Source organism: Lynx rufus, unplaced genomic scaffold (genome assembly GCF_022079265.1).
Source record: "Lynx rufus isolate CCGP_SWC_20201006 ecotype Redwood Valley unplaced genomic scaffold, mLynRuf1.p SCAF_14, whole genome shotgun sequence".
NCBI classification, from domain to species: Eukaryota; Metazoa; Chordata; class Mammalia; order Carnivora; family Felidae; genus Lynx; species Lynx rufus.
In genome coordinates, this window is record NW_025814828.1 from 46378426 (window position 1) to 46522604 (window position 144179).

The window sequence follows — 144179 nt, forward strand, 5'->3', positions numbered from 1 at the left end:
GAGAGGAAGTATGGAAGATGGCAGCGTAGGAGGACACTGGGCTCACCTCGTCCTGCTGACTGCTGAGATTCCACCCACATCGACCTAAATAACCCAGGAAACCACCGGCAGACTAGCAGAATGTACTCTCTGGAGCCAAGCATAAACAAGAGGCCCACGGAAGAGGGTAGGAAGGGTAGAGAGGCAGTGCGTGCTACACGGACTGGCAGAAGGGAGCCAGGGCGGTGGAGGGGCAGTGTGCCGGGCAAGGCAGAGCCCCCGGAGTCTGGCTTCCAAAAGCAGAGGGGCCGGACTGTGTGAGTTCTGACAGCCAGCAGGACTTAACATCTGGAATGTTAAAAGTCGACAACTCTGCTCTCAGAGAGCAGTGAGGGTGAGAGGATGCTGGGAGGGAGAGTTGTTGAGCCCAGGAAGACAGAGTTCAGCTGCCAAAATTCCAAAGGGAACTAGTTCCTGTCACTGAACTTGCTTGCACCATGCACACGCCCAATGCTGTGCTTCTGTAGATCCACCCCTCCAACAGCCCTGCCTACTCCTGGTGCTGCAGGGCCCCTCCGCAGGGGACCACCAATGGCAAAGCTAGCTAAGCCTACCCCTCCGGCCCCTGTGCACCTTGCAGATCATCCCCGGCTAATACGCCCTTGGGCAGATCTCCTCGAAGCAGCACCACAAGCCTGGCAGTGTGCAAGCAGCCCAGACAGGAGCCACACCACTCCACAGTGAGTCCTGACCCTGGGAGAGGGGAAGATAAGGTACACACCAGTCTGACTGTGGACCCCGCAGTGGGCTGGGGACAGACATCGGGTCTGGCTGAAGCCCCGCCCACCAACAGAAGTTTCTCCGGACAGCACAAGGGAAGTGCCCTGCAGTTGGGAGCTACCACAGGGACTAGCCAAAATGACAAAACGGAAGAATTCTCCTCAAAAGACACTCCGGGAAGTAGCGACAGCTAACGAATTGATCAAAACCAATTTAGGCAATATAATGGAACAAGAATTTAGAACAATAGCCATAAAATTAATCGCTGGGCTAGAAAAAAGCATAGAGGACAGCAGAGAATCTACTACAAAGATCAAGGGACTAAGAAACAGTCTTGAGAAACTAAAAAATTCTATAAATGAGGTGCAAAATAAAATGGAGGCGGCCATAGCACGGATTGAAGAGGCAGATGAGAGAATAGGTGAATTAGAGGATAAAATTATGGAAAAAGAGGAACCTGAGAAAAAGAGAGATAAAAAAAATCCAGGAGTATGAGGGGAGAATTAGAGCACTAAGTGATGCAATCAAACGGAACAATATCCATATCATAGGAATTCCAGAAGAAGAAGAAGAGAGAGAAAGGGGCTGAAGGTGTACTTGAACAAATCATAGCTGAGAACTTCCCTGATCTGGGGAAGGAAACAGGCATTGAAATCCAAGAGGCACACAGAACTCCCTTCAGACGTAACTTGAAACGATCTTCTGCACGACATATCATAGTGAAACTGGCAAAATACAAGGACAAAGAGAATTCTGAAAGCAGCTAGGGAATAAACAGGCCCTAACTTACAAAGGTAGACACATAAGGGTAGTAGCAGACCTATCTACTGAAACTTGGCAGGCCAGAGAGGAATGGCAGGAAATCCTCAATGTGATGAACAGATAAAATATGCAGCCAAGAATCCTTTATCCAGCAAGTCTGTCATTCAGAATAGAAGGAGAGATAAAGGTCATCCCAAACAAACAGAAACTGAAGGAATTCATCACCACTAAACCAGCCCTACAAGAGATCCTAAGGGGGATTCTGTGAGTGAAATGTTGCAAGGACCACAAAGTACCAGAGACATCACTACAAGCATGAAACCTACAGACATCACAAGGACTCTAAACCCATATCTTTCAAAAATAACAATGAGTGTAAATGGACTACATGCTCCAACCAAGAGACATAGGGTATCAGAATGGATAAAAACCAAGACCCATCTATTTGCTGTCTACGAGAGACTCATTTTAGACCTCAGGACACCTTCAGATTGAAAGTGAGGGTGTGGAGAACTATCTATCATGCTACTGGAAGTCAAAAGAAAGCTGGAGTAGCCATACTTATATCAGACAAACTAGACTTTAAATTAAAGGCTGTAACAAGAGATGAAGAAGGGCATTATATAATAATTACAGGCACTATCCATCAGGAAGAGCTAACAATTATAAGTGTCTATGTGCCAAATACGGGAGCCCTCAAATATATAAAACAATCACAAACATAAGCAACCTTATTGATAAGAATGTGGTAACTGCAGGGGACTTTAATATCCCACTTACAACAATGGATAGATCATCTAGACACATGGTCAATAAAGAAAGAAAGGCCCTGAATGATACATTGGATCAGATGGACTTGACAGATATATTTAGAATTCTGCATCTCAAAGCAACAGAATATACTTTCTTCTCGAGTGCACGTGGAACATTCTCCAAGATAGATCACATATTGGGTCACAAAACAGCCCTTCATAAGTATAAAAGAATTGAGATCATACCACGCACACTTTCAGACCACAATGCTATGAAGCTTGAAATCAACCACAGGAAAAAGTCTGGAAAACCTCCAAAAGCATGGAGGTTAAAGAACACCCTACTAAAGAATGAATGGTTCAACCAGGCAATTAGAGAAGAAATTAAGAAATATATAGAAACAAATGAAAATGAAAAGACAACAATCCAAACGCTTTGGGATGCAGCAAAGGCAGACCTGAGAGGAAAATACATTGCTATCCAGGCCTATCTCAAGAAACAAGAAAAATCCCAAATACAAAATCTAACAGCACACCTAGAGGAAATAGAAGTGGAACAGCAAGGACACCCCAAACCCAGCAGAAGAAGAGAAATAATAAAGATCAGAGCAGAAATAGACAATATAGAATCTAAAAAAAATGTAGAGCAGATCAATGAAAGCAAGAGTTGGTTTTTTGAAAAAATAAACCAAATGGATAAACCTCTAGCCAGGCTACTCAAAAAGAAAAGGGAGATAACCGAAATAGATAAAATCATGAATGAAAATGGAATTATTACAACCAATCCCTCAGAAATACAAGCAATTATCAGGGAATACTATAAAAAATTATATACCAACAAACTGGACAACCTGGAGGAAATGGACAAATTCCTCAGCACCCACACACTTCCAAAACTCAAACAGGAAGAAATAGAAAACTTGAACAGACCCATAACCAGCGAAGAAATTGAATCAGTCATCAAAAATCTCCCAACAAATGAGTCCAGGACCAGATGGCTTCCCAGGGGAATTCTACCAGACATTTAAAGCGAGATAATACCTATCCGTCCCAAGCTGTTCCAAAAAATAGAAAGGGAAGGAAAACTTCCAGACTCATTCTGTGAAGCCAGCATTACTTTGATCCCCAAACCATACAGAAAACCAGCAAAAACAGAGAACTACAGGCCAATATCCCTGATGAATATGGATGCAAAAATTCTCAACCACATACTAGCAAATCGAATTCAGCAGCATATAAAAAGAATTGTTCATCATGACCAAGTGGGATTCATTCCTGGGCTGCAGGCCTGGTTCAACATTCAGAAATCAATCAATGTGATACATCACATTAATAGAAGAAAATAAAAGAACCATATGATCCTGTCAATCGATGCAGAAAAAGCATTTGACAAGATTCAGCATCTTTTCTTAATAAAAACCCTTGAGAAAGTCGGGATAGAAGGAACATACTTAAACATCATCAAAGCCATTTATGAAAAGTCCACAGCTAATATCATCCTCAATGGGGAAAAACTGAGAGCTTTCCCCCTGAGATCAGGAACACGACAGGGGTGTCCACTCTCACTGCTGTTGTTTAACATAGTGTTGGAAGTTCTAGCATCAGCAACCAGACAACAAAAGGAAATCAAAGGCATCAAAATTGGCAGAGATGAAAACAATCTTTCACTTTTTGCAGATGACATGATATTATACATGGAAAACCCGATAGACTCCACAAAAAGTCCGCTAGAACTGATATATGAATTCAGCAACATCGCAGGATACAAAATCAATGTACAGAGATCAGTTGCATTCTTATACACTAATAATGAAGCAGCAGAAAGACAAATAAAGAAACTGATCCCATTCACAATTGCACCAAGAAGCATAAAATACCTAGGAACAAACCTAACCAAAGGTATAAAAGATCTGTATGCTGAAAACTATAGAAAGCTTATGAAGGAAATTGAAGAATACACAAAGAAATGGAAAAACATTCCGTGCTCATGGATTGGAAGAATCAATATTGTTAAAATGTCAATACTACCCAAAGCTATCTACACATTCAATGCAATCCCAAGCAAAATTGCACCAGCATTCTTCTCGAAGCTAGAACAAGCAGTCCTAAAATTTATATGGAACCACAAAAGACCCCGAATAGCCAAAGTAATATTGAAGAAGACCAAAGCGGGAGGCATCACAATCCCAGACTTTAGCCTCTACTACAAAGCTGTAATCATCAAGACAGCATGGTATTGGCACGAAAACAGACACATAGACCAAGGGAATAGAATAGAGATTCCAGAATTGGACCCACAAATGTATGGGCAACTAATCTTTGACAAAGCAGGAAAGAATATCCAATGGAAAAAGACAGTCTCTTTAACACATGGTGCTGGGTGAACTCGACAGAAATACGCAGAAGAATGAAACTAGACCATTTTCTGACACCATTCCCAAAAATAAACTCAAAATGGATAAAGGACCTGAATGTGAGAGAGGAAACCATCAAAACCCTAGAGGAGAAAGCAGGAAGAAACCTCTCTGACCTCAGCAGCAGCAGCAGCAGCAACTTCTTGCTTGATACATCTCCAAAGGCAAGGGAATTAAGAGCAAAAATGAACTACTGCAAACTTATGAAGATAAAAAGGTTCTGCACTACAATAGAAACAATCAAGAAAACTAAAAGCAACTGACAGAATGGGAAAAGATATTTGCAAATGACATATCGGACAAAGGGCTGGTATCCAAAACCTGTAAATAGCTCACCAAACTGCACACCCGAAAAACAAATAATCCAGTGAAGAAATGGGCAGAAAACATGAATAGACACTTCTCTAAAGAAGACATCCAGATGGCCAACAGGCACATGAAAAGATGTTCAACGTCACTCCTCATCAGGGAACTATAAATCAAAACCACACTCAAATACCACCTCATGCCAGTCAGAGTGGCTAAAATGAACAAATCAGGAGGCTCTAGATGCTGGCCAGGATGTGGAGAAATGGGAACCCTCTTGCACTGTTGGTGGGAATGCAAACTGGTGCAGCCGCTCTGGAAAACAGTGTGGAGGTTCCTCAAAAATTAAAAACAGGCCTACCCTACGACCCAGCAATTGCACTGCTAGGAATTTGGCCAAGGGATACAGGAATGCTGATGCATAGGGGCTCTTGTACCCCAATGCTTAGAGCAGCACTTTCAACAATAGCCAAATTATGGAAAGAGCCTAAATGTCCATCAACTGATGAATGGATAAAGAAATTGTGGTTTATATACACAATGAAATACTACGTGGCAATGAGAAAGAATGAAATATGGCCCTTTGTGGTAACGTGGATGGAACTGGAGAGTGTTATGCTAGGTGAAATCAGTCATACAGAGAAAGACAGACACCATATGTTTTCACACTTATGTGGATCCTGAGAAACTTAACAGAAGACCATGGGCGAGGGGAAGGAAAAAAAGGTTAGAGAGGGAGGGAGCCAAAGCATAAGAGACTCTTAAGAACTGAGAACAAACTGAGGGTTAATGGGGGGGTGGTAGGGAGGGGGTGGGTGGGTGATGGGTATTGAAGAGGGCACCGGTTGGGATGAACACTGGGTATTTTATGGAAACCTATTTGACAATAAATTTCATGTGAAAAAAATAAATGATGAAAAAAAATAATGCCTGTTTTGCTTTTTAGTAAGATCTTATTACAAATTTTATTACTATTGTTTAATCCCTACTGCTATAATCTTTTGTATTGTACTTATATGGTACATAATTCATTTGAAAGCATTTCGCATACATTAAAAATTTTATTTCAGGTTCACAGTAACTGTGTGAAGAAAGGAGGGAGGGATCTTTATTTCATATTATTAGCCTCTCTACGTGTCAGGAAAATGGGGCTTAAATATGTCACAATAGAGCAAGGCAGTATTGTGATCTAAGATGTTTAATTCCAATATGTTCCAGTTAGCTTTTCACTGAGAACAAACTACTTCATAATAGTGATTTGACTCATGTGTGGAAAGATCGAAACAACTGAATTTTACATATGAGAAGGAAAAAACTCAAAGCTCGAGCTTTCATGACTGTAAATTTGCCTTGTTATGTATTATAGAAAGCAGTTTATTTCACTGTTCAAACAAGGAGATTAAATTCAGTTTCAGAAATTACCAAATATGTACTAATTATTATGTATGAAATTACAAATTTATAATAAATATGTACAAATATGTACTATTTACTAAATCCGTTTTTTAGCTTTACTTAGTATAATTATACCTATCAGGTGATGTTTTCACGTATTAATCCATATCAGAAAATGTGAGATATAGCAAGGAATGGATACCATGATAAAGTGGAAGGAGAACTGTGATGGGGATCAGGAGCCTACAATTCCAATTTTGACTCTGTTACTGGCTCATAGTGTTCTTTAGTTAGGTTACTTACCATTTCGGGAGTTTGCTTGTTTGTATTAAAAAATGGCTGTGGTGATAGATTGATTGGCTGGATTAGTTTATTTCAAAGATCTTTTAAAAAATATTTTCAAGGGCAGAGTAGTAGGACCTAGGCTTGTTTTGTCCAATGAAAACACCTGGATAACTATCAAATCATCCATAACCCAGAAATGAACCCGAAGACTGACAGAAAATACTCTACAGTTAAAGGGAGGGAAAAGCCACAGCAAAGAATGTAGGATGTGTGGAGACATGGTTTAGGGGAGATATGGATCACTAGTACTACATCGGGGAGGAACTGGTTGCAAAGGGTGACAGAGAAGCACACAAAGAGACACACAAAGAGAATGTTTCCCCAAAGCTGTTGGCGTGGAAAATGAGAGAGTTTGAATTTCTTGCAAGTAAGTGAGTTCCTTCAACCAGTGGTGCTTAAAGCCTGTAATTTTTGTTTTTTTAAAATTTTTAATATTTATTTTTGAGATACAGAGCATGCAAACAGGGGAGGGGCAGAGAGAGAGGGAGGGAGACACAAAATTTGAAGCAGGCTCCAGACTCTGAGCTGTCAGCACAGAGTCCAACATGGGGCTCAAACCCATGAACTGTGAGATCATGACCTTGAGCCAAAGTTGGACGCTCACCCAACTGAGCCACCCAGGTGCCCCTTAAAGCCTAGAGTTTTTAGGGTCAGTGGGCTTGGGTGGGATAGAGCCCTGGGGGCACTGTCCTGGTCCTGGAGAGATGGCAGGCAAACAACCCAGGGGCATACAGCAAGGAAACAGGGATATGAAGAATGCCTGGGGCACATGGAAGGGAGATTATTCACTCTTCTTGGAGTGCTTCCTTGAGAGGCAGTCATTTATGGAGATGCCTCTGTGAACAAAGCAGCTGGATGGCACCAAGTTTCCCTCCCTGTCACTAAGCATAAACACAGAGCCACCTGCAGGAAGCAGCCCAGCATCTACACTGGTTGCCTAACTTGCTTACACCAAGCTCCATGCCCCTGTGCTCTGGCAGTTCTGCCCTTTTCAGCCAAGTTTATTTCAGTCCCAGTGTGATGGGCCCTTCCCCTAGAAGACCAGCAGAAACCCTTGCCCACACCACATCATCCAATCAGTGAGTTCTGCAACACACTCAGTTTTAGTAGAAGTAGTATCAGGTCTCATTTTTCAAGCAGACCAGAGCACATCTAGTTAACTCTCACCATATTCAGGCTAGAGCCAAAAACTGCCCAGACCAGGCAAGGGAGGACTGTGCAGATGACTTGTCTGAGGGATAAAGCAGCCAAAACACAAAAGCAGAGCACACACCAGAGACTCTCCCTGACTTTCCAGATCTTGGACACCACATGAGCTCTTCTTCATAAAACCTTATATCCAGGAGCAGGAACATAACTGGCTTTTATAACACAGAGAAGGCAGAGACTTAGACAAAATTCCAAGATAGAGGAGTTTATCCCAAATGAAAGAAAAAGATAAGGCCATGGGAGAGATTAAGTGAAGTAGATAAAAGTAATGTGCCTGATGGAGAATTTAATGCAATAATCATAAGGGTACTCACTGGGCTTGAGAAAACACTCAAAAACATCAGAGAGACCCTTACCACAGTGATAAGAGTTTAAAAAGAATCAGAAATGTAAAATCCAATAAATGAGATTGGAAATAGGTTAAAAGCAATGAACAGCAGGCTGCAAGAAGCACAGGAATGAATTAATGACATAGAAGAAAAAGTAATGGAAAATAATGAAACTGAACAAAAGAGAGAAAGAATTATGGAACATGAGAATAGACTTAGGGAAATCACTTATTCCATCAAATGTAGTAACATTCATATTATAGGAGTCCCAGAAGAAGAAGAGAGAAAAAGGGGCAGAAAATTTATGTGAGGAAATAATAGAGTATTTATGTGAGGAAATAATAGATTACTTCCCTAATCTGGGGAAGGAAACAGATCGAGGAGGCACAGGGAACTGCCATCAAAATGGAAAAAAAAAGCAAGTCAACAACAAGAGATATTGTAATTTGCAAAATATAGTGATAAAAAAATCGTAAAAGCAACAAGACAAAAGAAATGCTTAATGTACTATGGAAGATCCATAAGGCTAGCTGGAGATTTCTCAACAGAAACTTGACAAGCAAGAATGGAGTGGTATGGTATATTCAAAGTACTGAATGGGAAAAATCTTCAGGCAGGAATACTCCATCAAGAAAACCTATCATACAGAATAGAAGGAGAGAGAAAGAGTTTCCTAGCAAAACTAAAAGGGTTTGTGACCACTACACAAGTTCTGCAAGAAATATTGAAGGGGACTCTTTGGGGGGAAAGGAAAGACTAAAAGTAACAAAGACAGTAAAGGATCAGAGAAAATCTCTAGAAACAATGACAAAAAAAGTAATAAAATGGCAATAAATACATATCTATCGATAATTAATTTGAATGTGAATGAATTAAATACTCCAATCAAAAGACATGTGAGAATGGATAAAAAAAACAAGATCCATCTATATGCTGCCTACAAGAGACTCACTTTAGACCTAAACTCACATGTAGATTGAAAGTGAGGGGATGGAGAAACATTTATCATGCAAATGGATGTCAAAGGAAAGCCAGAGTTGCAATAATTATATTGCACAAATTAGACATTAAAACGAAGACTGTAACAAGAGATAAAGAAGGACACTATATCATAATAAAGAAGACAATCCAACAAGAAGATCTAACAATTGTAAATATTTATGTCCTTAACTTTGAAAAACCCAAATATATACAACAATAACAAACATGAAGGAACTCATTGATAATAATACAACAATAGTAGGGGGCTTAAACACTTACATCAATGGACAGATCATCTATGCAGAAAATCAACAAGGAAACAATGGCTTTGAATGACACACTGGACCAGATGTTCTTAACAGATATATTAAGAACATTCCATCCTAAAGCAGCAAAATACACATTCTTTTCAAGTTCCCATGGGACATTAGTCAGAATAAATCAGATACCAGGTCACAAATAAGGCTTTAACAGATACAAAAAGATTGATCTCATACTATGTGTATTTTCTTTTTTTTTTTTTATATATGAAATTTATTGACAAATTGGTTTCCATACAACACCCAGTGCTCATCCCAAAAGGTGCCCTCCTCAATACCCATCACCCACCCTCCCCTCCCTCCCACCCCCCATCAACCCTCAGTTTGTTCTCAGTCCTCAACAGTCTCTTATGCTTTGGCTCTCTCCCACTCTAACGTCCTTTTTTTTTTTTTTTTCCTTCCCCTCCCCCATGGGTTCCTGTTAAGTTTCTCAGGATCCACATAAGAGTGAAACCATATGGTATCTGTCTTTCTCTGTATGGCTTATTTCACTTAGCATCACACTCTCCAGTTCCATCCACGTTGCTACAAAAGGCCATATTTCATTCTTTCTCATTGCCACGTAGTATTCCATTGTGTATATAAACCACAATTTCTTTATCCATTCATCAGTTGATGGACATTTAGGCTCTTTCCATAATTTGGCTATTGTTGAGAGTGCTGCTATGAACATTGGGGTACAAGTGCCCCTATGCATTAGTACTCCTGTATCCCTTGGGTAAATTCCTAGCAGTGCTATTGCTGGGTCATAGGGTAGGTCTATTTTTAATTTTCTGAGGAACCTCCACACTGCTTTCCAGAGCGGCTGCACCAATTTGCATTCCCACCAACAGTGCAAGAGGGTTCCCGTTTCTCCACATCCTCTCTAGCATCTATAGTCTCCTGATTTGTTCATTTTGGCCACTCTGACTGGCGTGAGGTGATACCTGAGTGTGGTTTTGATTTGTATTTCCCTGATAAGGAGCGACGCTGAACATCTTTTCATGTGCCTGTTGGCCATCTGGATGTCTTCTTTAGAGAAGTGTCTATGCATGTTTTCTGCCCATTTCTTCACTGGGTTATTTGTTTTTCGGGTGTGGAGTTTGGTGAGCTCTTTATAGATTTTAGATACTAGCCCTTTGTCCGATATGTCATTTGCAAATATCTTTTCCCATTCCGTTGGTTGCCTTTTAGTTTTGTTGATTGTTTCCTTTGCAGTGCAGAAGCTTTTATCTTCATGAAGTCCCAATAGTTCATTTTTGCTTTTAATTCTCTTGCCCTTGGGGATGTGTCAAGTAAGAAATTGCTGTGGCTTAGGTCAGAGAAGTTTTTCCTGCTTTCTCCTCTAGGGTTTTGATGGTTCCTGTCTCACATTCAGGTCCTTTATCCATTTTGAGTTTGTTTTTGTGAATGGTGTAAGAAAGTGGTCTAGTTTCATCCTTCTGCATGTTGCTGTCCAGTTCTCCCAGCACCATTTGTTAAAAAGACTGTCTTTTTTCCATTGGATATTCTTTCCTTGCTTTGTCAAAGATTAGTTGGCCATACTTTTGTGGGTCTAGTTCTGGGGTTTCTATTCTATTCCATTGGTCTATGTGTCTGTTTTTGTGCCACTTACGTTTCTACTCCTCTTTCATGATCTCCTGGGTGGTAGCTTCCAAATGACCCAAGGAATAGTAAGATCAAACCAGGTAGTATGCTTAGGGCCTCCCTGTAAGCTCTTTTTGTCACTGACGTATGTTTATATGTGACTTTAGACTATGTTTTTTGGTGGAGACATTTGAAAGTACACTACCCACGGATAACTTATTTGCCAGGAAAATGACAAGAAGATCATAGAGATTTAGCACTAAAAGAATGTAGTCTAGTTCTGGGTAACAAGGAAACCAGAGAAAATTTGGAAGAGTGGAATGAGGAGATGGATACTGAAATCACCCTCTGTGCGGCTTAGTGGCCAGGTTGGGCATGAATAACTCAATAGCCAAGAAATTTTAGAAGCTTGAAGCATAGTCCTAGTAAATAGTGATTGCATACAAGTAGACAGATGCACATACTTTCATTTAATAGGACTTGTGTTAAGATCGTGGAAATATGAGTCTTATTCAACACAATTTTATAAAGTGACATCAATAGGAATTGCATTATAAAGAGGGATTATTTCTAAAGAAATGATCTAATTCTAAAGGAGTCCCAAATCACCTATCAAGCACAAAGAGAAGACCAAGTAAAAATAATTCTTGGTACTAAACAAAATGCATCAAAAAGCAAATCAGTCATTTTTTATTTTGGCAAAAATCATGTAACATAAAATTAATTTTTATTTATCTTTAAAAATGATGTTAAAATGCACGTAACATGAACTTAACCATTTTAACCACTTATTTTTTTATTTGACTATAGTTCACACACAGTGTTACATTAGTTTCAGTACAACATAGTGATTCACCTTCTCTATACGTTATGCTATGCTCACAACAAGTGTAACTACCATCTGTCACCTAGAGGTTATTATACTAAGTGAAATAAGTCAGACTGAGAAAGACAAAGAGCATCTTAACTACTTTTAGGAGTCAGTTCAGCAGTGTTAAGTACATTCACACTGGATGGAAACAATCTCCAGAACTCTTTTTATCTTGCAAAATTGAAATTATATACCAATAAAACAATTCCTCATTCATCTTTCCCTCCAGTCCCCAAATTCTATATCTATATTTTGACTACTATCATTGCCTCATATAAGTAAATCACACAGTATTTGTATTTTTTTTGTTTTTTTTTAAGTTAAAAAAATGTTTATTTAAATTCAAGTTAGTTAACTTATAGTGTAGTATTGGTTTCAGGAGTAGAACTCAGTGATTCATCACTTACAAATAACACACAGTGCTTATCCCAAAAAGTGCCCCCCTTTATGCCCATTTTCATGTGGAATGGGTTAACCCAAATTAAATTGGTTAACCATTACCCACCCACCTCCCCTCCAGCAACCCTGTTTGTTCTCTATATTTTAGAGTGTCTTATGGTTTGCCTTATTCTCTGTTTTTATCTTATATTTCCTTCACTTCCCCTATATTCATCTGTTTTGTTTCTTAAATACCACATATGAGTGAAATCATATATTTGTCTTTCTCTGACTAATTTCTCTTAGCATAATACACTCTAGTTCTAGCTATGTTGTTGCAAATGGCAAGATTTCATTCTTTTTGAAGGCTGAGTAATATTCCGTTGTATATGTATACCACAACTTCTTTATCCATCCATCAGTCTGTGGACATTTGGGCTCTCTCCACAGTTTGGCTATTGTTGCTAGGGCTGCTATAAACATGGGAGTGCACGTGCCCCTTCAAATCAGTATTTTTATATCATTTGGATAAATACCTAGTAGTACAATTGCTGGGTGTAGGGTAGTTGTATTTTTTACTTTTTAAGTAAACCTCCATACTGTTTTCCAAGTGTCTGCACCAGTTTGCATTCCCACCAACAGTGCAAGATTTTCCCCCTTTCTCCACATCCTCGCCAACATCTTTTGTTGCTCGAGTTGTTAATTTTAGTCATTCTGACAGGTGTGAGGTGGTATCTCACTGTGGTTTTGATTTATATTTCCCTGATGATGAGTGATGTTGGTCATTTTCTCATGTTGGTTGGCTATCTGGATGTCTTCTTTGGAGAAGTGTCTACTCATGCCTTCTGCTTATTTCTTCACTGGATTATTGACTTTTTGGATGCTGAGTTTGATAAATTCTTTATAGATTTTGGATACTATCCCTTTATCTGATATGTCACTTGAAAATATCTTCTCCCATTACATTGGTTGTCTTTTAGTTTTGTTGTTTGTTTCCTTCGCTGTGCAAAAGGTTTTTACCTTGATGAGGTCCCAATAGCTTATATTTTTGCTTTTACTTATATCCCTTGCTTCCAGAGACATGTCTAGTAAGAAGTTGCTGTGGTCAAAGTCAAAGAGGTTGCTGCCTGTTTTCTCCTGTAGGATTTTGATGGCTTCCTGTATCATATTTAGGTTTTTCATCCATTCTAATTTTATTTTTGTGTATGGTGAAAGAAAGAGATCCTGTTTCATTCTTCTGCATGCCCCTGTCCAGTTTTCCCAGCACCACTTGCTGAAAAGACATTTTTCCATTGGATACTCTTCCCTGATTTTCCATTGGATACTCTTCCCTGGGATTAGTTGGCCCTACATTTGTGGGTCCATTTCTGGGTGCTCCATTCAGTTTCATTGATCTATGTATCTGTTTTTGTGCCAGTACCGTGTTGTGTTGATGATTACAGCTTTGTAATACAACTTAAAGTCTGGAATTGTGATGCCTCCAGCTTTGGTTTTCCTTTTCAACATTACTTTGGCTATTCAGGGTCTTTTCTGGTTCCATACAATTAGGATTATTTGTTCTAGCTCTGTGAAGAATGCTGGTGTTATTTTGATAGGGATTGCATTGAATGTGTAGATTGCTTTGGATAGTATAGACATTTTACCTATATGTATTCTTCCAACCCATGAGCATGGAATGTTTAACCACTTACTTGTGTCTTCTTCAATTTATTTCATAAGCTTTCCATAATTTTCAGGGTACAGACTTCTATCCTTTTGGTTAGGTTTATTCCTAGGTATCTTATGGTATTTGGTGCAATTGCAAATGGGCTCAATTCCTTGATTTCTCTATCTGCTGTTTCATTATTGGTGTATAGAAATGCAACTGATTTCTGTACATTGATTTTATATCCTGCAGCTTCGCTGCATTCACGTATCAGTTCTAGCAGGGGTTTTTTTTTTTTTTTGGTGGAGTCGTTTGGGTTTTCCATGTAGATTACTATGTCATCTGTGAAAAGTGAAAGTTTGACTTCTTCTTTGACAACGTTTTTGACTTTCATTTCTTTTTTTGCTTGGTTACTGAGGCTAGGACTTCCAACACTATGTTGAACAACAGTGGTGACTGTGGACATCTCTTTCATGTTCCTGACCTTATAGGGAAAGCTCTCAGTTTTTCCCCATTGAGGATAATATTAGGTATGGGCCTTTCATATATGGCCTTTATGATGTTGAGGCATATTCCTTCTATCCCTACTTTCTTGTGGGTTTTTATCAAGAAAGAATGTGGTGTTTTGTCAAATGCTTTTTCTGCATCAATTGAGAGGATGGTATGGATTTATCCTTTGTTTTTTTTTTATTAATGTGGAATATCACGTTGATTAATTTGTGGATATTGAACCAGCCCTGCAGCCCAGGAATAAATCTCACTTGATCATGGTGAATAATTGTTTTAATAAATTGATTGATGCATTAGATTTGCTAGTATCTTGCTGAGATTTTTTTGCATCCGTGTTCATTGGGTATATTAGCCTGTATTTCTCCTTTTTAGAGGGGTCTTTGTCTGGTTGTGGAATCAAGGTAATACTGGTTAAATAGAATGAGTTTGGAAGCTTTCCTTTTATTTCTACTTTTTTGGAACAGTTTGAGAAGAATAGGTATTAACTCTTTTTTAAATGGCTGGTGAATTCCTGTGTGATACCATCTGGCTCAGGACTCTTGTTTGCTGGGAGATTTTTGATAACTGATACAATTTATTTCCTGGTTCTGGGTTTGTTCAAAAGTTCTATTTATTCCTATTTCAGTTTTGGTAGTTTGTGAGTTTCTAGGAATTTGTCCATTTTTCCAGATTGCCCAGTTTGTTGGCATATATTTTTTCATAGTATTCTCATAATTGTTTATATTTCTGTGGTGGTGTTGTAATCTCTCCTCTTTCATTCATGATTTTATTTACTTGGGTCCTCTCTCTTTTATTTTTTGATAAGTCTGGTTAGGGGTTTATCAATTTTGTTTATTCTTAAAAAAACAAGTATTTAGTTTCATTGATCTTTCTACTTTTTTTGTTGTTTCTATATCATTTATGCTCTAATCTTTATTATTTCCCTTCTTCTGCTGGCTTTAGGCTTTATTTGCTACTTCTTTTCTAGCTCCTTTAGGTATAAGTTTAGGTTATGTATTTGGGACCTTTTTGCTTCTTGAGATGGCCCTAAGTTGCCATGTACTTTCCTTTTAGTACTGCCTTTGCTGCATCCCAAAGGCTTTGGACTGTTGTGTTTTCATTTTCATTTGCTTCCATGTATTTTTTTAATTTCTTCTTTAATTTCCTGGTAACCTATTCTTTCTTTGGTGAGATGTTCTATTTTTTTCTCTTTTTTCTTTTTTAAAATTTACATCCAAATTAGCTAGTATATAGTGCAGCAATGATTTCAGGAGTAGATTCCTTAGTGCCCCTTACCCATTTAGCCCATCCCCCCTCCCACAACCCCTCCAGTAACCCTCAGTTTGTTCTCCATATTTATGAGCCTCTTCTGTTTTGTCCCCCTCCCTGTTTTTATATTATTTTTGTTTCCCTTACCTTATGTTCTTTAACTTCCATGCATTTTAGGGCTTTCCATTTTTTCCCCTGTGGTTGATTTCAAGTTTCATAGTGTTGTGATCTGAAAATATGTGAGGTATGATCTCATTCTTTTCGTACCTATTGAGGGCTAATTTGTGACCTTGTAAGTGATCTATTCTGGTGAATGTTGCATGTGTACTCGAGAAGAATGTGTATTCTGCTACTTTAGGATGATAAGTTTTGAATATATTTGTGAAGTCCATTTGGTCCAGTGTATCACTCAAAGCCATTATTTCCTTGTTGATTTCCTGCTTAGATGATCCTTCCATTGGTGTAAGTGGGGTATTAAAGTCTCTTACTATTCTTATTAAGATATTAATAATATCTTCATATTATTATCAATGAGTTTCTTTATGTTCGTGATTAATTGATTCATATATTTGGGTGTTTCAAGTTGGGGGCATAAATATTTAAATTGTTAGATCTTCTTGATGGACAGATTCCTTAATTATGACATAATGCCCTTCTTCATCTCTTGTTACAGTCTTTGTTTAAAATCTATTTTTTTCTGATATAAGTATGGATACTCTGGCTTTCATTTCATGTCCATTAGCATGATAGATGGTTCTCCATCCCCTAAATTTCAATCTGCAAGTCTCAGTCCTCAGGTCTAAAATGAGTCTCTTGTTGGCAGCATATAGATGGATCTTGTTGTTTTATCCATTCTGATACCCTATGTCATTTAGTTGGAGCATTTAGTCCATTTACATTCAGAGTGATTATTGAAAGATATGAATTTATTGCCATTGTGTTACCTGTAGAGTTGGTGTTTTGGTGTTGTTCTCTGGTCCATTCTAGTCTTTGTTGCTTTGGCCTTCTTTTTTCTTATCCACTCAGAAAGTCTTCCTTAAATTTTTTCAGGGCTGGTTTAGTGGTCACAAACTCCTTTGGTGTTTGTTTGTCTGGGAAACTCTATCTCTTTTTCAATCTGAATGACACTCTTGCTGGATAAAGAATTCTTGGCTGCATATTTTTTCGCATTCAGCACATTGAATATTTCTTGCCACTCCTTTCCAGCCTGCCAAGTTTCAGTGTACATGTCTGCTACTAAACTTATGTGTCTACCTTTGTATATTAAGGGCCTTTTGTCCCTAGACGCTTTCAGAATTCTCTCTTTATCTTTGTATTTTATAAGTTTCACTATGATATGTCATGGGGTTGACCTGTTTTTGTTGAGTTTTGAGGGGATTTCTCTGTGCCTCTTGGATTTGAATGCCTGTTCCATTCCCAGATTAGGGGAGTTGTCATCTATAATTTGTACAAAGAAACCTTCTTCGCCCTTTTTCTGCTCTTATTCTTCTGGGATAACTATGATAGGGATAGTGTTTTGTTTCATGGAATCAGTTCTCTAATATCCCCTCATGATCTAATAATTTTATTTCCCTCTTTTTTTAGCTTCACTATTTTCTATAATTTTATCTTCTATTTGCCTATTTTCTCCTCTGCTTTCTCAATCTTTACTGTCACTGTATCCAGTTTGTTTTGTGTCTTACATATAGAATTTTTTAAATTTCATTCTGATGAGTTCTTAGGTCTTTGATGCCTGCAGCAAGGGTTTCTCTGGTGTCTTCCTTGCTTTTTTAGAGCCAAGCTGGTAATCTGATGAATGTAGTTCTAATTTCTTGTTCAGATATAATGTTTATATTATATGAAAAAAGGGGAGAGGAAACTTGATCCCCCCAAAAAAGAGAAAAGAAAAGAGAAGAAAAAAACTCCAGAGAATCAAAAAACTGTAAGGCTGATTCCAAAGAAAACGAATGTAAAAAAGGGAAAAAAATAAAACAGAAAAAAAGAAAAAGAAAAGAACAAAAAAGTCTGATCTAAAGAAAAGAGAAAAGGAAGTGAAAAAAACAAGTAAGAAACTATTAGCCTGAGTTCAAGAGAAAAAAAGAAGGAAGAAGAAATGAAGAAAGAACTGTAGGTGTCATTGTTGAGCAATTGATTTTTAGTTCACTTGGTGCATGGGAGGTACTGGCTGTGCTGGTCTTCTGAGGAGAAGCCAGATGCATTGGCTCAGAGTCCATCTTGCCCCACTAAATAAGCAGTTGCCAGACACAGTGGGTGGTGGGTTTTGGTGTAAGTGGATCCCACCTCCACTGATGGTTGTTGTGATGCTCTCTGAAGTCCTACCATGTTGGGAGGAAAATTGCACAACCCCAATTTTTTCTTCCTGGGCCAGGGATCTTACCTCCATACTGTTCAGGCAGCCCTTACAGAATAGTGAGGGCAGTCAGCTCACCCTGTGTCACAACTCCCCTGCATTTTTTTCTTTGGCCTGTTGCTAGGATTCAAAACCCAAAGTATTAAAGGACCCTGCACTGTGCAGATCTGCTTCCCTCCTCTGGAGTAGAGCGTCTCCACTCTATGGATGAAGGGTCTTTGGCTGGCACATGCAGGGTCTTTTCTTCTTGGGGTGACAATAAACCCCCTCCAAAAAGTACTCCAAATGGGGAATGTTCTCTCCTAGTATGACCCAACGATCTCTTCACCACCCTATGCACTCTGGGGCCAGCTCCCTCCTCCCCAGGACCACATGACACTGCTCCACTCTGGATAAAGTCACCCACTTCCAAATCCTCAGAGTTTGAGCTCCAAACTCTGGAAAAAAAAAATAAAACTAAGATACTCAGTTCTTCTCACTCCCCAGTCCAGGCTCCAGAGGGGTTTTTGTCTTATGCTAACTTTATGCCATACTTTCTCAACCCCTCTCTCTTTCTCTCTCTTGTGTCTCTCCACGGAAATTTTCTCTTCCTTCTGCAACACCGCCATTTTTCTCTTTTCCAATTCACTTCCACACACTTCGCACCTGCTAAGCTGTCTCCCTGCAACTGTGGAGATCTTTATGCCACTCCACAGATCACTTTCCTGGGTGTTCTAAGTGATCTGACTTCAATACAGCTGTGTTTGAGGGATGAGGAAAACCCAGGGTACCCCTAATTCTCAGCCATCTTAACTCCTCATATTTGTTCTTTAGTAGCTGGTTTATTTCACTTAGCATAATATTTTGAAGTTTCATCCATGTTGTAGCATGTGTCAGAATTTCTTTCCTTTTTAAGGGTTTATAATATTTCATTGTATGTGCACACCAATTTTGTTTACCCATTCATCCATTGATGAATCTACTTGGGTAGATTACAACTTTCAGCTATTGTGAATAATGCTGCTATGACATAAATGTGCAAATATCCCTTCCAGATCTTGCTTTCTGTCCTTTTGGGTATATAGCCAGAAGTGGGATTGCTGGATGAAGGTAATTTTGTTTTTAATTTTTGTAGGAAATACCATATTGTTTTCCATAGTGGTTGCATAATTTTTCATTCCTACACATAATGCAAAAAAGATCCAATTTCTCCACATTCTCATCAAAACTTATATTCTCTCTCTCTTTTTTTTGATAGTAGCCACCTTAATGGGTATGAGGTGGTATCTCATTCTGATTTTGATTTGCATTTTCCTAATGATTAGTGATTTTTCAACATCTTTTCATGTACATAGTAATTTGTATATCTTCTTTGGAGAAATATCTGTTAAAGTCCCTTGTCCATTTTTAAAATCAAGTTTTTGTTGTTGTTGTTGTTGTGTTGTAGGGGTTCTCAAGTTTTTATTTAAATTCAGTTAGTTAACATAAGGTACAATATCATTTTTCAAGTATACAATGTAGTGATTTTTTGTGCTTTTTAAAATATTTTAAATGTTTATTTATTTTTGAGAGAGAGAGAGAGAGAGACAGAGCATGAGTGGGGGAGGAGGAGAGAGAGAGGGAGACACAGAATCCAAAACAGGCTCCAGGCTCTGAACTGTCAGCACAGAGGCTGATGTGGGGCTCAACCTCATGAACAGTGAGATCATGACCTGAGCCGAAGTTGGACACTTAACTGACTGAGCCACCCAGGTGCCCCGATTTTTTTGTGCTTTTTAAAGAAAATTTATTTAGTTATTTATTTTTAAGTTTTATTTGAATTCCAGTCAATATACAGTGTTATATTACTTTCAGGTGTACAATATAGTGAATCAACAGAATCAACATTTCTATAGAATTTCTGGTGCTCATCACAAGTGCACCATATCATCTATTTAACCTATCCCCACAACCACCTGCCTTCATGTAACCATCAGTTTGTTCTCGATAGTAAGAGTGTCTTTTGTGGTTTGCCTCTCTTTTTGTAGTCTTTGCTCATTTTTTTCCTTAAATTACAGATATGAGTAAAATCATGTGGTATTTATTTTTCTCTGACCTATTTCGCTTAGCGTAATACTCTCTAGCTCCATCAAATTGTGGCAAACATCAAGATTACATTGGTTTTTATGGGTGGATAATATTCCATTGTATGTATGCACCACATCTTCTTTATCCATTCATCAGTAGATGGACACTTGGGCTCTTTCCATAATTCAGCTATTGTAGATTATGCTGCTATAAACATTAGGGTGCATGCATCCCTCGTTATTAGTATTTTTGTATACTTTGGGTAAATACCTAGGAGTGCAATTACTGGATTGTAGGGTATTTCTGTTTTTAACTTTTTGAGGAATCTCCATACTGTTTTCTGTTATGCAGAAAACTGGTGACTGCACCAGTTTGCATTCCCACTAACAACAGAGCATGAGGGTTCACCTTTCTTCACATCCTCGCCAACACTTGTTTCTTGTGTTGTTGATTTAGCCATTCTGACAGGTGTGATATGATATCTCATTGTAATTTTGATTTGCATTTCTCTGATGATGAGTGATAATTGAGCATCATTTCATGGATCTGTTGGCCATCTGGATGTCTTCTTTGGAAAAATGTCTATTCATGTCTTTTGCCCATGTTTAATTAGATTAGTCATTTTTTGGGGCTCCTGGGTGGCTCAGTCAGTTAAGCGTTCAACTTCAGTTCAGGTCATGATCTCATGGTTCATGAGTTCAAGCCCCACATTGGGATCTGTGCTGACAGCTCAGAGCCTGGACACTGCTTTGGATTCTGTGTCTCCCTCTGTCTCTCTGTCCCTCCCCTGCTCGCTCTCTCTCTCTCTCAAAAATAAATAAACATTAAAAATTAAAAAAAAAGATTATTCATTTTTCGGGTATTGAGTTTGATAAGTTCTTTATATATTTTGGATACTAACCTTTTCTCAGATATGTCACCTACAAAACTCTTCTCCCATTCTCTAGGTTGCCTTTTAGTTTTCTTGATTGTTTCCTTCACTGTGCAGAAGTTTTTTTTTATTATGATGTAGTCTCAACAGTTTATTTTTTCTTTTGTTTTCCTTGACTCAGGAGACATATCTAGAAAGACATTGCTATGGCTGATGTCAAAGAACTGCCTGTGTTTTTTTCTAGGATTTTTCTAGGATTTAGGTATTTTATCCATTTTGAATTTATTTTTGTGTATGGTGTAAAAAAGTGGTCGAGTTTTGTTGTTTTGCATGTTACTGTCCAGTTTTCCCAATACCGTTTGTTGATGAGATACCTTTTTTAGGTATTTTATCCATTTTGAATTTACTTTTGTGTTTGGTATAAAAAGTGGTAGAGTTTTGTTCTTTTGCATGTTGGTATCCAGTTTTCCCAATACCATTTGTTGATGAGATGTCTTTTTTTTCCATTGGAAATTCTTTCCTGCTTTCTCGCAGATTAGTTGACCACACAGTTGTGGGTCCATTTCTGGGTTTTCTATTCTGTTCCATTGATCTATGTGTCTGTTTTTGTGCCAGTACCATACTGTTTTGATCAGTATAGCTTTGTAATATAATTTGAAGTCCAGAATTGTAATGCCTCCAGCTTTGCTTTTCCTTTTCAACATGACTTTGGTTACACACTGTCTTTTGTGGTTGCATACAAATTTAGGATTGTTTGCTCTAGCTCTGTGAAAAATGTTATTGTTATTTTGACAAGGATTGCAATAAATGTGTAGATGGCTTTGGTTAGTATAGATATTTTAACAATATTTGTTCTTCCAAGCATTAGCGTAGACTTTCTTTCCATTTCTTTGTGCCATCCTCAATTTCCTTTATCAGTGTTTACAATTTTCAGAGTACAGGTCTTTCATGTCTTTGGTTTGGTTTATTCCTGGTATGTTATTATTTTTGGTGCAATTTTAAATAAGATTGTTTTCTTAATTTCCCTTTTTGCTGCTTAATCACTGATGTATAGAAATTGAACAGATTTCTGCACACTTATTTTGTATCCTCTGACTTTACTGAATTCCTGTATCAGTTCTAGCACTTTTTGGTGGAGTCTTTCTAGTTTTTATCTATACTATCATGTAATCTGCAAATATCAAAAATTTACTTCATCTTTGCTGATTTTGATTCCTTTTATTTATTTTTGTTGTATGATTGCTGAAGCTAGGACTTCCAGCGGTATGTTAAATAACAGTAGTGACAGTGGACATCCCTGTCCTGTTACTGACCATAGAGGAAATGACCTCATTTTTTTTCCTATTTAGGCTGATATTAGCTGTGGGTTTTTCATATATGGCTATTGTTGTGTTGAGGTATGTTCCGTCTAAACCTGCTTTGTTGAGGGTTTTTATCATGAATAAATGTGCTTTGTAAGATGCTTTTTCTGCATCTATTGAGAAGATCATATGGTTCTTATCCTTTCTTATATTAATGTTACATATTATGTTGATTGTTTTGTGAATACTTTTTCTATTTTTCAAGTTTTTATTTAAATTCCAGTTATTTAACATACATTGTAGCATTAGTTTCAGGCATAGAATTTAGTGATTCATCACCTAAATACAACACCTAGTGTTTACCTCAACAAGTGCCCTCCTTAGTACCCATCATTCATTTAACACATTCCCCCACCAACCTCCCCTCCAGAAGCCCTCAGTTTGTTCTCTATAGTTAAGAGACTGTTTTCTGGTTTGCCTCTCTTTATCCACCCCCCAACCATGTTTATCTGTTTTGCTTCTTCAAATCTACATATGAGTGAAATCATGTGGTATTTGCGCTCCTCTGACTGACTTATTTTGCTTAGCATGATACTCTCTACCTCCATCCATGTCGTTGCAAATGACAAGATTTTATTCCTTTTTTGGCTGAGTAGTATCCATTGTATACATATATCATTCATCAGCTAATTGGGGTCTTTCCATTCATCAGACACTTGGGCTCTTTCCATAATTGGCTATTGTTGATAATACTATATAAACATCAGTGTGCATGTATCACTTTGAGTTTGAATTTTTGTTTACTTTGGGTAAATACCTAGTAGTGCAGTTACGGGATCATAGGGTAGTTCTATTTTTAAAAATTTGAATCACCTCCATTCTCCAGAGTTGGCTGCACCATTTTGCATTCCCACTTACAGTAGAAGAGGGCTCCCCTTTCTCTGCATCCTTGCAAACATCTGTTGTTTCCTGTGAACTTTAGCCATGCTGAGAGGTGTGAGGTAATATCTCATTGTAGTTTTGATTTATATTTATCTGATGATGAGTAATGTTGAGCATCTTTCCATGTGTATGTTGGCCATCTGGTTGTCTTCTTTGTAAAATTGTCTACCCATGTCTTCTGTCCATTTTTTAACTGTATTATTTGTTTTTTTTGGATGTTGAGTTTGATAAATTCTTTATAGATTTTGGATACTAACCCTTTATTAGATATGTTCTTTGCAAATCTTCTCCTATTCCATAGATTGCCTTTTAGTTTTGTTGATTGTTGTCTTTGTTGTGCGGAAGCTTTTTTATCTTGGTGAAGTCCAACTAGTTCATTTTTGTTTTTGTTTCCCTTGCCTCCAAAGAGGCAAGTATCTAGTAAGAAGTTGCTATGGTCAAGGTCAAAGAGGTTACTGCCTGTGTTCTTCTGTAGGGTTTTGATGGTTTCTTGTCTGAAATTTAGGTCTTTCATCCAGTTTGAATTTATGTTTGTGAATGGTGTAAGAAAATGGTCCAATTTCATTCTTTTGCATGTTGCTGTCCAGGTTTCCCTACACCCTCTTGTTGAAGAGGCTACCTTTTTTCCCATTGGATATTCTTTGCAGCTTTGTCAAAGATTAGTTTACTATATAGTTGTTGGTCCATTTCTGGGTTTTCTATTCTGTTCCATTGACCTATGTGTCTTTTTGTGCCAGTAACATACTGTTTGTTCACTATATCTTTGTAAGGTAACTTGAAGTTCAGAATCATGATGCCTCCAGCCTTTTTTTTTTTCTTTTTCAAGATCGCTTTGGCTATTCAGGGTCTTTGGTGCTTCCATACAAATTTTAAGATGGTTTGTTCTACCTCTGTGAAAAATGTTGGTTGTATTTTGAAAGGGATTGCATTAAGTATGTAGATTGCTTTGGGCAGTACTACATTTTAACAACATTTGTTTTTCCAATCCATGAACTTGGAATGTTTTTCCATTTCTTTGTGTCATCTTCAATTTTTTCAATAAGTGTTTTATAGTTTTCAGAACATAGGTCATTTATCTCTTTGGTTAGGTTTATTCATAGTTATCTTATGGGTTTTGGTGCAATTATAAATGAGATCAATTTTTTGATTTCTCTTTCTGAAGCTTCATTATTTATGTACAGAAATGCAACAGGTTAGATATTTGTATGTTGAGTTTGTATCCTGCAACTTTACTAAATTTCCATATCAGTTCTACCAATTTTTTGGTAGATTATTTTGGGTTTTCTTATAGAATATTGTGCCATCTGTAAATAGTGGAAGTTTGAATTCTTCCTTGTCAATTTGGATGCCTTTATTTATTTTTGTTATTGGACTGCTGAAGCTAGGACTTCCAGTACTATTTTAAGAAATAACCCAGTGAAGAAATGGGCAGAAAACATGAATAGACACTTCTCTAAAGAAGACATCCAGATGGCCAACAGGCACATGAAAAGATGTTCAGCGTCGCTCCTTATCAGGGAAATACAAATCAAAACCACACTCAGGTATCACCTCACGCCAGTCAGAGTGGCCAAAATGAACAAATCAGGAGACTATAGATGCTGGAGAAGATGTGGAGAAACGGGAACCCTCTTGCACTGTTGGTGGGAATGAAAATTGGTGCAGCCACTCTGGAAAGCAGTGTGGAGGTTCCTCAGAAAATTAAAAATAGACCTACCCTATGACCCAGCAGTAGCACTGCTAGGAATTTATCCAAGGGATACAGGAGTACTGATGCATAGGGGCACTTGTACCCCAATGTTCATAGCAGCACTCTCAACAATAGCCAAATTATGGAAAGAGCCTAAATGTCCATCAACTGATGAATGGATAAAGAAATTGTGGTATATATACACAATGGAGTACTATGTGGCAATGAGAAAAAATGAAATATGGCCTTTTGTAGCAACGTGGATGGAACTGGAGAGTGTAATGCTAAGTGAAATAAGCCATACAGAGAAAGACAGATACCACATGGTTTCACTCTTATGTGGATCCTGAGAAACTTAACAGGAACCCATGGGGGAGGGGAAGGAAAAAAAAAAAAGAGGTTAGAGTGGGAGAGAGCCAAAGCATAAGAGACTGTTAAAAACTGAGAACAAACTGAGGGTTGATGGGGGGTGGGAGGGAGGGGAGGGTGGGTGATGGGTATTGAGGAGGGCACCTTTTGGGATGAGCACTGGGTGTTGTATGGAAACCAATTTGTCAATAAATTTCATATATATAAAAAAAAAAAAAGAAATAGTGGTGAGGGGCGCCTGGGTGGCGCAGTCGGTTAAGCCTCCGACTTCAGTCAGGTCACGATCTCGAGTTCCGTGAGTTCGAGCCCCGCGTCAGGCTCTGGGCTGATGGCTCGGAGCCTGGAGCCTGTTTCCGATTCTGTGTCTCCCTCTCTCTCTGCCCCTCCCCCGTTCATGCTCCGTCTCTCTCTGTCCCAAAAATAAATAAAAAATGTTGAAAAAAATTAAAAAAAAAAAAAGAAATAGTGGTGAGAGTGGACATCTCTGTCTTGTTTCTTTCTGTAGAGGAAAAGCTCTCAGTTTATGCCCATTCAGGATGATATTAATTGTGGATTTTTTTTTTGTATATGACCTTTATTATATTGAGGTATGTTCTCACCCTCCCTACTTTATTGAGAGATTTTATGATAGGATGCTGTAGTTTGTCAAATGCTTTTCTGCATCTACTGAGATGATCATGTGGTTCTTATTCTTTAATTTGTTAACGTGGTGTATCACGTTCAGTGATTTGAAGATATTGAGCCATCCCTGTAGCCCAAGAATAAATCCCACTTGATTGTGATGAATAATTATTGTTACGTATTGTTGGATTCCATTTGATAGTATTTTGTTGAGAATTTTTACATCCATGTTCATCAGGGTTATTGGCCTGTAATTCTCTTTTTTAGTGGAGTCTTTGTTGTTTTGGAATCAAGGTAATGCTGGCCTTTTATAATGAGTTTGCTATGAACATTGGTTCCTTCCATTTCCATTTTTTGAAATAGTTTGAAAAAAAGTACAGTAAAACATTGGACTGGGAGGAACTTGGTCTGTGAGTATTCTTCAAGGTGAGCAAGCATTTCTAATAAATTTTAATTTGATAAATGAGTGATGTCTTACAATACAAGTAGTACATGACACCGAACATCACATGATCACAACTGAGCTAATTGTTATTGAAATTCTCTTTGATATACAAGTGCTTTGGATTACAAACATGTTCCCAGAATGAATTATGCTTTCAAACCAAGGTTTTACTGTATTAACTCCTCTTTAAATGTTTGGTAGAATTCACCTGTTAAGTCATTAGGTCCTGGGATTTTGTTTGTTGGGAGATTTTGATTACTGATTGAATTTCTTTGCTGGTTATCAACCTTTTTAAGTTTTCCACTTATTCCTGTTTCAATTTTGGTAATTTGTATGTTTCTAGGAACTTATCCATTTCTTCTAGGTTGTCCAAATTATTGCCATAATGTTTTTCATAATATTCTCTTAATATTGTTTGTAATTCTGTGGTGTTGGTTATTTCTCCTATCTCATTTCTGATTTTATTTATTTGTGTCCTTACTGTTTTCTTTTTGATAACTCTTAGAGATTTATCAGTTTTATTAATTTTTCCAAAGAACCAGCTCTTGGTTTCATTGATCTCTTCTATTGCCTTTTAAAATTTTTCTATAATTTATTTATGCTCTAATTTTTATTACTTTCTTCCTTCTGTTAGCTCTAGTTTTTGTTTGTGTAAAGTTGTTTATTTGAGATTTTTTTGTGTCTTGAGGCAGACCTCTATTGCTATATACATCCATGTGATGAGTACTTTTGGTTCATCCCCCAAAATTTTGACCATTATGTTTTTATTTTCATTCATTTCCATGTACTTTTAAATTTCTTCTTTGATTTCCTGGTTGACCCATTCATTGTTTAGTAGAAGGTCATTTAGCCTTCATGTGTTTGTGGTTTTGCCAGATTTTTTCTTGTGGTTGACTTCTACTTTTGTAGCTTTGTGTTCAGAAAAGGTGCATAGTATTTCAATATTTTTGCATTTGGTGAGGCCTGATTTGTGACCTAATATGTGATCTAATCTGGAGAATGTTCTATGTGCACTTGCAAAGATGTATATTCTGCTGTTTTAGGATCAAATGTTCTGAATATATCTGTTAAATAGATCTGGTTAAATGAAGATAAAAAGCTTCTGCAATTCAAAGGAAATAATCAACAAAACTAAAAGGCAATCGACAGAGTGGGAAAAAATATTTGCAAAGACATGTTGGACAAAGGGCTAGTATCCAAAATCTATAAAGAGCTCACCAAACTCCACACCCAAAAAACAAATAATCCAGTGAAGAAACGGGCAGAAGACATGAATAGACACTTCTCTAAAGAAGACATCCAGATGGCCAATAGGCACATGAAAAAATGCTCAACGTTCACTCCTCATCAGGGAAATATAAATCAAAACCACACTCAGATATCACCTAATGCCAGGCAGAGTGGCTAAAATGAACAAATCAGGAGACTATAGATGCTGGCGAGGATGTGGAGAAATGAGAACCCTCTTGCACTGTTGGTGGGAATGCAAACTGGTGCAGCTGCTCTGGAAAACAGTGTGGAGGTTCCTCAAAAAATTAAAAATAGATCTATCCTATGACCCAGCAATAGCACTGCTAGGAATTTACCCAAGGGATACAGGAGTGCTGATGCATAGGGGCACTTGTATCCCAATGTTTATAGCAGCACTTTCAACAAGAACCAAATTATGGAAAGAGCCTAAATGTCTATCAACTGATGAATGGGTAAAGAAATTGTGGTTTATATACACAATGGAATACTACTTGGCAATGAGAAAGAATGAAATCTGGCCTTTTTAGCAACATGGATGGAACTGGTGAGTGTTCTGCTAAGTGAAATAAGTCATACAGAGAAATACAGATACCATATGTTTTCACTCTTATGTGGATCCTGAGAAACTTAACAGAAGACCATGGGAGAGGGGAAGGAAAAAAAAAGAGGTTAGAGAGGGAGGGAGCCAAAACATAAGAGACTCTTAACTTGGATTTAAATAAAATAAAAAGAAGTAACCATGAACAATTATATAAAAGAATATGGGTTCCAATAAAACTTTACATAAACAAGCTGGGTCTGATTTGGCTTGTGGGCCATTGTTTGCCAACATTTGGTGAGCAAGGGACTATGGAACTTTTAAAGGAGAAAAAGTTCAAGTAGTCAATAATTGTGTTATTTCAAAAGAAGTAAAAATTCCTTTACATATTATGAGGAAAAGAAGCCTTGTCTAAACTTCCCTTAAAATATTTTGAAGAAATTTTATCCAAAGGATCAATTTTAACCTGTAAATCTCCATTAATTATCATTTCCTTCTAATTAAGCATGATTTTCTTCAATCATTTAAGATATTGTATTAGAGTTCTCCAGAGTAATAGGAGAGGAAATGAGAGAGAGAGAGAGAGAGAGAGAGAGAGAGAGAGAGAGAGGAATTCGCTTACTTGATTTGAGATAGAGGAGATTGGCAAATCGAAAACCTGTAGAGCAGACCTCAGGAAGGGTTTCTATTTTGCAATTTTGAGGAGAATTCCTTCTTCCTCAGGAAACCTCAACCTTTGCCTCTCTGGGACATGCTCCAAGAAGAGCGAATAATCTCCATCCTGTGTGTCCCCAGCATTCTTCAAATCGCTGTTTACATGCTTTCTCCCGTGTTGTTTGCCTGCCTATTCTCCAGGAGTAGGGCAGTGCCCTCAGGGCTCCGTCCCAGCCAAGCTTGCTGATCTTTAAAACTCCCATCTTTAAGCCTCACTGGTTGCAAAAGCACAGGAAAATCAGCCTCTCTCATTTTCACAGCCAATGGCTTTGGGATTCTTATGTGTCCCCTATGTGCTCCACTCTTACCTTTCTCTGTTTACCACTCTGCAGCACCTGTGATCCATTTTGCCCTCAAACCACATTATCACACTTCCTACCTTCTTTGAGGTGGCTTCTTTACCTTTGGTTTTGAAGTTTGTTCTGTTGATCTTCAGGTTGATTTCTGTGGTTTTTAGAATGTTTTCATAGTTATCTAGCTCTTTTCTAGGGATGAGAGGAGCCTAGAGTTCTCCTACTCTACCACCATTTTCTGGAAACACTACCCTATGTATTTAAATTGGGGCGTTTAGTACATTTACATTCAAAGTAATTATTGATGGATATGTATTTATTGACATTCTGTTACTTGTTTTATGTTTGTTCTTGTAGTTTTTCTTTGTTCCATCGTTTCCTTGCTGTCTTCTCTCATGATTAATTGGCTTTCTTTAGTGATATACTTTGACCTTTTCCTCATTTTTTTCCAGATATATTACTGGATTTTGATATTTGGTTAACATTAGGTCTGTATGTAACATCTTATGAATGTAGCAGTGAATGTTACGCTGATAGTTGCTTAAGTTTGAACACATTCTTTACTCATCTCTCCCCTACATTTTCCGTATACAGTGTTATTCTTTGCATCCTTTTATTTTGTGAATCCCCTGACATTGTTATAGGTATACTTATTTTTACTGATTTTGTGTTTCCTATTGTTCTTACTGATACTTATGGTCTTTCCTTTCAACTCAGAGTTCTCTTTAACATTTTTGGTATGGTTGGTTTTGTGGCCATTAATTCCTTCAACTTTTGTTTATCTGGGAAACTTTTTATCTCTCCTTCTACTCTGAATGATTACTTTGATGGATAGAATATTATTGGCTGTAGATTTTTTCTTTTGTCTCTTTGAATATGTTATTCATCCCTTCTGGAATGCAAGGTTTCTGCTGTGAAATGCTGATGGCTTTATGGGGTTTTCCTTGTGTGTAACTGTTTTCTTTCCTTCCTTTTAAAATTGTCATTTTAATTACTACGTGTCTTGGACCTATTTAGGTTGGTATTGTTGGACTTTTTGTTTTTCTGCCTCCTGGATATGAATTTCTGTTTCCTTCCCTAGATTCATGACATTTTCAGACATATTTCTTTAAATATATGTTCTCCTTTTGGAGATCCCTATAGTGCAAATGTTATTACTCTTGGTGGAGTCACTGAGTTCCCTAAGTATGTTCTCATTTTGCATCATGCTTCTTTTTTCTCTCTCACCTGCTCAGCCTGATTACTTCCCATTATTCTGCCCTCCTGATCCATTATTCTGTTTCTTCTTGTGTGCTATTTTATTTATTGTCTTCTTCATCTCTGATTGGTTATTTTTATCTTTGTTAAGGATCTCAATGATGTTCTCCATTCTTTCTTCTGTCTAGTGGGTATCTTTATGATCAACACATTAAATTCTCTAACTAGGGGCACCTGGGTGTCTCAGTCAGTTAAGCAACCAACTCTTGATTTTGGCTCAGGCCATGGTCTCACGGTTTTTGGGTTTGAGCCCTGTATCGCGCTCTGCACTGACATGTGGAACCTTCTTGGGATTCTCTCTCTTCCTCTCTCTCTGCCCCCCCCCCCGCTTGCTCTCTCTTTCTCTCTCTCTGTCTCTCTCATCAAACTTCAGGGTGCTTTCCCTGTGCTGTCCTCTAAGAAGCTTCCATTTGTCGGAGGGGCCTTCAGTCAGACCAGCTGTCTGCCCCCCCAACCCACTGCTGGGCCACTCTCTGACTGCTATGTGTGGTTATCTTTCCATGTCCCAAAAGCAGGAGTCAGTTTGCAGTGGTGCTGTCTCCTGTTAGGGCTGCTTGCACACTGCCAGGCTTGTGGCCCCAGTTTGTGTTGTAGACTCTAAGTCTAAATTTCATTCTTACCTAGCAAGAAAGCAGATGCAGGATTAAAATGTGAGAGATGGCTAACGTCTGGGAAAAGACAAAAACCCTGAATAAGGGTCCTTGCTCTGTATTTATTAAGATCAGAAGGCTTACAAATGTGATGGGCATGAACAAAGAGACAATGAACCTGTGAACATTAACTCATGGACATGAGGGAAAGGAGGTTTTGAAGATATATGGTATTTGGTGTTTGGGCCAATATAAAACAAAATCCTGGCACTGGGCAGATGGGCAGATGGGCAGATGGTTGTTAATGGCAGACAGGAGGCACCATGTCTGTTTATCTTAGCTAGCCTAGGGGATAAGACAGATAGAGCATGTAACCTCAGTGTTAACAAGGCACCTTTCTTTTGTTAATCAGCTCTGCTCTGGGCAGCATCACCCACAGTGCAGTGGTCTATTTACCTATTTACCTGTTTACCTGTTTACCTAGCCCTATTTACCTGTTTACCTAATTTGGTCCTTCTTTCCTATGAAAGTAGCTTTCTGCTATAGTACTAAATTGGGGGGCACTTTTGCCCTGAAATCCTAATATTCCTTACCTCATATTCTTTATATTGGGGGCCTTTTCCCCCCCTTATTCTGGGGGCCTTAGCCCCCCATCTCTATCCTCATTCACCTAATCTTGTTTACCCAAACTTGGGTGTGAGCATCCTATGGCTTTGTAATTCTTTATGCCTTATTAACCCATTGGTGCAGCCCAGGGAATTTCTAAGCTTATTCCCCGCAAGTTTGAATGGGCCAAGAGCATATTGGAGGGGGCAGATCCACAACATGTATGGAGGCAACAGCATGGCAACAGTGTTAGCAACGGTGTGAAAACACACCCCAGGTCCTTTGCAAGAAGGGCTTTGTAGCACCAGGACTGAAGTGGGCCTGTCTGGAAGGGGAAGATCTTCCAAATCACAGCACAGTGTGCATGATATGGTGTAAGCAAGTTAGGTAGTATATTTCCATGTTGCACTGGTTCCCGCAGGTGGCCATGTGTTTATGCTGGGGAGGGAAATGGCCCCTACCAGCTCCTTTGTTCTTGGAGGAGCCCTTCCCCACGATTCTCTTCCCCTTAAGGACATGCTCTGAATTTAGTAAATAAGTTTCTCTCCCCTATGCCCCAGGAGTTTTTCAAACTGCTGTTTCTATGTTGTATCTGTGGAGGCTGTTTGTTGTGTTGTCTCTTTAAGGGTAGGGACTCAGCTTCTGTTCCACCCTCCTGGCTCTCTCAGAGCTGAGCCCACTGACTTTTAAAATTCCAGGCTTTACATCTTGCTGGTTATAAGAACTCACAAATTTAGCCTCTCTTGTTTTCACAGCCAAATGTCATAGGAATTCATCTGCCCTATGCAAGCTTCCTTGTGTGATAGTCTGCTTCTCTTCCTTCTCCACATCCGTAGGTCCTTTCCTTCTGGGGAGAGTCCTGTGGTCTCTTTAGCTCTCCAATACTTCTCTGCCCTTCTTATACTCTTTGATGTTGCCTCTTTTCATGTTCAGTTGTGGAGTTTGTTATGCCAGTCTTCAGCACATTTTCTGGGTTATTTACACTGGTGTCAGTTTTATCTAGTTGTATCCATGGAAGGAGGTGAGACTAGGGTCCTTCTACTATTCCATCTTTCCATACTGGATATTTTTACAATTTATAAAAATATTCTACATATAAGTGAGGTTATATGGTATTTGTCTTTCTCTCTGACTTAATTCACATAGCATAGGGCCCTTAAAGTCCATTCATGTTGCTGCAAATTCTTAGATTTTCTTCTTTTTTTAATGGCTGAATAATATTTCATTATATATGTCACATTTTTTTAATCTACTTATGGATGGAGATTTGGGCTGCTTGCATATCTTGGTTATTATAAATAATGCTGCAATGAATATGGAGTGCATATGTTTTTCAGTTAGCATTTTTATTTTCATCACATAAATATCCCGAATTTGAATTTTTGGTTCTCATGTAGTTATATTATCAATTATTTGAGGAAACTCCATACTGTCTTTCATAGGGGCTGCACCAATTTACATTTTTACCAACAGTATACAAGGGCTCCCTTTTTTCCACATCCTCACCAACACTTGTTATTTCTTGTCATTTTGATAAAAATCTTTCCAGCTTATGTACATTGATATCTCATTGTGGTTTTATTTGCATTTCTCTGATGATTAGTGATATTGTACACATTTTCATGTACCTGTTGGTCATCTGTACGTCTTTTTTGGAAAATATCTATTCAAATTCTCTGCTCATTTTTTAGTTACATTTTTTATGTTGGGTTGAATAATTTCTTTTTATAAATTATATATTATCGCCTAATCAAATATGATTTCCATATATTTTCTCTTAATTCAGTGAGTTGCTTTTACAATTTGTTGAATGTTTTCATTGCTGCACAGCTTTCTAGTTTGATGAGGTTTCACTTGTTTAGTTTTGCTTTTGGTATCTTTGATTTTGGTGTCAAATCTAAAAAAGTCATCAAGATTGATATCAATGAGCTTACCATGTATGTTTTCTTCTAAGAGATTTATGGTTTCAAGCTTTACATTCAAATTTTTAAATCTATTTTGAGTTAATTGCTTTGTATGCTGTAAGATACTGGTTCACTTTTATTCCGTCACATGTGCCTCTCCATTCTTTGAATACTATCTGTTAAAGAGTCTTTTCATTCCCCATTATATATTATGGGTTCTTTTGCCATAAGGTAATTGACCATATGCATGTGGGTTTATTTCTGAGCCATCTATTCTGTTCTATTGATTTATTTGTCTGTTTTTGTGCCAATACCATACTGTTTTAATTACTATAGCTTAGTAATACAGTTTTATTTATTTATTTATTTATTTATTTATTTATTTATTTATATGAAATTTATTGTCAAATTGGTTTCCATACAACACCCAGTGTTCACCCCAACAGGTGCCCTCCTCAATGCCCATCACCCACTTTAACCTCCCTCCCGTCCCCGTCAACCCTCAGTTTATTCTCAGTTTTTAAGAGTCTCTTATGTTTTGGCTCCCTCCCTATCTAACCTTTTCCCTTTCCTTCCCCTCCCCTATGGTCTTCTGTTAAGTTTCTCAGGATCCACATAAGAGTGAAAACATATGGTATCTGTATTTCTCTGTATGACTTATTTCACTTAGCAGAACACTCACCAGTTCCATCCATGTTGCTAAAAAGGCCAGATTTCATTCTTTCTCATTGCCAAGTAGTATTCCATTGTGTATATAAACCACAATTTCTTTACCCATTCATCAGTTGATAGACATTTAGGCTCTTTCCATAATTTGGTTCTTGTTGAAAGTGCTGCTATAAACATTGGGATACAAGTGCCCCTATGCATCAGCACTCCTGCATCCCTTGGGTAAATTCCTAGCAGTGCTATTGCTGGGTCATAGGATAGATCTATTTTTAATTTTTTGAGGAACCTCCACACTGTTTTCCAGAGCAGCTGCACCAGTTTGCATTCCCACCAACAGTGCAAGAGGGTTCTCGTTTCTCCACATCCTCGCCAGCACCTATAATCTCCTGATTTGTTCATTTTAGCCACTCTGACTGGTGTGAGGTGATATATCAGTGTGGTTTTGATTTATATTTCCCTGATGAGGAGTGATGTTGAGCAACTTCTCATGTGTCTATTGGCCATCTGAATGTTTTCTTTAGAGAAGTGTCTATTCATGTCTTCTGCCCGTTTCTTCACTGGATTATTTGTTTTTTGAGTGTGGAGTTTGGTGAGTTCTTTATAGATTTTGGATACTAGCCCTTTGCCCGATATGTCATTTGCAAATATCTTTTCCCATTCCGTTATCTGTCTTTTAGTTTTGTTGATTATTTCCTTTGCATTGCAGAAGCTTTTATCTTGATGAGGTCCCAGTAGTTCATTTTTGCTTTTATTCCCTTGCCTTTGGGGATGTGTCAAGTAAGAAATTGCTGCTACTGAGGCCAGAGATGTTTTTTCCTGCTTTCTCCTCTAGGGTTTGGATGGTTTCCTGTCCTGTCTCACATTCAGGTCTTTCATCCATTTTCAGTTTATTTTTGTGAATGTTGTAAGGAAGTGGTCTAGTTTCATTCTTCTGCATGTTGCTGTCCAGTTATCCCAGCATCATTTGTTAAAGAGATTGTCTTTTTTCCATTGGATATTCTTTCCTGCTTTGTCAAGGGTTAGTTGGCCATAGTTTTGTGGGTCCAATTCTGGAGTCTCTATTCTATTCCCTTGGTCTATGTGTCTGTTTTTGTGCCAATACCATGCTGTCTTGATGATTACAGATTTGTAGTAGAGGCTAAAGTCTGGGATTTTGATGCCTCCTGCTTTGGTCTTCTTCAATATTACTCTGGCTCTTCAGGGTCTTTTGTGGTTCCATAAATATTTTAGGATTGCTTGTTCTAGCTTTGAGAAGAATTCTGGTGCAATTTTGATTGGGATTGCATTGAATGTGTAGATAGCTTTGAGTAGTATTGACATGTTAACAATATTGATTCTTCCAATCCATGAGCATGGAATATTTTTCCATTTCTCTGTATCTTCTTCAATTTCCTTCATAAGCTTTCTATAGTTTTTCAGCATACATATATTTTATATCTTTGGTTAGGTTTATTCCTAGGTATTTTATGATTCTTTATGCAATTGTGAATGGGATTAGTTTTTTTATTTGTCTTTCTGTTGCTTCATTATTAGTGTATAAGAATGCAACTGATTTCTGTACATTAATTTTGTATCCTTCGACTTTCCTGAATTCATGTATCAGTTCTAGCAGACTTTTGGTGGAATCTATCAGGTTTTCCATGCATAATATCATGTCATATGCAAAAAGTGAAAGCTTGACTTCATATTTGCCAATTTTGATGCCTTTGATTTCCTTTTGTTGTCTGATTGCTGATGCTAGAACTTCCAACACTATGTTGAACAACAGCGGTGAGAGTGGACATCCCTGTCGTGCTCCTGATCTCAGGGGGAAAGCTCTCAGTTTTTCCCCATTGAGGATGATATTAGCTGTGGGCTTTTCAGAAATGGCTTTGATGATAGTTAAGTATTTTCTTCTATCCTGACTTTCTCGAAGGTTTTTATTAAGAAAGGATGCTGAATTTTGTCAAATGCTTTTTCTGCATCTATTGACAGGATCATATGGTTCTTTTCTTTTCATTTATTAATGTGATGTATGACATTGATTGATTTGCGAATGTTGAACTAGCCCTGCATCCCAGGAATGAATCCCACTTGATCATGGTGAATAACACTTTTTATATGCTGTTGAATTTGATTTGCTAGTATCTTGGTGAGAATATTTGCATCCATATTCATCAGGGATATTGGCCTGTAGTTCTCTTTTTTTGCTGGGTCTCTGTCTGGTTTGGGAATCAAAGTAATACTGGCCTCATAGAATGAGTCTGAAAGTTTTCCTTCCCTTTGTATTTTTGGAACAGCTTGGGAAGGATAGGTATTATCTCTGCTCTAAATGTCTGGTAGAATTCCCCTGGGAAGCCATCTGGTCCTGGACTCTTATTTGTTGGGAGACTTTTGATAAGTGATTCGATTTCTTTGGTGGTTATGGGACTGTTCAAATTTTCTATTTCTTCCTGTTTAAGTTTTGGGAGTGTGTGGGTGTTAAGGAATTTGTGCATTTCTTCCAGGTTGTCCAGTTTGTTGGCATAAAATTTTTTCTAGTATTCCCTGATAATTGCTTGTATTTCTGAGGGATTGGTTGTAATAATTCCATTTTAATTCATGATTTTTTCTATTTGGGTCATCTCTTTTTCTTTTTGACAAGCCTGGCTAGAGGTTTATCAATTTTGTTTGTTTTTTCAAAAAACCAACCCTTGGTTTCATTGATCTGTGCTACAGGTTTTTTAGATTCTATATTGTTTATTTCTGCTCTGATCTTTATTATTTCTTTTCTGCTGCTGGATTTGGGGTGTCTTTGCTGTTCTGCTTCTATTTGATTTAGGCATGCTGTTAGATTTTGTATTTGGGATTTTTCTTGTTTCTTGAGATAGGCCTGGATTGCAATATATTTTCTTCTTTAGACTGCCTTTACTGCATCCCAATGGGTTTGGATTGTTTTATTTTCATTTTCATTTGTTTCCATATATATATATTTTTTTAATTTTTTTAATGTTTTTATTTTATTTTTGAGACAGAGAGAGACAGAGCATGAGTGGGGAGGGGCAGAGAGAGACACACACACAGAATCCGAAGCAGGCTCCAGGCTCTGAGCCATCAGCACAGAGCCCAATGTGGGGCTCAAAGTCACAGACTGTGAGATCATGACCTGAACTGAAGTCAGATGCTTAACCGACTGAGCTACCCAGGTGCCCCATCCATATATATTTTAATTTCTTCTCTAATTGCCTGGTTGACCCATTCATTCTTTAGTAGGGTGTTCTTTAACCTCCATGCTTTTGTAGGTTTTCCAGACTTTTTCCTGTGGTTGATTTCAAGTTTCATAACATTGTGGTCTGAAAGTGTGCATGGTATGATCTCAATTCTTTTATACTTATGAAGGGCTGTTTTTTGACCCAGTATATGATCTATTTTGGAGAATGTTCCATGTGCACTCGAGAAGAAAGTATAATCTGTTTCTCTGGGATGCAGAGTTCTAAATATATCTGTCAAGTCCATGTGATCCAATGTATCATTCAGGGCCCTTGTTTCTTTATTGATCCCGTGTCTAGATGATCTATCCATTGTTGTCAGTGGAGTATTAAAGTCCACTGCAATGACCACATTCTTATCAATAAGGTTGCTTATGTTTGTGATTAATTGTGTTATATATTGGGGACTTCCATATTCGGTGCATAGACAATTATAATTGTTAGTTCTTCCTGATGGCTAGACCCTATAATTACTATATAATGCCCTTCTTCATCTCTTGTTACAGCCTTTAATTTAAAGTCTAGTTTGTCTGATATCAGTATGGTACTCCAGCTTTCTTTTGACCTCCCATAGCATGATACATAGTTCTCCATCCCCTCACTTTCAATCTGAAGATATCCTTAGGTCTAAAATGAGTCTCTTGTAGGCAACAAATTGATGGGTCTTGTTTTTTTTTTATCCATTTTGATACCCTATGTCTTTTGGTTGGGGCATTTAGTCCTTTTACATTCAGTGTTATTTTTGAAAGATATGGGCTTAGAGTCATCGTGATGTCTGTAGTGATGTCTCTGGTACTTTGTGGTTCTTGCAACATTTCAATCACAGAGTCCCCCTTAGGATCTCTTGTAGGGCTGGCTTAGTGGTGATGAATTCCTTCAGTTTTTGTTTGTTTGGGAAAACCTTTATCTCTCCTTCTATTCTGAATGATAGACTTGCTGGATAAAGGATTCTTGGATGTGTATTTTTCCTGTTCATCACATTTAAGATTTCCTGCCATTCCTTTCTGGCCTGCCATATTTCAGTAGATAGGTCTGCCACTACTCTTATGGGTCTACCTTTGTACTTTAGAGCCTGTTCATCCCTAGCTCCTTTCAGAATTTTATCTTTATCCTTGTATTTTGCCAGTTTCACTATGATATGTCATGCAGAAGATTGATACAAGTTACATCTGAAGCGAGTTCTCTGTGCCTTTTGGATTGCAATGCCTGTTTCCTTCCCCAGGTCAGGAAAGTTCCCAGCTATGATTTGTTCAAGTCCACCTTCAGCCCCTTTCTCTCTCTCTTCTTCTGGAATTCCTATGATATGGATATTGTTGTTTGACTGAATCACTTAGTGCTCTAATTCTCCCCTCATAATCCTGGATTTTTTTATCTCTCTTTTTCTCAGCTTCCTCCTTTTCCATAATTTTATCCTCTAATTCACCTCTTCTCTCCTCTGCCTCTTCAATCCGTGCTATGGCCACCTCCATTTTAATCTGCACCTCACTTATAGCATTTTTTAGTTCCTCATTACTATTTTTTAGTCCCTTGATCTCTGTATCAATTGATTCTCTGCTGTCCTCTATGCTTTTTTTTCTAGCCCAGCAATTAATTTATGGCTATTCTTCTAAATTCTTGTTCTGTTGTATTGCTTAAATCGGTTTTGATCAATTCGTTAGCTGTCAGTACTTCCTGGAGTTTCTTTTGAGGAGAATTCTTCCATTTCGTCACTTTGGGTAGTCCCTGCAGTAGCTCCAAACTGCAAGGCACTTCCCCTGTGCTGTCCAGAGAAACATGTGTTGGTGGGCACGGCCACAGTCAGACCCAATGTCTGCCCCAGCTCACTGCTGGGGCCACAGTCAGACTGGTGTGTACCTTATCTTCTCCTCTCCCAGGATCAGGACTCACTGTGGAGTGGGGTGGCCCCTGTCTGGGCTGCTTGCCCACTGCCAGGCTTGTGGTGCTGCTTTGATGGGATCTGTCAAGGGTGTATTAGCCAGGGTGGATCTGCAAGGTGCACAGGGGTGGGAGGGGTAGGCTCACCTAGCTTTACCATTGGTGGTCCCCTGAGGGAGGGGCCCTACAGCACTGGGAGGAAGTCAGGCTCATAGGAGGGATAGATCCACAGAAGCACAGTGTTTGGCATTTGTGCAGTGCAAGCAAGTTTGGTGACGGGAACTGTTTCCCTTTGGAATTTCAGCTGTGGGATGGGAGAAGGAAATGGCGCTTTCCAGAGCCTTTGTTTCCCCACCGAGCTCTGTGCTCTGGGGCTCAATAACTCTCCCTCCTGGTGTCCTCTTGCCCTCCCCGCTAACTGAGGGTGGAGTTGACTTTAGCATTCCAGATGTTAATCCCACTGGAGGTCAGAAGTCACACAGTCCAGCCCCTCCATTTTTCCAAGCCAGACTTCAGGGGCTCTGCCTTGCTGGGCAGGCTGCCCCTCCACCACCCCGGCTCCCTCACACCAGTCCATGTAGCATGCACTGCCTCTCTGCCCTTCCTACCCTCTTCCATGGGTCTCTTGTCTACGCTTGGCTCTGGAAAGTCTGTTCTGGTAGTCTTCCAGCAGTTTTCTGGGTATTTTGGCAGATGTGGTTGGAATCTAAGTGATCAGCAGGACGAGGTGAGCCCAGCATCCTCCTAAGCCATAATCTTCCCTTATTTCCCACAATTTACACATTTTTATCTCGTATAACCTTTATGAAACTTTTGTAGGTATAGTTATTTTAAATACTTTTGTATTTTAGCCTTCATTGTAGCTTTATAAGTTGTTAATATACCACATTTACAATACTGTAGTATTGTGAATTTTATTATATATTTTCATTTAGCAGTGAGATTTATGCTTTCACATATTTTCATGTTACTAATAAGCAACCTTTCATTCAATTTTAAAAAATTCCTCTTAACATTTTCTGTAAAGCAGGTCTAGTGGTGATGAACTACTTTGGCTTTTGCTCATCTGAAAAACTACACCTCTTCTTCAATTATGAATGACAACTTTGCAAGGTAGAATATTCTTGTTGGAAATTTTCTTTCAACATTTTGAATATATTATGCCTCTCCCTTCCAGCCTGCAAATTTTCTGATGAGAAATCTACTAATATTATTATGGAGGTTTTCTTGAATGATAGAAGTATTTTTTAAATGTCTTCCTGCCTTAAATATTTTTTCTTTTTATATTATTTAATTAAATTTTGTTAGTTCTTTCAAGAAACCACCTCTGGTTTCATTGATTTGTTCTACCTTTTTTTTTTTAAATATCGATAGCATTGATTTCTGCTCTAATCTTTATTATTTCCTGTTTTTTCCTGGTTTGGGGCTTTATTTGCTGTTCTTTTTCCAGCTCTTTAAGGTGTAAGATTAAGTTGTGTATCTGAGACCTTTCTTCCTTCTTTAGGAAGGCCTGGATTGCTATATACTTCCCTCTTATGACCACTTTTGCTGTGTCCCAGAGGTTTTGGGCTGTGGTGTTATCATATTCATTGTCTTCCATGTACTTTTTAATTTCCTTTTTAACGTCTTTGTTAGCCCTATCATTCTTTAGTAGCATGTTCTTTAGTCTCCAAGTGTTTGTTATCTTTCCAAATTTTTTCTTGTGGGTGATTTTGTGTTTCATTGTGTTGTAGTCTGAAAATATTCATGGTATGATCTCGATCTTTTTGTACTTGTTGATGGCCAATTTGTTTCCCAGTATGTGATCTATTCTGGAAAATATTCCATGTGTACCAGAGAAGAATATGTACTCCACCTTTTTAGGATGAAATGATCTGAATATATCTGTTAAGTCCATCTGGTCCAGTGTGTCATTCAAGGTCATTGTTTTCTTGTTTTTCTGTTTAGATGATCTGTCCATTGTTGTAAGTGGGGTGTTGAAGTCCCCTACTATTATGGTATTATTATAAATGAGTTTCTTTATTAAATTTTTTTAAATATTTATTCTTGAGAGAGAGAGAGAGAGGGACAGAGTGGGAGAGGGGCAGAGAGAGAGGGAGACACAGAATCTGAAGTAAGCTCCAGGCTCTGCACTATCAGCACAGAGCATGATGTGGGGCTTGAACTGACGAACCACAAGATCATGACCTGAGATGATGTCGGATGCTTAACTGATTAAGCCACCCAGGTGTCCCTCAATGAGTTTATGTTTGTGATTAATTGATTTATATATTTGGGTTCCACCACATTTAGAGCATAAATGCTTACAATTGTTAGATCTTCTTGGTGGATAGACTCCTTAATTATGATATAATGCCCTTTTTCATAGTTTGTTACACTCTACTTTAAAATCTAGATTTTCTGATAGAAGCATGGCTACTCTGGCTTTCTTTTGTCAACATTGGCATGGTAGATGGTTCTCCATCCCCTTAATTTCAATCTGAAGGTCTCTTTAGGTCTAAAATGGGTCTCTTGTAAGGAGCATATAGATGGATCTGGTTTTTTATACGTTCTGTTACCCTATATCTGTTGATTGAAACATTTAGTCCATTGAAATTTACAGTGAGTACTGAAAGATATGAATTTATTGCCATTTTGTTGCCTGTAGTGTTGGAGTTTCTGGTGGTGTTCTCTCGCTCTTTCTAGTCTTTGTTGCCTTTGGTCTTTTTTTCCCCATTTTTCTCCCCTCAGAGGGTCCCCCCTAAAATTTCTTGCAGGGCTGGTTTAGTGGTCACAAACTCCTTTAATTTTTGTTTGTCTGGGACACTTTTTATCTCTACTTCTATTTTCAATGATAGGCTTGCTGGATAAAGAATTCTTGGCTGCAATTTTTCTGATTCAGCACATTGAATATATCCTGCCACTCCTTTCTGGCTTGCCAGGTTTCTGTGGATAAGTCTGCTGTGAACCTGAACTGTCTATCCTTGTAGGTTAAGGACTTTTTTCCCCTTGCTGCTTTCATGATTCTTTCCTTGCTCGAGTATTTTGTGAACTTGATTATGATATGCCTTGTTGATGGTCGGTTTTTGTTGAATCTAATGGGAGTCCTCTGTGCTTCCTGGATTTTGATGTCTGTGCCTTTCCCTAGGTTAGGAAATTTTTCTGCTAGGATTTGCTTGCCTAACCCTTCTACCACTTTTTCTCTCTCTTCATCTTCTGGGACTCCTATGATTCTGATGTTATTCCTTTTTAATGAGTCACTGATTTCTCTACTTCTTAGATCATCCTCTTCTGCCTTAGTCTCCCTCTTGTTTTTCCTGCTTCATTATTCTCCATAAGTTTGTCGTCTATATCACTGATTCGCTGCTCTGCTTCATCCATCCTTGCTGCCATGGCATCTATATGAGATTGCAGCTCAGCTATATAGCATTTTTTATTTCATCCTTAATAGCTTTTACTTCTTTTATTTCCACAGAAAGGGATTCTAATATATTTTTGACTCCAGCTAATATTCTTATTATCGTGATTTTAAATTCTGGTTCAGACATCTTTCTTGTATCTGTGTTGATTAAGTTTCTGGCTGTAATTTCTTCCTGTTCTTTCCTTTAGGGTTAATTCCTTAATTTTGTTATTTTGAAGGAAGAAAGGGGAATTTATTAAGTAAAAATAATAAAAATTAAAAGATTAAAAACAACACTAAAAAAATAAGCAAAGAATGCTAGTTCCTAGGTGTGTTTTGATCTGGTTGTTGAAAGAAGCTTGATAGATTAGAAAAAAAAGGAAAGATAAGAAAAGAAAAAAAGGGGGGGAAGGGAAAACGTTTGAAAATGTGAAAAAATGAATATAATAAAATAAAATAAGAAGAAATGATGAAATTAAAACAATTTCATACATTTACAAAAAAGTAGAAAATATTCAAGAAAAATATTTTTGATAAAAATGGAAAATAGTTGCATTACTGGGGTGGATTGTTGTGGCGCATTTAAGCATTTATATGCATGCACTGGAGGGGTGAAAATGGCGTCACCCAGTTACCCTGTCTCTAGTATCAGAACTCTGTGTTCTCCCCTACTGGCTATCAAGCACCCCTCCTTTGTCTCTCGCTTCCATCCACCGCCCACTTCTACACTGTCCGTGACAAAGCCATCAGGCTGCCAGGCAGCACCTCCCTGCTGAGTTTTATCTCAGATGGGTCTGTTTCCCAACCCCTCATTTCTGAGGGACTGCAGCTCTGACCTGTTCTGACACTCTATTCTCACTGAGCAATGACTGGGTGCTGGCTAGGGGTGGAAACTTTAAAAGAGAACAGAGTGCTGTGGGAATATTTCACACTAGCTCATTTTCCTTTCCACTACTCAGAATTAAGAATTAATTTTTCTCTGACGTTTAATGTGATAATGTTGTGGGGCTCCTGGAGTTCATCCTCACAAAAGTGGCATTCCCAGCAGAACTAAGACCCCGGTTTTTTCAGCTCTCAAACTAGTTCTTACCAAGCCTCCAGCAATGTTTGAAATATAGTTTAAGTGTTCCTACCAGTACTGCTTCAGTGTCATGTTTTTGCTCCTGATAATATGTGATTCTCTGTATTCACTTTTCTCTCCAATTTTTGGGATTATAGCTTGCTCTGTGATCTCAGATTTCTGATGGGTCTAAGCAGTGTTGTTGATTTTTAGTTTGTTTGGCTTTCTTTCTTGTTGTGGTTTTGGGAATGTCAACTTTTGAATTATTTACATATTAGATCAGAAATAATAAGTTAAGTGTTTTTCTGTATATTATTCTTTATATCAGCAAATGTTCTCTAATTTACTGGACTAATTCTTTTATTTGCTATCTCAAGAGGTAGTGTGTCATCTAAGGAGGGATTTATTTTTTTTTTATTTTTTTTTTCAACGTTTTTATTTATTTTTGGGACAGAGACAGGCAGAGCATGAACGGGGGAGGGGCAGAGAGAGAGGGAGACACAGAATCGGAAACAGGCTCCAGGCTCTGAGCTATCAGCCCAGAGCCCGACGCGGGGCTCGAACTCACGGACCGCGAGATCGTGACCTGGCTGAAGTCGGAGGCTTAACCGACTGCGCCACCCAGGCGCCCCTAAGGAGGGATTTAAATAACTACTTGGCATTATGCTCTAGAGACGGAACTCAGATAACATACAGGAACGTGGGCTGTGTGACCTCTAAAATTTTTCTAATTCCTAGACTAAAATTTTTAATTAGAAAATATTTAAAAAGTTGCTTGCAGACACTGTCATGGTGATTGTAATAGGTTTCTATTTTTAAAGTATCATTTGTGATATTTATAAATAGCTTGATAAGCAAGAACTTTTGGTTACATTTTTTTCTCTATTCCAGAGTTGGGGCTTTCAAAGCTTTAGTTCTAGAAACCTCCATTCTTAGTCAACTTCTTTTGCTCAGGGTTGAGTTGGGACTGAGAGAGGAAGCTATAAAGACAAGGCTCTAAGGAAACTGGCTCATGTTGCCCAAACTTACCAAAAGAGACTTTCTGCCATAAAGTTAATTGAATAATTTACAGTCAAAATAGAATAGACAAACAGATGGATATCCCTATTGGCCAGTCAATATGGTTTTTTTGTTGTTGTTGTTGCAAGGAAGCTAGGAAAAAAATGAATATCCAAAGTTTGATTAAGAATACAGTTGATCAGGGAGGAGACAGCACAAACTAATCAAAATCTACTATTATCCATATGGGTGCTTCCTTGAGTATGCCTGAGTATATACTGTCCCAATATTGCCTCAATTTGTTCTTTTCTAGCATTTCAAGGTGTTTCCCGAGGTTTTCTGACATTATGAACATCCACATTAAGAGTCCTAGTTATTCCAGATATGAGAAAAGTGCAATTTTTGTTAATACACTAGCTTCTAATTCTCTTGAATTAAGGATTTTTTTTTTCTTCCAACACTCAGGCAAAATTATATTATAGCTTGTTGATGGAATCCTTCAAACATAGAAGAAGAAAGGGTAATAGTCAACGTTTGAGCTCTGCTGAATATTAAGTTTGGCATGACGGGAAAAGGCACACAGTCAGAAATCAAGCCCAACAGTGCTATAGGATCTACTTTGGAATGCTCTTATATTTTAATATATTAGATTTAATAATTGGTTGAAATAATCAATATACATGAATAATTATAAAGGTGATACTTTAGCAATAAAAATTAGGGATAAGTTTTTTTTTGTAAGGTTTTTTTTTTTCTAGAAAGTGGGAGTTGGTTTTTCCATGTTAATGCACCTATTTTCTAAGGCCTTATTATATTAAGTTTCACTTGGGTTGGGGAGGACCCATTACTTAGGGATATTGAATTTCTCCTATGTGCCCACTGATCCAACTGTACTCCTCTTCTTGAGCATTCCAAGACCTCAGTAATTGGTGAGTCTGAATATTTTTCAAAATGACAAACATGAAATTCCATACTTTTTTCCCTAGTAGCTGCATCAGTGTGCATTCCCACCAATAGTGGAAGGTGATAACTCATTGTAGTTTTGATTTGTATTTCCCTGATGATGAATGATGTTGAGCATCTTTTCATGTGTCTGTTGGCCATCTGGATGTCTTCTTTGGAAAAATGTCTATTCATGTCTCCTGCCCATTTTTTAATAGGATTATTTGGTTTTTGGCTATGCAGTTTTACAAATTCTTTATATATATAATATATGTTTACATTGTATAATATATGTTATTATACATATAATATATTATAAATATAATATGTTTATATAATGTATATATGTATTGATACTAACCTTTTATCATATATGTCATTTGCAAATATCTTCTCCCATTCCATTGGTTGCCTTTTAATTCTTTTGATTGTTTCCTTTGCTGTGCAGCTTTTTATTTGGTGAAGTCCCAATAGTTTATTTTGCTTTTGTTTCCCTTGCCTCAGGAAACATATCTAGACCTATCTAGTAAGTTGCTATGGCTGATAACAAAGAGGTTGCTGCCTGTGTTCCTCTCTAAGATTTTGATTGTTTCCTGTCTCACATTTAGGCCTTTCATCCATTTTGAATTTATGTTTGTGTTTGATGTAAGAAAGTGGTCCAGTTTCATTCTTTTGCATGTTCCTGTTCCTATGAAACATGTCTTCCCAACACCGTTTGTTAAAGAAACATTGTTTTTCCCGTTTGATATTCTTTCCTGCTTTATCAAAGATTAGCTGAACATATAATTGTGGGTTTATTTCTGGATTTTCTATTCTGTTACATTGATCTATGTGTGTATTTTTATGTCAATACTATATTATTTTGATTACCATAGGTTGTAAGATAACTTGAAGTCCAAAATTATAATGCCTCCAGCTTTTTTTTCTTTTTTTTCAAGATTTCTTTGGAAATTTGGGGTCTTTTGCAGTTGCATACAAATTTTAGATTGTTTGGTCTAGTTCCATGAAAAATCCAGTTGATACTTTGATAGGAATTGCATTAAATGTGCAGATTGCTTTCAGTAGTAGAGACATTTTGACAATTTTTGTTCTTCTAATCCATGAGTGTGGAATGTTTTTCCATTTCTTTGTGTCATTTTTCTTTCATCAGTGTTTTATAATTTTCAAAATACAGGTCTTTTATTTCTTTGATTAAGTTTATTTTATGTATTTTATTATTTTTTTCTCTTGTTAAAGGCACTGTTTTCTTAACATAATACCTTCCAGTTCCATCCACATTGCTACAAATGGCCAGATTTCATTCCTTCTCATTGCCAAGTAGTATTCCATTATATATATAAACCACAACTTCTTTATCCATTCATCAGTTGATGGACATTTAGTCTCCTTCCATAATTTGGCTATTGTTGAAAGTGCTGCTATAAACATTGGGATTTATATCCTTTGCATCAGCACTCCTGTATCCCTTGGGTAAATTCCTAGCAGTACTATTGCTGGGTCATAGGGTAGTTCTATTTTTAATTTTTTGAGGAACTTCCACACAGTTTTCCAGAATGGCTGCACCGGTTTGCATTTCCACCAACAGGGGTTGTTGAGCAAGAGGGTAGCCATTTCTCCACATCCTTGCCAGCATCTATAGTCACCTTATGTGTTCATTTTAGCCACTCTGACTGACATGAGGTTGTATCTCAGTGTGGCTTTGATTTGTATTTCCCTGATGATGAGTGACATTGAGCATCATTTCATGTGTCTGTTGTCCATCTGGATATCTTCTTTGAAAAGTGTCTATTAATGTTTATGCCCATTTCTTCACTGGATTATGTGTTTTTCAGGTGTGGAATTTGGTGAGTTCTTTATAGATTTTGGATACTAGCCCTTTATCTGATATGTCATTTCCAAATATCTTTTCCCACTCCATTGGTTGTATTTTAGTTTTGTTGATTGCTTCCTTTGCAGTGCAGAAACTTTTTATGTTGGTGAGGTCCAAATAGTTTATTTTTGCTCTTAATTCCCTTGCCTTGAGAGATGTGTTGAGTAATAAGTAGCTGTGGCTGAGGTCAAAGAGGTTGTTGCCTGCCTTCTCCTCTAGGGTTTTGATGGTTTCCTGTCTCACATTCAGATCTTTCATCCATTTCGAGTTTATCTTTGTGTATAGTGTAAGAAAGTGGTCTAGTTTCATTCTTCTGCATGTTGCTGTCCAGTGTTCCCAGCAACATTTGTTAAAGAGACTGTCTTTTTTCCATTGGATACTCTTTCCTTGCTTTGTCGAATATTAGTTGGCCATACTTTTGTTGGTCCAATTCTGGAGTCTCTATTCTATTCCATTGGTCTATGTGTCTGTTTTTGTGCCAATTCCATGCTTCCTTGATGATTACAGCTTTGTAGTAGAGGCTAAAGTCTGGGATTGTGATGCCTCCCACTTTGGTTTTCTTCTTCAATATTACTTTGGCTATTCGGAGTCTTTTGTAGTTCCATACAAATTTTAGGGTTGTTTGTTGTAGCTTTGAGAAGAATGCTGGTGCAATTTTGAATGGGATTGCATTGAATGTGTAGATTGCTTTGGGTAGTGTTGACATTATAACAATATTTATTCTTCCAATCCATGAGCATGGAATGGTTTTCCATTTCTTTGTATCTTCTTCAATTTCCTTCATAAGCTTTCTGTAGTTTTCAGCATACAGATCTTTTACATCTTTGGTTAGATTTATTCCTAGGTATTTTATGGTTCTTGGTGCAATTGTGAATGGCATCAGTTTCTTTTTTTTTTTTTAATTTTTTTTTCCAACGTTTATTTATTTTTGGGACAGAGAGACACAGAGCATGAACGGGGGAGGGGCAGAGAGAGAGGGAGACACAGAATCGGAAACAGGCTCCAGGCTCCGAGCCATCAGCCCAGAGCCTGACGCGGGGCTCGAACTCACGGACCACGAGATCGTGACCTGGCTGAAGTCGGACGCTTAACCGACTGCGCCACCCAGGCGCCCCAACATCAGTTTCTTTATTTGTCTTTCTGTTGCTTCATTATTGGTGTATAAAAATGCAACTGATTTCTGTACGTGGATTTTGCACCCTGTGACTTTCCTGAATTCATGTATCAGTTCTAGCAGACTTTTGGTGGAGTCTGTCGGGTTTTCCACGTAGAGTTTCATGTTGTCTGTGAAAAATGAAAGTTTGACTTCATCTTTGTCAATTTTGTTGACTTTGACTTCATTTTGTTGTCTGATTGCTGACGCTAGGACTTCAAACACTATGTTAAACAACAGTAGTGAGAATGGACATCCCTGTCATGTTCTTGATCTCAGGGGGAAAGCTCTGAGTTTTTCCCCATTGAGGATGATATTAGCTGTGGGCTCTTCATAAATGGCTTTTATAATGTTCAAGTATATTTTTTATATCCAGACTCTCTTGAGGGATTTTATTAAGAAATGATGTTGAATTTTGTCAAATGCTTTTTCTTCATGTATTGACAGAATCATATGGTTCTTATCCTTTTTTTTATTAATGTAATGTATTACATTGATTGATTTGTAAATATTGAACCAGCCTTGTAGCCCTGGAATGAATCCTATTTGATCATGGTGAATAATTCTTTTTATATGATATTGAATTTGATTTGCTAGTATCTTCTTGAGAATTATTGCATCTATGTTCATCAGGGATATTGGCCTGTAGTTCTTCTTTTTTGTTGGGTCTCTGTCTGGTTTGGGAATCAAATAATGCTGGCCTCATTGAATGAGTCTGGAAGTTTTCCTTCCATTTCTATTTTTTGGAATAGCTTGAGAAAGATAGGTTAACTCTGCTTTAAGTGTCTGTTAGAATTCCCCAAGGAAGCCATCTGTTCTTGGACTCTTATTTGTTGGGAGATTTTTGATGACTGATTCAATTTCTTCACTAGTTATGGATGTATTCAAATTTTCTATTTTTCCCATTTGAGTTATGGAAGTTTGTGGGTGTTTAGGAATTTGTCCATTTCTTCCAGGTTGTCCAGTTTGTTGGCATATAGTTTTTCATAGTATTCCCTGATAATTGCTTGTATTTCTGAGGTATTGGTTGTAAAAGTCCATTTTCATTTTTGATTTTGTCTATTTGGGTCCTCTCTATTTTCTTTTTTAGAAACCTGGCTGCAGGTTTATCAATTTTGTTTATTCTTTCAAAAAAGCAATTTTTAGTTTTATTGATATGTTCTACTGTGTTTTTTTATTCTAATTGTTTATTTCTGCCCTGATCTTTATTATTTATCTTCTTCTGCCGGGTTTGGGGTTTCTTTGATGTTCTGCTTCTATTTACTTTAGGTGTGCTGTTAGATTTTATATTTGGGATTCTTCTTGTTTCTTGGGATAGGCCTGGATTGTAACGTATTTTCCTCTTAGGACTACCTTTGCTATATCCCAAAGGGTTAGGATTGTTGTTGTTTTTGCTTTCACTTGTTTCCATATATTTTTAAATTTCTTCTTTAATTGCCTGGTTGGCCTATTCATGCTTTAGTAGTATGTTCTTTAACCTCCATGCATTTGGAGGTTTTCCAAACTTTTTCCTGTGGGTGATTGCAAGTTTCATACCATTGTGATCTGAAAGTGTGCATGGTATGATGTCAATTTTTTTATATTTATTGAGGGCTGTTTTGTGACCCAATATGTGATCTATCTTGGAGAATGTTCCATGTGCACTTGAGAAGACAGTATATTCTGCTGCTTTAGGATGAAAAGTTCTAAACCTATTTGTCAAGTCCAACTGGTCCAGTGTATCATTAAGGGCCATTGTTTATTTATTGGTTTTCTGTCTAGATGATCTTTCCATTGTTGTAAGTGGAGTATTAATGTCCGTTGCAATTACCACATTCTTACTAATAGGATTGCTTATGTTTGTGATTAGTTGTTTTATATATTTGTTTCCTCCCAAATTCAGTGCATAGACATTTATAACTGTTAGCTCTTCCTGATGGATAAACCCTACCATCCTTTCACTTTCAATCTGCATGTATCTTTAGGTCTGATATTTTTCTCTTGTAGGCTGCATATGGATTGGTCTTTTTTTTTTAATCAATTCCGTCACCCTACATGGTAGACATTATTGTTTAATCTTTAATTTAAATGTTGTCTGTGTCTGGAAGAGACCATTAATCTTTCAAGTTAGGATGGGAAAATTACCCACCACACCAAAATAAAAGTATTGTGAGTATTCAGGACATATTAAAATGGTTATTTTTGTCTACCAATAGTGTAATGATGCAGGCAATTGTAAATGTTTATTTCTATGTTTTGGATAGATAATAATATACCTTTCTTTGCCCAAAAGACAATTTTCCATTGGAAAATTTAGTTGTGTTAAATTTCAAAGATAGTGCTAGTGATGTGTAAAACATTTCTTAGATCAAGTGACTAGCTTTATAAGAGAAACAGTAAATGCCAGGTGCTTGGAGATCCAAATTTAAATGTCAATTGAATAAGTGTTTTATGTAAATATGTTTGATAAAATGTAATTGTGCTTTTGTAATTTAGGCTAGAAGTATGTACTTGTAATTTTGTAGAGTTATCATGGAAAGGATTTCTATGGTTCAGAGAAAAGAGAAGAAATAAACAGATGAATGAAGAGTTAGAATTTGTCTTCTGTGGTAGCAGAGCTCTAGGATGGACCAAAGAAAATGTTTTGTGTTTGACCTTCCAGAAACATTTTGCTATTTTTTTAAACTTAAAAAATAAAAATTTTTGAGTTTCATTTTTTATTCATGCATAATTAACACACTGTGTTAAATTAGTATTGGTGTACTATGTAATGATTCAACAATTCTATATGTTACTTAGTGCTCATCACCATAAGTGTACTCTAGGTCCCATCCTATTTCATTCATCTTTCCACCCAACTCCTTTATATATTTAAGAGTATTTTTTGTCACTTTTGTTTGTTAATTTGTTTTATTTCTTTAATTCCACAAATGAGTGGCATCATATGGTATTTGTCTTTCTATGACTGGCTTATTTCACTTAATATTATAACCTCTAGATCCATCCATGTTGCTGCAAATGGCAAGATTTTATCATTTATGGTTGATTAATATTCCATTGTATAAAATATGAGACCTGAAACCATAACAATCCTAGAAGATAGTACAGGGAGTGATTTATCTGACATTGGCTGTACCAGCAAGTTTTAGATATGTCTTTTGAGGCAAGAGAAACAAAAACAAAAAAAAAACTATTGGGGATACATCAAAATAAAAGTAAACAATCAACAAAACTAAAAAACAACCTACTGAATGGGAGAAATTATTTTCAAATACTAGGTATTTACCCAAACAATACAAAGCATTAATTCAAACATATATATATATATATATTCCCCTATATTTGCTACAGCATTAGTTACAATAGCCAAATTATGCAAGCAGCCCATGTCCATCTATATATGAGTGGATAAAGAAGATATTTTGTGTATTTACAATGCAATATCAGTCATCTACAAAAAAGAATGAAATCTTTCCACTTGCAACAACATGGATGGAGCTAGAGAGTATAATGCTAAGTGAAATCAGTCCGTCAGAAAGACAAATACCATATGATTGCACCCATATATGGAATTTAAGAAACAAAACAAATGAACAAGGGAGGAAAGGATAAATCAAAAAAACAGACTCTTAACTATAGAGAACAAACAGATGATTACCAGGGAGGAGTTGGGTGGGAGGGATGGGTGAAATAGGTGAGGGGGCTTTAGAGTACACTTATCTTGATGAGCACTGAGTAATGTATACAGTTGTTGAATCACCATATTGCACACCTGAAACTAATATACACTGTATGTTTACTATACTGGAATTAAAATGAATGAGTTAATTAATTAATTAATTAAAAAATATTCCATTATTTGAAGGAAAACTTCCAAACTCTTTCTATGAAGCCAGCATTACCTTGATTCCAAAACCAGACAGAGATGCCACTAAAAAGGAGAACTATAGACCAATTTTCCTGATAAACATGGACGCAAAAATCCTCAACAAGATATTAGCCAACTGGATCCCACAATGCATTAAAAAAATTATTCACCATGACCCAGTGGGATTTATACCTGGGATGCAGGGCTGGTTCAATATCTGCAAAACAATTAACGTGATTCATCACATCAATAAAAGAAAGGACAAGAACCATATCATCCTTTCAATAGATGCGGAGAAAGCATTTGACAAAATACAGCATCCTTTCTTGATAAAAACCTTCAAGAATGTAGGGATAGAAGGAACATACCTCAAGATCATAAAGGCCATATATCAACAACCCAACGGTAATATCATCCTCAATGGGGAAAAACTGAGAGTTTTCCCCCTAAGGTCAGGAACAAGACAGGGATGTCCACTCTTGCCACTGTTATTCAACATAGTGTTGGAAGTCTTAGCCTCTGCAATCAGACAACACAAAGAAATAAAAGGCATCCAAATCGGCCAAAAGGAGGTCAAACTTTCACTGTTTGCAGATAACATGATACTCTATGTGGAAAATCCTAACGATTCCACCAAAAAAGTGCTAGAATTGGTTCATGAATTCAGCAAAGTTTCAGGATATAAAGTCAACGCACAGAAATTGGTTGCATTCCTATACACCAACAATGAAGCAACAGAAAGAGAAATCAAGGAATCGATCCCACATACAGTTGCACAAAACCCATAAAATACCTAGGAATAAATCTAACCAAAGAGGTGAAAAATCTATACACTGAAAACTATAGAAAGCTGATGAAAGAAATTGAAGAAGACACAAAGAAATGGAAAAAGATTCCATGCCCCTGGATAGGAAGAACAAATATTGTTAAAATGTTGATACTACACAAAGCAATCTACATATTCAATGAAATCCCTATCAAAGTAACACCAGCATTCTTCACAGAGATAGAAGAAATAATAAAATTTGTATGGAACCAGAAAAGACCCTGAATAGCCAAAGAATCTTGAGAAAGAAAACCAAAGCAGGAGGCATCACAAACCCGGACTTCAAGCTGTACTACAAAGCTGTAATCATCAAGACAGTATGGTACTGGCACAAGAACAGACACTCAGACCAATGAAACAGAATAGAGAACCCATAAATGGACCCACAAATGTATGGCCAATTAATCTTTGACAAAGCAGGAAAGAATAGCCAATGGAATAAAGAGTCTCTTCAGTAAGTGGTGCTGGGAAAAGTGGACAGCGACATGCAGAAGAATGAACCTGGACGACTTTCTTACACCATACACAAAAATAAACTCAAAATGAATGAAAGACCTCCATGTAAGACAGGAAGCCATCAAAATCCTCGAGGAGAAAGTAGGCAAAAACCTCTTTGATTTTGCCTGCAGCAATTTCTTACTCAACACGTCTCCAGAGGCAAGGGAAACAAAAGCAAAAATGAACTACTGGGACCTCATCAAAATAAAAACCTTCTGCAAAGCAAAGGAAACAATCAGAAAAATTAAAAGGCAACTGACAGAATGGGAAAAGATATTTGCAAATGACATATCAGATAAAGGGTTAGTATCCAAAATCTATAAAGAACTTTTCAAACTCAACACCTAAAAAACAATCCAGTGAAGAAATGGGCAAAAGACATGAATAGACACTTCTCCAAAGAAGACATCCAGATGGCCAATGGACACATGAACAAATGCTCAACTTCACTCATCATCAGGGAAATACAAATCAAAACCACAATGAGATACCACCTTACAACTGTCAGAATGGCTAACATTAACAACTCAAGCAAAAACAGATGTTGGTGAGGATGTGGAGAAAGAGGGTCTCTTTTGCATTGTTGGCGGGAATGCAAGCTGGTGCAGCCACTCTGGAAAACAGTATGGAGGTTCCTCAAAAAACTAAAAATAGAACTACCCTACGACCCAGCAATTGCACTACTAGGCATTTATCCACGGGATACAGGTGTGCTGTTTTGAAGGGACACATGCACTCCAATGTTTATAGAAGCACTATCAAGAATAGCCAAAATATGGAAAGAGCCCAAATGTCCATCAATGAATGAATGAAGAAGTGGTATATATATATATATATACACATACAATGGAGTATTACTCAGCAATCAAAAAGAATGAAATCTTGCCAATTGCCACTACTTGGATGGAACTGGAGGGTATTTTGCTAAGTGAAATTAGTCAGAGAAAGATTAAAATCATATGAATTCACTCACATGAGGACTTTAAGAGGCAAAACAGATGAACATAAGGGAAGGGAAACAAAAATAAAAACATGGAAGGGGACAAAACAGAAGAGACTCAAATATGGAGAACAAACTGAGGGTTACTGGAGGGGTTGTGGGGGGGATGGGCTAAATGGGTAAGGGACACTAAGGAATCTACTCCTGAAATCATTGTTGCACTATATGCTAATTTGGATGTAAATTAAAAAAAAATAAAAAATAAAATTAAAAAAAATTAAACACAAAAAATTCCATTGTGTGTGTGTACACACACATTTGTGTATATACATGTGTATATATACATACATATATATATATATATATATACACACATATACATTCCTTTTTAAAATGTTTATTTATTTTGAGAGAGAGAAAGAGAATGAGCAAGTGGAGGAGGAGCAGAGAGAAGAGGGAGAGGGAGGGAAAGAATCCCAAGCAGGCTCTGCTTGGCTCCGCACTTTCAACTCAGAGCCTGTTGCAGGGCTTGATCTCATGACCATGAGATCATGACCTGAGCTGAAATCAAGAGTGGGATGCTTAATCCTCTGAGCCATCCAGATGTCCCTATATTTTTTAATTATTTTTTTAATGTTTATTTATTTTTGAGACAGAGACAGACAGAGCATGAACAGGGGAGGGTCAGAGAGAGAAGGAGGCACAGAATCTGAAACAGGCTCCAGGCTCTGAGTGTCAGCACAGAGCCCGACGCGGGGCTCGAACTCACGGAGTGTGAGATCATGACCTGAGCCGAAGTTGGCCGCTTAACCGACTGAGCCACCCAGTCGCCCCCAGGTGCCCCTATTTACACATTCTTTATCCATTCATTTACATATGGACACTTGGATTTCTTCTGTATCTTGATAACAGTAAATAATTTTGCAATAAATGTGCTGCATACAACTTTTTGAATAAGTGTTTTTGTTTTCTTTGGGTAAATTCCCAGTAGAATTACTGGAATATATGATAATTCTATTTTTAATTTTTTAAGTAACCTCCATACTATTTTCCATGGTGACTGCACTAGTTTGCATTTCCACCAACATTGCAGGGTTCCTTTCTCTCCACATTCTAGCCAACACTTGTTATTTATTTTGGTTTTGATTTTATCCATTCTGAGTGGTATTGGTTGATATCTTATTGTGGTTTTGATTTACATTTTCCTGATGGTTAGTGATGTTGAGAATCTTTTCATTTGTCTGTTGGCCACTTGTAAGTCCTCTTTAGAAAAATGTCTTTCTCAGTTCTTCTGCCCATTTTTAAATTGTATTATTTGCTTTTATTTTGTGTTGAGTCCTATAAGTTCTTTCTATATTTTGGATTGTAATCTGTTATTGGGTACATCATTTGCATATATCATTTTCTATTCAGCAGATCGCCTATTTGTTTTATTGATGGTTTCATTCACTAAGGAAAAGATTTTTATTTTGATGTAGTCTCAATAGTTTATTTTTTACTTTGTTTCCATTGCCAGAGGAGACTTATATAGAAAAGTGTTTCTATGGCTGTTGCCAAAGTGATTATTGACTTTGTTTTCCTTTATTCATTCAGTGGCATTATGAGTTTTGATTGGAACATTTAGGCCATTGAAATTCAAAGTAATTATTCATAGGTATGTACTTATTATCATTTTTAAACTTGTTTTATGATTGTTTTTTAGTTTTTGTCTGTTCCTCTTTTTTTTTGCTCTCTTCCCTTGTGGTTGATGGTTTATTTACTGATATGCTTTATTTGCCTTCTCTTATTTTTTGCATATCTATTACATGTTTTTGATTTGTGGTATCATTATATGTATATGTAACATCCCATACATATATCAGTCTATTGGTTTGATGGTCAGTTAAGTTTGAACTCATTGTAAAAAGACTATTTTTTACTGCCCCCACCATGTTTTATGTATATGATGTCCTACTTTACATCCTTTTATTTTGTGAATACCTTGAGAAATTTTTATAGATATAATTTACTTTACTGCTTTTATGCTTTAGCCTCCACTCTGATTTTATAATTGATTAATCTACTATTTTTCTTTCTTTGGAAAATGAATCTTTTTATTTTACCCTGGTTCATATATTTTTTCCTTAACAGAACTACACATTTCTGTCTGTTTCAACTCTAGAAGTGCAAAAAAAATCATTTTGAAATAGTTTATTTTACATTTAAGGATGTAGATAGAGATGTGGTAAACACAAAAATCAAATTAGTGAGAGGAAGCACCATTTTAACACGGACCACCCATTGATACCAAAACCGTGGGTGGGAAAGTTCAGCCTTCTGGGGAAAGGAAAACATGGACCTAGGAGAATATTCCTCAGTTCCTGAAAACTTGGGCACTTAGAAGTATATTTAGAAGTTACACTAAGTAGTATTCAGGGCCAACAGCATCCCACATCCACACAATGAACTTTTCTTCTTTTCTTTTCTTTTCTTTTCTTTTCTTTTCTTCTCTTCTCTTCTCTTTTCTTTTCTTTTCTTTTCTTTTTTTCCTAATTCAACTTTTATTCACAAAACCAGGAAGTAGGCCCACAGGCTGTGGTTTACAGACGCTTATTATAAGCTATGGAGAATGTCACATAATTTGTTATTAAGCAATAGTTAAATATTTGGAAGGCTGTATACCAGATTGTTTAATGTTGATTATATTTTAGGAATGGGAAAATGGTGTGATTTTACCTGCACTTGATATCTTCAAATAAGCAATAATTGCCCTTACAATCAGCAGAAGCAATGAAGATACTTCCATTTTGAAGAAAAAAAATTCAGACTTTGCACTCATTCTGCGTAGTTCAGCCCAAATAAATAATGTTTAACTATATTCTTACTATGGTGTTAGAGCAATTGTGGGTATTTTATTCATTGGCGATAGCCACCAGAAGTATAAAATTAAACTAATTAAATTTACACAAGAACAGAGTATAATTATGCTCAATCATGAACAAGTTTTCCGTCTTGAAGAGTGTTTGGATATCAAATGAAATTCTGGCTTTAGTTATAGTTTTAATCTCTATTGTAGAAAAAGATAAACCTTGATGCAAATTCCTTAGGGAATGCAAATTTTAAAATATAACAAAACCTGAGGAGTATACCTGGTCTGGTATTTCTCTGCAACCTGAATTTTGCATTATCAGAGCATTGGCCATCTTTTGCCTATTGCACTAGATTAGAAGGTGCCCGTACTTTCTTTTATCAAATGACATTAATAAACACAACTGAAAGAGAAAGCAGGCTGTCTACTCATCTGTTCTGCACGGTTATCTCCTTTGCTTGATGGCAATGTTGAGGATGGGATTTGAGCACTGGATCAGTGCTTGGATAGGACTCACTCTGTAGGTCTCTTGTGATCTTGAGGTTCTCTGATTTCATTATTCAACAAGTAATGAAACCGACTAAGTACTTTGTAAGGTTCAAGTCCTTGACTGTTATAAAGATGAAATGAATGGACACAATTTACATTTGAGATACATCATCCAAGTGCAGCTGATAGAACAGGAAGATTAACATGTAGTCTAGGTTAGAGCTTATTTTTATGAAAATGGAACCAAAACTCAACTTGTAGGCATTGAATGGCCTACCCTATGCTTGACTCTGGATTTCCAAGGCAAACAGTACCCCCATATTGAAATGTTCTTTCCTTCCTTCCTTCCTTCCTTCCTTCCTTCTTTCCTTCTTTCCTTCCTTCCTTCCTTCTTTCCTTCCTTTCTTCCTCCTCACTCCCTTCCTTCCTTCCAGGCAAACACTACCTCCATATTGAAATGTTCCTTCCTTCCTTCTTTTTTCTTTCTTTTTCTATTTTTTAAATTTTTTCAAAATTTACATCCAAGTTAGTTAGCATATAGTGCAATAATAATTTTAGGAGTAGAATCCAGTGATTCACCTCTCTATGTATAACACCAAGTGCTCATCCCAACAAGTGTCCTCCTTAATGCCCCTTACCCATTTAGCCCATCCCTCCACCCACAATCTCTCCAGCAACCCCCAGTTTGTTCTCTATATTGAGGAGTCTTTTATATTTTGTCCCCCTCCCTAATCTTATATTATTTTTGCTTCCCTTCCCTTCTCTTCATCTGTTTTGTGCTTAAATTCCACATATGAGTGAAGCCATATGATATTTGTCTTTGTCTGACTGACTAATTTCCATTATCATAATACACTCTAGTTCCATCCATGTTGGTGCAAATGGCAAGATTTCATTCTTTTTGACTGCCAAGTAGTATTATGTTGTATATATAAACCACATCTTTATCCATTCATCCATCGATGGACATTTGGGCTCTTTCCATTCTTTGACTATTGTCAATAGCACTGCTATAAACATTGGGGTGCATGTGCCTCTTTGAAACAGCACACTTGTATCCTTTGAATAAATATCTAGTAGTGCAATTGCTGGTCGTAGGGAAGTTCTATTTTTAATTTTTTGAGGAACCTCCATACTGTTTTCCAGAGTGGCTGCATGAGTTTCCATTCCCAGCAGCAATGGAAAAGGGTTCCTCTTTCTCCGCATCCTCACCAGCATCTGTCATTGCCTGAGCTATTAATTTTAGCCATTCTGATTAGTATAAGGTGGTATCTCATCATGGTTTTGATTTGTATTTCTCTGATGAGGAGTGATATTGAGTACTTTTTCATGTGTCTGTTAGCCATCTGGGTGTCTTCTTTAGAAAAGTGTCTATTCATGTCCTTTGCCCATTTCTTCACTGGATTATTTGTTTTTAGGTGTTGAGTTTGATAAATTCTTTATAGATTTTAGATACTAGCCCTTTATCTTATATGTCATTTGTAAATATATTTTCCCATTCCATTTGTTGCCTTTTAGTTTTGCTGATTGCTTCCTTTGCTGTGCAGAAGGTTTTTATCTTGATGAGGTCCCAATAGTTTATTTGTGCTTTTGTTTCCCTTACCTCTGGAAATGTGTTGAGTAAGAAGTTGCTGTGGGTGAGGTCACAGAGCTTTTGCCTGCTTTCTCCTCAAGGATTTTGATGACTTCCTGTATTATATTTATATCTTTCATCCATTTTGAGTTCACTTTTTGTGTATGGTGTAAGAAAGTGGTCCAGGTTCATTCTTCTGCATGTCACTGTCCAGTTTTCCCAACACCATTTACTGAAGAGACTGTCTTTAGTCCATTGGGTATTCTTTCCTGTTTTGTCAAAGATTAGTTAGCCATACATGTGTGGGTCCATTTCTAGGTTCATCTAAGTGTCTGTTTTTGTGCCAGTACCATACTGTCTTGATGATTACAGCTTTGTATTACATCTTGAAGTCCAGGATTGTGATGCCTCCAGCTTTGGTTTTCTTTTTCAGGATTGTTTTGGCTATTTGGGGTCTTTTCTGGTTCCGTACAAATTTTAGGATAGTTTGTTCTAGCTCTGTGAAGAATGCTGGTGTTATTTTTGATGGGGAATGCACTGAACATGTAGATTTCTTTTGGTAGTATCAACATTTTAACAATATTTGTTCTTCCTATCTATGAGCATGGAATCTTTTTCCATTTTTTTGTGTCTTCTTCAATTTCTTTCATCAGCTTTCTATAGTTTTCGGTGTATAGGTTTTTTCACCTCTTTGGTTAGATTTATTCCTAGGTATTTTATAATTTTCGGTGCAATTGTAAATGGGATCGATTCCTTGATTTCTCTTCTGCTGCTTCATTATTGGTGTATAGGATTTCAACCAATTTCTGTGCATTGATTTTATATCATGAAATTTGCTGAATTCATGGATCAGTTCTAGCAGTTTTTGGTGGAATCTTTTGGGTTTTCTGTACAGAGTATCATGTCATCTGAAAAGTGTGAAAGCTTGACTTCTTCCTTGCCAATTTGGAGGGCTTTTATTTCTGTGTGTTGCCTGAGTGCTAAGGCTAGGACTTCCAATACTATGTTGAATAACAGTGGTGATAGTGGACATCCCTGTCATGTTCCAGACATCCCTGTCAAGGTTTCAGTTTTTTCCCATTGAGGATGATATTAACATTGGGTCTTTCATATATGGCTTTTATGATCGATTAATCTACTATTTTTATTATGCTTGTATTTACCTGTGAAATTTTTTCCTTTCCCAATTTTCTTCCTCCTGATTATGGCCTTTCTATTACACTCAAAGAATTCTCTTTAAATTTTTTTTGTAAGGCTGGTTTAGTGGTAATAAATTCCTTTAACTTTTGTTTGTCTGGGAAACTCTTTATCTCTCCTTTGCTGTATTCTTGGCTGCATGCTTTTTTTCTTTTTAGTGCTTTGAATATGTAATGCTAGTCACTTCTGTCCTGCAATTTTTTTTTTTTGCTAAAGAGTATAAGCTGATAGCTCAGTAGAGTTTCCTTTTTATGTATGTAACTGTTTTCTCTTGCTGCTTTTAAAGTTCTCTCTTGGAGCACCTGGGTGGCTCAGTTGGTTAAGCGTCCAACTTCGGCTCAGGACATGGTCTCATGGTTTGTGGGTTTGAGCCCTGTGTGGGGCTCTATGCTGACAGTTTAGAGCCTGGAGCCTGCTTCAGATTCAGTGTCTCTTTCTGCCCCTCCCTGACTTGCACTCTCTCTCTCTCTTTCTCTCTCAAAAATAAATGGATATTTAAAAAGTTAAAAAAATAAACTATCTTTATCACTACCTTTTGCCATTTTGATTACTGTATGTCTTCGTGTGGATCTCCTTCAGTTGATTTTGTTGGCGGTCTCTCTGTGCCTCCTGGATCTGGATATTTGTTTTCTTTCCCAGATTAAGGAATTTTTCAACTATTGTTTCTTCAAGTAAATTATCTGCCCCTTTTTCTTTCTCTTCCCCTTTTGGTATCTCTATAATGCAAATGTTTTTCTTAATGTTCATTTATTTATTTTCAGAGAAAGAGAGAGCATGTGAGTGGGGTCAGAGACAGAGAGAGAGAGGAGAGAGAATCTCAAGCAGGCCCCATTCTGTCAGTGCAGAGCCTGACATGGGGCATGATCTCATGTGAGATCATGACCTGAGCCAAAATCAATAGTTGTCCACTTAACTGACTAAGCCACCCAGGTGACCCATCTAAAATGCACATGTTATTACACTTGATGTCACCAAGTTCCTTTAACACATTTTCATTTATTATTTTTTTGTTCAGTTTGATTGCTTTCTATTGCTGTCATCCTTCTTGCTGATCTATTCTTGTTCATTTTCTAGTCTATTATTTATTCCCTTTAGTATATTGTTAATTTATGTTATTCTTCATCTCTGATTGTTTATTTTGTTACATTTTCAATCTTTTTTGAATGTCTCACTGAGATCCTCCACTCCTTTCTCAAGTCCAGTGAGTATCTTTATCACCATTACTTTGAATTCTCTATCAGGTATATAGCTTATCTCTGATTCATTTTGCTTTTTGACTGTGTTTTTTTTTCCTTTTCTTTCATTTAGGACATATTCTTCTATCTAACTCTCTGTTTGTTTCTATGTATTTGGAAAGTCAGCCATGTCTCCTGATCTTGAAAATACTGGTCTTAGGAAGAGGTCTTGCAGTGCCTTGCAGTGCCATGTACCCTTGTGCACCAGAACCAGGTGCTTCAGTGGTGTCTCTTATGTGTGTTGCATGTACCCTACTGTTTTGTTGAGTTGTGTTTGTCTTCAGTTCAGTCAGCTGCAAAACCTCTTTGTTTTGCAAGAATGGTTCGATCCTTGTGCTTTTAATGGGTCAGGCTGGGACACTTTTGGGTTGTAGTTGGGTCAGACCAAAAGTATGCCCTCAGCCCATTTGCTGAGGTTTCGGTCACATTGAACTGCAGGGTGCTATTGCTGTGTTGTCCCTGAGAGGCTTCTTTTGGTGGGCAGGTCTTGCCGTCAGACCACATGTCTGCCTACAGTACATCTGTGGAGTTTTCAGTGACTTTAAACTACAGGGCTTTATTTTTATGCTTCTTTTTGTGAGGTTTTTGTTGGTGGGCAGGGCCTGAAGTCAGTTCAGTGATCTGCTTCTAGGCCACTAATGGGGATAAAGTTGAACTCATGTGGGTGTTTATCTTCCCGTTTTTTTTCAGGGCAAGCATCACTTTGGAGGGGTACTAGTCACTGTTGGGGTATATAGAATGAGAGCTGGTCAGAGCCACTTTGGAGGAACTCCTAAAAGTGGGTTGGGTTTGGTGGGGCAAGTCTGTGGGAGACCATGGGTATGGTGAGCTCAGTGTTAGCAAGCTATGTGGCAAGTGTTCATGCTGGTTCATGCAGGTATCTGGGTATCTAGGTTGGAGGGTGGGTTGCAGAAATGGTGCCTACCCACTCTTTTGTTCTTGGATAAATCTAAAGATTCTTGTCCCTCAAGTGCAAGTTCTCAGATTAGTAAATAAATCTCCATTCCATATAACCAGGTATTTTTCAGTTAGCTGCTTCTATGGTGTATCTTGCCAGAATTGTTTATTATGCTGTTTTTTTAAGGGTGGGGATTCATTTTCCTATCATCCTCCAGCTTTCCCAGAGCTAAGCCTGCTGATTTTTAAAATACCTAAAGTTAAGCCTCACTGATTGTAATAACTCATGAAGTTAAGCTCCACTGGTTTACAAAACCAAGTTTTATGTGGACTTGTCTTCCCATTGCAGGTCCTCATGTCTGGGGTGCCTGTTTTGAGGTCTGTTCCTCTTCTTTCTTTGTGTTTGTGGTATCCCTCTCATTTGTGGTTAGTCTCACCAGAAGTTTGGTTTCAAACTGGGTGTCTGACTTTCCTGCCATTTTTGATGTTGCCTGCTCTCTACAATTAACTGTGGACAGTTTATTCTTCCAGTCTTTGGGTAATTTTCTGGGTTAGTTGCACTGAGGTGGCTGTTATTTAGGTGTCTCCATGGGATGGGGTAAGCTTAGGATCCTCCTACTCTGCAATTTTCCCAAAATTTCCTCCATGTTGCTGTTTTAGTATTGGACCGAGGCAATCTAACCCAGGATGTACACATGAAGATGAATAGAATAAGTGAGCTTCTTTTCCTACCTCCAGTACAGTACTTACTAAAAAGGGCCAACAAATTTACATTGCTCTAAAATATAATCTCATCTTTCAAGTTCCTAAAAAATTTTCACTGTTGGAGTTACTAAAGGATTAGTAAAAGTTAGATATTGAGGTATATATTTAATTATCTCAAAAGGCCATTTAAAAGTCAATTAAAAACGAAAAATCTTTAGAGTGAAAGCCAGGTGATTTTGAGAACCCCAAATCCCAAAGTTTAGAGTCTGAGATGAGTATACAAAGCCATTTATGTTTATTCTGGAGAACAAAATACAAAACATTGCTTTAACATTTGAAATAGTTTTTTGAGATACAGACCTATATTAGCTGAACAAAATTAAAAAAAGTCAAGTGTATAATGAAAATGAACTTGAATAGCTGATGGGATTTCAAAGAACTGTTATAGACCAAATGTATGTGAAGACTGTGTCATGGTAATGCCACAGGGTATTATATAGTCATTAGAAATTATAAACATTAGAGTCCTTCTAATGTCAATATTCTAGGATAGCATACAATATTCTTAAGATTTTTTTCCAAATAAAATCATAGGCTTTAGTTCATGGTTCATGTGTTCATGTAAACAAATTAAGACTGTAGGTTATTTAAATGTATTTTGTCAAATAAACAAATAAATCATTGAAAAAACCCTTGCTTCTACTCTTTATTTTGAAGATAGAACATGGTCTAGCAGGGTAGCATAGAAAATTAAGGAATTGAGCTCTGGAGTCAGACTACCTAGATTTGAATCTTAGTTCTGATCCTTACTAGCTGCCTGACAATGGACATTTACTTAATTTATTTGTGCCTTGGCTCCTAAGTCAGCAAAACAGGGATAAGAATGTTATATATATCACAGGGCAATTGTAAGAATTAAATGAGTTGATATAGATAAAGCACTTAAAATAGAATAAAAGCTCAATAATTATTAGGTACCATGGTTAAAAGGCATATTTTTCAACCTCAAGGAATTTATAATCCCATAAAATGATGATTCCACTTTGGGAGAAAATACATACACATATTAAAAAAAGGCAAATAGACTGGACTCTTGGAAGATGGCGGCGTAGGAGGACGCTGGGCTCACCGCGCGTCCTGCTGATCACTTAGATTCCACCTACACCTGCCTAAATAACCCAGAAAACCGCCAGAGGATTAGCAGAACAGAGTCACCGGACCCAAGTGCAGACGAGAGGCCCACGGAAGAGGGTAGGAAGGGCGGCGAGGCGGTGCGCGCTCCATGGACTGGTGGGAGGGAGCCGGGGCGGAGGGGCGGCTCACCGGCCAAGCAGAGCCCCCGAGTCCGGCTTGCAAAAGCGGAGGGGCCTGATGGCCTGACGGACTGTGTTCCGACAGCAAGCGCGACTTAGCGAATGGGAGGTCATAAGTTAACAGCTCTGCTCGGAAAGCGGGAAGGCTGGAGGACAAAGGGAGGGTGAGCTGCGGAGCCCCCAGACGACAGAGCTCAGTTTGGCGGGGAACAAAGGCGCTCGCCAGCGCCATCTCCCCCACCCATTCCCCAGCCAAAATCCCAAAGGGAACCGGTTCCTGCCAGGGAACTTGCTCGCTCCGCGCGAACACCCAACTCTGTGCTTCTGCGGAGCCAAACCTCCGGCAGGGCAGCGATCTGACTCCCTCCGGCTGCCACAGGGCCCCTCCTGAAGTGGATCACCTAAGGAGAAGCGAGCTAAGCCTGCCCCCCCTGCCGCCGTGCACCTTGCCTTCCCACCCCAGCTAATACGCCAGATCCCCAGCATCACAAGCGTGGCAGTGTGCAAGTAGCCCAGATGGGCCACGCAACCCCACAGTGAATCCCGCCCCTAGGAGAGGGGAAGAGAAGGCACACACCAGTCTGACTGTGGCCCCAGCGGTGGGCTGGGGGCAGACATCAGGTCGGACTGCGGCCCCGCCCACCAACTCCAGTTATACACCACAGCACAGGGGAAGTGCCCTGCAGGCCCTCACCACACCAGGGACTATCCAAAATGACCAAGCGGAAGAATTCCCCTCAGAAGAATCTCCAGGAAATAACAACAGCTAATGAGTTGATCAAAAAGGATTTAAATAATATAACAGAAAGTGAATTTAGAATAATAGTCATAAAATTAATCGCTGGGCTGGAAAACAGCATACAGGACAGCAGAAAATCTCTTGCTACAGACATCAGGGGACTAAGGAACAGTCACGAGGAGCTGAAAAACGCTTTAAAGGAAATGGAAAACAAAATGCAAACCACCACGGCTCGGATGGAAGAGGCAGAGGAGAGAATAGGTGAACTAGAAGATAAAGTTACGGAAAAAGAGGAAGCTGAGAAAAAGAGAGATAAAAAAATCCAGGAGTATGAGGGGAAAATTAGAGAACTAAGTGATACACTAAAAAGAAATAATATACGCATAATTGGTATCCCAGAGGAGGAAGAGAGAGGGAAAGGTGCTGAAGGGGTACTTGAAGAAATAATAGCTGAGAACTTCCCTGAACTGGGGAAGGAAAAAGGCATTGAAATCCAAGAGGCACAGAGAACTCCCTTCAGACGTAACTTGAATCGATCTTCTGCACGACATATCATAGTGAAACTGGCAAAATACAAGGATAAAGAGAAAATTCTGAAAGCAGCAAGGGGTAAACGTGCCCTCACATATAAAGGGAGACCTATAAGACTCGTGACTGATCTCTCTTTTGAAACTTGGCAGGCCAGAAAGAATTGGCACGAGATTTTCAGGGTGCTAGACAGCAAAAATATGCAGCCAAGAATCCTTTATCCAGCAAGTCTGTCATTTAGAATAGAAGGAGAGATAAAGGTCTTCCCAAAGAAACAAAAACTGAAGGAATTTGTCACCACTAAACCAGCCCTACAAGAGATCCTAAGGGGGACCCTGTGAGACAAAGTACCAGAGACATCACTACAAGCATAAAACATACAGACATCACAATGACTCTAAACCCGTATCTTTCTATAATAACACTGAATGTAAATGGATTAAATGCGCCAACCAAAAGACATAGGGTATCAGAATGGATAAAAAAACAAGACCCATCTATTTGCTGTCTACAAGAGACTCATTTTAGACCTGAGGACACCTTCAGATTGAAACTGAGGGGATGGAGAACTATTTATCATGCTACTGGAAGCCAGAAGAAAGCTGGAGTAGCCATACTTATATCAGACAAACTAGACTTTAAATTAAAGGCTGTAACAAGAGATGAAGAAGGACATTATATAATAGTTACAGGGTCTATCCATCAGGAAGAGCTAACAATTATAAATGTCTATGCGCCGAATACCGGAGCCCCCAAATATATAAAACAATTACTCATAAACAGAAGCAACCTTATTGATAAGAATGTGGTAATTGCTGGGGACTTTAACACCCCACTTACAGAAATGGATAGATCATCTAGACACACGGTCAATAAAGAAACAAGGGCCCTGAATGAGACACTGGATCAGATGGACTTGACAGATATATTTAGAACTCTGCATCCCAAAGCAACAGAATATACTTTCTTCTCGAGTGCACATGGAACATTCTCCAAGATAGATCATATACTGGGTCACAAAACAGCCCTTCATAAGTTTACAAGAATTGAAATTATACCATGCATACTTTCAGACCACAATGCGATGAAGCTTGAAATCAACCACAGGAAAAAGTCTGGAAAACCTCCAAAAGCATGGAGGTTAAAGAACACCCTACTAACGAATGAGTGGGTCAACCAGGCAATTAGAGAAGAACTCAAAAAATATATGGAAACAAACGAAAATGAAAATACAACAATCCAAACGCTTTGGGACGCAGCGAAGGCAGTCCTGAGAGGAAAATACATTGCAATCCAGGCCTATCTCAAGAAACAAGAAAAATCCCAAATACAAAATCTAACAGCACACCTAAAGGAAATAGAAGCAGAACAGCAAAGGCAGCCTAAACCCAGCAGAAGAAGAGAAATAATAAAGATCAGAGCAGAAATAAACAATATAGAATCTAAAAAAACTGTAGAGCAGATCAAGGAAACCAAGAGTTGGTTTTTTGAAAAAATAAACAAAATTGACAAACCTCTAGCCAGGCTTCTCAAAAAGAAAAGGGAGATGACCCAAATAGATAAAATCATGAATGAAAATGGAATTATGACAACCAATCCCTCAGAGATACAAACAATTATCAGGGAATACTATGAAAAATTATATGCCAACAAATTGGACAACCTGGAAGAAATGGACAAATTCCTGAACACCCACACTCTTCCAAAACTCAATCAGGAGGAAATAGAAAGCTTGAACAGACCCAAAACCAGCGAAGAAATTGAATCGGTTATCAAAAGTCTCCCAACAAATAAGAGTCCAGGACCAGATGGCTTCCCAGGGGAGTTCTACCAGACGTTTAAAGCAGAGATAATACCTATCCTTCTCAAGCTATTCCAAGAAATAGAAAGGGAAGGAAAACTTCCAGACTCATTCTATGAAGCCAATATTACTTTGATTCCTAAACCAGACAGAGACCCAGTAAAAAAAGAGAACTACAGGCCAATATCCCTGATGAATATGGATGCCAAAATTCTCAATAAGATACTAGCAAATCGAATTCAACAGCATATAAAAAGAATTATTCACCATGATCAAGTGGGATTCATTCCTGGGATGCAGGGCTGGTTCAACATTCGCAAATCAATCAACGTGATACATCACATTAACAAAAAAAAAGAGAAGAACCATATGATCCTGTCAATCGATGCAGAAAAGGCATTTGACAAAATCCAGCACCCTTTCTTAATAAAAACCCTTGAGAAAGTCGGGATAGAAGGAACATACTTAAAGATCATAAAAGCCATTTATGAAAAGCCCACAGCTAACATCATCCTCAACGGGGAAAAACTGAAAGCTTTTTCCCTGAGATCAGGAACACAACAGGGATGCCCACTCTCACCGCTGTTGTTTCACATAGTGTTGGAAATGCTAGCATCTGCAATCAGACAACAAAAGGAAATCAAAGGCATCAAAATTGGCAAAGATGAAGTCAAGCTCTCGCTTTTTGCAGATGACATGATATTATACATGGAAAATCCGATAGACTCCACCAAAAGTCTGCTAGAACTGATACATGAATTCAGCAAAGTTGCAGGATACAAAATCAATGTACAGAAATCAGTTGCATTCTTATACACTAACAATGAAGCAACAGAAAGACAAATAAAGAAACTGATCCCATTCACAATTGCACCAAGAAGCATAAAATACCTAGGAATAAATCTAACCAAAGATGTAAAGGATCTGTATGCTGAAAACTATAGAAAGCGTATGAAGGTAATTGAAGAAGATATAAAGAAATGGAAAGACATTCCGTGCTCATGGATTGGAAGAATAAATATTGTCAAAATGTCAATACTACCCAAAGCTATCTACACATTCAATGCAATCCCAATCAAAATTGCACCAGCATTCTTCTCGAAACTAGAACAAGCAATCCTAAAATTCATATGGAACCACAAAAGGCCCCGAATAGCCAAAGGAATTTTGAAGAAGAAGACCAAAGCAGGAGGCATCACAATCCCAGACTTCAGCCTCTACTGCAAAGCTGTCATCATCAAGACAGCATGGTATTGGCACAAAAACAGACACACAGACCAATGGAATAGAATAGAAACCCCAGAACTAGACCCACAAACATATGGCCAACTCATCTTTGACAAAGCAGGAAAGAACATCCAATGGAAAAAAGACAGCCTCTTTAACAAATGGTGCTGGGAGAACTGGACAGCAACATGCAGAAGGTTGAAACTAGACCACTTTCTCACACCATTTACAAAAATAAACTCAAAATGGATAAAGGACCTAAATGTGAGACAGCAAACCATCAGAACCTTAGAGGAGAAAGCAGGAAAAGACCTCTCTGACCTCAGCCGTAGCAATCTCTTCCTTGACACATCCCCAAAGGCAAGGGAATTAAAAGCAAAAGTGAATTACTGGGACCTTATGAAGATAAAAAGCTTCTGCACAGCAAAGGAAACAACCAACAAAAGTAAAAGGCAACCAACAGAATGGGAAAAGATATTTGCAAATGACATATTGGACAAAGGTCTAGTATCTAAAATCTATAAAGAGCTCACCAAACTCCACACCCGAAAAACAAATAACCCAGTGAAGAAATGGGCAGAAAACATGAATAGACACTTCACTAAAGAAGACATCCAGATGGCCAACAGGCACATGAAAAGATGTTCAGCGTCGCTCCTTATCAGGGAAATACAAATCAAAACCACACTCAGGTATCACCTCACGCCAGTCAGAGTGGCCAAAATGAACAAATCAGGAGACTATAGATGCTGGCGAGGATGTGGAGAAACGGGAACCCTCTTGCACTGTTGGTGAGAATGCAAATTGGTGCATCCGCTCTGGAAAGCAGTGTGGAGTTTCCTCAGAAAATTAAAAATAGACCTACCCTATGACCCAGCAGTAGCACTGCTAGGAATTTACCCAAGGGATACAGGAGTGCTGATGCATAGGGGCACTTGTACCCCAATGTTTATAGCAGCACTCTCAACAATAGCCAAATTATGGAAAGAGCCTAAATGTCCATCAACTGATGAATGGATAAAGAAATTGTGGTTTATATACACAATGGAATACTACGTGGCAATGAGAAAAAATGAAATATGGCCTTTTGTAGCAACGTGGATGGAACTGGAGAGTGTGATGCTAAGTGAAATAAGCCATACAGAGAAAGACAGATACCATATGGTTTCACTCTTATGTGGATCCTGAGAAACTTAACAGGAACCCATGGGGGAGGGGAAGGTAAAAAAAAAAAAAAAGGACGTTAGAGTGGGAGAGAGCCAAAGCATAAGAGACTGTTAAAAACTGAGAACAAACTGAGGGTTGATGGGGGGTGGGAGGGAGGGGAGGGTGGGTGATGGGTATTGAGGAGGGCACCTTTTGGGATGAGCACTGGGTGTTGTATGGAAACCAATTTGTCAATAAACTTCATAAAAAAAAGGCAAATAAGTACTAAACAGTTTCATATAAGATACAAAAATAAATGACATTAAAGAATAACAAATCATGGTTAGATTGTAGGTGATTGAATTATGGTATGTTTCTATGTGGGAGAAAGTGGACTGCTAGTGGAAGTGAAAACATAGGAAAACACCTAGAGGTGGGAATAAGTAAGATACAAGTTTCTTTTATGTGCATTAGAATTTCATTATGCCTATATTTTGTTCTAATTCTTTCAAAATTTAGAATCCATGTAATAAATATGAATCATTATTTTTAACAAAACCATCTATATACTTTAAAATTATTTAAAAGTAAAGCTTTAACATCTGTATGTTAACATTTGTATGTATGTTATGATCACATTTGAGTTTCAAAAATGCCCTGTAATAAGGCAGGGTATTATTATTCTTATTTTATAAATGAGGAAGCTGAAGATCAGAACTCATGTCACTTGCTTAAAGTTACACCACTTGTAAGTAATAGAGACAAGATTAGCAACCAGGTGTTCTAGCTTCCAATTTAGTGCTCTTCTACCACACTATACTTACTGAATAACAGAAAGCTTAGTACATGATAAATGAGGACTGATTTTTTTGATAAATAGTATGTTTGATCTTTGTCTCAACCAAGGAAAAATGGTATAGGATAAAAGTGTAGATACTGCTAAATCTCAGGTATGTTAAAAATAAAAATAAGTAGGCACCAGTTATTACTATGCCTTAGAAGTCCTCTTTATTTCTGTTTTGAGTGTTTTCCTAAAGGGCTGCAACATTAGAAGTGAAATAGAAATAACATACACATGGAAGATTCAGATAGAACTTCTCCTTTCATAACTTTCTTTTTTTCTTCACCGTTATCATTTATTTCCTCTGAGGTAATGTGCCTTTTGAAACACAGAATAAAGGAACAGACCACACTTCAGCAAAACCTTGCCATTAATATTATATTTCAGCTATAATCAAGTTGTGTCTTAAGAACAAAGATTCCACTGTAATATAAAACCCACTGTAAATATATCCTTGATACTCCTGTCAATATGCCAATAAAGAAGTAAAAAGTATAAAACAATAATAAAACATAACTTCTCATAAATGTATATCATAGAGCAAAATCTCTGACATAGTTGTATAAATATAAGTACTTCTTAAAACAATTTGTAATATCAACATTCAAATTTTTATTCAGAAACCTATTGGAGCTAGTTTTGATACCAGTAATAAGCATGTAGAAGAAAAGTAGAATCCCTTCTCTCTTCTTTAGATAAATTTTAAATTACTTTTGTTCATATATGGAGGTGCCAGTTGTCTAGTTTCTTAAGGAAGGATTGTATGTCATATAGGGAGAGAATTACCTATAATAATGTCAATAAGCCACAAAAACTCCACTATTCTCTTTTGAGAGCCTGGGGTTAGGAGCAGAAGAAAACTGGACACAAACTGTTTTTTGACCAGGTTTATATTCTTCAGTTTCCAGATTGCACATTGCATGGGACCTTTAGGAGTATTTGGTTGGATATTACTGTTCTATCACTTGCATATTCTATTTTGGAAAAAAAATTGCCCTACTTTGCCTAGTCAGTCAATATTACAAAGAAAGAGGGTGATGGGACATTTTATGTAGGTCCTTGGTTATTCCAGTTCTCATCTGATGACATGCCTGCAAAGGGATATGTTAGGATGATTGGGGACTAATTGCTAATTTTGTATCTTAAAAAGCTATTTCTTATCCTTTGTAAAGTTTTTATTTGAGGAGAAAAACTTTGATCTCAGATCCATTTTTTTTAACAATGCCAAGACAAAAATATTCTTCACCTTTTGGTGAATGATCAAACAAACCACTTATAATTTATTTCATGGTTGTGGACCGAATTTTTAACACTTAAAATATCTTTACGACCCCTAACAGTGTGGATTCATAAATGAGATATATTTATAGGCACACATTCATTTAAGTATTTGTAAATTATTAATGGAAATTCTTATTTTTATTACAAATAGTTTGAGATAATACTTGTTTGGGAAACTCTTTTCATTGATTTGCATTAGAAATAGGTTTAAATTATTCTTCACATATTTCTTCTTCTTTCTCTGGCAAAGAGGCCTTTTTCTTGGGTACATAAGTCACACTGGACAAAGAATGCTTTCTAATTGTAGACAGCCTTCTCCTAAAGTTCCCCCCTGAAAAGAAATATAGGAGAGGGTCAAAGCAACAATTTGATGCAGCCAGAGACAAGGTTATGACCACTGACTTTTGCATTCTAAGAACAGAATCACAGGGTTTAGTTTCATTGTGTAAAAAATGAAGGTGGATGGTGCGTTGAATATGATATGGCATGAAGCTGATCAAAAAGGCAGCTGTCACAACTATGATCATTCCTATAGCTTTTTTACGGCTTGACATTTTTTTGTTCATTGAATTTTTCAGTAAGGTTAAAATGATCATTGTGTAACAGACAATTATAATAACAAAAGGAATAATAAATCCGACAAACAATGACACATAATGCAAGACCAAAACATGATTTTTAGCCTGATTGTCCTGTGGAGGCTCAAAGCACTTGGTATTGTTTTTCTCATCTTTGTAAGATGTGGACATTAAAAATGGAGAACTGGTCAAAATTACAAAAATCCAAATGCCAACACACACAAATTTGGCTTTCTTATGTTTAACCAAATTAATGTTCTGGACTGGGAAAACAATTGCAATGCACCGGAAAAAACTCATGGCTGTCATAAAGAAGATACTACAATAGAGGTTGACATACAAGGCATAGGTGCTGAGGCGGCACAAAAAGTCACCAAAGAGCCAAATGCCTTTGTGAACATAATAGACCACACGGAGAGGCAGTGTACACACGCACAGTAGATCTGCTACTGCTAAATTAATCATGTATACTTGGAAAGCTGACTTCTCATGATATGTTTTTATGAGGACATAGAGCACAAAGCTATTGCCAAAGAATCCCACAACGGAGATCATAGAGTACAGGGTAGAATACACTTGATTGCGGAAGTCATCAATGGTATCATTGCACGTGTTATTACTGGCAGAAGAAACTGTCAGATTTCCAACTCCATCCATATTTCTCTAGGAATGTCTGCTTGGTGCCTAAAATACATACACACACACACACATATATATATATATATATATATTTTTTTTTTCTTGCCATTTTTTACCAGATAATAAATTACAGGAAGTACTAAGATTTCACTTTGTAGTGTCATTATATATACTTTTTGACCATGGTAGGAAGCACAAGTGGTGGGGAAATGAAGAGATATTCAGCTGCATCTTGCCTCCAAGAGAAGGGTTCGGGTCCTACAGGCTCAAAGGAAACTCTTTTTCCCCTCTTTTTTCCATCCAAGTTTGCCTAATGGACTTACTCTTAATCTTCAAGACCTAGCTAAAACATCTCTGCTTTTCTTTAAGTCATATTACTCTAGTACTATTCTGTAAATCTTCCTTTTAATTGAGTTTGTTTCTCTATTAGATAAAATCTTTAAAGATAGTAGTTTCATAAATATAAATTTCATCTATCTTCTATCTACCTATAGTTATATATCTATCATCATCTACCTATTGGAAGAGCATTGAATTCACTTGGAGAATATGATCTAGGTGAAAATGCTTGTTTTCTTCAAGAAAGATGCTTAGGTAACATCTACTGGTTGATGCTCATCCAGTTGCTTTAATTAGAGAAAAAAGTTCCAGAGGTAAAAACACATTTCTAAAATCTGCACCATAAGTTAAGGCTCTGAGGAAAGATGTAGCATAACTAGTTGAAATATACTTTCTGGGTAAGGGTATTGTTGTAACTGTTTATCCTTGTTCTCTTCCTAGACTCACTCTCAAAGTCATACTATTCAACAATACATGATCATTTCTCTTTATACCAAGGGGTTGTTACTTGGTCTAATTTAGTTAAGTTATATCAAGACAGTCAATTAAGGCAGTAAACAAGCTCTGATCAGATAGAGCTAGGGATGAGACAATGTAGAAGTAATGATTTCTAGTGTTCCTCCAGATTCTTTTATTCTTTAAGAAAGTGGGAGCACCTCATCAATGTATAATATGGTGGATAATTTTTTACTGAAGTCTTATTTCTTGGACTTTTACACAGTTTCTGCTCCCTAGTAAGAAAGAGTTGGTTGGGGGTTGTAAGGTGGAAAGACTGACTGAATATAAAGAAGTCCCAACAGTAGAGGGGACTGATCTTGTCTCTGAATTATAAATACAGAAACAGACAGCTATGGTAGTGGTTGTAGGTGGGATATAACTTCCCGGGTTTACTACTGCTAACAACTTGGCCAGTTCCATTTTTTCTTTGATTAAAAAATTTCATTATTTTTCACCAAGAACTGTTAGTATATGACAAAAACAATGAGGGTGGATATCTAAGATCAAAGAGAAAAACGAGGTGACTATTCCCAACTTCTGGTTTATTTCTCAGGTTTTTTTCCAGCTACCCACCTCTTTCACCATTGGCTCCCTGAACTCAGGTGCAATTATGGGAAAAAGGGAAACCACCTAAGCTTAATCTAGTCTTTTTTTGTTAGCCCTATTACTAGGTTTTCCACAAACTGGGCAGTGTTATGCTGAGGCACTAGATGGTGCTGTTGAGATTTTTGATATAACTTTTGTTTTAAGAACTACACTTGAAAGATATTAGATAATTACCATCTGTCTTTCCTACCACCATCTTTACTCACTACATCATTATTTACAGAATAATTTCCCTATATTGGAGCTTTCAACTATGTCATGCTCTGTTCTAAAACCTTCAATGGTCACTGAGTGCCTTCAGAATAAAATCCAAACTTCTTGGCCTGATATTTAAGGATCTCTACACTCTAGTTGCAACTGAATTTTCTTAGCTTCTCTTTCACTTTTATCTTTTACACACTTTATATTTCTTTTAAAAAATGTTTATTTATTTATTTTGAGATAGAGCATGAGCAGGGGAGGGCAGAGAGAGGGAGAGAAAGAATCTCAAGCAGGCTCTGTGATGTTAGCCTAGAGCCTTATGCGGGGCTTGATCTCACAGAGAGATCATGGCCTGAGCCAATATCAAGAGTTGGATACTTAACGGACTGAGACACCCAGGCACCCCTACACACACTGTACTTCAATGAAACAACTATTTTATTATGCTAGGGACATGTGTTACATATTTTCCCATCTGCTATCTTTTTTCATGGTATTTCTTTTTCTCTAAATGCTTTTTGTTTCATCTATGTATATGCAAAAACTACCCCCCCTTTAGCTCAAATTACACCCTCCTTGACTAAGAATTTCCTTATCCTCCTTCCACAGTAATTTCTATCATATTCTCTTCTGGGAACTTTAAATTTATCTTTCAGATCAGCAATTTGTACATATGTGTTGTCTTCCCTTACAGACTATCTTGTTGATATATAAGAAAGCATGTCACACAGGGCTAATACATATATACCTTGACCATAAGTGCTCAATAAATTTTGGTTGAATGAATGAATACATGAATGGTGAACAAGTTTGTTATCTTAAAGTTTTTTTTAAGTTTATTTACTTATTTTAAGAGAGAGAATGAGCAGGGGATGGGCAGAGAGAGAGGGAATCCCAAGTAGGCTCTACACTGTCAGAGTGGAGCTTGATGCAGGGCTCAAAATCCATGAACCTTGAGATCATGACCTAAGTCAAAACCGAGAGTTGGACACTTAACTGACTGAGCCACCCAGGTGCCCCTTAAAGTATTATTTATAATTTAAAACCACTTAGAGTTATCTTTGCATTGCAATATCATTTAAAATTATTCCACCCTCAGAGCCTAAAGCAAAGTTGCTTCCTAAAGTATTAAGGAAAGCACTAAATAATAAAGCTAACTGTAAGATTAAAAAACATTCATATCTTGACACAGAATGCCCATTTATTTTTCTGTTAAATATTAGAAATTTGAAATTCCCAGATCTTTGAATAAAAGATGCCAAATAAAACTGATAAATAAATTAATGAAAAACAGATGGTCATTTGTTCCATTAATAAACTTTCCAGCCCTTACAGACCAACTTAAGTTTTCCTAGTAATGTTTGTATTTAGTTTCAATTGTTTATTTATAATTAAGTCACATCCATGACTTATATTAGATTATAAAAAGAAAATTATAAAACTTTCAAACAAGTAATGAATCCTGGAGGAGTAGAGATCACTTAGTCTAGGGCACTCATTTCACAAATGATTTGCTTATCTTAAACAGCATTTAATTCATTTTTATAGAACTTACTATGTATGATACCCCAATAATGAGATCTATGCTGTAAGGATACATAGATACCTAAGATCCCATCCATGCCTTCAAGCAGCTCATAGTCTGTTCATGGAGAGGAGTGATGACTGAGAAGTATGGAGAGGTTACAACACAGTATGATAAGAACTATCTTAGAACAAAGCAAATGGGCTATTAATTGGTTAATATAAACAAGCAATAAACATACATAAAATTAATTTTTGGTGCAGATGACAAAAAAGGTTACTTTGTTAAGATAATTTGCAAGTTGAAGAAACAAGATTGATTTAGAAAATGGCGCCATACCTCTTTCTGACACTGCAGTGCCTTTCACAAATGTTCCTAGTTAGTGGTCAGTGCTTCTTATAATGTAATTTCAGATGAAGCCTAAGCTGAAATCATAAGATTGAAAAAAAAGTTAATGACATTAGAAGTATTCTGGAAGGGTCATGGGAGCTTAGTGGCCTTAAGTACAGATACAGAGTGTGTCATGGGACATCACTGCTTTAGGACAGATTTAGGGCTAGTTATTGGATTCCATGCTTCCTTCTTTTCCTTCCATTCATTTTTACATCCCCAGGGGAGAAACTTGGAATACAGGCCAGGGCTGATCACAGATATTTTTTTCTGTGTGCAGGAAGCTTCCATATCTAAAGATGAACACAGTATCATAAAAATACTCCTCTCTCTATGAAACCATGATATTTTCCCTATTTTCTTTTCTAAACCATTTGGTATTAAGTTCAAAGGGGAAATAATTTGGAAGTTCATATCTGAAGATATAGTTTGCTAGAAAGAAGACTTAGAACATTAAAAATTTCAAATATATCTGTCTGGAATGGTTTAGGGACAATTTTCCTTTAAGGAATAATAGATTAGAGGACCTTGGACTCTTCTCCCTAAAAATCTCATAATAGTAGTTATTGTTTATATCACTAATTTGGCATATATTATATACCTGCAGAAACCAACTGTTTTGTAGTTTGTACAGTTAACTTTTCATGAGTATATGCTTCTTCTCTTCAATTAAACCATATCAGAAAATCTAACAAAGTATACCAAATCTCCAAGAAATGAACAAAGAAGGGTTTTCATGAAACATTAGCAACCTGGACACTTCCCCCCTAAATTTGTATTCCCCTATGGCAATTTCATCCCTGTCTGCAAGGACTACGGAGACTTGCCACTTTTTTATTTATCTATGGTCTAAGTACCAACAAAATAAACACCTTCCTCCAGTTTATTCCTAGCAAGTATAAACACACTGGGCCTTTGTAAAGAACTCTGCTGAAAAAAAGGAAATCACAAGGAAAATAAAGGAAATTCAGAAATATAAAATATAGATATATTTAAAAGTAGGAATCTAAACCTATAGCTATAATATTGTGTTTTGAATCCACCCTGTGTTCAGATAATCATTTTTAAGATGTTCTCCAACTTCTTTTCCCTTTCTGAATTTCCCACCTTCTCCAGGTAAGGAGTTGACATAGGTAATGTACTACTAGAAGTCTGGATGAAGTATGGACTGAAGGTGGGGAATTAGTCAAATTAGTCAAACTGTGTTGGCTTTTATTCAGCAAACTTTTTTTTTGCTTAGCTTGTCCTAGGTCTCTGTAATCAATAAAGGTATACTGACAGAATATCGAATGAAAAAAGTCTTCTCTGAACCTTAAATTATATAATTCCATTCATTTATAGAGAAAATTAACTTTGGCTCTGTCACAATTTTGTATTTAGACAAAACATATTTTTTCCTAGTGTGGAAAGAGAAAGAAAGTTTATGAATTTCCAAGACCTATCTGTGAGAAATATAATATTACCAGGCTAATGTACTAGTTATCCATTTCCATGGTAGCTGTGCAATTATAACTTAATTCACACTACATGTACAAATAAGTAAATGTCACATTGTCTGGGCAACAGTGTAGTGTTTCCTCAAGTTTGGGATTCTGAGGTGTCTTCTATTTCCTAAGAAATTCTGAGCTTTGCACATAGTGGGCATTCAATACTTTGACTCCTTACCTTTCTTTCTTTTTTTTTCAGTTTCCTAGAGGATTCTTGTCTCTGACAGCAGCTTCTGCCAAAATTAGATTCTACCATTCTTATCTGGGTGATTGGGTGGGTAGACGTCAGACAAAAAAGTAAGAGTATGAGTATGTGATTTTTTAATTTTAATTATTTAATTCAGGAGTTGCTCAGATCTTTTATTTGGGTCATTTGAAGTCCATGAACATGTGTGTGTGTGTGTGTGTGTGTGTGTGTGTGTGTGTAAATTTCTTTCCTTCAGCCCTTAACTTCCATTGAACCTGTAACATGGTCAAGCTCCAGTGAATGAGGGAAATAAGAGATACAGAGATAATCTGAGAATACAAGGTCCCAATTCATGTACCATAGTCTTTATTGTTGCTGCATTAGAACTACCTACAAACAAGAATGACTTATACACTTTGTGTTCTCTAAGTGTGGTCTGGGTAAAGCTGATGGTCTACAAGTGTCCCTAGGCTTGTGTCTTCTATCAAATGAAGATAGTAATAGTGATTCTTTTTTATTTCTAATAAAAAAAGTCATTCCTGTTCTTCTCAATCTAATTTAGTATCTTTCTCCATTAAAGTTCTGCAGTATTTTGTTTTTACTGTTCTTGATCATTTTCATTTCTTGTTTTGTGTCATAGTCATCTCCTGGTTTTTCAATTTAAACTTCTTCATAATTCCCACCCCAGTTCCACTAGAATTAAATAACAAAAAACAAGTCTTAATCTTTTTGTATTTCATGCTATGTACAGTTCAATGTGTTTTAAAAATTGGGTGATTTGAATTAATTTTTATATACTTTCATTAATGTCTTATGAAAATAAGAGAGAATCTTTGCATGGAGAAAGACAATGAACATGGTACAAAGTTTGTAGAACTGATAGGCATAAGACCTGGACCATCCTCAGACTATGGTGGGTGATTAATTGTGTGATCTTGCATAAATCACTTCCACTCTGTGATCTTTTCACTTATTTGCAATTAAATAGGTTTATATTATATGATCTCTGAATTTCCTTTCAGTTTCCCATTGTATAAAACTATGAAGACCAGGGTACTTTTTTTTCCTTGGTTTACTTTAATCCTAGGGAAAAAAGAGCAAGTAGGATGAGAAATCTATGGCTTTACTGAAGAGAAATATGGACAAAAGTTGTTTGAAAGCTTGATTTAAGACTATTAAGATATTCCCTGAGTTTTAGGTTAACATCTGAAAATACTCAATTCTTCTTTGAATGTATTAGCTGCTCTCAGGATATTAACTTGGTCAGAACCTCTAAAGGCAACACAAGCATTTTTAGTGGTTTCTAAACTAGTGCTAATCTTATGATGTAAAGCTGTCCCACTTTCTTTTGTTTCTTTAATTTTTAATTTTTTTAAATTTACATCCCAATTAGTTAGCATATAGTGCAACAATGATGAAAGGAGTAGATTCCTTAGTGCCCCTTACCCATTTAGCCTATCCCCCCCCCCACAACCCCTCCAGGAACCCTCTGTTTGTTCTCCATATTCACGACTCTATTCTGTTTTGTCCTTCGCCCTCTTTTTATATTATTTTTGCTTCCCTTCCCTTATGTTCATATGTTTTGTCTCTTAAAGTACTCATATGAGTGAAGTCATATGATTTTTGTCTTTCTTTGACTGACTAATTTCACTTAGCATAATACCCTCCAGTTCCATCCACGTAGTTGCAAATGGCAAGATTTCATTCTTTTGATTTCCAAGTAATACTCCATTGTATATATATACCACATCTTCTTTATCCATTCATCCATTGAAGGACATTGGGCTCTTTCCATACTTTGGCTATTCTTGATAGTGCTGCTATAAACATGGTGGTGCATGTGTCCCTTTGAAACAGCACACCTGTGTTCCGTGGATAAATGCCTAGTAGTGCAATTGCTGGGTTCTAGGGTAGTTCTATTTTTAGTTTTTTGAGGAACCTCCATACTGTTTTCCAGAGTGGCTGCACCAGCTTGCATTCCCACCAACAATGCAAAAGAGACCCTCTTTCTCCACATCCTTGCCAACATCTGTTGTTTCCTGAGTTGTTAATGTTAGCCATTCTGACAGGTGTAAGGTGGTATCTCATTGTGGTTTTGATTTGTATTTCCCCGATGATGAGTGATGTTGAACATTTATTCATGTGTCGGTTGTCCATCTGGATGTCTTCTTTGGAGAAGTGTCTATTCATGTCTTTTGCCCATTTCTTCACTGGATTATTTGTTTTTTGGGTGTTGAGTTTGATAAGTTCTTTATAGAATTTGGATACTAACCCTTTATCTCATATGTCATTTGCAAATATCTTCTCCCATTCTGTCGGTTGCCTTTTAGTTTTGCTGATTGTTTCCTTGGCTGTGCAGAAGCTTTTTATTTTGATGAGGTCCCAGTAGTTCATTTTCACTTTTGTTTCCCTTGCCTCCAGAGACGTGTTGAGAAAGAAGTTGCTGCGGCCAAAATCAAAGAGGTATTTGCCTGCTCTCTTCTCAAGGATTTTGATAGCTTCCTGTATTACATTGAGGTCTTTCATCCATTTTGAGTTTATTTTTGTGTATGGTGTAAGAAAGTGATCCAGGTTCATTCTTCTGCATGTCGCTGTCCAATTTTCCCAGCACCACTTGCTGAAGAGACTGTCTTTATTCCATTGGCTATTCTTTCCTGCTTTGTCAAAGATTAGTTGGCCATACATTTGTGGGTCCATTTCTGGGTTCTCTATTCCTTTCCATTGGTCTGAGAGTCTGTTCTTGTGCCAGTACCATACTGTCTTGATGATTACAGCTTTGTAGTATAACTTGAAGTCTGGGATTGTGATGCCTCCTGCTTTGGTTTTCTTCTTCTATATTGCTTTGGCTATTCGGGGTCTTTTCTGGTTCCATATAATTTTAGGATTATTTGTTCTAGTTCTGTGAAGAATGTTGCTGTTACTTTGATAGAGATTGCATTCAATATGACGATTGCTTTGGGTAGTATCGACATTTTAACAATATGTGTTCTTCCTATCCAGGAGCATGGAATCTTTTTCCATTTCTTTGTGTCTTCTTCAATTTCTTTCATAAGCTTTGTATAGTTTTCAGTGTATAGATTTTTCACCTCTTTGGTTAGATTTATTCCTAGGTATTTTATGGTTTTTTGTGCAACTGTAAATGGGATCTATTCCTTGATTTCTCTTTCTGTCGCTTCATTGTTGGTGTATAGGAATGCAACCTATTTCTGTGCATTGATTTTATATCCTGCAACTTTGCTGAATTCATGGATCAGTTCTAGCAGATTTTTGGTGGAATCTTTCGGGTTTTCCATATACAGTATCATGTCATCTGCAAAGAGTGAAAGTTTGACCTCCTCCTGGCTGATTTGGATGCCTTTTATTTCTTTGTGTTGTCTGATTGCAGAGGCTAGGACTTCCAATAGTATGTTGAATAACAGTGGCAAGAGTGGGCATCCCTGTCTTGTTCCTGACCTTAGGGGGAAAGCTCTCAGTTTTTCCCCATTGAGGATGATATTACCGTTGGGTTGTTCATATATGGTCTTTATGATCTTGAGGTATGCTCCTTCTATCCCTACTTTCTTGAGGGTTTTTATCAAGAAAGGATGCTGTATTTTGTCAAATGCTTTCTCTGCATCTATTGAGAGGATCATGTATTTCTTGTCCTTTCTTTTACTGATGTGATGAATCTCGTTAATTGCTTTGCGGATATTGAACCAGCCTTGCATCCCAGGTATAAATCCCACTTGGTCGTGGTGAATATTTTTTTTTAATTTTTTGTTGGGTCCGGTTGGCTAATATCTTGTTGAGGATTTTTGCATCCATGTTCATCAGGGAAATCTCTCTATACTTCTCCTTTTTAGTGGGGTCTTTGTGTAGTTTTGGAATCAAGGTAATGCTTGCTTCATGGAAAGAGTTTGGAAGTTTTCCTTCCATTTCTATTTTTTGGAACAGCTTCAAGAGAATAGGTGTTAACTCTTTCTTAAATGTTGGCTAGAATTCCCCTGGAAAGCCACCTGGCCCTGGACTCTTGTTTTTTGGCAGATTTCTGATTACTATTTCGATTTCCTTATTGGTTATGGGTCTGTACAAGTTTTCTATTTCCTCCTGTTTCAGTTTTGGTAGTGTATATGTTTCTAGGAATTCTTCCATTTCTTCCAGATTACCCATTTTATTGGCATATAATTACTTATAATATTCTCTTATTATTGTTTTTATTTCTGTTGTGTTGGTTGTGATATCTCCTTTTTCATTCTTGATTTTATTTATTTGTGCCCTTTCCTTTCTCTTTTTGGTCAAACTGGCTAGTGGTTTATCAATTTTGTTAATTCTTTCAAAAAACCAGCTTCTGGTTTCATTGATCTGTTCTACTGCTTTTTTGGTTTCGATAGCATTAATTTCTGCTCTAATCTTTATTATTTCCTGTCTTCTGCTGGTTCTGGGTTTTATTTGCTGTTCTTTTTCCAGCTCCTTAAGGTGTAAGGTTAGGTTGTGTATCTGAGATCTTTCTTCTTTCTTTAGGAAGGCCTGGATTGCTATATACTTTCCTCTTATGACCACCTTTGCTGTACCTGAGAGATTTTGGCTTCTGGTGTTATCATTTTCATTGACTTCCATATACTTTTTAATTTCCTCTTTAACTGCTTAGTTAGCCTATTCATTCTTTAGTAGGATGTTCTTACATTTCCAAGTATTTGTTACCTTTCCAAATTTTTTCTTGTGGTTGATTTCGAGTTTCATAGCATTGTGGTATGAAAAGACACACGGTATGATCTCAATCTTTTTGTACTTACTTAGGGATGATTTGTGTCCCAGTATATGGTCTATTCTGGAGAACGTTCCATGTGCACTGGAGAAGAATGTATATACAGCTTCTTTAGGATGAAATGTTTTGAATATATCTGTTAAGTCCATCTGGTCCAGTGTGTCATTCAAAGCCATTTTTTCCTTGTTGATTTTTTGACTGGATGATCTGTCCATTGCTGTGAATGGGGAGATGAAGTCTCCTACTATTATGGTATTACTATCGGTGAGTTTCTTGATGTTTGTGATTAATTGATTTATATATTTGGGTGGTACCACATTTGGTGCATAAATGTTTACAATTGTTAGGTCTTCTTGGTGGATAGACCCTTTGATTATGATATAATGCTCTTCTGCATCCCTTGATACAGTCTTTATTTTAAAGTCTAGATTATCTGATATAAGTATGGCTACTCCAGGTTTCTTGTTGACCATTAGGATGATAGATGGTTCTCTATCCCCTTATTTTCAATCTGAAGGTGTCTTTAGGTCTAAAGTGGGTCTCTTGTAAACAGCATATAGATGGATCTTTTTTTCTTATCCATTCTGTTACCCTATTTTTTTTGATTGGAGCATTGAGTCCATTCATGTTTAGAGTGAGTACTGAAAGATATGAATTTATTGCCATTATTATGCTTGTAGTGTTGGAGTTTCTGGTGGTGTTCTCTGGACCTTTCTAATCTTTGTTGTTTTTGGTATTTATATATATGTATATATATATACATATATATGTTTTTTTTTCTTCATCTTTTCTCCCCTCAGAGAGTCCCCCTTAAAATTTATTGGTTTAGTGGTCACAAACGGCTTTAATTTTTGTTTGTCTGGGAAACTTTTTATCTCTCCTTCTATTTTGAATGACAGTCTTGCTGGGTAAAGAATTCTTGGCTGCATATTTTTCTAATTCAGCACACTGAATATATCCTGCCACTCCTTTCTGACCTGCCATGTTTCTCTGGATAGGTCTGCTGCAAACCTGGTCTGTCTTCTCTTGTAGGTTAGGGACTTTTTTTCCCTTGCTGATTTCATGATTCTCTCCTTGCCTGAGTATTTTGTGAATTTGACTATGATATGCCTTGTTGATGGTCGGTTTTTGTTGAATGTAATGGAGGTCCTCTTTGCTTCCTGGATTTTGATGTCTGTGTCTTTCCCTAGGTTAGGAAAGTTTTCTGCTATGATTTGCTTACATAACACTTCTACTCCTATTTCTCTCTCTTCCTCTCTGCGACCCCTATGATTCTGATGTTGTTCCTTTTTAATGAGTCACTGATCTCTCTAATTCTTAAATTGTGCTCTTTTGCCTTAATCTTCCTCTTTTTTTCTGCTTCATTATTCTGCATAAGTTTGTCCTCAATATCGCTAATTTTCTGTTCTGCCTCATCAATCCTTGCTGCCACTGTATCTATCTGTGATTGCAGCTCAGTTATAGCATTTTTAATTTCATTCTGGCTATTTTTTACTTTTTTTTTCCCCGCAGAAAGGGATTCTAATCTGTTTTCGACTCCAGCTAGTATTCTTATTATTGTGATTCTAAATTCTGGTTAAGACATCTTGCTTGTGTCTGTGTTGGTTAAATCCCTGGCTGTCGTTTCTTTGTGCTCTTTCTTTTGGAGTGAATTCCTTCCTTTTGTCATTTTGAATGGAGAAAAGGAATTAATGAGGTAGAAAAATTGAAATTACAAAAAAAATAAAATTAAAAAATGTAAATATTAAAAATTAAAAACACATCCACAGAATAAAATCGAATAAATGATGCTAGATCCTAGGTGTGTTTTGGTCTGGGTGTTGAAAGTGCTTTGACAGATTAGAGGAAAAAAAGTGTGAAAAAGAAAAAAAAATGAAATTGTTTGAAAATTTGAAAAAACGAATACACTGAAGTAGACTAAAATCAGATGGTGGGGTAAAATAGAATTTGAAGAAGTATACACAAAAGTAAAAATACAATAGAAAAAAATTAAAGAAGAATATTTTTAATAAAAGTGAGAATAAATATGAAGTTTTTCTTTTTCTGTATTCAAGAAAAAAGAAAAGAAATTAAAAAGAGAAACTATTTAAAAAAGAAAGAAAAGGAAAGGAAATCATTTGAAAATTTAAAAAAGTGAATACACTGTAGTAGACTACACAAAATAATGAAAATAAAATAGAATTTGAAAAAATTTACATAAAAGCAAAAAATATAGTAAAAAATTAAAGATATTTTTAATAGAAATTGAAAGTAAAATGAAGTTTTTCTCTTTCTGCATTCAAGAAACAAAATGAAAAGTAGAAAAAAGAAAAAGAAAAAAGTAAAAAGGAAATTGCTTGAAAATTTGAAAAGTTGAATACACTGAAGTAGACTAACATAAAATGATAGAAGTAAAATAGAATTTGAAAAAAAATTTACACAAAACTGAAAAGTATAGTAATAAAAATTAAAAAAAATATTTTTAATAAAAATTGAAAATAAAAATGAATTTTTTCTTTCTGTATTCAAGAAAAAGAAAAGAAGTGTAAAAGAAAAAAAATTAAAAAGAAAATTGAATAGATGAACCTGCTAACAGATTGAAGTAGGACTGAAATTACTTTGTTTTCCCATAGAAGTCAGTCTATGTAGCAGTTTGTAGTCCATAATCTAAGCCGGCAGTAAGACTTGTGTTCTTGAAGAGTGAAGTTGGCCCAGTTGGGAGGGGCTCAGTGTAACAGCTCCGCTCACCTTTAGATAGCGCTGCTAGCCTACTGGGGTGGATTGTTGCAGTGTTTGTAGGTGCTTATGTGCATGAGCAGGAGTGGTGAATATGTCATCACCCAGCTACCCAGTGTCTTCCGGATCAGCAATCGTGCACCTGTCCTCTGTCTTCAGCTCTTGTCCACTCCCCGCCTTTTCACTCTCTGTGACCAGGTCCCAGGCAGTACCTCTCTCCCAAGTTTTGTCTCAGATGTGGCTGTTTTCCCTGGCGCCTTACTTCTGAAGGACTTCGGCTTTGACCCGTTCTGCCCCTCTGCAGGAGGGTCTCACTGAGCAATGGCCGAATGTTGGCTGCACCCAGGATTGCTTGCTGGACCCTGTTGCTGCCGGTGCCCCGAGACTGCGGCCAAGTGCCAGCCCACCCCAGAAAAAGTTTTAGAGTTAGTGTAGCAGCAGCATTTCAGGGATTACAGAAAATCACAACATACATCTGTCACCAGGCTTCATCCTTAATGGCCTTGTTCAAGCACCAGTGAATGTGGCCGTTTTCCGAGGTCTGCTGGGACTAGGTGGTTTCAACAGTCTTCACCAAATGTCCTTCCAGCAGTGGAACCACTTTTTCCTGTGTGGCCCGAGAACCTCCCGGACCGCACTCTGTGCCTGGGGATTCACCCTTCCCACTAGAGCACCTCCAGGTATTGAGCTGTGGAGTTGCAGACTGCACTCCCCTTATTTACAGTCTTAACGGAACTTAAACCCTCTCCTTTCTTCTTTCTCCTTTTTTAGTTTAGTCCCTGAGGCTATTTCCAGTTTTTCACTTTCTCTCCAGCTGCTTTTGGGGAGGGGTGCTTTTCCCGTATGCTCCCCTCCCCAGTCTCCATCCTCTCTCCACCCACAAAAGGGTTTCCCTACCTTTTGCGGCTTCTCACTCCCCAAATTCACCTCTCGACGCCACGTACCTGCTGAATTCTGTGGTTCAGGTTGTGCAGATTGTTGTGTTAATCCTCTAATCAGTTTTCTAGGTGTCTGACTGTATTTCATGGACGCGAGACACACAAAAACCTTCCATGCTATTCTGCCATCTTGGCTCCTCCCCCAAGATGTCCCACTTTCTAAGGCTCAGAAGTCTTTCTAGCCAAACTTACCCTTTTTGTTTTACAATAACAAGTTACACCATCTCTTGTTCTGGTATTATGAACACCATTCTTCTTGTTCTGGTAGTATGAACACCATTCTTCAGATCTAACAGAGAAGCCCCTAAAGTCATCTTTGCTGTTTCCTTTTTGCCATCTCTTGTATGAGATGCCCATCCTACTTGATCATATGGTATTAGGGTGCCAGGATGAACAGCACATCCATTCATATCTTAGCTAATATGTGAAATTTATCCTGCAGAGTATATAACAAGCCTTAATTTCTGTTAAAATGACATTGTCTTTAGGTCATTCAATCCCCAAATTTATCAGACTCTGTCATTGCCGTTAGATGGAAAGAGTCTGGAAGAGTTTTGTTAAAGCCGATAGTGGCAAGAGGAAAATAGCAAAAAGGCACTGGAAATCTGAGACTTGAAAACACTGAAGTTAAAATTACAGATAAGGAAAACACCATAGATGCTGGGGGTGGGGGACGGGAGGAGGAATCTGACTCCTTCCCAATTTTGCTCCAGTTCCAGCTAACTTTTATATAGTCTGATACTAAGTCTTAATCTTTCCCTCTTCATTTATCTTCATTCCTACTGTTACTTCTTCACTTCTAGCTCTCATTATCTCATACATAGATGACATTATTACCTACTTTTTACATGCACTTTGTATTTTAACCATGCTGAACTTTTGTAATTCCTGGAGATGTTTCTCATACCCCATTAATTTCAGGCTCTTTTCTCTCAAAATCATCTTACACACCACTGCCACACTGGTCATTCTTTTTATTCATTTATTTATTTATTTACAGTGGTCATTCTTTAACCTTTGGATACACCAATCTTTTTGCTGTTCAAGAGCCTACAATGACTATAATAAAATGCCAACCTTATATTTCAGGCAACCCCCTCCACAATCTAGCCTTAATCTCCTATCCAACCTTCTGTCTTACAGAGAAAGAAAATAATGGAAGAGGCCAAAGAACTACCAGCTGGAGAAAGGAAAAATCCACTAGTAAGTACGAAAGAGTGCTTAGAGTTCTCAGAGAGCCCTGAAATAATATGTGGCATCTTTTTGGATGTACAGTTTTCTCAAACTAAGATATTCTGTATAATGAAAGTGACAGTTCAACTATTGTAATAGGGACTCTTGACAAAACTTTGGTCAGGTACAAGGTTACTCTGACATGCTAGTTTAAAATTCTGATTGTTGAGACAGGCCTGTGTCTTGTGTGTAGTATAGGAATGAACCAAAGTAAGCTAATATCCTTGCTCTTCAGATCAGTGATTTTTTTTCCTGAGACTATGTGTTATAATACCATTGTTTAATTTATTCTTAATGTTATCTTGTCATCATTTATAAGTATCCATTGTTTTTACCCAACCCCTTCCCCCCAGGTCCACTTCCAGCTTTGCCCCACTTGAATCATCTTTTGAGAAATGAAACATCTATTTTGAAGTTGTTATTTATCCAATATAAACAAATCAGAAACATTTTTGTTTACTTATAGGTAACATCTTGAGAGGTAGTCAAGTGTACGTGATGTCTCTAACCCTAATTAGGGGAGATGCCAGAGCCAACTTTAATCAACAGAATGACAGGTGGGAGTTTGTGTTCTGGCATTTGGACTCTAAAATGATCTTAGGAGAACTTAATTCTGAAATTTGCTCCCTAAAGACTGTGAAAAAGAATTTGAAAACACAAAAATAAGAGCAGCTGTATTAATCTGAATTTGGGGACTTTATACTACTGATCGCATTTTGTTGGAATAAAGCAAATTACAAATCTTTTTACGTGGGAAAAATGACTCACTCATTTGGATTATTAAGTGCCCAAGGAAAAAAGTTAGTCTGCATTAGGGGAGAAACATACTTTCTATAAGGAGCAAGGAGATGATGTGAACATTTACATTGAGCCCACTTTGTTTTTCCAAAATATAGGAAACCAGTGAAATATTTCAAAATTAGAGGTAAAGGAACATGGTTGATTTTAAGATAAGTTTGTTTGCTTTAAAAATGTATGTTTTTGAAAGGTAGATATTGGTTATGGTGGTGAGGGGATAGCAGAAAATTTCTTCAGTTTACATCCTGAACAAGCAAGAGGACTACTGTTGTTTAAAATACCCGAAACTCACAGTTAGGTTATAAACTGTAGTTATTTTAAAGTTTACAATTTGAAAGAAACATCCAAATAGAAAATATTTAGATTTAAGAACAATCTTAAGGAAAAATATGGCAATTGATTTTAAATGTTTCCAAAAGACCAAAGAGAATGAAGTTCATAAAATAGTGATTGGATTAGGAGGTCAGTGGTGACCTTAGAGAATACATTTACAATATAAAGATATTGGTAAAAATACAAGACCAGTATGTAGTAAATACTAAAAGAGGAGCAGGAAGATGGCAGCAGAGTAGGACCCTAGGCTTACCTCATCCCACAAACACAACTAGATAACTATCACATCATCCAAAATACTCCAGAAATTGACCTAAAATTGGACAGAACAAACTCCACAACTAAAGGTAGAGAAGACTGTACACTTAAGAAAGCAGGAAGTGTCAAGACATGGTATAGCAGACAAATGGATTTCACGTGCTTTGGAAAAAAAGGTTCTATGGTCCTTGGAGAAGGGCAAGAGAGAGATAAGAACACAAGGAAATTCACAAGGAAAACATTTCCCCAAAGCCATTGGTGTGGAAAACAAGAGGGGCTGAATTTCGTGAGTTCTTGCAACCAGCAGGGATTAAAATCTAGAGTTTAAAAGGTCAGCAGGATTGGCTGGGATAGAGCCCGGAAGGCACTGAGCTGCTCCTATAGAGAAGACAGGCAAACAACCCCAGAGGAGGACAGCATGAAAGCAATCATTTGAAGAACACTTGGGGCACACAGTGGGGATATTATTTGCTCTTATCAGAGCACATCACTGAGAGCATTTATGGACACACCTGTCAGGGAAAGGAACTGGTTGGCCACCATTTCCTTTCCCTACCCCTCAGCATAAACACAGAGCCACCTACAGGAAGCAGTACAGCACAGACACTGGCTGCCTAACTTGCTTATACCAAGCTCCAACCCTTTGGCTCTGGTGGAACTTCCCTTCTCAGTCATGCTTTCCTTAGTCTGGCAGGACTTTCCACTGGAAAACCAGTAAAATCCCTACACATGCCATGTCTCCCAACCAGAGAGTTTTACAAGGCCTCAGTTCCAGTAAGGGTTGTGACAGGTCTCATTTCACAAGCAGACCAGAGCACACCTAGCTAAAACTCATCACATTCAGATCAGAGACCAAACATTGCCCGCAGTAGGCAAGGAGAGCCTCTGTAGATGACTGGGATGAAGGACACAGGAGCCAGAATATAACAGCAGAGCAGACACAATACACAATGGAGGCATTTACTGAAAGCCGACCTGGGCATTACATGATATCTTCTTCATAAGACCATTACTTTCAGGAGAAGAAGATATAAATGGCTTTTCTAACACAGAGAAAGTAGAGACTTAGACAAAATACGAAGACAGAGGAATTTGTCCCAAATGAAAGAACAAGATAAGGTCACAGCTAGAGATCTAAGTGAAACAGATATAAGTAACATATCTGATGGAGAACTTAAACAGTGATCATAAGGATACTCAGTGGGCTTGAGGAAAGAATGGAAGACATATGGGAGGCCTTTACCACAGAGATAAAAAAGTTAAAAAAGAATCAGAGATGAAGAGTGCAATAAATGAGATCAGAAACATGCTTGATGGAATGAACAGCTGACTAGAAGAATCGGAGAAACAAATTAATGACCTAGAAGACAAAATAATGGAAAGCATAAAGCTGAACAAAAGAGAGAAAGAAGAATTATATAGCACAAAAACAAACTTAGGGAACTCAGTGACTCCATCAAACATAGTAATATTCATATTATATGAGTCCTAGAAGAAGAGAGGGAAAAGCGGGCAGAAAATTTATGTGAAGAAATAATAGCTTTGCATAACACTCTCCAGTTCCATCCACGCTGAAGAGTGTTATGCTAACTGAAATAAGTTATACAGAGAAAGACAGATACCATATGTTTTCACTCTTATGTGGATTCTGAGAAACTTAACAGAAGACCATGGGAGAGGGGAAGGAAAGAAAAAAAAAGTTAGGGAGGGAGGGAGCCAAACCATAAGAGACTCTTAAAAACTGAGAATAAACTGAGGGTTGATTGAGGGTGGGAGTGAGGGGAAAGTGGGTGATGGGTATTGAGGAGGTCACCTGTTGCAATGAGCACTGGGTGTTGTATGGAAACCAATTTGACAGCAAATTTCGTATTAAAAAAAAGAAATAATAACTGAAAACTTCCATAAACTGGGGAAACAGACATCATTTTGAAAAGGTTCCATCAAAATCGACAAAAGCAAGTCAACACCAAGACATAATTGTTATTAACTTTGAAAAATAATAAAGAAAAATTGTAAGAGGAGCAAGACAAAATAAGTCCTTAACTTACAAGGAAAGCCCCATAAGGCTAGCTGGAGATTTATCAACAGAAACTTGGCAAACCAGATGGGAGTGGCATGACATATTCAAAGTTCTGAATGGGAAAAACCCACAGCCAAGAATATTCTATCCAGCAAGGCTATCATTCAGAATAGAAGGAGAGATAAACGGTTTCTGAAACAAAACCTAAGAGTTTGTGACCACTAAACCAGCCCTGCAAGAAATATTAAAGGGGACTCTTTGAGTAAAAAGAAGAGACCAAAGGAAACAATATAAATTCAGGAAACACAAAAGCAGTAAAAATGAATATTTCTAAAAAAATAAGTTAGGGAATTCACACACACACAAAAGGGATATAAAATATAATAACATACATCAAAAATGTGACAAGGAGAGGAGAAAGGAGTGAGTTCAAACTTGAACAACCATCAACCTAATATACACTGCTATTTGCAGAAGAGGTTATATGCAAACCTAAGGTTAACCATCAAAAGCCACTAATAAATATGCAAAGAATAAGGAGAAAGAAATCCAAATATATCACTAAAAATCAGCAAAACATGAGAGAAAGAAAAGATCAGAGTAAATCTCTAGGAACAAGCACAAAAAAAGTAATGAAATGGCAATAAATACATATAAAAATAATTTTGATGTAAATGGACTAAACACTCCAATGAAAATACATAGGGTGTCATAATGGATAAAAAATCAAGACCCATCTGAGGCGCCTGGGTGGCTCAGTTGGTTGAGCATCCGACTTTGGCTCAGGTCATGATCTCACAGTTTGTGGGTTCGAGCCCCGCATCGGGCTCTGTGATGACAGCTCAGAGCCTGGAGCCTTCTTCAGATTCTGTGTATCCCTCTTTCTCTGCCCCTCCCCTGTTTATACTCTGTGTTTTTCTCTATCTCTCAAATATTAAAAGAAATCAAGACCCATCTGTATCCTGCCTCCAAGACTCATTTTAGACTTAAAGACACCTGCAGATTGAAAGTGAGGAAATGGCGAAACTATCATGCAAATGCATGTCAAACAGAAAGCTGGACTAGCAATACTCATAATCAGAAAAAATAAACTTCAAAACAAAGACTGTAACAAGAGACAAAGAAGGACGCTACATAATAATAAAGGGGACAATCCAACAAGAAGATAAACCAATTATAAATATGCACACAATGTGTGAGCATCCAAATATATAAAACAATAATAAACATAAAGGAATTGATAATAACATAATAATAGTAAGGGACATTAACACCCTAACTTACATCAATGGACAGCTCATCTCAGCAGGAAATCAACAAGAAAACAATTTCTTTGAATGAAACACTGGACCAGATGGACTAAACAGCTATATTCAGAACATTCCATCATAGAACAGCAGAATGCACATTCTTCTCCAGTGCACATGAAACATTTTCCACAATATATCACATATTAGCTCAAAAAACAAGCCTCAACAAATTCAAAAATATCAACCTCATATCATGCATCTTTTCTGACAACTATGCTATGAAGCTAGAAGTCAACCACAAGAAAAGATGTGGAACGACCACAAATACATGGAGATTAAATAACATGCTACTAAACAATGAATAGACCAACCAGGAAATCAAAGAAGAAATAAAAAAAAACCTAAATAGAAACAAAAGAAAATTGAAACACAATGATCCAAAACGCTTCAATTTTTTAAATGTTTATTTTTGAGAGAGGGAGAGAGAGAGGGGGAGAGAGAGAGAGAGAGACAGAGAGAGAGAGAATCAGAAGCAGGCTCCAGGCTGTCAGCACAGAACCTGACACAGGGCTCAAACTCACAAGCTGTGAAATCATGACCTGAGCTGAAGTTGGATGCTTAACCGACTGAGCCACCCAGGTGCCCCTGATCCAAGACATTTCAGATGCAACAAAAGCAGTTCTACAAGGGAAGTTTATAGGAATATAGGCTTACTGACAGAAGCAAGATAAATCTCAAATAAACGATATAAACTTACACATAAATGAGCTAGAAAAAACCAACAAACAAAACATAAACCAGCAGAAGAAAGAAAAAATAAAGATTAGAGCAGAAATAAATGATACAGAAACTAAAAAAAAACCCAAGCTAACCCCCCCCCCCAAATAATACAGCAGATCAATGTAACCAGGAGCTGATTTTTTGAAAAAATTAATAAAATTGAAAAAGCTCTACCCAGACTTATAAAGAAAAAAAGAAAAGACTCAAATAAATAAAATCAGAAATTAGGAGAAATAATAATGAGTACCACAGAAATACAGATAATTAGAATATTATGAAAAACTATATGTCAATAAATTGGACAAACTGGAAGAAATGAATAAATTCCTAGAAGCATATAAACTACCAAAACTGAAATAGGAAAAAATAGAAAACTTGGAGAGACCAATAATAAGGATAGAAATTGAATCAATAATCAACTCCCAAGAAACAAAACTGAAGGGAGCAGATAGCTTCACAGGCTAATTCTACCAAACATTTAAAGAAGAGTTAATACCTATTCTTCTCAAACTATTCCAAAAGATGGAAAAGAAAAGAAAATTTCTAAATCCATTCTATGAGTCCAGCATTACCCTGATACCAAAACCAGATAAAGACACCACTAAAAAAAGAACTACAGACACTAATTCTGCCTCAACAAAATACTAGTAAACTGAATCCAATATTACATTAAATAAGTCATTCAACATGATCAAGTGGGATTTATCCCTGGGTTGGAAGTGTTGTTTAATATTTGTATATCTATCAACATGATACATCACCTTAGAAAAAGAAATGGTAAGAATCATATGATCATTTCAGTGGATGCAGAGAAAGCATTTGACGAAATACATTCATAATAAAAAAAAACCTCTCAACAAAGTAGCTTTAGAGGGAACATGCATCAGTATAATAAAGGCCATATATGAAAAACTTCCAGCTTATATCATCCTCAATGGGGAGAAACTGAGAGTTTTCCCTCTAAGGTCAAGAACAAGACAGGGATGTCCTGTCTCATCACTTTTATTCAACACAGTACTTGAAGTCCTAGCTAAAGCAATCAGACAGCAGAAAGAAATAAAAGGCATCCAAATTGGCAAAGAAGTAAAACTTTAACTATTTGCAGATGACATGTTACTCTATATAGAAAACATGAAAGACTCAACCAAAGAAGCTGCTAGATATGATAAATGAATTAAGTAATGTATGGAAATATGTTTCATTTCTATACAGCAATAACAAAGCAGCAAGAGAAATCAAGTAATTGATCCAATTTACAATTGCACACAAAACCATAAGACACTTAGGAATATACCTAACCAAAGAGGTTAAAGAACTGTACTCTGAAAACTGTAGAACAATGATGAAAGAAAATGGAGATAACACAAAGAAACAGAAGACATTCCATGCTAATGGATTGGAAGTACAAATATTTTTAAAATGTCTATATTACCCAAAGCAATCTACACATTTAATGCAATTCTTGTCAAAATACTAACAGCATTTTTCACAGAACTAGAAAAAATAATTTCAAAATTCGTATTGAACCACAAAAGACCTCCAAAAAGAAGCAACCTTGAAAAAGAAAATCAAAGCCACAGGCATGGCAATTCCAAACTTCAATTTATACTACAAAGCTGTAGTGATCAAAACCACATGGTGCTGACAGAAAAAGAAACACATAGACCAATGGAAAAGAACAGAAAACCCAGAAATGAACCCGCAACTATATGGTCAATTAATCTTCCACAAAGCAGTAAAGAATATCTAATGAGAAAAGTCTCTTTAACAAATAATGCTGGGAAAACTGGACAGCAACATGCAAAAGAATGAAACTGGTCTACTTTCTTGCATCATACACAAAAACAAATGCAAAATTGATGAAAGACCTAAATGCAAGACAAGAAACCATCAAAATCCTAGAAGAGAACATAGGCAGTAGCTTCTTTGACATAGATCATAGCAACTTCTTTCTAGATATGTCTCCTGAGGCAAGGGAAACAAAATAAAAAATAAACTATTGAGACTACATCAAAATAAAAATCTTCTGCACATCGAAGGAAAAAAATCAACAAAACTAAAATGCAACCTGAGGAATGGGAGAAGATATTTGCAAATGACATATCCAATAAAGGGTTAGTATTCAAAATATATAAAGAGCTTATAAAACAACACTCCAGAAATGAATAATCCAATTAACAAGTGGGCAGAGGGCATGAATAGACATCACATGAAAAGATGCTCAATATCACTTACCATCAAGGAAGTGCAAATCAGAATTACAATGAAATATCATCTCTCTCTGTCAGAATGCCTAAAATGAAGAATGCAAGAAACAACAGGTGTTGGTGAGGATGGGGAAAGTGGGCAACCCACTTGCACTGCTGGTGGGAATGCAAACTTGTTCAGTCACTGTGGAGACCAGTGCAGAGGTTCCTCAAAAAGCTAAAAATAGAACTGCCCAGGGGCCCCTGGGTGGCTCAGTCCGTTAGGCATCATATGTCAGCTCAGGTCATGATCTCACTGTTCATGAGTTCGAGCCCTTCGTCAGGCTCTGTGATGACAGTCCAGAGCCAGGAGCCTGCTTCAGATTCTGTGTCTTCTTTTCTCTCTGCCCCTCCCCAGTTTTCTCTCTCTCTCTCTCTCTCTCTCTTTCTCTCTCTCTGAAAAATAAATAAACATTAAAAAAATAGAACTACCCTATGATCCAGCAATCTTACTACTAGGTATTTACTCAAAGGATGCAAAAATACTAATTCAAAGGGAAACATGCACCCCAATGTTTATAGCAGCATTATCTATAATAGCCAAAGTATGGAAACAAAAAAACAATTATGAAAACAGCTCAAATGTCCACTGATTCATGAATGGATAAAGGAGATGTAACATATATACTCAATGGAATATTAGTCATAAAAGAGAATTAAATCTTGCCATTTGCAACAATATGGATGGAGCTAGAAAGTATTATGCTAAGCAAAATAAGTCAGTCAGAGAAGGGCAAATGACAAATGATTGTACTCATATGTGGAATTTAAGAAATGAAACAAATGAGCAAAGGTAAAAAAAAAGTGAGAGAAAGGCAAACCAAGATTTAGACTCTTAACTATTGAGAACAAACTGATGGTTACCAGAGGGGATTTGGGTGGGGAATGCATTAAATATGTTCTGGAGATTAAGGAGCGCACTTGTGTTATCATTGGGTGATGTATGGAGGTGTTGAATCACTATATGGTATACCTAAAACTAATATTATGCTGTATGTTAACTAACTGGAACTTAAATAAAAGCTTAAAAAATAAATAAGAAAATATAGTAAGAGTGCTAGTTGTATTAAGAAGAAATTAAGGGGTGCCTGGGCGGCTCAGTTAGTTGAGCATCTGACTTTGGCTCAGGTCATGATCTCATGGTTCATGAGTTCAAGCCCCATGTCGGGCTCTGTGCTGACAGCTCAGAGCCTGAGGCTTGCTTTGGATTCTGTGTCTCCCTCTCTCTCTACCCCTCCCCCACTTGCACTATGTCTCTTTCTGTCTCTCAAAAATGAATAAAAATTAAAAAAATTTTAAAAAAGAAGTTAAGCTGACTTTGTAAACAGAAGAGCCAATTAGCCTGTTTTAAAATTTACTTTTATTCTTCATAACACACTCAATAATAAAGCAAAAAAATGTGGTATAACTATAGAACTTATTTCTTTATGCCTAATATTATATCAATTTATTAAAAGAATTTTCTAAGCCTCTGTTATTTATATTTATGTACCTGGCTTAGCTCTTCTCACCTGAAGCTTTTGGGGCAGGTACCATGTCTTTCTCATCTTTGTGTTCTCAACAATCTTAGTCCAGGCTTGGGACATGGTAAGTCCTCAAAGGTGTTACTGATTGGTATTGAATAGGCAGGAATATTCTTGAGAATGATAACTGATCTGCATTGGTCTGAGACTGGAATAAGCCATATTACACAGTGTGGGCCTTGGCCAATAACTCTTAACTGATATCCTTAATAATAGGCAAGGAAACAGAATCATTACTTTATGCAGATGTAACCAGTTGGTAGCTACAGGTTAAAACTGAATAATTTTGAAAAATGAGTTAGGAGATGTAACTAGGGTGAACGCCTAGTAAGTTTGTGTAGTTTCCTTTTTGTTGTTATTGTTTCAAGTTTTCTTTTTATTCCAGTTATTTGACATATAGTGTAATATTAGTTTCAGGAGTAGAATTTAGTGATTCATCAGTTGCATATAATACTCAGTGCTCATCACAACAAGTACCTTCCTTAATAACCATCACATATTTAACCCTTCCTGCCACCAACCTCCATCCAGCAAACTTGTTTGTTCTCTACAGTTAAGAGTCTGTTTTATGGTTAGTCTCTCTCATTTCCCCCCTTTTTTTCATCTCTTTCATTTCTTAAATTCCACATATGAGTGAAATCAATATGGTATTTGTTTTATTTCACTCAGTATATTTCACTTAACTTATTGTTTATTTCACATAGCATGATGCACTAGCTCCATCCATGTCATTGGTAATGGCAGTATTTCATTCTTTCTGATGGCTGGGTAATACTCCATTTTATGAAATATATGTATACATATTCTTTATCTGTTCATCAGTTGATGGACATTTGGCTCTTGATAATTTGGCTATTGTTGGTAATGCTGCTATAAATATTGGAGTGCATGTGTCATTTTGAATCAGTATTTTTGTATCTTTTGAGTGAATACCTAGTAGTGCAATTGCTGGGCCATAGGATAGTTCTATTTTTAACTTTTTAAGGAAACTCCATACTGTTCTCCAGAATGGTTACACCAGTTTTCATTCCCACCAAGAGTGTAGGAGGGTTCCCCTTTCTCTGTGTCCTCATCAACATCTGTTTTTTCCTGTGTTAATTTTAGCCGTTCTGACAGGTCTGAAGTGATATCTCATGGCAGTTTTGATTTGTATTTCCCTGATGATGAGTGATGAGCATCTTTTCAAGTGTCTGTTGGCCGTCTGGATCTCTTCTTTGGAAAAGTGTCTATTCATGTCTTTTGCCTATTTCTTCACTGGATTATTTGTTTTTTCGGGTGCTGAGTTTGATAAATTCTTTATAGATTTGGATACTAACCCTTTATCAGATATGTCACTTGCAAATATCTTTTCCCATTCTGAAGGTTGCCTTTTAGTTTTGTTGATTGTTTCCTTAACTGTACAGAAGATTTTTATTTTAATGAAGTCCCAATAGCTCATTTTTGCTTTTGTTTCCCTTGTCTCAGGAGACATATCTAGTTAGAAGTTGCTATGACAGATGTCAAAGAGGTTTCTGCCCGTGTCTTTCTCTAGGATTTTGATAGTTTCCTGTTCCACCTTTAGGTCTTTCATCGATTTGCATTTATGTTTGTGTATGGTGTAAGACAGTGGTCTAGTTTCATTTTTTGTATGTTTCTCTCCAGTTTTCCCATTTGTTGAGAAACTGTCTTTATCCATTGGATATTCTTTCCTGCTTTGTTGAAGATTAGTTGACCATATAGTTGTGGGTCCACTTCTGGGTTTTCCATTCTGTTCCATTGATCTATGGATCTGTTTTTGTGCCAGTGCCATACAGTCTTAATGACTACATACAGCTTTGTATTAAAAACTTGATGTCCAGAATTATGATGCCTTCAGCTTTGCTCTATTCATTTTTGTTTTTTTTTTGTGGTTTCATACAAATTGTAGGATTGCTTGTTCTAGCTCTGTGAAAAATTCTGGTGGTGTTTTGGTGCAGATTGCATTAAATATGTAGATTGCTTTGGGTAGTTATAGACATTTCAACAATATTTGTTCTTCCAATCCATGAGCATGTAGCATTTTTCCATTTCTTTGCATTATCTTCAATTTCTTTCATAAGTGTTCTATAGTTTTCAGGGTACAGAACTTTTGCCTCTTTGGTTAGGTTTATTCCTAGGTATCTTATAGTTTTTTGGTGAAATTGTAAATGGGACAGATTCCTTGATTTCTCTCTCTGCTGCTTCATTTTTGGTGTATAGAAATGCAACAGATTTCTGTACATTGATTTTGTATCCTGCGACTTACCTGAATTCATATCAGTTCTATCCAATTTTTTTCGTGGAGTGTTTCTGGTTTTCTACATAGAGTATCATGTCATCTGCAAATAGTAAAAGTTTGACTTTTTCATTCCCAATTTGGGGGTCTTTCATTTCTTTTTGTTGTCTGATTTCTGAGGCCACGACTTTCAGTACTATGTTGAAAAACAACGTTGAGAGTGGACATCCCTGTCTTCTTCCTGATCACAGTAGAAAAGCTCTCATTTTCCCCACATTAAGGATGATATTAGCTGTGTGTCTTTCATATATGGCCTGTATGATGTTGAGGTATGTTGTCTCTATCTCTACTTTATTGAGGGATTTTTATCATGAATGGATGCTCTACTTTGTCAAATGCTTTTTCTGTCTGAATCAATTGAGAGTAGCATATGGTTCTTAACCTTTAAAAAAAAAACGTGGTACTGCATGTTGATTGATTTGCAAATATTGAACTATTCTTGCAGCCCAGGATTAAATCGCACATGATAGCAGTGAATGATTCTTTAATGTACTGTTGGATTCAATTTGCTAGTATATTGCTGAGAATTTTTGCATCCACGTTCATCAGGGATATTGGCCTGTAATGCTCATTTTTAGTAAGGTCTTTGTCTAGTTTTAGAATCAAGGTAATGTTGGCCTCATAGAATGAGTTTGGAAGATTTCCTTCCATTTCTATTTTTGGGCACACTTCAAGAAGAATGGGTACGAATAGGTTCAAATATTTGGTAGAATTCCCCTGGGAAGCCATCTAGCCCTTTACTTTTGTTTGTTGGGAGATTTTTTGATTAGTTATTGAATTTTTTTGCTGGTTCTCAATCTGTTCTAGTTTTCTATTTCTTTCTGTTTCACTTTTGGTAGTTTATATGTTTCTAGGAATTGCTCCATTTCTTCAAGATTGCCCAATTTGTTACCATATAATTTTTCATAATATTCTCATAGTTGTTTGTATTTCTCTGGTGCTGGTTCTGATCCCTCATTTCTTATTCATGATTTTATTTATTTGGGTCCTTTCTCTTTTCTTTTTGGTAAGTCTTGGTAGAGGTTCATCATTTTTTTAAAATTCTTTCAAAGAATCAGCTTCTGGTATCATTGATCTGTTCTATTTTTTTTGTTTGTTTCTGTATCATTTACTTCTCTAATATTTATTATTTTCCCTTTTCTGCTTGCTTTAGGCTTCATTTGTTATTTTTTTCTAGGTCTTTTAGGTGTAAAGTTAGTTTGTGTATTTGAGATTTTTCTTGCTTCTTAAGGTAGGTGTATATTGCTATATACTTCCCTCTTATGACTGCTTTTCCTGAATCCCCAAAATTTTGTACTTTAGTGGTTTCACTTTCATAGTTTCCATGTATTTTTTAAATTTCTTCTTTAACTTTATGATTGACCCATTTATTCTTTAGTAGGGCGTTCTTTAACCTCCATGTATTTGTGGTCTTTCCAAACTTTTTCTTGTGGTTGACTTCAAGTTTCATAGCATTGTGGTTGGAAAATATGCATGGTATAATCTCAATCGTTTTTTACTGATTGAGCCTGATTCGTGACTAGTATGTTATCATTTCTGATGAATGTTCCACGAGCACTTGTAAAGAATATGTATTCTGCTGCTTTATGATGAAATGTTCCAAATAAATCTGTTAAGTCCATCTGGCCCAGTGTGTCATTCAAAGTCATCATTTCCTTGTTGATTTTCTGTTTAGATTATCTGTCTATTGCTGTAAGTAGATGGGTTGTTAAAGTCCCCTACTATTATTTCATTATTATCATTGAATTCCTTTATGTTTGCTAGTAATTGTTTTACATATTTGGGTGCTCAGGTTGGGGGGCATAAATATTTACAATTATTAGATCTTGTTGGATAGACCCCTTTATTATGATATAATACCTTCTTCATCTCTTGTTAAAATCTTTTGTTTAAAATCTAGTTTTTCTTCTATAATATAGTTACTTCAGCTTTCTTCTGACATCCATTTGCAAGATAAATATTTCCCCATCCCTTCAATTTCAATCTGCAGGTGTCTACAGGTTTAACATTAGTCTCTTGTAGGCAGCATATAGATTTGGTCTTGTGTTTTTATCCATTTTGGCACTTTATGTCTTTTGATTAGAGCATTTAGTCCATTTACAGTCAGAGTGAATATTGATAGATATTAATTTAGTGCTATTTTATGATTATCTTTGTTGTTTCTGGAGGTTTTCTCTTTTCCTTTATAGTCTTCTTAACTTTTAGTCTTAATTTCCTATTCAAAGAGTCCCGTTTAATATTTCTTATAGGGTTGGTTTAGTAGTCATAAACCCCTGTAGTTTTTGTTTGTTTGGGAAACTCTTTATCTCTCTTTCTATTCTGAATGACAGCCTTGTTGGATAGAGTATCCTTGTCTGCATATGTTTCCCATTCAGCATGTTTAATATATTATGCCACTCCTTTCTGGCCTGCCAAGTTTCTGTGGACAGATCTGTTGCTGACCTTATGTATCTTCCCTTGTAAGTTAGGGACTTATTTTTTCTTGCTGCTGTTAGGATTTTTTTTATTTATCTCTATATTTTGCACAATTAACTATGATATGTCTTGGTGTTGGCCTGATTTGTTGATTTTGATGGGAGTTCTCTGTGCCTCCTGGATGTGGATGTATGTTTCTATCCCTAGAGTTGGGAAATTTACAGCTATTATTTCCTCAGATAAACCTTCTGCCTCCTTTACCATCTCTTCTTCTTCTGGGACTCCTATGATATGAATGTTAGTACATTTGATGGAGTCACTGAGTTACCTACATCTACAATAATGGTCCAATATTTTTCTTTGTGTCTTTTCAGCTTCATTATTTTCCATAATTTTATCTTCTATATAACTTATTCATTCTTGGCTTCTTTCATCCTTGTGGTCATTACACCAGTTGATTTTACATCTTGGTTATAACATTTTTGTTTCAGCCTGATTAGTTTTTAGATCTTTTATCTTGTGGTTACAAACTCCCTGGTGTCTTCTATGTTTTTCTCAAGCTGAGCTGGTACCCTTGTGGTTGTTGCTTTAAATTCTGGATCTGGCATATTACTGATATCTGTTTCGATTAGATCCCTGGTGAGAACCTTTTTTGTTCTTTCTTTTGGGATGAATTCCTCCATCTTGGCATTTTGTCTAGGTCTCTGTCTTCCTCTGTGTTTTAGGTTTGGGAAAACCTGTTATGTTTCCTGCTCCTGAGAGTAATGACTTTAAATAAAAGAGGTCATATATTGTCCAGGACCTGGCACTGCAAGAAGTAAGTATCTGTGGTGTTTCCTGTGTGCACTCTGTTATTGTGTTTTGGCTGCTGTTTTCCCCATGTCTTTCTTGTGCAGTGTTTCTCCTTGACTGCAGTGGGGAGTGTTTGGACCTTGGCCAGATTGTGGTAGGTTTCTTCTAGACGAGCTCTTGTCTGCTTGTTAAAAGAGATCTGATGTGATTTCCACTAGAGCTGAAGCCTTGTGGCACTCTATGGTCAGTAGACATGGTGTGTGTGTGGGTGTGTGTGTGTGCTGGTCTTCTGTGTGAAGGGCCTGCTGCTCTGGTTCTCAGGCACACTTGCCCAGAAAAACAGCACCTGCAGAGTGCAGGGGGCAGACCTTGTTGTAAGCGGTTTTGGCCACTAGTGTTGGTGCCGTCTGTTCTGCTTACAGAAGTTAGTTTATGCTGAAGGGTGGAGGACAGAAATGGCACCAGACCCTTCCCTCATTCTGTAGAGGGGATTTTACACCCACCACTGTCCAGGAAGCCCTCCAAGATGAGCAAATAATCTCCATTCTTGTGTCTTTGCATCCCTTAGATCCCTGCATTCACCCTGTTTGTGTCTGAGCTGTGTGCCTTCCCAGTAGTGCATTGCACATGTGTTTTATTCCAGGCAGGCAGGGTGTTTTAAAACTCTCCCAAACTTTAAAGACTTGGCATTGTGGGGATTCATGCTTGTCTGAGGGAGGGTCTTGCTGCACTGGGACTGATATAGGTTTGTCCCAGAAGGGCAGTTGCATCAAAGTGCAAGAGCCTGGATTTTGTAGTAAAGCACAGTAAAGAGTCAGTGCCTAGGTTAACTGCCCTCAGCAGGTACCTCTGCACCTATGCTGAGGAGTGGGGGCTCCTGATGGTTCTTGTCCCCAGAGAGACAATGCCACCTTTATCTTCTGTGCTCCAAGAAGGGGGAACCATCTCTCCCAGTGTGTCACAGGAGATCCTCAGATCATGCCATCTGTTACTGGGCTATCTGCCCCCTTTCTCCACAGGAACACTTCAGCACCTGCCAGGCTCCATACTGGCCATGTTATGGATCTCTAAAACTCCAGTCTTTGAGCCTCACTTGTTGTAAATCTCAGGAAAATCAGCCCCTCTAATTTTACCAACCAATGGCTTTGAGGTAGTGTTTTCTTTGTGTGATCTCCTGTGCATTCCTCTCTCTGTCTCTGTCTCTGTCTCATCTCTCCCTGTGGCCAGAGATGCCTCCCCTCCACAACACCTGTGTTCCATTTCTCCTCCAAATCATATCCACACCTCCTACCTTCCACAATGTGGCCTCTTCTCTCCCTCTAGTTGTGTAGTTTGTTCTGTACATCCTCAGATTAATTTCTTGTGTATTCACAATGGTTTGATATTTATCTACCTGTGTTGGAGTGAGGAGGCAAGCCTATGGTCCTCCTACTCCTCTGCCATCTTAGCTCTTCCCCACCCCCAAGTTTGTATAGTTTCTTAAATACCAGTCAGGAAATGTAGTGTTTTGTTGCAAGTAGAACTAGGAAGGAGGGAAGGAAGGAAGGAAGGAAGGAAGGAAGGAAGGAAGGAAGGATAAAAAAGCTAGGTATACATGTGAAAAGCAAGCTTTAATTTGTTCATAAATCAGCAGTGAGGAGGTAGTTCTCACTGAACACCATCTTGATCATACATTTCAAAATTTTTTAATGTTTATTTATTTTTGAGAGAGAGAGAGAGAGAGAGAGAGAGAGAGAGAGAGATAGCCAGCAGGGAAGGGGCAGAGAGAGAGGGAGGCAGAGAATCCAAAGCAGGTTTCAGGCTCTCAGCTGTCAGCAAAAAGCCCTATATGGGGCTCAAACTCCCCAGCTGTGAGATCATCACCTGAGGTGAAATTGGATGCTTAACTGACTGAGCCACCCAGGCACCCCCTCCTCAGAATCTTCTAATTGCCTATAGGAGCAAATATAAATTTTTTCCCACTAATTTATACTAAGTTGCTTCTTAGAGTCCCTTTTGTTACTGTAAATCTGTTAGCATAATATCAGATTAGTTTCTCTAAGACATATCCAATTATTTGAAAAATTTTACCTGTGATACCTGGGCACTCTTTACAATAAGAAATGGCAGGAAAAAACGTAACTTAGCAGTGTCCTAGTGTTCAGGCTTTCCTGAGGATTTGAGACCAAACGTGATCACAGATTGAGTCATATGAGAAGGGGTAATAGTTATGTTCCCACACAACTGTTAGGTGAAACCAGGTCACTGTGAACAAGTCAATAAAAAAGGAAGTACATGTCAGGATACTGAAAACAATTCTTAAACAGAAATACTCCATTGACTGAAGGTTCCCTAAAGGGAAATAAAAATCTCTGATTAGGATTCAATGACGTAGTTTTATAGAATTTTAGAGGTAGAACAAAACTTAGAATGCATCTAATTCAACTCTCTTTATGACCCAGAAAGATAAAATGATTGCAAAAGTAACACACAGAATTAGTGGCAGAGTCAGGATGCTTGACTCACTGTCCATTGCTATTTTTACTACACAACACTGTTACGTTATAGATAACACAAGCTCTAGCACTAAACACTGACATAAGACAAATTCAAATACTGGTACAAATCATGGCAGTTGAACAAACTGTTGTGAAGACAACTGCACATAAGCCAAGGATCGATCTATTTCTTGATCCTCTTTTTGGTTATAATATGATACTATTTTTAATGAATATTAGAAGTTACAATTTTCATTTTAACTTTCTTGCTTCTCTTCTATTCAGTCTATTCTTATCACTTATGCCAGATTATTCATCTTAAAGCACAGTTTTAATCATATCACTTCCCTTTCAAAGGTCTCCAGTGACTTAAGTTAAGCTTGATGCAACATTTAAGACCACAATAATATTCTATCTTAACATTATAGTGTCACTCTCCATCATTTATTATATGTATATTATATAAATGTGAAATTATGACAAGCTCCATCCTTATTTGGTCTCTTTTCCTTTGCTCAGGCCATTTTGTCATCTGATATGTTCTTTTTCCTCATTGCTATCATATGTAATTCTAATAATCTTTATGACTATCTCTTACATCATATCCTTCTTAAAAAATTTCCTTGTCTTCTGTACCATTGTGATATGTTAGTCATATCAAAAAGGATGTATTAGCTGCTTACTATATGTCAATTCTATCCTAGACACTTTGGAAAATAAGACACAAGCCCTGCCCATCAAAAGTTTACACTCCACTAAAGGGAGACACAGATGTGTTAACAAATTAATTCACTGCACCACTACAGCTGTAGCAATAGAAGAATATAAAGGACACAGAATGGAAATACAAATTGTTCATGTATGTTAGTAAAGACTTCATAAAATATAGAAGAGTAGGGCAGGTGGAGAAGAGCATTTTAGGCAGGGTTAGAAAGTAGAATGAACAAAGCCTTGGAGATAAGAAATAACCTGATATGTGTAGGGAAAAGTAACAATGTGATAAGGATGAAATATAAGATAAAGGTGTGTGCAGCTGTGCATATTTGGGTGTATGTATCTGTATGTCATTGGACTATGGGGTTTGAAATTCTAGAGAATTTGGGTTTATCCTCTAGGGATTAGGGAGCTATTAGAGGGTGCAAAGTGAGAGAAAATACTGACATGTAAATGAAAGTGGAAGTGGAGCAGAAAAAAATAGAGGTTGGTCATCCCTGAGGTTTAATTTTCTTGGTAAAATAAGAAATGATGGTGTCTGGTGAGAAAATGATGGCTTCACTTGGGTTCAGGTCTTCTGACAATTGGTAAATGTTTGAATGGTAGCTCTGGGAAATGGAAGAGAACTATGACCAAGACTCTGAAGGCCCAAGAGAAATTGGAAAGTGTAGATTTTTAGTGGCCCCAGTCTACACAATTATGTGATTTATCCCAGTGGTATTCAACAGCCTGCATGTAGGAAAGAAAAAATACAAATTGTTAAATTGGTATAAGATTGGGAGTAACAGAGAAAACTTACAGAAGAACAATAGGTAAGGAGATTGATTGAGAATGCTACCAAAAGGGTGGTTAACAACGAAACTATGAAGTTTTAACAGATTGGGAGAAAAGGGAGGGACCAAGGGACTGGAAGATTCACTGAGATTTAAGAAGTGGTGTAGTAGCAATAAGGGTGTGAGAGAACTGAAAGTCTAGGAGTTTGTGGTGAGAGTGTGGTACAATGGAGTTTCAGATTTCAGTTGTGTGATAATAAATTGAGGTTCCAAGTATGGCCATGGAATGAGTAGGTAAGGTAGAATGTGAATGCATATTGTTCTAAATAAGGAGGTCAAATAAGTTAAAATCAGTTTCCTAGGTTGGTTGTTTATATGGAATATGAAGTTACAAAGGTGATAGCAGGATTTGGGGTAAAGAGGAAAACCACAAGCCAAATGCTAAATTATTCAGTGAATTAGGGAAAAATAACTAGGAGGTCAATAGATGGTGATATTAATAAGGAAGATTAAAGGGTGGCAGAAGTGAATGGCTGTTTGCATTATAGTAGAAAAGTAATGATTTAAAATGGCACTAGGAAGCCAGGAGACATTGAACAGACTCTCTAGGTTTCACAGTAGATGAGATGTAGAAAAATAAGCAGCTTACTTTTGATGGGGAGGATCAAGTTTTACATAAGACAATGAAGCGGTGGGAGAATTATTTGAAGCGATTTAGGATGTAGGAGAACTTATAATGAAAATGGTGTTGTAGAGGGCACAGTGAAGAGTTTGTAGAAAGGTTAAATGTGGAAGGAAGAATCAGGAAGTACAGGGTATTCTCAGGACGACAGAACCTTGGAGAGCAGTTGACCACAGTGGCCAATGGTTCAATTACAGAATTCAATTTTGTATTTCTACCTGTTTTTATTTTTTCTTATAGTAATTTGTATATTTACATAATGTCCACTACTAACTTTTAGACACTTTTGAGGACAAAGATAAGATATAATTTATAATAAAATAGTTTCTGTAGAACCTAGTAAGGAACATTACACTTGTTGCTCAGTAAATATGTTGAATCAGACCAACTCATTTCAGAATTGTTTTACTGAGTCACCTTAGATGTATGGTTCTTTTATTATATTACTACTTATTTTTCCTTTGTTGTGACTTTTGAAACAGGAGCAGGGATTTTTTTCCAGAGCATTTTATCAAAGCAAAAAATAGGTACAACTTTGTATAAGAGATAAATTTAAGCTGCTTGTTTCTCATCAAACTACAGTGATACACAAGTATGGGGACACCTTGGTGACTCATTCGGCTAAGTGTCTGATGCTTGATTTGTGCTCAGGTCATGATCTCATGGTTTGTGAGTTCAAGCCCTACACAGTGCAGAGCCTGCTTTGGATTCTTTGTCTCCCTCCCTCTCTACCTTTTCCCTGCTCTCTCTCTCTCTCTTTCAAAATAAACAAATAAACATTTAAACAAAACAATATAAAAAATGATACACAAGTCTGGCAGCAGAATTATGACTTACTGTGCATAAGCTGAATGTGAGGCCAGTAATTTCAACTAGATTTCAAGTTCCTTGGAAACAGGGATTATATCTTCATGTTTTCTTTTCCCACTTTACTTCCTTTTATACTTCCCCAGTTTTCTTCTAGAGTGGTTACCATAGTAATTTGCATGCACAGCAGGAACACAATGAATGTCTAGTGAGATTCTATGCCATTATTTTTTTAAAGTTTTTTTTGGGGGGGGAGAGAAAGAGAGAGAATCCCAAGCAGGCTCTGTGCTGTCAGCAAAGAGCTCCATGTGGGGCTCCATCTCACAAACCGTGAGATCATGACCTGAGCTGAGATCAAGAGTTGGATGCTCAATGGACTGAGTCACCCAGGCACCCCTCTATACCATTCTTTTAAAAGAAAATTGTATTACTGAGCCATGTCAGTAGAATGTGCTTTTTGCTATTCAAAGAACAGGTGCCAGATTGAGTCGAAGTGATTTTAGAGATCCTGTTCCAATGTACTTTTACGTGTTTAAAAATGAAACCTATGAATGGGAGTGAAGTAGTGATGACTTGCTCAAGAGTGTATTGATAATGACAGGGCTGGGACTAGAACCCAGGCACTACAGCCTTCAGTCCAAATCTGCTACTACCACACTGATACCCCAATACCCACTCTTCCCTTTGGTCTTCTTTCATCAATGACAGTTTTTTTCAGATAGCCAGTTGAGGTTGTTAGCGTATCTATGATCTGTGAAATGTGAATGTTTGGCGTTTATCTCTTTGGTTCTCTCTTTCCCTTGGATAACTTAACTCTCATGTTTTAAAATGATCACTTTCATGTGGATGACTCAAATCTCTGTCTCAGCCACAAACTATTCACCTGAACTTTAGTCTTTCATTTTCAACTGCCTAGAATATTGCTCTTCTTGAATCTTATGTTTTTCCCCCTCAATTTAAACATGCTTAAATACAAATATATTATCTTCCCTCCCAAATCAACTCTTCCAAAGGACTTTTTTTTTCATTGACATTAAACATCTTCCAGTCACTCTGGCACAGAAGCTCGTAGTCAGAGTTGATCTTTACTGACCTCATTTCTCATGTGTAAATTCAAAGTTCTGTTGAGGCTTATCTTGCAGTTCTCCTGACCTTCTCTCACCAACATAGATCAGGATCCTTATATCAGCATATCTTGTCTACTTGAAGATACTCAAACTATGTACCTTCTTTCACTAGACAAAGAGGTGAACTTGGAAAATGTATACTTATACTTCAAGATTTAAGTTGAAGTTTTTATTATTTGTAAATGTTCCCTTGTTTGTGGTGCTATTACCATATTTATTAGAGTGCTGTAATCACTCTTTTTGATTACAATATCTTCATATCCATTTAGACAGTGAGCCTATTAATGACAGTGAGTCTGATTTATTCAGTTTTGCTCTCTTCCTCTCCTAATTGAGCAACTTTGGAAGAATAACTGCAGTATTAGGCACTTTTGAGTAATACAGTATTTAATTCCTCAGGATGGGTGTCTAGGGGTGGAGGGAGGAGCAAGTTTTTAGTGTGGAAACACAGATGCTATTGTTCAGGAATCTAGATAATGGCATAAAGTGGAAGTAAAATATGAACTTCGCTAGCAGGGTAGAGTCTATTAAAAAAGAAACCTGAAAAAAAAGTGTAAGGGACCGTGACCTGTGGATGAACACTACAAATCACTGGAGAAGAAAGTAAAAGGGGTGGGGCAGAAGAATCCACATATTTAGGAAGGAACAGAAGGCAAAGAACATAAAACCAAAAAAGCAAAAGTAGTTTAGTGGGACTGAAGGAGAAATCAGAAGTGGTATAGGTGAGAGATTGATGAGAATCCCAAGACCCAAGGATGTGTCTGGCTATACAAGGTTTGGGGTTTGGGGGTTTATGAGTATTTTTTAATTCAGCCTCCAGGAGAGACTTAAAGATTAAATCAATATTTGGGGGTAGTTTATGATTACATTAAGCATAATGCCTCACTCAAGACTTCCTTTACCTTTCTAATAAATGCTAGCATGCACCGGATGGTGTGTGCATGTGTTGGACGACTGCCAACAAGGATAGGGTGAGGAGGGCAGGGCCAAGGCAGAAGAGGAAGTGGGGGAGGTTAGGACATAGGGTTCAGTCTTCTAAGGCAGATACTTCTGCTGAGCAGCGGCAAGATGCAGGAAGCTTAATTTTCATGAAAGTACAGCTCAGTGGGGCCCTACTTTTATTTGGCCAATGCCACAGTGACATTTTTGCTTTCTTTATGATCCTATTATTGCCAAATGATAAAAGTTAGTTGTTCTGTTTACCCTATAAAGGTAATCTCAAGGAGGTGAGGTACAATTTTTCCCCAGCTTTATTAAAGTATAATAGACAAATAAAATTGTAATGTATTTAAAGTGTACATATACATTATGAAGGGATTCTCCCCATCAACTTAATAAATGGGGACAAAGTTTAGTTAATTTTTTAATACAGCAGGTGTTTGTTGAATGATGCATAATAAATAGGAGAACCAGCAAATATAAACGTTTTGTTAACTGTAGAACACTACACAAATGTAAATTTTTATGACTCTTTTTCATACTCATACTAGGCTCAGCTCAGGTTCTATTTCTTGACACCTACTTTGACCACCCCATTCTACACTAATATCTCTCTTCCTTCAACTTGTATTATGTTTATTGTCTTTACCAATAATATGGCAGTCATTATTCTATTATCTTGTATCTTTTAATGAGAATAAACCTTGTCTCTATAGGTAGATTGTGAACTCCCATAGGGTGGGAGAAAAAAAGTCCAGCCTTTTTATTCTTAAGCTCTGTGAACCCCAAACCTAGCCTGTCACAATGTTTTGCAAATGGAAAAATGTGTAATAGAGGCACCTGGGTGGCTCAGTCGGTTAAGCATCTGATTTCTGCTCAGGTCATGACGTGGTTCTTGAGTTCAAGACCTACATTGGACTTTCTGCTGTTAGTGCAGAGCCTGTTTTGGATCCTATCTCCCTCTTTCTCTACCCCTCCCCCACTTGTGTGTTTTCTCTCTCTAAAAAATAGAATTAAAAAAAGAAAAATGTGCAATAAGTGCTTATTGAGTGATTGGTCATTAATTGGAGCAAAGCTACACATCCTCCATAAGGTTTTAATCTATAAACAACATGGCTTGTATTAATGATTTCAGTGGCTTTCCTCCATGGCAATAAACAATTTTGGGGAGGGGAGCAGAAAGACCCTCCTCTCATCACTATAACTTTATTATCACAATAAGTAGCTTTTTAGGTTGGCATTTCCATGGAAATGCTTAGCGGCATTCTCACTGGTATTAGAAACTACATGGGAGTCACTACATTGTTGACATTTCTAAGAAGTTTTTCCCTCCAATAGCTTATTTACCATTAAGGGAAGAACATTACATTAATAACACTGGGCCACTCTGTTGTCAGACAGCTGGATTCCAAACCCAGGACAGTGTTAAGCCCCAAACGAACTTGGAATGTGGTATTCAGAGCTAAAGACACAGTGTGTCCCTTTACATAGTACTGTGACACAAATGTTTTATCCTGTATAATCAGAATAAAGTGATAGGGAACATACCTGAAGGGATACACAAGTCACAAAATAACAATAGAGATATTTAGGAGTGCATGGGTGTGGTGGGAGTGCATAGTGTGAAGACAGTTCTAACTTTAGTCTGGGTGATAGAAATATGTTACAGACAGCTTACATACTTTTGGACTTTTTATAAAGCACTAACTAGAGGGCCTATTTTCTTCCAGGGATACCTGTTAAGTCTTTACCTAATTACCAGCAACTTGGAATCCCCCTATGTTCTGAAACCATTGATCACAGCTGACTCTGAGGCCTGCCTCTAACTTCTTGGAATTTAGATGCCTGGATCTTAGAAGCAGGATAACTGTTTTCTAGGAGACTGTTTTTTATTGAAGGCCCAAATAAGGTCTTCAAATAATTTAAATTCAGATTAAACAAATAGGTAACCAATTTATGATGAAAAGAAACTTTTTATATTTTCTGAGGCCTGAATTTCCTATGAACTTTGGAATATTTACATAAGGTGTGTCAGAGAGGTTTGAGTGTTGTTATTGTTAGCTTAATTCCACTTATTTTAAATCCATGACAACACAAATACAGCCATATGTAAAAACAGACTGTTAATCTCAAATAGATGAGAAATTTTAGGATTCTTACATGTTAGAGATCTTAAAATGTGATACCAAATTGGATTTTTCTTTCCTTTTTAAGGAGGGAATTAAAAAATAATAAAAGAAAGCCTGAATGTTCCAGGGGACTCTAGGTCTAGATATCAGCTCCTTTTCTTTTTCCATTAGCTACATTTAAGTAGGATCTCAAATGTCTGGGATGTATTGATTCTACAAACACTGTAAATATGATAATGACATTTTATTCATCAAAAGGAAAACCACCTCTGTGTTTAAATGCTCAGAGGTCTATGTTTACTTTTCTGTTTTGTGTCTTTCCCCCTATTTCTACCAGAGCCCATCTCTAACTAACTTGCCCCAAATATTTAAATATTTTTGTTTCTGTTTTCTCTCCTAAATCCAGAAGAAAAACTGGTGGGGCACAAAGAAAAGAGAAGTTATGATAGGATGTAGTAAAATGGGATGGAATGAGGAAGCAAGATAGAAGAGTTTTGCTGTGCACAACTTGTTTAAACAGTGGTCTTTTCTACCGGCCTATGAAGAATTATCAGTTGAAAGCAAAAGTAATTGTAACTAACACCAGTACTGTAACATGAATTAATGGATCTGAGATGTCTGGATTTATCAAATCAAGTTAAATGGCTTACTTTGGTGCCTTTTCTGTAAGGATGAGAATGTGCCACCACCTGCTATGAGTACAGCAGACCTCTTAGCAGTTGTATTTCCTCAATGCAAATCAACAAACTGTCATGCACATTGAGGACTGCATAGGTATGGTAGAATTAAAAGTAACCACAGAGTTGGCTCCTACTGGCATCCTAAAAATAGGATGCTTACTTAGAATTGCTGATTGCAGTTGCTGATGCTTACTTAGAATGAGGCCCCTGTTTAGAGGTACAGTATTGGGAGCAGAAAGTATCTGGTCCTACTCAGTCCACATGCAGTCTTGTTATGTGTCTTATTCTCCTAGAATGGAATTTAAACAAAATCCTTTTGGATGATGGTTTGTATTTTCAAGTCCCTTTCACTTTATCATTTTAGCAGATCTGAAAAATATCTTTATAAGCTCATTATTACATTGGATACATGAGGTAACCAAGAAATACTGATGTTCAACAATTTGCTAGAGGACACACAACTGATTAAAAGGCAAATCTAGGATAAAATTCCAGTTACCCAGGCCAAGTTTCCTTCCCATTGAAATACATGCAGCAAGGTAGTTTAAAGATGCCACTGTTAGGTTGCAGAGTTTATGACAGAGTCCAGTTTCAAAGATAACTTGAAACAAAATATCTCCATGCTTGTTTATAGTAGAATAACAATATTTTTTTGGGTGCTCATGGTATGTATAAGGCATTATGCTAGTTATACTTGGGGAGAGGAAGTTTAAAAGAATATATAACCTGACACCTTTTGTCAAGACTCTTGGTATATTTTGAGAAGAACTATATTTCTGTGGCTTTTATTTCTCAGGACTCTTTTATTTCTCTTGACCGAAAATGTATGCACTGCACAAGTTTCAGTCTTTGGTCATCTCTTAGATTTGCTTTCTCTAAGATGGGCCAATCTTATGGCCTTGGTTGTCACATGCCCCAGATTTAATTTTGGCTTCCACCACTTAACCATCACTCACAGTCAGGGTCATTATTTCCAACTATCCATAAGACATTGCTTCTTGGAATTTTTGCCATCTCCTCAAACTTGACAGGTCAAAAACAGAACTCATCACGTCTTACATTCCCAATTTCCATCCCCAAATTACCTATTGCTGTGTATAGTGTAGCACCACTTCCCAGATCCCACGGGTTCAAAATTTTAGGGACAGCTCTGACTTTCTTATGCTGCCTATATCTAATCACTCACCAATTTCCATCTATTATTCCTCTTAAATGTCTCCTTGAGTGTTTCTCCATTCCATTTCCACTGGCATCCACCTATCCTATAGTCTAATTAATTTCTACTCTTTAAGTGGCTTCTCCATCTCCAGTTTTCTCAAATGTACGTAAGCCTATGAAACTCTGCTAGATTCATCAACTAAAAATGTTTTTCCATCATATACTCGTTTATTCAAAGCTTGCTGATATGATTTCCCATTAAAAAGTGCCCGGAATTCAAAGTCTAATAATCTGGGCTTACATTTCTATCCAAATTTATTTACTGTTACTCCTCAACTCAGTCCCTTTACTCTAGCCAAATCAGGTTCTTTGGTGTACACTACAGGTACCAAATTCACTTTTGATACAATGTATTTCTGTCATTTCTATGACTAGAATTGAATGCAAACAACATACATTGAACACTTACTATGTGCACAGAAGGTTTGTTTAGCATGGTCCCATATTGTAGACGTTCATTTAAGCCTATCTCATTTTATCTCCTCTATGAAGCCATCTCAATTCAGCCCAACCCACTGCTATCTTTCTTCTCCAAACCCCTTTGCCATTAAAAATATAACATTGGTTTACTGTCTCATATTTTTATGTTCTGTAAGTCTTATATCCCCACCAGCATTGTAAGTTCCCCAAGAGCAGGAACTTCATCTTACCTTTGTGTCACACACTGTATTGAGGTTAACTGACATTTGTGTAACTGGATTACAATAGATTCTAGCTATTTTAATAAGAACATAAGAAATAACAAAATGGATCAAAGTAGATCAATGCAGAGCTATGTTATTTAAGAGATTATGATAGTTACCTTTCATGGCATCAAATCCACAATATTAGATATGTCCCTTAGGATCAGTGCCATCCTTTAATGCCTTATTATCAGTCAGTGATTCACAAAGGCAAATTTATAATTTCCTGCACCATGGTAGAATCTTGCTTTTTCCCAGATAAGTACTTCCTAAACACATCAAAAGTTTGATTAAGAGTAAGAATGCAAAGTAGTAGAAAATGAAATTGATGATTTTGGGCTAGGAAGACACAAAAATGCTGGATTCAGACTGGACTCAATCTGGAAACTTTCTTTTACCTATACTGTTTGGGTTCACTGTCATTTATAGGAACTGATTGGCTAGTGCAGTCATTTGATTATTTTGGGGACCAGGGAAACAGTTTTTATTAAGGGTGTATTAAGGATGTAAATGTAGTACCTGAGGTCATTAATTTGATATATAAACAGAGACCACCTTTAGTTCTAATTGGGAAATTAATAGCAAAACAACAACAGAAAATATTTTTGAGTGCTTGCAATAGATACCAAAACTTAAAATTATCTAGAAGCAAATTTCACTAATGTATTTGAAACATAGTACAGTCTGAAGTCCAGGTTTACTTACATTTTATTTTAGAATAATCAGCTGATAATTATATGTCATGGCCTCTCTCTAGTCTTCAAAACAATCAGAGTACTGAAAGGCAGAACCACTAAATTCAAGGATTTTTTTCTTTTTATCTAGGGGTGGAACTCACCGACTCATTTGTTTACCCTTGAAAAAAGCTTCTTTGCTGCTAAGTAGAGTTATGTTCCTGGTCAAAAATTTTCATTGAAATGTATACAGTGTTGGCTCTGTGGAAACCTGGTGTATGTCAGATATGTCTAAATTACTAAATAGATCATGTAATTTCCTTATATCGATTTATAGTTGTGAGAGCTTTCTGTTTGCAGTTGCTAGTTAGAATCTGTTAGAAAATTTATTAATGCCTCTGAGTCTATTTCCTTATTTGCAAAACAGGGATAGTAACACTTACCCTGTCTAAAATGCATGATGATGAGAGGTTCAAGTGGGATAATGAATGTGAAACTACTTTGTGAATAAGCTAGGTCATTCTTCACTATTTGTTTTACTTTTATCAGCAATGTGGAAACTTGTCTGCTTGGCCAAACTTGAGAGTTTGCATGTATACTCAGGATAACCCTTTATAGTTTTTTTTTTCCATAATGAAAGAAACTGCCACTACAGATTAGAGAAACTCCTCTGAGCCCTTGAAATAAGATTCTAAAATATGCCTTATATTTCTTTTTCTTTTTTAAAATTATGAGGTACTTTATTTATTTATTTGTTTATTTTATTTTATTTTTTATTTTTTTAAATTTACATCCAAATTAGCATATAGTGCAACAATGATTTCAGGAGTAGATTCCTTAGTGCCCCTTACCCATTTATCCCATCCCCCTCCCACAACCCCTCCTGTAACCCTCAGTTTGTTCTCCATATTTATGAGTCTCTTCTGTTTTGTCCCCCTCCCTGTTTTTATATTATTTTTGTTTCCCTTCCCTCGGCAATCAAAAAGAATTAAATCTTGCCATTTGCAACTACGTGGATGGGACTGGAGGGTATTATGCTAAGTGAAATTAGTCAGTCAGAGAAAGACAAAAATCATATGACTTCACTCATATATTTCTAACTTAATTGCAAATGTGCTGGAGTCTTGGGTAGTGTCCCCTCTATATTTTGCCATATTGAGCCCCAACAGAAGCACTGAGCAACACTTGTTGACAGACTGATTAGATTATCAAATCTCTGGCCAATAAGTAAAGTATAAGGAATTCATAGTAGCAGTCTAATTTAAAACAGGCAAGGCAGATTAGCTACCCTCAAACTCCTGGGAATTTGCTAAAATCCCAAAAAGCCAAAAGCCAAAAAGCCAAAAGAAGAATTTTACTACAAACTATTTTAGTCATAGCATTGAAACATCAAATCTTCTTACCTGCTACCTTCAAGACTGACAGTTTAGGGTCCTTTTGCATTCATTCTCAGAGGCAAGCTCCAAGTCTTCCGTAAATCGTCCTTTGGAGAGGTAACCTTCTTAGTGAACTCCACAATGAATTTGAATACCCTAGAGGGTTCTAAAAGCACACTCCATTCACAGGGTGCCTGTTCTTTAGGCAGACTTCTTTGAAAAGATGAGTTGCTGCGATTTTAAAGAAGAGAGAGGGCAGGGCACATATGCTAGCCAATGTATACAGATTCTTCTTCCTCTTTCAGATTAGTCCTCATACTGTAAAGCACGCCTAAATTTGGCTTCTCTGGTACAAAGTGGGGGAGGGGAAAGCAGAGGGAAGGAGGAGGAATAGAAACTGGATACGTGCAGGTTGTTGTGTATATAAATGAGATTTTATGCCTAGCTCTAGCAACAGAATCCTCGGGAAATCTTGTAGCTGCTCTGAGATGGGAAGCAGGAAGGAGCATACTCTGTGAAGCTTAGTTCTAATTTTTACGACTTAAGGGTGGTTAGAGTATTTGTAGGCGGAGAAAGATAGAACTACCAGGATATGCTAATCTAACTGCCATTATGTGAAACTTGATTTTAGGGAAGATAAATTTCACCTCTCTTTCTCTCTTTTTTTCCTCTGTCTCCCTCACCCTCCTTGTATCTCTCTCTGTCTCCCTCACCCTCCTTGTATCTCTCTCTTTCTCTGTCTCTTTCTCTGTGTCTGTCTCTCTTTCCTTAATTGTATTTGTGGCTCTATCCATACTCTAAAAAATTCTTTTTCTTTTTGGTGACTTATGTTCTGGAAAATAATTGTCTTAGTTTGAGTCTGATTTCCCAAAATCTCCATGACAGACATTGCCTCCATTGGATTAAAGGTAGTTTTGTTTCCATCACGCTGAGAATGACCTGGAATGACTAGACTTGCCATCAGTAGTCCTTTATTAGGAATCTGGAAGGCAGGTAAATACTCTTAGATTTTGGTTAGGCTCTGGTGTTGGAACAATGGGATGCCCTGTCTGTCTTCTGGGGAATAGGGATATGGCAGTCTGCTATGCCTTGATTGGAGCTTGGGGTGGCACTTTGATATTATAAACAAAATGGATGAGAACAACAAGGTGTGAGTTGTTTACATCAATTATATTGAGCTACATTAGGGTGGTATATATGGGGATGGGTACAAGTGTGTTCATTTTAACATCTTTTAAACATGTTCCCATAACTAATAATTAATAATTAATTTGGTACTCAGTAAAACATGAGCCCAGTAACAGCCCTCTGTTTACTACTTGCTGTAGATGCAAAGCCATTTACTCAAACTTTGCATATGTAGGTACCTGAATTATATGACAGGAAACTTGAGGCAAGGGCACTAAAAATTCTGAAACCTACTTTTTCTTTCATAGAATTCTTAGTTATGGTAGTGGATGAGAGAGAAAGCTGTCCAAGCAAATTAAAGGGAGAGATAACATTTGGATCCAAGACCAGACTCTTCAATCCTCCCCTGGGGCATTTACTAGCTAAAGTGACATTATAACTAGAATTTTTTCAGCTGAGTTTGGAGCCCCAGAGGCCTAGGGGAAAGTTAATAAGAGAGGCAGAATATGAGTTATCACTTCCTCTCTAGTCTGGACTATTACAGTCATCTTGAGCTATGGTGGAAAAGTAGTTTGTACTCAGATAATGAAGAAAAGAGAAAGGTTTTAACATATTTGAGCTTCAAGATGTCACCACAATAGCTATGACAGAGAGGGGATGCCATGTGATGCTCATGTGTGCTCCCCTACTTATTTCCTTCCTTAGCTGCTTCTCTGCTTCCTGAGTGATGGGAAGGGCAGTGCTCCATCCATCCACAATTGGGTCTTTTCCCTGTATAGCTGCATCAATTTATATCATGTTTGATATAATAACTAACATTTTTTTTTACCATTCCAGGAAATGATGAAATGCCAAAACTGATACCTCTTTGCTGCCTTCTCTCTACTCTTTCTCATTTTCCCAGATTATTTCAGTTCTTATTTTATTACTGAGTTGGAGAGGACCAAGTAGGGAATGGTGAAGAAGAGGGGGAATAACATATAGTTGGATGGAGACACTGTGTTAATTAACTAGGACTTTGGTACAAGGTTAAAGGATTTTCAGTCATAGAATGTTTACTCATTAATTATGAGCTACAGGATTCATAGTTTACATGAGCTTATAGAGCTGAAAAAGGAGCCTTAAAATCATTTTGCTTAGACTTTTTATTCAATTGAGTCCCTGAGGGTCTAATTGATCACAGGTCTAATTTATCATGTGTCACCAGCTGTTAGCTTTCTGCCTTGATTGTTTTGTCAACTAAATAAATCTAGTCCAACTCTCTCATATTAGAGATGAGGAAACTGAAACCAGAGAGAAAGAGACTTTCTTTTTTTTTTTTTTTTTTTTTTCGCCCCAAGAAGGTAAATTTATTTGCTGTTGGAACTTGTATCAAAAACAGGCCAAAACAAGAGAACACACAATTAGATTTTCAATTTTCTAACTAATATTTTGCAAACATAATGATACAGATACATCAGTTACTAAATAATGAAAGTGAATGAAATAAATACCTCATCATAATTTTAACATTATCATCTTTTACTTATTTTATGTAATAAGGATGAATAAAAACAACAGCTGCCATTGTGTCTAATATATTTTCCTATCTTCAAAAAAACAATACCCAAACAACCCCTGCCCTCACATTGTCCACCAATGTATGTCTTTGGTGTTTATAGTTAAAACAATCCAGAAATATAGAAAGAAACCTTGGAAATTCAATAGTCTCTGTTCAGTTCAGTTTATTCAGCTACATGTGGATACAGTGCAGGCTTCGCAATACAAATGAACTCCTCTCTGCATGCATGACTTACGCATCTGTACCTCATCACTCGTGTAACAGTTTTTGGAAACTCTGAACCTCTGCAATATGCAGCACTCCAACTCTCAGTTTCTGTGATTCATTGTTGCTTATGCTCTTGCTCTTCTGTGTTTATTTTCCATACGGCTGTGCTGTTAGTCACTTTATTATTATATTGTGCAATGCAGTGATTTTTCAAAATTCTGAATACCAGGTAGTCCTACTAATTTGTAACAACAATCTTCACACTTGATCCCTCAAATGGAGCACATGATGTTTGGTCTCAGAACTTGTTTTCCAAATTCAGAAACAATGGAGCACAAATGGCTTCTCTTCCCATTGGTTCTTTGTTCTTGGCAGTACTGCTGATTTCAAAATAACAGCATGTGTGGTATCTTATTGTTAATCAATAAGTAAAACCTGTAGAATGAAGAACTCACTTCATAATTGGACATTGTAACCAAAAAATGGTAGTAAATGCATAAATTCTCAATAATGTATAGCACTGCTGAGTTGTTTTGAACAAGAACCTAGAGATACTAGAATATGGAAAATTTGGAACACCCTTGATTCCGGAATCTTGCTGTATGTATTCTTGACTGGTCCCAATCCCCATTCCATATCCACTGACTTCTCTATCTCTGCTCCAGCCTGTGCTTCTGGCTCCAGTCTTATTATTTGGACATTGGGATTAAGTTGTTGATGACGAGTGACATTTCCTGTATAATATCACCAAAGACCTTGAGAAATTATCTGGCTGGTTTAGCAGGATCTCGGGGTCATCAGTTCAAGCCCCACATTGGGCATAAAGATTACTCTGCTTGATCCCAACTTGATAGTTTTTTAGGAGTGGCACCAGGAGTCTGATCGGCTGTTTGATCCCAACGCCGTTTTCGTTTTGAGGGAGGCTGGGACGCTGCTGCTCCATTGACAACTTTTAATTCTCCAGCTTTAGCTTTTTCTGCTAGTTGTTGCCTAATTTCTCTCTCTTCTTTGGTTAAATGCTGTTCTCGCATTACATCCATGTAAGTCCTAGCATTCATTTTAGGATCAGGGGTCTTCCCTCCATCTGCAAAAGGATCAAGACGCTCTGGGGATATTATCATGGTCCGCCTGTGCTTTTTGTATTCATCTTCCCGGTCAGCAATCTTTGGAGGTCGGTGCTCAGCAAATGGATCATACTGTTCTGTTGATTGTGGTATATCATTAAGCAATGCCACAGGGGCATGATATCCTGGCTTCTTCTGACCAAGCAAACTTGTAGATGATGAGTAGTCATCGTCATCATCTTCAAGTTCAGTTGCAGCAATTGATGTCACATATCCAGCAAAGCGGCTGTCACTTCCACCATAAATTTCCTGGTCATAATAACCTGTAGAATCAAGGCCCACTCCTTGAGCTTCATCAAGAGCTGCCTTCTTGCCTTGAATTTCTCGAATCTGTGCTTCAATATCTTCGTGAGTCTTGGCGATCTTCGCCATTTTGTCCACTCGAACACACAGACGGAACTGGCGCTCCCAAGAACTCGAGAAAGAGACTTTCTTAAGATGTATTCATTTCACCATAAAATCAAGAGGAATCATTTTTTTTCCTCCAATAACTGAAATTGTTCCACAATAAACACTAATGGCACTTTGGAAAGGAAGATAAAGAGTATTACTATACTCATAGCACAGTGATATACACACATGTACATTCATTCACAGAGACCGAGATAGCTGTGATTCATCCTTTTGTTTCAATTCATGGAAACTCAGAGACAATAAAAATATATCAGTCTAAGCTGTGAAAATATGGCATTCAACACTTTCTTCCTGCCTCAGGGCCCACTCACTGCATGAGTATAAAGCAACCCCGGATTTTCACTTCTGGTGAGGTCAGGGTACACTAACAGAATTTTAGATGAGTTTGAATAAAACTTGTACATAATAGCATAGATAACCTAGGACAGATCGTACAGATCATTAAAGTCAACATCCTTATGTTATTCTGTGCTGTCCAATGTGGTAGCCACTAGTCAAAGTGATTATTTAAACTAAAATGTAGAATAATAAAATAAAATAAAATAAAATACTTCAATAAAACTAGCCATCTTCCAGATGCTCATAGGCACATGTAATGTGGATAATGGCAACTGCATTGAAAACCACAGATTTAAAATAGATTTTATTGACGATCAATGGTGAAAAACTGGGAGCTTCTCCCATAAAGTCAGGAACAAGATAAGGATGTCCACTTTCACCACTCTTATTCAGCATAGTATTGGAAATCCTAGCCACAGCAATCATACAAAAAAAAGAAATAAAAAGCATCCAAATTAGTAAGGAAGAAGCAAAAGTTTCACTATTTTCAGATACATGATATTATATGTAGAAAACTTTAAAGACTCCACCAAAAAATTACCAGAACTGATAAATGAATTCAGTAAAGTTGCAGGATACTAAATCAATTTACAGAAATCTGTTTTGTTTCTATACCCTAATAATGCAGCAACAGAAAGAGAAATTACAAAAATAATCAAATTTATAATTGCGCCCCAAATAATAACATACCTAGGAAGAAAGACCTGTACTCTGAAAACTAAAACATTGATGAAAGAAATTGAAGATGATATAAACAAATGGAAAGATATTCCATATTCATGGATTGGAAGAAGAAATATTGATAAAATTCCCATGCACCCTAAAGCAATATACAGATTTAACTCAATCCTTATCAAAATTCCAACAGCATTTTCACAGAACTAGAAAAAACAATCTTGAAAATTTTTATGGAACCACAAAAAACCCAAAATAGCCAAAGCAATCTTGAAAAAGAAAAACAAAGATGGATGTATCACAATTCCAGATTTCAAGTTATACTAGAAAGCTGTAGTAATCAAAACAGTATGCTACTGGCATGAAAAAAAACCCCACATAGGTCAATGGAATAGGGCAGAAAGCCCAGAAATAAACCCACAATTATATGGTCAATTAATCTCTGACAAAGGAGGCAAGAATATGCAACGTAAAACAAAAATCTCTTCAGCAAATGGTATTGGGAAAACTGGCCAGCCACCTGCAAAAGAATGAAAGTGGACCACTTTCTTTCATCATATACAAAAATAAACTCAAAATGGAGATCTGAAACCATAAAAATCCTAGAACACAGGCAGTAACTTCTCTGACATATGCTATAGCAACATTTTTCTAGATATGTCTCCTCAGACAAGAGAAAAAAAAAAACCAAAATAAACTGGTGTGTCTGGTTAGCTCAGTTGGTAGAGTGTCCAACTTTTGATTTTGGCTCAGGTCATCATCTCATGGTCGTGAGATCAAGCCTCACATCAGGCTCCTTGCTGGGCGTGTAGCCTACTTAAGATTCTCTCTCTCTCCCTCTCCTTCTGCCCCTCCCCTGCTCAAACATACTCTCTCTCTCTCTCTTTCTCTCTCAAAAAACAAAAACAAAACAACTATTGGGACTACATCAAAATAAAAAGCTTCTGCACAGCAAATGAAACAACCAACAAAACTGAGAGACAACCTATGGAATGGGAGAAGATATTTGCAAATGACATATCTGATAAAGGGTTAGTATGCAAAATATAACTTATCGAACTCAACACTTGAAAATTAATAATCCAGTTAAAAAATGGGCAGAAGATATGAATAGACATTTTTGCAAACAAGACATTCAGAATGGCCAACAGACATATGAAAAGATGCTCAACATCACTCATAATCAGGGAGATATAAATCAAAACTACAATGAGATATCACCTCACACCTGTCAAAATGGCTGAAATCAACAACACAAGGAATAGCAAGTGTTGGCAAGTATGTGGAAAAAGGGGAACCCTCTTGCACTGTTGGTGAGAGAATGTAAACTGGTGTAACCACTGTAGAAAACAGTATGGAAGTTCCTCAAAAGGTTAAAAATAGAAATATCTTATGGTCCAGGAATCACACTACTTGGTATTTACACAAAAAGTACAAAAACAGTAATTCAAAGGGATACATGCACCCCTATATTTATTGCAATATTATTTACAATAGCCAAATTATGGAAGCAACCCATGTTGTCGACTGACAGATGAATGGATAAAGGTGTTACATAATTTAGCCAGAAAAAAAAGAACAAAATCTTGCCATTTGCAACAACATGGATAGAGCTAGACAGTATAATTCTAAGTGAAAGAAGTCAGTCAGAGAAAGAGAAATATTACATGATTTTGGTCGTATGTGGAATTTAAGAAACAAATGAACAAAGGAAGAAAAAGAGAGACAAACCAAAAAACTCTTCACTGTAGAGAAGAAAGTGATGGTTACTAGAGGGGAGGTGGTTGGGGGAATGGTGAAATAAGTGAATGGGAGTGAGAGTACATTTATCTTGTACACTTGAAACTAACATAACACTGTATGTTAACTGTACTAGAATTAAAATAAAAAATAGAATAGATTTTATTAAATTTTTTTTTATCTCTTGAAGTCCTCATATGAGTGATATGATTTCACTCATATGAGGACTTCAAGAGACAAAACAGATGAACATAAGGGAAGGGAAACAAAAATAATATAAAAACAGGGAGTGGAACAAAACATAACAGACTCACAAATATGGAGAACAAACAGAGGGAGGGGGGTGGGCTAAATGGGTAAGGGGAACTATGGAACCTACTCCTGAAATCATTGTTGCACTATATGCTAACTAATTTGAATCTAAATTAAAAAAAAATGTTGCTTCCAACAGTATATGACATTTTCCAAAAGCACTGTAAGTAAAACTTTACAGCTTTCATTAAAATAATTGATAAGTTAGAACTTAAAAAAATTAATTTTTATTTATTTCTGAGAGAGAGACAAACAGCATGAGCAGGGGAGGGGCAGAGAGAGAGAGAGAGAGAGAGAGAGGGATCCATCCATGCTCTGAGCTGCTAGCACAGAGCCCAATGCGGGCTGAAACTCATGAACTGTGAGATCATGACCTGAGCTGAAGTCGGATGCCCAACCGACTGTGCCACTCAGGCGCCCCAAAAATAGAACAGATTTTAAAATAAATATCTAGATTGGAGTAAGAAATATCACAAGTGCAAGGTCATATAATTAACTGCCAAAATTGGAAAAAAGAATCAGGTTTCAGAATTCCCAATCTAAAATGAGCAGTTTGGGGCATCTGGGTGGCTCAGTCAGTTAAGCATCTGACTTAAACTCAGGTCATGATATCATGGCTCCTGGGTTCGAGTCCCGTGTCAGGCTCTGTGCTGACAGTTCAGAGCCTGGATGGAGCCTGCTTCAGATTCTGTGTGTGTGTCGGTCTCTCTCTGAACTCCTCCACTCATGCTCTGTCTCTCTCTCCCTCAAAAATAAATAAACATTAAAAAAATTGAAAACAAAGAGTAAACAGATTTATTTCCACACCCTGCAGTTATTTCTATCTCATTGTAGATCTATGGGCATAACTGAGGTACACTGACTGTATGTGACTTTATTTGTGGGTTTGAAGTTTCGGGAGGAAAGCATCTAGTTAGAATGAATGAGGGACCTCCTTTACATGGATTTGTACAGTTCTTATCTGTCTTCCCTGACAGGACAAAAAGCAATAGTATACATAAAAGTGGAGTGAAAAAAAAAAGGTATACAAATGGAAAGTGTAGTAATGATGATCAACTCCAGCTTTACTTCCTTACATTTAATGCCCCTGAGTTCAGCAGAGATGGGTGTTTGTGGGGAAACTGCCTGGACTGGTAGGTCAGTTTGGCCACTGAAATAAGAGAGAGTATGCTGGATGTGTGTGGTCAGGGAACCTGCAAATAGACTGCAAACCTAGGAACTAGGGCTGGTTGGACTTGACACCACCTCAGCTTTTGATCCAGGAGATGACCAGTAATGGAGTAATTAGACAAAATCTTTAGTGAGAAGTAGGTCTTTCCTTAATTGGAGTGATTACAACAACTTAAAAGTGTATTCAGGTTTCTTCAGGGAAACAAAATTTTCTATGAAATCACAGTAGTATAAATTGCTGTTGAGACTGGCAACTACTAAGAGTTATTTTAGGAGTATTTAAGAAATCCACAGTTCCTCAAAGCTCTTGCTACTCCATACTTGCTAGCATAAGCCTGAAATACTATTAAATGTAGTGCACACTGAGAGCCCTCTCTTAGATGACTTTAAAACCAAGTTCATTAAGGAGAAGTGAACCAAGAACTGATTCTCATAGGAGAGGTCATCCACTATGGATGGGGAATCTAAGGTCCTTATTAGAAAAAAATATCAACAATCCCTATTTTGTAACATTTAAAATTAAATAAAATGAGAGCCATAAAAATGCTTTATAAGCTATAAGGAAATATGCAGATAAAATTATTTCATTAACTATTTCTCCATTCTCTCCTACACAGTGCTACTTCTCACCTAAAATATTGCATGAGTTCTCATGCAAATTTTTTGAGGGAAATTTAGGTAACTTTGAGATAATTTGGGACCCTGTAGGGTGTTATAATCCAAGAGCAGAGAATTGATGCCATTGAGGATCTAGTTGCAAAAGGCTATTTTTATACCTGGAGGTAAGTTTGCACAGAGACAATATCTGACAGGCCTACTTGTATGTGTTTTCTGTGTGTATGGGCTACTGAAGTGCTATTTGTAAAACTGCCTTAGCTACCTGAGATTTCTGAAGGTAAAGTGAAAACATTCATTTGACTTGAAAATGAAATCCCAAAACCTGGTTTCATTGTGGCTACATCACTTTTGGTGTGACCTGGAAGAGAGAAAGTCACTTGAATTTTCTGAGTGTCAGTTCTCCCATTTGTAATTAATAACAGTAAAGGGTTAATAATTGCGACCATATCACTTCACTAGAAATAAGAGTGAGCTAATGCATGTGAAAATGCTTGTGAACTGTCAGTAGCTATACAAACAACGTAATTGTTATTTCCTAGTATCTTGGGAAATGCCCCAGGGACGTGTTTAGAAGCTGTCTTTGATATATTTCCTTTATTTAGGCAGGGACCAATCAATTCTCTGGCCAAGAAGGGAAAGTGCTTCAATGGAAGTGTTTTCAATGACTCCCCTTTTTCATTTTTCCTTTCAGAACCCCTCCTTTAGATGGAGTAGTTGGTAGCAGAAGTAACTATATTCTGAGGCATTGTATGCACTAGTAGTTAATAGTGTAAGCTCTGGAGACAGACAGATCTGGGCTCAATCTTGGTTCCACCATTTACTATTTGTGATCTTGGGTAAGTTATTCAACCTTTTAGCTCCTTAAATTCCTGGTCTGTAAAATGGAACCAATAATTACACTACCTCATGGGGTAGTTACAAGGCTTAAATGCAATAGTGCCTGGCATAATGTTTCCAATAAATATAGCTTTATTTTTATTCACACTATGGTTTTGCTCACTCAGAGTTATTATATTTTAAAATTACCAACCAGGAATTAGACACTGTCCTGAAGAATGACTTCTGGTTTGGAGTGTTAAGAACTTTCCCACATTCTAGCCTTGCTGGTTTGGTGATTTGGTGATTTGTACAAGTGAGCCAACCCTCAGGAAATATTAGGCACAAATTTGAATACAATGTAGAATCTTTACTTTTTGTTTTCATTTCTACTTCCACAGTTTTTCCAATTTACACTTTTTGGTAATTTGTTTTTACTTTTGCTTTCAGGTGATCGAAGTGCTTTACTTGATATTGATTATATCCTAATAAATACGTGCATCACAATTTAGCCCAGAAGGCTCCTCACTACTAAATACCTAGTACCTAGTACCTGGTACCTAGATTCACTGCTTGAAGCTTTGAACTGGACTAAAACAAACAAAAATGAAGATTTTGTTTACTGTTCTAAAAAAAACCACACAGAATATAGTATTTGTCTCATGGGACTAAGCTGAATCCCTAGAAGTATAATAGATATGGTTATGGAAAAAAGGGATTAGTTTGTTTAATTTCATGATTTTTGATTTTGAACATACTTCTATGGATCAACCTCAAGTTCATTTTGTTAGTTTAGAGATTACCTTTTGTTCCATGAAGTTGTACATGACAATTTATTTCTCACCCATAGAGAAGAAATATGGGAAAGGAAGGAGACAAATGTGTGGTTACTGGTTGGTTGAACATTTTCCTTATAGCAGGAAAATACACTTAATAGGATGAGGAGTAAAGGTTTATCTGGTGTTCAGGAACATAAACTGATCGCTTTTGTTACATCCATTTTCTTTCTTTTATTCTTTTTTAGAGAGAGAGAGAGAGAGAGAGAGAGAGAGAGAATGTGATCCAGGGAGAGAGGCAGAAGGAGGGAGAGAGAATCTCAAGCAGGCTCCATGCTCAGCACAAAGTTGGACATGGGCTCAATCCCATAACCCTGGGATCATGACTTGAGCCAAAATCAAGAGTTGGTGCTCATCCGACTGAGCCATCCAGGCGCCCCTATTACATCTCTTAGCATGGAATCTGAACTGTTACTTCCAATTCTTCACTGTTGATCAAATGAAGTTTATGAAAGCACTTTAAAAAATAGGAATTCACTGTAAAATTCTGAGATCATTATTTGTTATTAGCTTAATGTTGATGGAGAAATGCTCTTGTTAGAGAATATTGAAATTTCTCATTTGCATAAAGATATTATTGGTATGCTCCCTCCTCTGAAATGGTTCTAATGTCCACTTTTTTCTAAATGAAGCACTTTTTTTCTCTTTGGAATTTGCACAAATATTATTTGTTTATTCTTACTGCCAATAAAATTTCCACATACAGAACATAATCAGATGGTAACTATATTTAGGTCAAACTCAATTTATAAATAGATTAAAAATTTTTGACTTATTTTTAAGATTTTTCTTAAAATTTTCTTTTTATTTGAATATAGTTGATACAAATGTTGCATTAGTTTCAAGAGTACAACAGAGTGATTCAAATTCTCAATGTTATGCTATGCTCACCACAAGCGTAGCTACCATCTGTCACCATACAATGTTATTATAATATCACTGTCCGTATTCCTTATGATGTGCCTTTTATTCCTGGGACTTTTTCATTCCATAACTGGAAACCTGTATCTCTCACTCTCCTTCACCCATTTTGCCCATCCCCTCACAACACTTCCCTCTGGTAAACATCAGCTTGTTTTCTGTATTTATAGGTCTGATTCTACTTTTTGTTTTTGAATATGATGACTATTCAATCTCTAGGCTGTCTTGAGTCCATTATCATTTAAACAAATGAGGAGTCATCAGGATTAGTCAAAATGGTACCTGTAAAAGTCTGTCTCTTTGTTTCTGAGATAAAGAGGACTCATAATTTACTTATTTTTGTTTTATAACTGTCAGTCCTTCTCTTCCTTCCTGTTTTAAGCAGGAAGTGCTGGTAGCATTATATGTAAATAAGCACTCCATGTTGCATAACTGTGCCTGCTTTCAGACTTTTAAGAATGTATCAGATAGTTTAGTTGTACTTAATAGGTTCTCAGGGCAGCAAGTCAGAAGAACATTTTAAACACAGAAGAAAGAGGCTACAAACCTAAAAATCTCTTCATACTACATTTTTCTTGGGGCCATGTTTTGTCTACTGCACATGTGAAATTAAGTCAGAACTTGTCAGTCCAATAGGATAACCCCTGAAGAAAATTAGGAATAAGTGAAGTGAGCACTTCTTGACTTCTGTTTTATTTAAAAAACTATTTTCCTTTTTAAATTTTAGTATTTTATTAAAGTATATTTTTAACTTTTTTGAGGAACCTCAATACTGTTTTCCAGAGTGGCTGCACCAGTTTGCATTCACACCAACAGTGTAAGATGGTTCCCCTTTCTCTGAATATGGGCCAACATCTGTTGTTTCCTGTGTTGTTAATTTTAGGCATTCTGACAGGTATGAGTTGGTATTTCTTCACAGTTTAGATTTATATTTCCCTGATGATTAGTGATATTGAGCATCTTTCATGTGTCTGTTGGCTATCTCTATGTCAATTTTGGGAAAATGTTGATTCATGTCTTCTTCCCATTTCTTAACTGTATTATTTGTTTTTTGGGTGTTGAGTTTGATAAGTTCTTTATATATTTTGGATACTAACCCTTTATAAGATATGTCATTTGAAAATATCTTCCCCCATTTTGTAGGCTGTCTTGTAGCTTTGTTGCTTATTTACTTTGCTGTGCAGAAGTTTTTGATCTTGATGAGGTCCCAATAGTTCATTTTTGCTTTTGTTTCCCATGCTTCTGGTGATGTGTATAGTAAGAAGTTGCTTAGGCCAAGGTCAAAGAGATTGCTGTCTGTTTTCTCCTCTAGGATTTTGATGGTTTCCTGTCTCACATTTAGATCTTTCATCCATTTTCAATTTATTTTTTGTGTATGGTGTAAGAAAGTGATCCTATTTCATTCTTTTGCATGTTTCTCTCCAGTTTTCCCAACACCATTTGTTGAACAGAGTGTTTTTATACCATTGGATATTCTTTCCTGCTTTGTTGAAGATTAGTTAACCATATAATTGTGGGTTCATTTCTGGGTTTTCTATTCTGTTCCATTGATCTATGTGTCTGCTTTTGTACCAGTACCATACTGTCTCGATGACTACAGCTTTGTAATATAACTTGAAGCCTGGAATTATGATGTCCCCACTTTGCTTTCTTTTTTCATGATTGCGTTGGTTATTTGGGGTCTGTTGTGGTTTCATACAAATCTTAAGATTGTTTGTTCTAGCTCAGTGAAAAATGTTGGTGTTATTTTGATAGGGATTGTATTAAATCTGTAGATTGCTTTGGATACTGTAGACATTTTAAAAATATTTGTTCTTCCAATCTATGAATATTCCAAACATGGAATGATTCTTCGTGTTTTTTCAACCTCTTTCATAAGTGTTCTTTAGTTTTCAGAGTGCAGATCTTTTACTTCTGTGGTTAGGTTTATTCCTAGTTATCTAATGTTTTTGCTGAAAGTGTAAATGGGATTGATTCCTTGATTTAATTTTCTGCTGCTTCATTATTGGTGTATAGAAATGCAACAGATTTATGTACATTGGCTTTATATCCTGCAACTTTGCTGAACTCATGTATTAGTTTTAGCAATTTTTTTCATGGAGTCTTTCAGGTTTTATACATATAGCATCATGTCATCAGCAAATAGTGAAAGTTTAACTTCTTCTTTGCCTATTTGGATGCTTTTTATTTCTTTTTGTTGTTGGTTGCTGAGGCTAAGACTTCCACTACCATGTTAAATAGTAATGGTGAGAGTGGATATCCTTGTCTTGTTTTTGACCATAGAGGAAAAGCTCTCACGTTTTCCCCATTGAGGATGATACTAGCTGTGGGTCTTTCATATATGGACTTCATGATGTTGAAGTATGTTTCATTAATAACTACTCAACTGAGAGTTTTTGTCAAGAATGGATGCTGTATTTTGTCAAATAATTTTTCTGCACCTATTGAGAAGATCATATGGTTCTTTTCTTTTACTAATGTGATTTGTCACGTTGATTTGTGAATATTGAACCACTCTTACAGTCCCAGAACAAATCCCACTTGTTCGTGGTGAATAATTCTTTTAATGTACTGTTGAATCCGATTTGGTAATATCTTGTTGAGAATTTTTGCATCCATGTTCAAGCAATATCGGCTTGTAATTCTCTTTTTTATTGGGATCTTTGGTTTTGGAATCAATGTAATGTCTCATAGAATGAGTTTGGAAATTTTCTTTCCCTTTCTATTTTTTGGAACAGTTTGAGAAGAATAATATTAACTCTTTACATGTCTGGTAGAATTCCACTGGGAAGCCATCTGGCCTTGGATTTTTCTGTTTTGGGAGATTTTTGATTACTGATTCAATTTCTTTGCTGGTTATGAGTGTGTTCAAATTTTCTATTTCTTCCTGCTTCCATTTTGGTAGTTTGTATGATTTGAGGAATTTATTCACTTCTTCCAGATTGCCGAGTTTGTTGGTGTGTGTGTGTGTGTGTATAATATGCTCTTATAATTGCTTATAATTATGTGATGTTGGTTGTGTTCTCTCCTCTGTCATGTATTAGAGTTTTTTCTCTTTTCTTTTTGATAATTCTGGCTAGGGGTTTATCACTTTTATTAATTCTTTCAAAGAACCTGCTCTTAGTTTTGTTGATCTGTTCTACCTGTTTTTTATTTCCATATTATTTATTTCTGCATTAATCTTTATTATTTCTCTTTTTCCGCTGGCTTTAGTCTTTATTTGCCGTTCCTTTCTGTAGCTCCTTTAGCATAAAGTTATGTTGTGTATTTGAGACTAGTTTTACTTCTTTAGGTAGTCCTGTATTGCAAGCAATATACTTCCCTCTTAGGACCACCTTAGTTGCATCCCACAGGTTTTGGACTGTCATGTTTTCATTTTCATTTGCTTCCATGTATTTTGTAATTTCTTCTTAAATGTCCTGGTTGTTAGCAATGGACAGATCAGCTAAGTGGAAAATCAATAAAGAAACAATGACTTTGAATGACACACTGGAACAGATGGGTAACAGATATATTCAGAACATTTCATCTGAAAACAGCAGAATATACATGTTTTTTTCAATTGCATATGGAATGTTCTCCAGAATAGATCACATACTGGGTTACAAATCAGCCCTCAAGAAGTAAAAAAAGATTGAGATCATACCATGCATATTTTTAGAGAACAACTCTTGTTAAACTTGATGTCAACCACAAGAAAAAAAATTGGAAGGAACATCCTACTAAAGAATGAATGTAGGCTGGCAGAGCAGCAGCAGGGTCCCAACATGGTGGGGCAGCATGGAAGTTCTCTGCTTCTCTCCTCCCTGAAATGCAGCTAAATCAGAATCAAACCATTTTGCACACCTAGAAAACTGATCTTAGGATTAACACAACAATCTGCATAACTAGAGCTGCAGAACTTGGCAGACACATGGTGCAGCGAGGTGAATTGGGGGATAGAGAAGTTGTGGGAGGTAATGAGCAGTATTTGTAGAGAGAAGACAGAGAAAGTGGGGAGAGTACAGGAAAAGCACTCACCCTGAAAGTAGCTGGGAGAAAGAGAAAGAGTGGAAACATCCACAAGTGACTGAACAAGAAAGGGAGAAAGGAGAGGCTTCCAGTACCATTAGGACTCTATAAAAAAGGCAGAGCAGTGTTGGAATTCCACTGCCCAATGGCTGGAAACACTCTGTTTGGAAGGGCAAATCCTCAGGAGCTGGTAGCAAGGTCCGAGGGGTCTGTGGGCCACACTGGGATAAGGGGGTCCCCTACTAGGAGAGAATTTGGTAGAGGCTGTACAGCCTCCCCACAGGCAAAGGTCCTAGGGGACCCTAGGGAACACAGTTGCCAGTATTGGAACAAAGTGTCTAGGGTGCAGTGAAACCTGGAGCTGGTTGTGTGTTGTGATTTACCATAATCCCTGAACCACTGTCTCTTTGTGATATCATGAACTTATTCTGGGGCAAGCCAACACCTGGCCACAACTTCTGAGCCTCTGCAACATTGTGATCACAAGTATGTTCCCAGGGGCATTCTGGCACTTGGCCATTGCTTGGTGAGACCCTCCCCCAGAGGGTCAGATTGGGTCCTAGCAACAGGGCCCTCAGAAGTGAGGGGTTTGGAAACACAGACCCATCTGAGACAAAATTCAGGGGGGAGGTGCTGCCTGACAGGCCAATGGTTTGGAGGCAGACAGTAGAGAAGCAGGGAGTGCATGGAAGCCAGAGATGAAGGGGGGGGTGCTTGATTGCCAGTTGGTGAGAGCACAGAGTTCTGGTACTAGAGACTGGGAAGTTGGGTGGCGCCATTTTCACCTCTTCTACACATGTACACACACAGGCTGGAGCACCACACTGATCCACCCCAGTAAACTAAGAAGCACCACTTAGTGGAGAATGGAGCCGTTACACCAATCCCCATCCAACTTCACCAACCAAACCTTAGAGGACCATCACAAGTCTGTCTACCTGTTTAATGTATGGACAATAAAGTGCTTCATAGTTTGACTTCTAGGGGAAAGTGGATGTAATTTCATTCAGATATCATTCTGTTTGCTGGTCCATCTATTTTTTTTCTTATTCTTGGATACAGAAAAAGATTTATTTTTATTTTCTGTTTTTATATAAGATTAAAAAATTTTTACTATATTTTTATTTTTATAAATTTATTTTTTATTCTATTTTACCTTCTTCAATTAATTTTATTCTATTTTATTGTATGCATTTTTTATTATTTAAGAAAATTTTAATGTTTTATTATTTTATTATTTTTGAGAGACAGAGTGCAAGTGGAAGAGGGGCAGAGAGAGGGGAAACACAGAATCCAAAGCAGCTCCAGGCTCTGAGCCACAGAGCCCGATGCAGGGTCTGAACCCACAAGCTGTGAGATCACGACCTGAGCTGAAGTCGGACACTCAACCAATTGAGCCACCCAGGCACCCCTGTAAACATTTTTTAAAATTTTAGATGTTTTCTTATTTTTTTCTTTTCTTTTTCCCTTTCTTCTCTATTCAGTCAAGCTTATTCCAACAATCAGACCAAAACATACATAGGATATAGGTTCTTTTATTTGATTTTATTGTTTTGTTTTTGCTCTTTTTAATTTTTAGTTTTTATTTTATTAATTGTTTTTCTTCCTCCAAAATGACAAAACAAAGGAATTCACCCCAAAAGAAAGAACAGAAAGAAAGTACAGCCAGGGACTTAATCAACACAGATATAAACAAGATGTCTGAATTATAATTTAGAAACATGATAATAAGAGTACTAGCTTGGATTGAAACAAGCATAGAATCCCTTTCTGTGGAGATAAAATAAGTGAAATTTAGTTTGGACTAAATTAAAAATGCTATAACTGAGATGCAATCTTGAGTGGATGCCACAGTGGCAAGGATGGATGAATCAGAGCAGTGAATAAGAGATATAGAAGACAAAATTATGGAGAGTAATGAAGCAGAAAAAAAGACGGAAACTAAGGCAAAAGAGCATGATATAAGAATTAGAGAAGTCAGTGACTCACTGAAAAGGAAGAACATCCAAATCCTAAGAGTCCCAGAAGATGAAAAATGAGGAAAAGGTGTAGTGGGTTTATGCAAGCAAATCATAGTGGAAAAGTTTCCTAACCTGGGGAAAGACACAGACATCAAAATCCAAGAATCACAGAGAACCTCCATTAAATTCAACAAAAACTGACCATCAACAAGGCATATAATAGTCAAATTCACAAAGTACACAGACAAGGAAGGAATCATGAAAGCAGCAAGGGAATAAAGTCCTTAACCTATAAAGGAAGACAGATCAGGTTTACAGCAGACCTACCCACAGAAACTTGGCAGGCAAGAAAGGAGTGGCAGGATATATTCAACGTGCTGAATTGGAAAAATATGCAGCCAAGAATTCTTTATCCAACAAGGCTGTCATTCAAAATAGAAGAAGAGATAGTTTCCCAGACCAAAACAAACAAACAAACAAAAAAAACCTAAGCGAGTATGGTGAACACTAAACCAGCCCGCAAGAAATTGTAAGAGGGACTCTCTGATGGGAGAAAAGACAAAGCAAAAAAGATCAAAAACAACATAGACTAAAAAGGACCAGAAAACACCATCAGAAACTTGAACTCTACAGAAAACACAGTAGAATTAAGTTCATATCTTTCAGTATTAATTCTAAATGTCAATGGACTAAATGCTCCAATCAAAAGACATAGGGTAGCAGAATGGATAAGAAAACCAAATCCATCTATATGCTGTTTACAAGAGACCCATTTTAGATCTAAACACACCTTCAGATTGAAAGTAAGGGGATAGAGAACCATCTCTCATATTAATGGTCACCAAAAGAAAGCTAGAGTAGCCATACTTATCTCAGACAATCTAGATTTTAAAATAAAGACTGTAACAAGAGATGAAGAAGGACATTATATCATAATCAAGGGGTCTATCCACCAAGAAGATCTAACAATTGTAAACATTTATGCCCCATTAATTAATCACAAACATAAAGAAACTCATTGATAATAACATAATAGTAAGGGACTTCAACACTCCACTTACAACAATGGACAAATCATCTAAATAGAAAATCGACAAGGAAACAATGGCTTTGAGTGACACACTGGACCAGATGGACTTAACAGATATATTCAGAACATTTCATCCTAAAGCAGTGAAATAAGCATTCTTCTCAAATGCACATGGAATATTTCCAGAATAAATCACATACTGGGACACAAATCAGCACTCAACAAGTTTAAAAATATTGAGATCACACCGTGCATATTTTCAGACCACAATGCTAAGAAACTTGAAATCAACCACAAGAAAAAAATTTGGAACAAGAAATACTTGGAGATCAAAGAACATCCTAACATGGGGTGCCTGAGTGGCTCAGTTGGTTGAGTGTCCAACTTCAGCTCAGATCATGATCTCACTGTTTGTGGTTTTGAGCCCCACGTTGAGCTCTGTGCTGACAGCTCAGAGCCTGGAGCCTGCTTAAGATTCTGTGTTTCCCTATGTCTCTGCCCCTCTCTGGCTCATTCCTCTCTCTCTAAAATAAATAAACATTAGAAAAAAAGAACATCATACTCAAGAATAAATGGGTTAACCAATAAGTTAAAGAGGAAATTAAAAAGTACATGGAAGCCAATTAAAATGATAACACGACAGCCCAAAACCTCTGGGATGCAGCAGAGGCCATCATAAGAGGGAAGTATATAGCAATCCAGACTTTCCTAAAGAAGGAAGAAAGGTCTCAGATACACAACCTAAACTTACACCTAGAGTAGCAAATAAAGCCCCAAACCAGAAGAAGACAGGAAATAATAAAGATTAGAGCAGAAATCAATGCTATCAAAATAAATTAAAAAAAAGTAGAACAGATCAATGAAACTAGGAGCTAGTTCTTTGAAAGAATAAACAAAATTGATAAACTTTTAGCCAGATTGATCAAAAAGAAAAAGGAAAGGAACCAAGTAAATAAAATGAATTGAAGAGGAGAGATCACAGACAACACTGAAGAAATACAAATAATAATAAGAGAATATTATGAGCAATTATATGCCAATAAATTGGGCAATCTGGAAGAAATGGACAAATTCCTAGAAACGTATAAACTATGAAAACTGAAACAGGAAGATAAAGATAATTTAAACAGACCCATAATCAGTAAAGAAATTGAGTTAGTAACCAAAAATCTCCCAACAAACAAGAGTCCAAAACTGGATAGTTTTCCAGGGGAATTCTATCAAAAATGTAAATAAGAGTTATTAAATAAGCTTATTTTTTTGAAGCTGATCAAAAAATAGAAATATAAGGAAAACCTCCAAATGCATTCTATGAGGTCATAATTACCTTGATTCCAAAACCAGAGACCCCACTACAAAGGAGAACTATATATAGACCATTTTTTCCTGATGAATATGGATACAAAAATTCTCAACGATACTAGCCAACTGGACCCAACAATACATTAAAATAATTATTCACCATGATCAAATGGGATTTATACCTGAGATGCAAGGCTGGTACAATATCCACAAATCAATCAATGTAATCCACCACATCCATAAAAGAAAGGACAAGAACCACATGATCCTCTCAATAGGTGCAGAGAAACCATTTGACAAAATACAGTATCCTTTCTTGATAAAAACCCTCAAGAACGTAGGGACAGAAGGATCATACCTCAAGATCATAAAAGCCATATACAAAAGCCCCATCCCTAATATCATCCTCAATGGGGAAAAACTGAGATCTTGCCCTCTAAAGTCAGGAAACTACAGGGATGTCCCCTCTCACCACTGTTATTCAACATAGTACTGGAACTACTAGCCTCAGTAATCAGACAACTCAAAGAAATAAAAATCATCCAAATTGGCAAAGAGGAAGTGCAACGTTAACTCTCTGCAGGCGACATGATACTCTATATGGAAAACACAAAAGATTCGACAAAAAACTGCTAGAACTGATCCATGAATTCAGCAAAGTTGCAGGATATAAAATCAATGCACAGAAATCAGTTGCATTTCTATACACCAATAATGAAGCAGTAGAAAGAGAAATCAAGGAATCAGTCCTGTTTACAATTGCACCAAAAACCATAAAAACCTAGGAATAAACTAGCTTAAGAGATGAAAAATCTATACACTTAAAACTATAGAAAGCTTATGAAAGAAATTGAAGAAGACACACAAAAAAATGGAAACATTTTCCATGCTCATGGATTGAAAGAACAAATATATTTAAAATGTTGATACTATCCAAAGAAATCTACATAATCAATGCAATCCTGTCAAAATAACACCAGCATTCTTCACAGAGCTGGAAAAAAACAGTCCTAAAACTTGTATAGAACCAGAAAACTCCTCAAATAGCCAAAGTAAAGTTGAAAAAAGGAAACCAAAGCTGGAGACATCATAATTCCTGACTTCTAGAGGTATTACAAAACTGTAATCATCAAGACAGTATGGTACTGGCACAAAAAGAGACAAATCAGTGGAACAGAATAGAGAACCAAGAAATGGACCCACAAAGTTATGGACAACTAATCTTTGACAAACCAGGAAAGAATATCCAATTGATTGAAGACAGTCTTTTCAGCAAATGGTGTTGGGAAAACTGGACAGTGACATGCAGAAGAATAAACCTGGATCACTTTCTTATACCACACTCAAAAATAAACTCAAAATGGATGAAAAACCTAAATATAAGACAGGAAGTAATCAAAATCCTAGAGGAGAAAGCAGATAAAAACCTCTTTGATCTCAGCCAAAGCAAGTTCTTACTCAACATGTCTCTGAAAACAAGCGAAACAAAAGCAAAAATTAACCATTAGGACCTCATCAAGACAAGAAGCTTCTGCACAGCAAAGGAAACAATCAGCACAACTAAAAGGCAACTGATGGAATGGGAGAAGATATTTGTGGATGATATATCAGATAAAGCATTAGTATCCAAAATCTTCAAAGAACTTATCAAACTCAACACCTAAAAAACAAATAATCCAGTGAAGAAATGAGCAAAAGACATGAATATCCACTTTTCCAAAGAAAACTTCCAGATGGCTAGAAAACACGTAAAAAAATGCTCAACATCACTCATCATAATGGAAATACAAATCAAAACCTCAATGAGATATCACCTCACACGGGTCAGAATGGCTGAAATTAACAATTCAGGCAAAGAAAAAATGTTGGAAAGGATGTGGAGAAAGAGGAACCCTTTTCACTGTTGGTGGGCATGCAAACTGGTGTATCTACTCTGGAAAACAGTATGGAGGTTCCTCAAAAAATTAAAAATAGAACTATGCCACAACCCACCAATTGCACTACTAGGTATATATCCAAGGGATATAAGTGTGCTGTTTTGAAGGGGCACATGCACCCCAATGTTTATAGCAGCACTATTGGCAATAGTCAAAATAAGGAAAAAACAGAAATGTCCACTGATAGATTACTGGATAAAGAAGACGTAATATGTATGTGTATATATATATATATATATATATATATACATATATATATACATATATACACATACATATATATATATATACACATACATATTACGTCTTCTTTATCCAGTAATCTATATATGTATATATATGTATATATATACACATATACATACATATATATGAATATTACTCAGCAATCAAAAGGAACGAAATCTTGCCATTTGCCACAATGTGGTTGGAAATAGAGGGTATTATGCTAAGTGAAATTAGTCACTCAGAGAAAGACAAATATCATATGACTTCACTTTTATGTGGAATTTAAGATACAAAACAGATGAACATAAGGGAAGGGAAGCAAAACTAATATAAAAACAGGGAGAGGGACAAAACATAAGAGACTAATATAGAGGAAAAAGAGGGTTTGGAGGGGTTGTTGGTGCGGGGATGGGCTGAATGGGCAAGGGGCATTAAGAAAGACACTTGTTGGGATAATCACTGGGTGTTATATATAGGGGATGACTCATTGGAATCTACTCCTGAAATCATTGTTGCACTATATGCTAACTAATTTGGGTGTAAATTAAAAAACAAAGAATGAATGGATTAACCAGAAAATCTTATACATTCCTAAATGCTCACCACAAATGTAATTACTGTCTGTCACCATGCAAAGTTATTACTATATGATTAACTCATTCCATATGGGGTATTTTTCATCCTTGTGAATTATTATTTTATAACTCAAAGTTGTGCCTTTTAATCCTTTTCATGTTTTCCAATTTTTATCTCTTCAGCTTTCCAGGCATCCAGTCCTTCTCTTCTCATGCTGAGTTCCAAAGTTTTGAAGGAAAGTGGATCTGAGATATTGCTAACATTTCAGCATAAATAACTTCAAATTGTTCTTTTTTCCTGAAGTAACTTTATTTTGTTTTAGTTATATGAAATTACAAATATCATGAAACAAAAATTAAATCAATTAAGGAAATCATTCATAATCTCACCTTTCTGAATTAACCCACTCTTAATATTGATATGTATAGCCTTTTATACTCTTTTCTTTACATATATACATAGATATATTAATCAAAATGGATTCAAAATAAAAATATTGTTTTCAAACTCTTTTTTCAGCTATTTATGTCTTTAAAACATTTTTTTTATTTGAGTATAGTTGACATAAAATGTTACATTTGTTTCAGGTGTACTGCATAGTGATTCAATTTCTCTATACATTATGCGATGCTCACCACATGTATAGCTACTGTGAGTCACCATACAATGCTATTATGATATCATGGACTATATTCCCTATGGTATGCCTTTTATTCCCATGACTTACTCATTACATAACTGGAAACCTGTATCTCTCACGCTGCTTCATCCATTTTGCCCATTCTACAACCTTCTATTCTCTGGCAACCATAAGTTTTGTCCTCTGCATTTACATGTCCGATTCCATTTTTTTGTTTGTTTATTCATTTGTTTTGTTTTTTAGATTTCACATGTGAATGAAGTCATATGGTATTTCTCTTTCTCTGTCTGACTTATTTCAATTAGCATAACACCCTCTAGGTACATCCATGTTGTTGCAAATGGCATAATCTCATCTTTTTAGTGGCTACATAACATTCCATTGTGTATATATACCATATCTTCCTTATCCATTTGTCTATCAATGGACATCCTCAAACCACTATTTTTATTTAGAAATTATTATTGATTTTTTTCTGTAACATTAAATATAATCTCTCTTTTCTCTATATATGGGTTTCTTTTCATTATTTTCTTACCTGGTGTTAAAACATTTGTATGCAGCCTTATTCTAAGTCATCTCCAGGGCATCTTTCTTGCTGTGATCTATTGAAAGTCATCACTCCATACAAAGTTTTGTAAAAAAAAAAATAATGCAAAAAAAAATGTAATGTTGTATGTGCTTCACTGGGGAACCAATGGGGCAAAGACACCATTTGTTGGATTATGCCTGAATGCTTCTAAGTCAAAATCCCACCCTGGAGGAATTATATGGCAGTGCTACTACACAGCTTAGGTTGGCCTTAGATAGCTGGACCCTCCACCCCAATGTTGCTCAGTGTACCCAATTGTGCACCATAACAGGATCTGGTGAAGAAAGCTGCTTTTCCCTGAATGAATGTAGCTCAGAAAGTGGGGCCACCCTCCACCAGTCACACAGCATATGTTGGTGGGGAAACTTGCTAAAATTTGTAAAATTACAATTATATGTTGGGAAGGACTAACGGGAAGAAGGCAGGATAGGAGGACCCTAAGTTGACTTTGTCCCATGGACGCAACAGGGTAACACTCACATCTGTATAAATAACCCAGAAAATGACCTGAAGACTGGCAGAAAAAACTCCACAATCTAACATAGAAAAGAGGCCACATTGATGAAGGTAGGAAGGGTGGACTCACTGGATTGTCTGTGTGAGGGAATGACCTAAAAGGGGCAGAGATGGGAGATAAATAGACTATCATACTGGGGAGCCCACATGGGGCAAAAGAATCCCCATAACATTTGTCTTTGAAAACCAGAAGAGCTGAATTTTGTGAGTTCTTTCAACCAGCCAGTCTGAAAACCTGAAATTTTGAAAATCAGCTGGTTTTGTTCTGGGAAAGCTGGGAACGTAAGAAGAAACTGAGTCTCCACACTTCAAGAGATAACACAGCAAAGAGCCCCAAGAGATACAACATAGAAGCAGCAATTTGAAAACTACCTAAGGCATACAGGAGGAAGAGTTGTTTACTAATCTCAAATCATGTCCTGCAGGGACAGAGATCTTTGGGAGACTCCTCCAGGAACAAAGGAGCTGGCACATGCCATTTCCCTCACCCAACCTCCAGCATAAAAACTTGGCCACATATGGGAACGAGCATGGTGTCCACACTCACTATATATCTTGTTAACACCATGCATCCTGCACCCCTTCAGTGAATCCATCCCCACCCCCAGGCAGACCTGACTCAGTACTAGAACTGCAGGTCCCTAGACCCAGAAGGCTGGAGCAAACTGTTAACACCACATCTCCTGGCTTCATGAACTTTGTTGATCCATCCCCTCCACCTGACCAGCCCTGGTTCCAGCCATGGCAGGTTTCCACTCACAGAGGACTGGCACCTTATTTTTGCTAATACTTCAACTCTGAACCCTGGGAACATTGCAGTTCTGCCTCCTCCAATACTCTTGTGGCCAGAGCACATCTAAAGCAGTGCCACAATCCTGGCTGTGTGAAAATAGTCCTGACAGGGTCCAGCACCACTCCAAAGTGACTTTTACCCCAGGGAGAGAGAAAGATAACCACATACAGCAGTAAGAATGTGGCCCCAGCAGTGGGCTGGGGGTAGACACATGGTCTGACTGCAGGGCCTGCCCACCAAAAAGAAAAGCTCAGGTGACAACAGATGGAAACTACCTTGCAGTTTGGTGCTACTGCATCTCTGATAAATGTCTGGTCTGATTCAAATCAACCCAAGGAAGCCCCAGAGTGGCCCACTACCACCACAGCGACCAAACAGTGCTCACAAGAGTCAAAAAGAGTCATTGAAAATGCCTGGACTGAAGCAAAATGTGGCTCAGCCACAACAGAAGGGCACACACAACATACTTAGTAGACATTCCTGAGCATGAGGTTCTGGTGGAGAGGGGCCACTACTTTCAAGAACAGGATATGTAGCTGACTTTCCTAACATAAGAAAGAGAAGAAGAGAGTTAAATAAACAAAATGAGTAAACAGGAATATGTCCCAGATGAAAGAACAGGACAAAATCACAGCAAGAGACCTAAGCAAAATGGAGGTAAGAAATATTCCTGATAGATAATTTAAATTAATGATCATAAAGATATTCACTGGACTTGAAAAAGGAGTGCAGGACATCAGTGAGACCCTTGACAAAGAGATGAAAAAGAACCAATCAGAGATGAAGAACAGAATAAATGAAATGGAAAGTACACTAGATGGAATATATACTAAGCTACAGGAAGCAGAAAAACGAATCAGTGACCTGCAAAACAGAGTAATGGCAAATAAACAAGCTGAACACATCTGAGAAAAAAATAATGCAAAATAAGAATAGGCTTAGGGAATTTAGCAACACTATTGAGTATAGTATAATTCACACT

The 144179-nt window shown here is 37.1% G+C and overlaps 3 protein-coding genes across 8 annotated transcripts in view; all 3 read right to left on the bottom strand.

The window, feature by feature from the left end:
• LOC124509261 (fibronectin type III domain containing protein 3C1-like) overlaps nt 1-80 on the bottom strand; it is a 21501-nt gene extending 21421 nt beyond the window's left edge. Inside the window, exon 1 of the mRNA XM_047075794.1 lies at nt 47-80. Within this exon, the coding sequence (XP_046931750.1) occupies nt 47-80 (34 nt within the window). The remainder of the gene's footprint in view (nt 1-46) is intronic.
• Nucleotides 81-71546: 71466 nt separating this feature from the next.
• On the bottom strand, nt 71547-118257 carry CYSLTR1 (cysteinyl leukotriene receptor 1). Of its 6 annotated transcripts, XM_047076265.1 has the most exons (5): nt 117778-118257; nt 115820-115969; nt 96438-96495; nt 77409-77494; nt 71547-73945 (listed from the first exon to the last, which is right to left on the bottom strand). In XM_047076265.1, exon 5 carries the CDS (start codon nt 73916-73918, stop codon nt 72896-72898), a length of 1023 nt encoding a protein of 340 aa, XP_046932221.1. In that variant the 5' UTR covers nt 73919-73945; nt 77409-77494; nt 96438-96495; nt 115820-115969; nt 117778-118257; the 3' UTR covers nt 71547-72895. The 6 variants fall into 6 exon arrangements, with proteins under 6 accessions (XP_046932221.1, XP_046932225.1, XP_046932223.1 ...); XM_047076269.1 differs by lacking the exon at nt 115820-115969; XM_047076267.1 differs by lacking the exon at nt 96438-96495.
• A 3216-nt stretch (nt 118258-121473) lies between these two features.
• LOC124509263 (splicing factor 3B subunit 1-like) lies at nt 121474-122174 on the bottom strand. The gene has a single exon (XM_047075795.1). The coding sequence runs from the start codon at nt 122140-122142 to the stop codon at nt 121474-121476; it is 669 nt and encodes a 222-aa protein (XP_046931751.1). The 5' UTR covers nt 122143-122174.
• Between the last annotated feature and the right edge of the window lie 22005 nt (nt 122175-144179).

What these genes read in the sequence shown, in the direction of transcription:
- LOC124509263 (XM_047075795.1), bottom strand. Translation starts at nt 122,142, where the DNA reads ATGGCGAAGATCGCCAAGACTCACGAAGATATTGAAGCACAGATTCGA.
- CYSLTR1 (XM_047076268.1), bottom strand. Translation starts at nt 73,918, where the DNA reads ATGGATGGAGTTGGAAATCTGACAGTTTCTTCTGCCAGTAATAACACG.